This window comes from Narcine bancroftii, chromosome 4 (assembly GCF_036971445.1).
Source record: "Narcine bancroftii isolate sNarBan1 chromosome 4, sNarBan1.hap1, whole genome shotgun sequence".
Taxonomy (NCBI): domain Eukaryota; kingdom Metazoa; phylum Chordata; class Chondrichthyes; order Torpediniformes; family Narcinidae; genus Narcine; species Narcine bancroftii.
In genome coordinates this window covers 286,273,223-286,417,401 of record NC_091472.1, presented here as the reverse complement: position 1 = coordinate 286,417,401, position 144,179 = coordinate 286,273,223, and the positions used below count along the sequence as shown (strand labels likewise).

The following is a 144,179-nucleotide window of genomic DNA, read 5'->3' as shown; positions in this document are numbered from 1 at the left end:
GGCATGGATGGCTATGGAATGGGTGCAGGTCAGTAGGACTAGGCAAAAAAAAATGTGGCTCGGCACAGACTAGAAGGCCCTGTTTCTGTGTTGTAGTTTTCTATGGATCTAATTTCCCTTTGTTCCCCTGTATTTTACCTCCTCCAAACTTTCCACTCCAAATCCCACAGATATATGCCCACCTTATCTTGCTATGACATTTACAACCTACACACTTGAGTAATTCAAATTCAAGAATCCTGGACATTATCATTGCCTAGTCCAACCATTCTGTACATGTCCAAAACAACCACTTGACCAAAGTATCCAAGTGTGGCGATGCACATCTCTGATGGCAGTCGAACCGACTCCGCGTGTAACGGAGTCTTTTCCACTGGCTGGGTCCTCATGCATGCAGGGCAAGGTCATGACGTTGTTTCCACACGAAGGCGGAACTTACCTGTGGCCTTATAAGGCGCAGCACAGGAAGTTTCAATAAATAACTGGAGTGCAGACGAGCCCACTGAGTACTGGTCTCACTCTTTTGACTGTTGAGCTGTCGCTATATTGGTGAACCGATGGGTTCAGATGCCTCTGAACTCAACAATATGGACACTGCAGCAGTCAGTGCAGTTGCCCTCAAACTCCCGACTTTCTGGACGTTTTTTCGGGCAGAGGCACAGTTCGAGATAAAGCCGATGACCTCAGACTCCACCAAGTACCACCATGTCGTCAGCTCCCTGGACCAAGACACCGCAACCAGAGTGGACGAACTCATACAGAACCCACCAGAAGAAGGTAAACACTCTGGTTTGAAGGCGCTCCTCATCAACACCTGTATACCAGAGAGCAGCCAGGCTTTTGCACCTGGATGGCCCAGGGGACAAAATACTCATGCTGGCAGAGGATCAAGCCCTGCCTCACGTTTGAGCAGGCATTCTTAGCAGATGCCCAATGACATTCAGCTGTTGCTAGTGGATGCAAATTTCAGCGACCTTCGCAAAATTGCGACATTCTCTGGTGCACAAAATGAGAGAACGAATCCGCCATGATTCAGCGGACGTGTTCCCAGATGGAGCAGCAGCCCAAAACACAAACAAGCGGTGAACAGCCACGCCCTCACAGACCAACAGAGGCACGGTGGTGTTTCTACCACCGGTGCTGGGGAGGGGCAGAAGCCCGGAAATGCATGTTCCCGGGAAAAGCACAGGCCAGCCGCCGCTAATGGCCATGGTGGTTGGCCACACAAACAGCCTACTACACGTCACAGACAAAACCATGGGCTGGCGTTTCCTCATCCACATAAGAGCATCATCCCACCAATGCCTTTAGAGACCCAAACACGCCCATGAGGGCCAACCCTGTGGGTGGCCAACAATACTGCCGTTAAGACCTTGGCACGAGCGCATACCAATACGCCTTGGTGACGAGACCTTCCACTGGGATTTCACACTGGCCACGGTGGAGAAGCCACTCCTTGGCACAGATTTTCTCCGAGCCCATAGCCTGCCCATGGACCTCAAAGCTAAACACCTGGTGCACACCCAGACGTTCCATACGATTCAGCTCGCGGCCACCAGCACTCGGGACCAGAAAGTGGCCACCATGACCACTTCCACCAGCAGGTGCAGCCATATTTTGGGTGAATTCCCATTTATTCTCAGGCCCCAGTTCACGTCCACCATGCCAAATAATGGTGTGCATTCTGAAATAGGGCTCACCCCTCCACACGAAGACCAGACGACTTACCCAGACAAGCTGCAACTAGCCAAGGAGGAATTCAAATGAAAGTGCTGGGGATTGTCCGTAGGTCCGACAGCCCATGGACTTCCCCTCAGCACATGGTGCCCAAGACCACAGTGGGCTGGTCACCTTGCAGAGACTAACGGTGCCTCAACAATTCAACCACCCCAGGCCACTACCCAGTCCCACGTATACAGGACTTCACAGCCAACCTGCATGGCACAACTGTTTTCTCCAAGGTTGACTTGGTGCGAAGCTACCACCAAATCCCCATCCACCCAGACGACATCACGAAGATGGCCATCATCACGCCCTTCGGACTCTTTGAGTTCCTGCACATGCCTTTTGGACTTAAAAATGCAGTGCAGACCTTCCAGTACCTAATGGACAGAGTGGCCAGGGACCTGGACTTTGTTTTCATCTACCTGGACGGCATCCTCATCATGAGCAGAAACCACCAGGAACAAGCTACCCACCTTCGCAAACTCTACTCCTGCCGGCTGACTTTGGCCTCGCGGTCAACCCAGCAAAGTGCCAGTTCGGCCAGGAGGAGATCAATTTCCTAGGCCACAGGATCACCAAGGACGGAGTGACACAGAAGGTGGAGGTCATTCAGCAACTCGCAAGGTCCAACACACTCAAGTGCCTTCAGGAATTTGTCAGCATGGTCAATTTTTACAACTGTTTTATACTCGCCGCAGCATGAATCATGTGCCCCCAAACAGAAGGACTTGGCCTGGAGCGAGGAGGCAGCCACAGCTTTCAAACGGTCCAAAGAAGCCCTAGCCCACACCATGTCGCTGGTCCATCCCTGAACCTGTGTCCCCACCTCCCCAACAGTCGACGCATCAACCACAGCAGTAGGGGGCATACTCAAACAGCTGGCCCGATGGACAATGTAGGCTACTGGCCTTCTTCAGCCACCATTTGTGCCCCCAACAAAGTTAAAATATAGTGCTTTTGACTGGGAACTCCTTGCCCTCTACCTCGTGGTCAGACATTTCTGCTACTTCCTCAAGGGCAGACCCTTCACTGACTTCACTGACCACAAAACCCCTCACCTATGCCTTTGCGAAAATTCCAACCCCTGGTCAACACGCCAGCAACGCCACTTGGCATACATCTCAGAATTCACCACCAACATTCAACACCTCTCTGGCAAGGAGAATGTCTATCGCAGATGCCCTCTCAAGGCTGGCTATTCAGTCCTTGGCACCAGGCCTAGGCTATTCCAAGCTTGCACGAGAGCAAGAAGTCAATACAGAGATCCAAGATTTTCACACAGCCATCACTGTCCGGCCTCCGGTTCCAAGACTTCCCCTGCCAGACAACAACCACCAGCAAGCCCCCACCAGTCAATCTGGGTCAATGGAGATGACAAGTCTTCCAGGCCATCCACGACCTCTCGCACCTGTCCATCAGTACCGCAGCACACATGGTCACTGTATGGTTTGTATGGCATGGCTTAAGAAAACAGGTAACAGACTGGGTCTAGACTTGCACATATTGCCAGATATCCAAAGTACACAGACACACAAAAGTTCCCATCTAACAGTTCGAACCACCCAGCCAACGATTCGACCAAATCCACGTTGATATCATTGCTCCACTGCCTGTTTCACAAGAAGCCCAGTATCTCCTCATAGTGGTCAACCATGCCACGAGTTGGCCAGAGGCCATTCCCTTCGAGACACAACCGCAGAAGACTGCACCAGGGCAGTGCTCACACACTGGATCTCCAGGTTCAGTACACCGACCCATATCACTATGGACAGAGGGGCACAATTCACTTCAGCATTGTGGACACTGCTTGCCTCCCTCCTCGGCATGAAACTCCACCACACCACCGCCTACCACACAGTCCAATGGCATGGTAGAAGGTTTCCACCGCCACCTAAAGTTGGCGCTCACGGCCCTCCTGAATGGATCTAACTGGGTGGACGAGGTCCCGTGGATGCTCCTTGGCATCCTGACAGCACCCAAGGAGGACCTCCAAGCCTCTTTGGCCAAGTTGGTATACAGAGCCCATCTGATCCACCCTGGAGAATTCCTCCCCGCCACCAAAGGCACAGACACAGCAGTTGGAGCAGCACTGCAGAAATTGCGGGACAGGTTGGGCTCTCTCCCACCATGGGCACCTCCCCACCTTTGTGCTCGCAGACTTAAAGACAACTGACTACATGTTCGTTTCCCAAGGTGTGCACTCCCCCACCCCATTCCCATTCTCCAGCGACCCTACAAAGTGAACCTCAGGAGCAACAACTCATTCACACTAGACATTGGGGGCAGGGAGGAACTGTTCACAGTTGACCGTCTGAAGCCCACGCATCTCGACCTCAGACAGCCAGCCAAGCGTAGGGGCAGGTCCCCTAAGACAAAAACAACACAGGACTTGGGGGCACAGCACACTATTGTCTCCATGTGTTACAGTCACGGCAGCTGAGCAGCCGCATCAAGATGGCACTGCCAGGGTAGTCTTTTCCGCCGGCCAGGTCAGGTTCACATGTGCACAGGAAGTTTCAATCAACAACTGGAGTGCAGACGAGCCCACTGAGTACTGGTCTCGTTCCTTCGACTCCGTTTAGCTGCTGCTACACAAGGATACATTATGTTTCAGCGGGAGTTGACAAATCCAAAATGTACTCTTTCAATATGCTAACAAACAAATCATCAATTTTATATCAATCACTCCCATCCCTATCTAGTTTCACTATTTCCATCTCTTCTTTACCTATTCCTGTAGTTCTTTTTTTCTCCTCTCTAATGTTTCTTTCTTCCCCCACTTCCTGGTGATTTCTCCCTTCATCTCTCACACTTTTTGTCCTATACCCTATCACCTCTGGGTCATTCCTCTAACTTCTTTCCCCCTTCATGTGTGCTTCCATTTATTTAAAATTTAGAGATACAGCATGGTAACAAGCCCTTCCGGCCCAGGTACTGCCCAAATACACACGTGACCAATTAGCCTACATTTTTGAAACATGCAAGGAAACCAAAACACCCAGAGGAAACCCACGCACGGGGAGAACATACAAATCCCTTACAGACAACACCAGATTCTTATCTTTATCTTAGTCTTGATAAAGTGTCCGAACCAAAACATTGACTATTCATTTCTACCATCTGGCCCACGGAGTTCCTCTAGTAATTCTTTGTTTGATATTTTGCATTGCAAGTTGTACTTACCATTTTGATTAAGTGCAAATTTTCCTCCATTGTGGTACAGAACTTGAATCAGCATACTGAATGATCTGTTGATGTAAAAAAGAAGTTACTTAATGTTCCTCAGGAATTAAAAAGAAATCCAAGTAGTTTGGTTTGCATCATAAGATTATGTCACAAGATAAAAGAATGTCCTGCCACGGTAGCCATCCTATAACTTAGTTACAACAAATTATTTTCTATACAGTCTGCTTCATCATTGATTCCTCATCGTTTACATTCTTGTTTTAATTCCTATTGATTTCTGAAAGTAATTAATATATCCCTTGCACCATCTATTTCTTATGACTAGGTCCATTTTTGAACTGCAAATAGAATCAATTCAAAGACTTAATTGTCATTTGTTTTACTGTGGCAATGAACCAAAGACATTGCCTAACTTTGAATTTTCATGCATTTTTTTGTTATATAAAGTGATTTATATGAATGTGTGCACTGTGATGCTGGCAGAAAACAACGAATTTCGTGACTTGTTCATGACAAATACTGAACCTGCTCATGTAAAGCATCAAGTACCAACATTATTAACATTCTTGCTTTATCGCACAACAAAACGTAAGTACAGGTACTCCCCGACGTATAACCTACTCAACTTGCGGCCATCTGCATTTGCAACCAATATTTTTTTTAATATAAAGAAAATAAAATTTATTCAGTTTATGTTGTGCTTGACAAACTATAACAAGGATAAAGGGCATGCAAGAGCCAAATTGTGCGCATTTACCTTGTAGTCGCCATTCCTGGCTCCATAGGCTGGGTGCAAACATCTTGATTCCTGTCCGCATGTGCGAATCACCAGTTGATGAATGCACGGTGGGTTCGTGTATTGGAGTTCGAGTGGCATATGCGCGGTGCATTCGCGTATTGGAGTTCAGTTGGCGCATGCGCGAGAGTTAAGTGCCCTGACGATATTGAATTCCCGCCCTTAATTCTCAACATCACTAGTATTGACTGGTACCTAATTCGTGCAAAAGGTTCAGATGAGGCAGAAGGAGGATTCCTGACACGGTATGTAGACAAACCACCTAGAGGAGAGGCAAAGCTGGATCTAGTACTGAGTAATGAACCTAGTCAGGTGGGTGATCAATTCAGACACAGTGAGCCCAATTCACTGGGCATTTAACATAGCTATGGAGAAGGATAGCAGTGAACAAAATGGGGAAAAGCGTTTAATTGGGGAAGGGCTAATTACAATGGGATTAGGCAGGAACTGGGAGAGTAAATTGAGAACAGATGCTCTTAGGAAAGCACACAGCAGAAGGATGGAGGATATTGAGAGACCTATGCAGCGTTCTGGATAGGTTCCACTGAGTCAGGGTAAAGGAACCAAAGTTGACAAGAGAGGAGGGATAGCTCATTAAGAGGAAGCAACCATACACAAGGTTCAGGAAGTAAAATTTAGGAAGACCTCATGATTTAAGTTCCTACTTAACCTCCATATAATTATCAAGGGGGTATGAGATGTCCTTGCCAAGTAAGATGAAGGAAAGCCCCAAGACATTCTACACATACATGAATGACTAGAGTGAGAGCAAGGCCTATTAGGGATAAAGGATGGGGACGGAACTGAGGGGAGTATGTGCCAGGAGGCAGAGGAGGTCCAAAATTAATACTTGCGTTTTGCACAATTAAATTCTTGAACAAATGCAGTTTGTGTTTTTACAATGAAACTATAGGAAAAGCTTTTTATTGATAAATATTGCCTTCCAGGAAGTAGATCATTCAAAAATTGAAGTAAAAATACACAAAAATGCTGGAGGAACTCTGCTGGTCTTGCAGCATTCATGGGAGGTAGATTTATTACTGACATTTTGGGCCAGAGCCCTTCAAGGTATAAGCAAAAAACAGGCAGGCATCTGAATAAAGTACAGGGAGAGAAAGGGGGAAGAACAGGAGGGGGAAGGGTCTAGACCAACACACAAAAGGTGTTGTTTGGATACAAGAGGAAAGGTGAGCTTGTAGTTAATGAACAGGTGTGCATAAAGATCTTTCTCCATAGTTCTGAGAGTGATACAAGTGACAATGTTTTCCTGTTTAAGTTGCTGGCAGTTGTTAGTAAATAGTGATATTTTAATTGTTACTAATTTTTTTTAAAAAGATGTCTAGCATCAAGCCTGTGAATTAGATTGCTAACCCATGACTGATACTAAAAAAAAGCAGAATTTTATGAAGAGTTGATGTATTTGGAGATTCTTGGCACTTAAGTTAAACACTGTTTCACGTGTCACCTGCTGTCTCATTAATATAAATTTAGCAGCATTTGAAATACCAGTCAATTTTGTTTTTAAATTGTGTTGCCCATAACTAATTGGCACTGCATGTCTCATTGTGTTCATTTTGCTTCATATTACCAACAAGACACTGAACAAAGGTTCAATTTAGTTCTAGTTTTGGGATATTAATAACCCAATAGCGCTCACTTAGAACATAGAACATTACAGTACAGGCCCTACGTCAAAGAAGGTTTTAAATGTCCCTATTGTACCAGCCTTCACCACCATCCCTGGCAATGCATTCCAGGCAACTACAAAAACTTACCCTGACTACTCCCCAAAACTTTCCTCCTCACCTTATACAGATGCCCTCTGGTATCTGTCAAACCAGGAAAAAAAATGCTGCCTGTCCATGCCTTTCATATTTTGTAGAGCTCTATTAAAGTCACCTCTTACCCTTGTTCTTTACAAAGGTTAGCTCTGTCAACCTTGCCTCACAAGACATATTCTCCAATCCAGGTAACATCGCAGTAAATCTCTGCACCCACCCCAAAGCCTCCACATCATTCATGCAATGAGGTAACCAGAACTGGACACAATACTCCATTTGGTCTAAGATTGACCTTCTGGTGCAACTACTACGAGCACATTTTGCAGCATGAGAAATTGATTTTTAAATGGACTTTATAATCCTTCTTATTGATGTGAACATTTTTCACCTCAGCAAATGTTTTATGATGGTAAAATGACTCATCGGTGTGAAGAAAGACATTTATGGGTGACCTATTTGGAGTAGTTTGACCACAGCACTAAAGTAGAATCTGCCAGTAGTTCCGTCATTAACATCCCACAAACAGCAGTGAACAAATTTTAATGTGTTTCCAGATATCAGTGGTTGAGAAGATGTCAGTTCAAGGACCTTGATGCTCAACTGTTTATTTGAATCTGAATGTTCAATATTTTAGCAGTTCACATATACACTAAACCTACCTGATAAAATGAAGAAGTATCATGTTCCAACTAATCAAGGAAAATGTTCCAATTTTTTGGGAAGCCTTAAATTAAGTCAATAACTGACAAGATCAATTTTTTTTTAAAATAGGTTAAGATAACTTAATGATCTTTTCTTTCCATAATGTTGCACCTTGTTAGTTAAAGCTTCAGTTTATTTAGCTCCCTAATTGAACTATTCAAAACCAGGTAGTTACAACAGCAGTGATCAAAAATATTGCCGCTCTGATGTTCAGTCTACAGTCGTGAATTCACAATTCTTAATTATTAAATGATACATGTGATTAATTTATACTTCTGTGTCATTCTTTATCATTGTTACTTATTGTGGTTTTGGTTACATTTATTTTGGTTATAGCCAAAGATTGTACCAAAGGAATGGCATGTAAGAGCATGTACAGTGCAATTGCCCATTTTCTTAATTCAGGTGGTGCACGTCCTTGAAGTGGAATATACAACAGACAACATAGAATGGCTCAGCATAGACACAGGCCCTTCGGCACATGACATCTGCATCTAACATAGACTTCGAACATAAATGCACAATTAAAACCTACTCCACAATAATCTAATCTGTCCATACCTCAAAATCCTCTATTTATCTTACATCCATGTGCCTAAAGAATCATAGAACAATACCACTCAGAAACAGGCCCTTCTAGACCATGCCAAACTATTATTTTCCCTAGACCAAGGGTCTGCAACCCACGGCTCTGGAGCCGCTTGTAGCTCTTTCATCCCTCTGCCATGGCTCCCTGTGGCTTTGGGAAAAAATGTGAATACAGTAAATGGCCATTTTATTTAAACTATTTTTTTATTTAGTTAGTTTTATCAATGTAATCATTATTTTGGAGATTTAAGGTGATCTTGTAACATTAAAATAAAACGTGTTGTAAAATTTTGTCGCTCAAAATTTGCGTCACAGCACTGTAGTGGTTGATACTGTATGCGTCACCTGTCGCCGACCGGCAAATGACTTGTTTTGAACTTTGGACCCCCCCTGGTAAGATTATCATGGATAAATAAATAAAAAGTTTCTGATGAAAATAGAACATTTAATGCTTCATGGACAGATTTATTTGCTTTCACTACTGACAAAGGTGGTTTACCTGTATGTGGCGAGAAATTAGCAAACAACAAAAAAATCAAACGTTGAAAGACATTTCCAGAATAAACACACAGCTTTTGCTGAAAAATACCCATCTGGAGATGAAAGAAAAAAGAGCAGTTTTGGAACTGCTGCGGAAAGCTGATCAGAGTAAAATTACTTTGAAGAAGTGGATGAAATCTACAAATTCAAGTACTTCTGCTCATTTTGTGGCAGCTCAGGAGATAGCCAGGCACGGGAAGCAGTTCACAGATGGGGAATATATAAAAGAATTGTTTATCAAGATATCAGAACATCTATGCTTGGACTTCAAAAACAAGAGTGAAATTGTTCAGAAAATCAGCGATATGCCACTCTCTGCAAAGACTGTCAAGGACAGGGCCATAAAAGTGGCAGAAAATATCACCAGTCAACTAATTAGGGACATTAATTCGGCTCCAGCGTACTCAAACGCCTGTGACGAATCAAAAGATGTAAGCGATATTCAGCAAATAGCACTATTATGCAGAGATGTGAACTCTGCTGGGCCGCAGGAAGAAATCATTGAGTTGATACCACCTAAAGGCCAAACATGGGGGGAGGACATCTGTGAGGCTATGTTAGATTGCTTAGAGACCAAAGAAATAAACACCACCCACCTGGTGTCAGCAACTACTGATGGGGCACCGAGTATGACAGGGGCACAGAAGGGGTTTGTGATTTTACTGCAGAAGTCGCTAGAAAGAAAACTGCTGATATTTCACTGCATTCTGCAACAAGAAGCATTGTGCACTCAAACGTTTCCTCCGGAATGCACAGAAGTGATGAATCTTGTCATACAGATAGTGAACAAAATAATGGCAAAAGGATTAAACCACCAACAGTTCTGTTCATTATTGGAAGAAGTTGATAGCACATACTCTGATCTCCTGCTGCACAGCAAAGTCCGGTGGCTGTCCAAAGGAGAGGTGCTGAAGCAGTTTGCTGTGTGTCTGGAGCTTGTAAAAACTTTCCTGGAAAGCAAAGGGCTCACCTTTCCGGAGCTAAAACAGCCAGATTGGATGGAAAAGCTGGATATGACAGTGCACCTTAACATGCTGGACAGAAGTCTTCAGGGGAAAGGAGGCACAGCCCTGCAGATGCTGGAGGAGGTTTTGGCGTTTAAGCGCAAGATGACAGTGTTTGCTAGAGATGTACAGAGAGGTACGCTGTCTCACTTCCCCTTTTTGAAAGAGTTCAAAGAAGCACATAATCAGATCAATTACGAGCATTTTCAGCGTGCAATCACTGCAATGCAAACTGCGTTTGGGGAGAGATTCTGTCCTTCCCTGTCACTCCCCTAAACATCGATTTATCCCTGTTGAATATGACTGCATTTACAGATGTAAGTCAACCCGATCTTGAGATCAAACTGGCCGATATAGCTGACAAAGACATATGGGTGTCTAAGCTCAGAAGCTTGACAGCTGATCTTGAAGATGTTGCTCGTCAGAAGACCATTCTTGCTCAGAAGCACAAATGGAGTGAAAATGAAAACCTCCCCAAACCGGACAAACTTGTGTTCGAAACATGGAATTCAATTCCCGATACTTATATGAACATGAAAAAATATGCATTCTAAGTCTTGTCGATCTTTGGATCCACATACTTATGCAAGCAGGTTTTCTTCAGCATGAACTACATAAAAAGCAAACATCGCTTGCGCCTCACTGATGACAGCATGCAATCCTGCGTGAAGATCGAAGTGACGTTTTACAGCCCTGATACTGATCTGCTGGGCAGTGAGGTTCAGGAGCAGAAGTCACATTAACCAGGTAAAAGAAATCATTTAATGTTATTATTTTGCAAACATATATTTTTATATTGAACCCTGAACTGATGAGGTTGCATTTTATATTTAGTTGGTGGTTCACTGCTGTAACTATGTGACTGAGGAAATCAACGGATGACAGCAACCTTCAGAATAAAATACAAACTGGCATTTTTTTGTTTGCTCTTTTTAATTAAAGCAAAATTTACTTTTTTTTTAAATTCCACAAATAAGGGATGGACTCAAACAGACCCGCATTGTGTATTTTATTTGAAAAATATACGTGCCAGTGACTTTTTTTATATATAAAAGAGTTCAAAAGAATTTGTTGTTTTGCTTTGTTACAAACAGAAATAAAATGTCAGTTGGTTTCTGTTTGTAGTTCCTTTATTTCATAAATGCAACAAATTATAGTCATATAATTATAGTCACAGCATAAATGTAATGAAACTATATCTGCAGTGCTTTCTTCACTTTAGGGATCAAATTGGTTTTGCGGCTCCAGATGGGTTTTATTTGGTGGGAAATAGGCCCAAATGGCTCTTTTAATGCTGAAAGTTGCAGCCCCTGCCCTAGACTCACCAAACTGAACGCTGACCATAGCCCTCCATACCCTTTCAATCCATGTACCTGTCCAAATTCTTCTTAAAAATTAATTTGAGCCCATATTCACCACTTCAGCTGGCAGCTCGTTCCACACTCCTACCATTCTCTGTGTGAAGAAGTTCCCCTAAACCTTTCCTCTTTCACACTTAACCCATATCTTCTGTTTGCCACATGCCCTCAGTGAAAAAAGTTTACCTATTTTTTTTTTAAAACCTCTTTCAAATCTCCTCTCATTCTTCTATGCTCGAAAGAATAAAGTATTATCCTGTTTAACCTTACCCATAACTCAGTTCCTGAAATCCAGGCAACATCCCAGTAAATCTTCTCTGCACTCTTTCTATCATATTTATATCTTTCCTATAGTTTGGTGAGCAATATTGCAAACACTACTCCAAGTTTGGCCTCACTAATGTCTTGTACAATTTTACCATAACATCCTATCTCCTCCACTCAATAATTTGATTTCTGAAGGCCAATATGCCAAAAGCTCTCTTTACAATTCTATCTTCCTGTGACACCAGTTGCAGAGAATCATGTATCCATATTCCCAGATCCCTCTGTTCTACCGCACTCCTCAGTGCCCTACTATTTACCACGTCCTTTTTTGGTTTGTCCTTCCAAAATGCAACACCTCCCAATTGTCTGCATTAAAGTCCATCTACTATTTTTCAGCCCATTTTTCCAGCTGGTCCGGGTCCTTATGCAAACTTTGAAAGCCTTCCTCATTGTCCACACCTCCAAACTTTGTGTCATCTGCAAATTTGCTGATCCAGTTTACCACATGATCATCCAGATCATTAATATAGATGTCAAACAATAATGGTCCCAGCACTGATCCCTGAGGCACACCATGAGTCACAGCCTCCAGTCTGAGAAGCAATCATCCACTACCACCATCTGGCTTCTCCTGCATAGCCAATGTCGAATCCAGTTGACGACCTCCCCATGAATACCCAGTATCTGAACCTCTGACTAACCTCCCATTCGGGGCCTTGACAATGACCATCCACAGCCTTTCCTTCATCAAATTTCCTGGTAAACGCCTCGAAAAACTCTTTAAGATTGGATAAACACGACCTACCACAAACAAAACCATGATGACTATCCCTATTCAGTCACTGGCTATCCAAATACTTGTATACCCAATCCCCAAGAGCACCTTCCAATAACTTATCTACTACTGACATCAAGTTCACTGGCCTATAATTTCTTGGGTTACTTTTAGAGCCTTCATTTTTAAAAAAAAACAGAATAACATGAGCTACCCTCCAATTCTCTGGCACCACCCCCACGGCTAAGGACATTTTAAATATTACTGCCAGAGCCCTGAAATTTCTACACTAGCCTCCCTCGAGGTCCAAGGAAATATCTTGTTAGGCCCTGGGGATTTATCCACAATTATTTAGTTCAAGCACCTCCTCCTCTTTAATCTGTATAGGTTTCATGATCTCACTGCTTGTTTTCCCTACTTCCCATGACTCTGTTCCCTTTTCCTCAGTGAATACTGATTAAAGAAACATTCAAGATCTCCCCCATCTCTTTTGACTCCATACAAAGCTGATTACTGTGATCTTCAAGAAGACCAAGGTTGTACCTTACTAACCTTTTGCTCTTAATATATCTGTAGAAACCCTTAGGATTTTCCTTCACTTTTTCTGCCAAAGCAATCTCTTGTCTTTTATCCTTCCTGATTTCTTTCTTGAGGTCTTTCTTGCATTTTTTTTATAAATCTCGAGTATCTCATTTGCTCCACGTTGCCTATACCTGCTATACACCTTCTGAACCAGATCCCCAATATCCTTCGAAAAGCAAGATTCCCTATGCCTGTTTACTTTGCCTTTAATCCTGATAGGAACATACAAACTGCGTACTCTCAAAATTTCACCTTTGAAGGTCCTCCACTTTCCTCGCACATCCTTTCCAGAATGCAACTTCTCCCAATCCACACATTCTAGATCCTTTCCCATTTCCTCAAAATTAGCCTTTCTTCAAATTAGAATCTCAACTCGGGGCCCAGACCTATCCTTCTCCATAATTAACTTGAAACTAATGGAATTATGATCACTGGACTCAAAATGTTCCCCTTCACATACTTCTGTCTTACCTCATTCTCTAATAGGAGATCCAGTATTGCACTCTTTCTAGTTGGTTCCTCCAAAAGCATCGATTTAGAAAACTTTCCTGAACACATCTGAAACTCCAAGCCATCCAGTCTTTTTACAGTATGGGAGTCCCAGTCAATATGTAGAAAGTTAAAATTTCTTACTATCACATCTTTGTTTCCAGCAGCTCTCTGCAGATTTGCTCTTCCAATTCTCACTAACTATTGGGTGGTCTATAATACAACTTCATGAGTGTAGTCATACCTTTCTTCTTCCTCAGTTCCACCCATATAGCCTCAGTAGACAAGCCCTCTGGTCTGTCCTGCCTGAGCATAGCTGTGATATTTTCCCTGACAAGTAATGCCACTCCTTCCCCTTCCCCTTTCATCCCCCCATTCTATCGCATCTGAATCAATAGAAACCTGGAACATTGAGCTGTGATTCCTACCCCTCCGGCAACGAAATTTCACTGATGACCATAATGTCATAATTCCATGTGCCGATCCATGCACTAAGTTCATCTGCCTTTCCTACAATGCTTCTTGCTTTAAAATAGATGCACCTGAGAAAACTGCAATCACATACAACCCTTCAACTTCTGATGTTACCTGTATTCTTCATTTCATCTCTCCCCCCACCCCCCACCCCCCACTCTCCTATCTGGTACTGTAGTTCCCATCCCCCTGCAAATCTAGTTTAAAACTCCCCCCCCACCCCCGAACAGCACTAGCAAACCTTCCCACAAGGATATCAGTCTCACTCCACTTCAGATGCAAACCATCCCATTAGAACAGGTCCCATCTTTCCTGGAAGAGAGCTCAGTGATCGAGAATCCTGAAGCCCTCCCTGCTGAACCATCTCTTTAGCCACGTGTTAAGCTCATTTCTAACCTCATTAACATGTGGCATGGGTAGCAATCCTGAGATCACAACCCTGGAGGACCTGTCCTTCAACCTAGTCCCCAACTCTCCTTGCAGGACCTCCTCATCCTTCCTACCCATATCATTGGTCTCTACATGGAGCTCAAAATCTGGCTGCTCATCTTCCCTCCTGAGAACGCCATGAACTCTATCGAGACATCTCGAATCCTGGCAACGTACCATCTAGGATACTCTATCTCTTCCACAGAACCTCTTATCTGTCCCCCTAACTATAGGATGTCATTTCAATACAGCTCACCTCTTCTCCTCCCTTCCCTTCTTAGCCACAAGGCCAGACTCCATGCCAGAGACCTGATTGCTGTGGCTTGTACCTGGTAGGTTGTCCCCTCCCCAAAAGTATCTAAAAAGGCATATTTGTTATTGAGAGGAACGGCAACAGGGGTGCCCTGTACTGATTGTTGGTTCCCTTTCCATCGCCTGATGTCACCTACCTACTTCCCTCCTGCCTCCTAGGTGCCTCAGCGTCCTTGTAGCTCCAGTCATTCCCTATGCTTCCTGAATGTTTTGAAGTTCATCCAATTCAAGCTCCTTAACTCTGTGAGGAGCTGCAGCTGGATGCAGTTCCCGCAGATGAAGTTGTCAGGGATGCTTTTGGCTTCCCTAACAATCCACTTTTTGAAAGTGAGCATGTCCCTGCCCTGGCTGCCATTCCCACCATCTGTGAAATTGAAAAAAAATTAGAAAAACCTGTCCTTACCTTACCTCAACTCCTGCACTTTCTCCTCAGCCTCTCCTTGCCAAAGCCTCTCGAGCCAATGCCTCAAAGTCCCACTCCTACGCTGAGCCACTTGCACACTGACTGCTCTGCTTGTGCTTCCCCTCTTGTTATTGCCTAGAACTAACTGGCTAATGGAGAGATCCAAAAGAACACTTACCAATCCCACTGTTGATTTATCCACTTGGAACTTGCTTGCTCCACCCATGCCTCACAGTTTGTTCCCACAGTCCCATGTCGAGATCCCCCCAAAAAATATCTTTAAAATGTCCCTATTGTATCAGCCTCCACCACCATTGCTGGCAAAGCAATCCAGGCACCCACGACTCTCAATGTAAAAGTAACATTTACTGCTGATGTCTTCCCTAAACTTTCCTCCACACATCTTTAACAGATGTTCTCTGGTATTTGCCATTATCACCCCAGGAAAAAGAGACTGGCTGTTAACCCCATCTATACCTGTCAACATGTTGGATATCTCTCATCCTTGTTCGATCCACAAAGAAAACCCCCATCTCTGTCAACCTTGCTTTGTAAGACATGTTCTCCAATCCATGCAACATCCTGGTAAATCTCCTCTGCACCCTCTCCAAAGCTTCCACATCCAACCTGCAATGAAGTGATCAGAACTGAACACAATCTTCCAAGTGTGGTCTAACAAGAATTGCATATGTGCAACATTACCTCAGAGCTCTTCAACTCAATCTCCTAATGAATGAGGACCAGCATACCATACATCTTCTTAATCATGTTATCAACTTGAGCAGCAACCTTGAGGGATCTATGAACTTCGACCTTGTAGCCATTGGAATCGCAGTGGACACAATGAAATAACCACACAATGTGTTTCTTCAGTGAATCAATGGATTGTATGGGTTATATCATTGCCCTGATGCATTCTCTGTGCCCCTTACAAATGATGTTGTGAATGGTTTTTTTGTCTGCCATTCAACTCCAAACTGACAAACCTTATCGTGTACATTGGTCGTAACAATGACGTTCTACATTAGGGTTGGTGCAAAATGTAATCACGATACTATCAACCTAACCCTGGATATTTAATCTAATGTTAACTAGATGCCAAGGTCCGAGCAGAAGCAAGGGGGAGGCGATGGCCCCGGCCTCGGCAGAGTGAAGCAGACGGAGGCCCCGAGAAGCAGGCGGAGGCCAACAGGTTGGATTGCGACCAGGTATGGTCCAACCTAGGAGGGGAGGCAGGCCCCTCCAGCCCAGGTAAGAAACCTGCATAGTAGAAGGCCACTCCGATATAAAACCTACGACCCAAGAACCTCGCTGCCACATCCCAGCTTGCTTGGCCATGGCACACGAAACATGGGTGTAAAGGGTGGGGCCAGTACTGCGCACTCTGCACTCCACCTAAAAGTTCCTTTGCGCAGGCCCGAGGACATGTCCATGTCCTCCCCCTCCACGTCCTCCCCCTCAAAAGATGCTCACAAACTCAAGCTAGCATGCTGGAACATCAGAACCATGCTACACAAGGCTGACAGCCACCGACCTGAACGTCGGTTTGCCCTCATTGCACATGAACACCTCAGACTTGACATCGACATAGCTGCTCTAAGTGAAGTCCGCCTTGCAGATGTAGGCAGCCTCAAAGAACGCAGCGCGGGCTACACACTCTACTGGTCTGGCAAGCCTATGGATGAACGATGCCTATCTGGTGTAGGCTTGATGGTCAAGAACTCCATTGCCTCCAAACTCGAAAACCTCCCGACAGACCACTCGGACCGGATCATGTCCATGCAACTCCCCCTTCAAAACAAGCATCGCATCACCCTCATCAGTGTCTATGCTCCAACCCTCCAGGCGGAACCAGCAGAAAAGGACAAGTTCTACACTGATCTGCGCACCTCATTCAACGCACCCCTACAGCCGACAAGGTTGTCATCCTTGGCGATTTCAACACTCGCGTCGGCAAAGACTCAGAAACCTAGCCAGAAATCCTGGGCAAGCATGGTGTCGGCAAGTGCAACGACAACGGGCGCCTCCTGTTGGAGCTCTGCGCAGAACAGCGGCTTGTCATTACAAACACCCTTTTCCAGCAGAGGGACAGCCTGAAGACTACCTGGATGCATCCCTGATCCAAACACTGGCACCTCCTGGACTACGTCCTGGAGCGAGAAAGAGACAAACGAGATGTGCTCCACACAGGGTCATGCCCAGCGCAGAATGCCACACTGACCACCGGGTTGTTCACTGCAAGCTCAACCTTCACTTCAAGCCAAAGTCCAGGAACAGTAAAGCCCCCAGAAAGAGGTTCAATGTTGGAAACTTGCAGTCAGACGAAGTGAGAGGAAACTTCCAGGCAAACCTCAAAGCAAAGCTCGAGGATGCAATCCGCCTCACGGACTCATCCCCTGAAACCCTCTTGGATCAGCTGAAGACTCCCATACTGCAATCCACTGAAGAGGTACTGGGCTTCTCCTCCAGGAAAAACAAGGACTGGTTTGACGAAAACAACCAGGAAATCCAGGAACTGCTGGCAAAGAAGCGAGGTGCCCACCAGGTTCACCTTGCAAAGCCGTCCTGGCCAGAGAAGAAACGAGCCTTCCGTCGCGCATACAGCCATCTTCAACGCAAACTCCGGGAGATCCAAAATAAGTGGTGGACTAGCCTCGCCAAACGAACCCAGCTCAGCGCGGACATTGGCGACTTCAGGGGGTTTTACGAGGCTCTAAAGGCTGTGTACAGCCCCTCAACCCAAGTCCAAAGCCCGCTGCGCAGCTCAGACGGCAAAGCCCTCCTCAGCGACAAGATCTCCATCCTCAACTGATGGTCAGAACACTTCCAATCTCTTTTCAGTGCCAACCGCTCAGTCCAAGAATCCGACCTGCTCCAGCTCCCTCAAAAGCCCTTAAGGCTAGAGCTGGATGAAGTCCTCACCCAGGAAGAGGCAATTGAACAACTGAAAAGTGGCAAAGCAGCAGGTATGGATGGAATCCCCCCCAGAGGTCTGGAAGGCTGGCGGCAAAACTCTGCATGCCAAACTGAATGAGTTTTTCAAGCTCTGCTGGGTCCAAGAAAAGCTGCCTCAGGACTTTCGTGATGCCATCATTATCACCTTGTACAAAAACAAAGGCGAGAAATCAGACTGCTCAAACTACAGGGGAATCACGCTGCTCTCCATTGCAGGCAAAATCTTCGCTAGGATTCTCCTAAATAGAATAATACCTAGTGTCTCCGAAAATGTTCTCTCAGAATCACAGTGCGGCTTTCGCGCAAACAGAGGAATTACTGACATGGTCTTTGCCCTCAGACAGCTCCAAGAAAAGTGCAGAGAACAAAACAAAGAACTCTACATCACCTTTGTTGACCTCACCAAACCCTGAGACACCGTGAGTAGGAAAGGGCTTTGGCAAATACTAGAGCGCCTCGGACGCCCCCCAAAGTTCCTCAACATGGTTATCCAACTGCACGGAAACCAACAAGGTCAGGTCAGATACAGCAATGAGCTCTCTGAACTCTTCTCCATTAACAATGGCATGAAGCAAGGCTGCGTTCTCACACCAACCCTCTTTTCAATCTTCTTCAGCATGATGCTGAAACAAGCCATGCAAGACCACAACAATGGTCTTACATCCGGTACCGCACGGATGGCAGTCTCTTCAATCTGAGGCGCCTGCAAGCTCACACCAAGACACAAGAGCAACTTGTCCATGAACTACTCTTTGCAGATGATGCCGCTTTAGTTGCCCATTCAGAGCCAGCTCTCCAGCGCATGACATCCTGTTTTGCGGAAACTGCTAAAATGTTTGGCCTAGAAGTCAGCCTGAAGAAAACTGAGGACCTCCATCAGCCAGCTCCCCACCATGACTACCAGCCCCCCCCCACATCTCCATCGGGCACACTGAACTCAAAATGGTCAACCAGTTTACCTATCTCGGCTGCACCATTTCATCGGATGCAACGATCGACAACGAGATAGACAACAGACTCGCCAAGGCAAATAGCGCCTTTGGAAGACTACACAAAAGAGTCTGGAAAAACAACCAACTGAAAAACCTCACAAAGATAAGCGTATACAGAGCCATTGTCATACCCACACCTCTGTTCGGCTCCGAATCATGGGTCCTCTACCAGCATCACCTACGGCTCCTAGAACGCTTCCACCAGCGTTGTCTTCACTCCATCCTCAACATTCATTGGACCGACTTCATCACCAAAATCGAAGTACTCAAGATGGCAGAGGCCGACAGCATCGAATCCACGCTGCTGAAGATCCAACTGCGCTGGGTAGGTCACGTCTCCAGAATGGAGGACCATCGCCTTCCCAAGATCGTGTTATATGGCGAGCTCTCCACTGGCCACTGAGACAGAGGTGCACCAAAGAAGAGGTACAAGAACTGCCTAAAGAAATCTCTTGGTGCCTGCCACATTGACCACCGCCAGTGGGCTGATATCGCCTCAAACCGTGCATCTTGGCGCCTCACAGTTCGGCGGGCAGCAACCTCCTTTGAAGAAGATCGCAGAGCCCACCTCACTGACAAAAGACAAAGGCGGAAAAACCCAACACCCAACCCCAACCAACCAATTTTCCCTTGAAACCACTGCAACCATGTCCGTGTGTCCCGCATCGGACTTGTCAGCCACAAACGAGCCTGCAGCTGACGTGGACATTACCCCTCCATTAATCTTCGTCCGCGAAGCCAAGTCAAAGAAAGAAAAAAGAAAAAAACTAGATGTCAAGGAGAACCATGAGAATGAGCAAGGATCTGTATTCCAAGTTATTCTTCCCCAACAATACCTAATGTACGGAGAAGAGAAAGAATGCTATAATCTTGGAAGAGAAGTGCATCATAACTTTTTTTTATAGATTGTTATAGCCTTTTAAAACACACAGTTCTTCTAGTAAAGCTTAAGAGAGGCTTTGTTATGTACTCCCATTCAGTTCATTTTTAGTCACTGGAAGAGAACAAATCATGATGCCAGATATAGGAGAGACTGAGAGCCGGCAGGCCGAGGGTACTCAAATTGGATGCTTTGGAAGAGCAGCAAGGCAGTGTCCCTAAACACATGTGCAGAGACCATGTGACCAGTGTGCTAAAGACAGTGTTGTGCTCAGGGGCCACTTTAAGGAAGTGCCACTTGTAGAAGCATCCTTTGAAAGGATATGGGGCTGAATGTTGCCTCAAGTGGTGATAGACAATTTGTCTAATTTCCCCATGTTATAGGGGATTGAGAATACCAGTCTGTGACAAAAAAACAAGTCACTTTGAAATGGGACTTGATGAATCCCATCATGGACAAAGGAAAAGTCACTTCTGAAGGGAAAAGTTGAACCCTACCATGGCTAAAAGAAAAGGATACTTCTCTGGAAGCACCTCAACAAGGATTTCAGGAGTTAATAAGCAGTCTGTCACCCCAATCTCTCCCGCCTACTTCGTGAACTTCCTTGCATCCATCTCGAGCCTGTGTTCACATCAATTTAAAACATACACATCAACACTGGATATTCTGAGAATGAACTTTGAACTGCTTTTCCAGAATTAGGTCCAAGTTGTAGTGGCAAACCAGTATATTTGCCACATAGTTGGGGGTCAAGTTTAGATAAATTGACATGGCATTATATTGTTAATTAACAATTTTTTTTTCATATAACAGTGCCTGGGCATTTCTATTGCTGCTGTCTGGTATGTAACAGGCTTAAATTTAGTCGTTCCAGCATTGTATTCAAGAATAAGATGATTTTTGTCTGCCTTGAAGTGGAACAGCTTTCTCCCCAACTATCAAGATGAATGTGCATGGAGCCATTTTCTTCAAATTATCTATTCCTTATTAAACATACTCAAGAATAATCAGCTTTCTCGATGATTCATTCCAGTTCCCATGGAAATTTTTTTTTGCTGCCACAGAATCCACATTTGCTGCTTCCCCCGCAATACAAATATTAAGCAGCCAAGATCCACTGTCCTTCTTGCACTCTTACAGGTCCTGCCATAACAACCTTGCCTTTCCTTAGATCATTGCACCTTACTGATGTTTAACTTTTAACCGTATGCTGATCCTTTCTGTCCACTGCAGCACCTTTGACCTACATACTGTGCATTGCACTTCCTTTTCGCACAAACTTTTAGGATTGTTCACCCCAGCTCTCCTGAATGCTCACCTTTTTCACTTGAATGTTTATGGCTTGTCCAGATTTAGAGGAAGTGCAAGGCTCAGTCATAATGGAGCATGGTGAAGTCATCTTGAAGGATGAACAGAATAAATTTTAATGAGTCCCAGTGACACCGCCACCTCAACAATCTCAATAGTTCAAAAGGAAATACAAAATGCATTATGGACAGAGATTTCAACATTTTTTTTTGTTGTCGTAAAAATTAGAGGAATACCCTAAACAGCAAAAGTCATTGCAGCAAATATTCATAACTTGAGCATTTGCAAATCAATGGAGAAGTGGATTTACAAAAAAAAACTGAGAAACTCATCCCTATCCTTATTTGACCTCGATGTTTTCCATTACAGGGCCAATGGAAACCATATATCCCCAAACCAAGAGTTGATGTATCCTACTGAGAGGATCATTTGGCAGCAGAAAGGGGTGTTTCTGTATTAATTTTCACATGAACTTGCAGCTTGGAAATTTCCATGGTTTTGGCTCATAAATTAGCATCGTAACTTGTGTGCTTTTAAGATCTTAAATTACAAAATATAGTTTTGCATTCTTGCCAATAATTTGAAAAACAAAGTATACAGAATTTAAGCTTGCAACACAAGTTCTGCACCTAGGTGAAAGCAACTATTCAGTGATTAGCCCTCTGCTCTACTCACTTTACACCTATGACTGTGTGGCTCAATACGACAACACCATCTACAAATTTACTGATGAATCCATGGTAGTGGATTGTATAAATGTACGTATTCAACAATAAACTCAATCAGGGACTCATTTAAGAACTCTTACTTTTGCACTTTGTATTGCAGTTGCTTAGATTTCTTTATCTGTTTACATGAGAACATTGTGTACAGTTTTTTTTTTGCACTACCAGTAAGTGGAAATTCTGCCTCACCCGCAGGAAAAAGAATCTCAGGGTTTTATGCAATAAATCAGAAATTCAGCGTTAACCAAGTTTAAAAATGATTATGAAAAGCATTGCAAAACACGAGGCACTGCGTAGCGGTTGGCACAACACCTTTTCGGTGCCAGCGATAGGGACTTGGGCTCAAACCCCACACTCTAAGAAGTTTGTACGTCCTCCCCGTGTCTGCGTGGGTTTTCACCAGGGGAAAACCACTGCTCGAAATGTACCGGGTCTGTCGGTTAATTGAGTGGTACAGACTCTTGGGCCGAAATGGTCAGTTACCATGCCGTATGTCTAAATTTTTTTTTAAATAAAATATATATTTTAATGAAAGTGTTTCTGTTTACATTAGCTAATGGGATGTCTGTCAGGAGTTTGTATGTTCTCCCCATATTTGTGTCGGTTTCCTCTGGGTATTCCACTTTCCTCTTACATTCCAAAGACAAACGGGGTTAGTAGGTTAATTGGTTACAATGGGCTGTGCAGGCTCCTAGGCTGCATCTCTAAATTAAAAATGCTATGCTGTTGAGTAGTTTATTATTGTTTCAGCTTTTCTCCCTACAGATAATCATGATTGCTCTTCTCCAACTGAAATCAGGTGCAATTGTTCATGATACAGTAATTTTAATCCCCTTTACAATTCATGGTTGCCCCTAATCAGAAGCACGTGTACTGCAATGTGCTGTCCTTTTATTTTTTAAGTCCTCAGTATGCTCCACAAGTCTAAATAAATCTGGTCCTTTATTTCTTCAGTTTAAAGAAAATACAATTTTCAAATTATATACCAAATTTCGATCAATTGGTATTATTGAGAAAAAATATCTTTCTTGATTTATTCAAATGAAAGTTCCTCTGATCTTTATTTTAAGCTCAAATAGACAAAGATATTATTAAAATAGGTCAAGAGTGCATGACAGAGAAAAGGCAATGTGTTGCCAGTTGCCGTCTACAATTTTTTTTTAATTGCTTTGTTTACATTTTTATTGCCTATTTTCCCATTTTGTATCACCAATCTCTTCTTTTGCTCTACAGTAGGGCACAGAACACCCTCATCCAAAATACTGTCCATCCAGAGAAGCCATCTCGTTCTCCCAGACTTAGAAAAGATGATAAAGTCTGGCAAGACATCACAGATGGAGCAAAACAGGTGCTTTCAGCAAATCAGATAGCGAATATCAACTTCACACAAGAAATCAAGAAAAATGACTTGATTAAATTGCAGTTAGAGTGGCAAAACAATGGAAAATTCAGTTCATTTTCCCACTTCAGACACAACAGCAATTTGAAAAGTTTCCAAATGATATGAAAAAAAAGCATGGATTTGATTCCAAAGCTGGTCCCATTGGTTCTACCAAGAATACCCATTTTAATAACAATGTCAAATTTTCCCCAATCCCCCTATTCTCTGTCTCACCTAGTGAGATTAAAATTCCTCTGTACAAGATAAATACACCTGGTTTTCTTCCTATTGTAAATTCACTCACATTCATTTGTGCAAATCACTGGCAGAGTGTGGTAAGTGCTGTCTGAACAACAACTCTGGTCCCAATGACACCAAGACCTAGGAACTTGTTGCAGGTAAACAAGAAAATCTACCCATTTTAGGGTCGAGGCAGTGCACAAAAGTGGTGAAGAAACTCAGCAGATTATGCAGAATCCTTGAAAGTAAAAGGCAGATGACATTTCTGGCTTGAGCCTTTCTCCAGGAAGGAGGGGGGGGAGAGGGTGGGGGAGGCAGGTAGATTGATGGAAAGGGATGTGGATAAAGGGGTCATGGAGGGAACACTCCACACAGAAAGCAGAGAGGAAGCTGTGAGGTCACAACTGTAGCCCATAACTTACCCAAATGTTACCAAGTTCATCAGCCAACAATCTATTGTATACGAACTGTATGAAGAAACATTAAGACGTTGCATGCATTCCCTTTTACTGCTCGGTATCCCACCACCAACATAACACACAGCAATGCAATTACACTATTTTAGCTAACCGCAGTTTTTAAAATAAGCAAAACTAAAATGTCATATGGAGCATATTTAATTTTCCAGGTGTAAGCAAAAGATCATCTAGTACTATTTGAAGAGAAGAGGCATTCACCCAGTGTCCTGGATGGCACTTATTCCTCAAATGAATAGATTAAAATAGATTAACTGATAAATTACTTCATTAAGGAGACAACATACTGCAGAAGATGGAATCCAGAGCAAAGTGCAATCTGCTAGAGGAACTCTGTGGATTGAGAAGCATCAGGAGGAGAAAAAGAAAAATCAGCATTCAGGTCTAAACTCTTCGAGACAAAGTGCCGAATGGAGATAGTCAGCATAATGATGACAGCGCAAGAAGGACTGGACAGCAACTAGTAGAGGATTGGTGAACTGGGAAGGGGTGAAGTAAGGCAGCCAGTTGGGCCAGGTGAGGAGGCAGGCAGTTGATTGGCAGGTGCCAAAGGGGGAGAGAGGGTGAAACTGGAGTAGACGAGGTGGAGGGTGACAAGCATTTCACCATGTTTAAGTTCTGCAATACCTGACAGAACAATTCTGATGTCATTGGCAACATTTTGGGAATCTTAAGGAACTATACAAATGCGAGTTATTTTTACAACTACAGTACTACATTTTGCTTTTACAAATAGTTTAATATGCAGTGCCCATTAGTTTTGCATGAGAATCTAACATTTAGCAAATCTATTTTAAAATCAGACATAACAGTGCAGCCTCAGAACTCTGACCCGTGCAACTGTCTTTTTATAAACACTTTGAGCCATCTTCCCCAAGAACACAATTTGTTACTTCAAAAGCAAGAAAGAGATAACCTAAGTGCAACAATGTTTTAATCTAACATTACATTTGTATATCAAGAGTGATGTTACTGAATACAATTCAAAGTGCTCATTTTGAATTGAGCCCTATTGAAATCACTACACCCAGGTTTGGCAGCTTACATGGAAATCAGTTGATAGACTGAGGCAAGAGTGTCACCGCTGCAATGGCTTTTATGAATGAGCAATCTATTTGGTCCCACCCACTCAATGACAGCTCTGTTATGTTTTCCAAATTGTCTGTTAGTGGAATATTGGCTAAAAAAAAACCTAATTCCCTCCTTTTTTTTTGTTGATATTTTTAAATCTGTTCCCTTAGGTTACAAAGGACCTGGCCACAGAATCTCTTTGCATCCTTTTCAGAACATTAATTACCTTCCTTTTACCAAAGTTGATGACAAGAACCCAGCTGAAAGTCTGCCAGTGAAGAAGTTTTGGTGTTTTTTTTATATAAAAAAAAAACCTTTTAAAGAGTCTGGGGTTGCTGTCGGGCCCCTGTTTCTGCATCCCATTTAAAATGGTACAAGGATGTTACAAATTGTCATGCGGGGGATTAAAGGGAAATTTAAATTGTGGGACCTAGGGCAGATACAATTTAATCCAGAACATTCATTTGCATTAATTGATATCTGCCATGAATCCACAATTTTCCCTTTCATCTATGCTTTTCAATTTTCCTTTTATAATGTTATTTTAAATTATTTAGAATTTTTAAATGGGTAGTTGGGGAATGCCACGTTTTAAGGCCATGAAAAGGGGTCCTACTCCTCCTGCAAAACTATCCTCCAGGCATTTGCCTAAGCAACATTTCACAGCCACACGAGCCACCCAATTTGCTTTCATTTGCAAACACGGACACAGTACTTCGCCAATATTTAACACTCAGTGGCATCACCGTTTTAAAGTGATTTCAAGAGGCTGAGAAATCGAGTTAACCGCTTCGTGTGAAGGCTCCTCGATGAAGAGGAAGTTGCACTCAGGTAGGAAAGATGCCCCCCCGCTCCCCCCGCTTTCGTGACTCAACGCCCACCCACCCAAGGACTGACACAGCCCTTGGTCACAAGGTCAGCAAATGCGACGGGGTGACATTTGTCCTGCCCAGAAGCAGGACGGCTCCTCTTTGTGGGGGGGGGGGGGGGGGCAGCGGGTCGACGTCATGAGCTCGGTGATTGTGACGTCACAAACAAATGTTGCTGTGGTTGCAGAACACCGAGAGGGATGCTTCCGAATGTCCGGGAGCATTTCGAAGCCCCCGGACCCCATCATCCGCGCGCACGGAACTGCAACACGCCCGCCCCCGGCTGAACTCGCTCCACTTACTGTGGCTCCAGCAGTCCGGATAAAGGCGCAGAGAGGGAGCGAGTGAGGCCACCCCCCCCCCCCTTGAAGAAAGTCCCTTTGTGGCAGCTCGGGCCTGTTCTGCGCCTGAGCAGCGCAGTTCCTTGACGCTGAACCCAGAGCGAGCGGTTTCCGTCCCTCCGCAGGGCCTCCCAACTCGGCCGGTGCGCGAGTTGCGGCCGCTGCCCGGCCCCGGCCTCGCTCCACGCGCGTTCACCGGCTGAAGTATTCCCTCCGCTTAACTTTCCCGATTCTCTCTCGTCCCCTCCCGTCTCTTTCCAGACTCTTTCATGATGGCCGCGACCCACAAAGCCCGGAGGTGGTCGGTGCGCATGCGCGGCTCCATCCCGGCGCCCCTGCCGTGTAGGCGCCTTTCCTCGGCGCTGTGGGGTCTGGGAAGCCAATCTGCCATGACCACAACGTGCCGTGCAGGTAGACCAGAGTCCCTGTCGACCTCCCTGGTTTTATTGTCTTTTTTTTAATGTGCAGTTTGGAATTATTATCATTACTGACAGTTCCAGAACTAGGAGAGCCAGGACGGGAAGCAGCTTCTTGCCACAGGCAGTGAGTCTGCTGAATGGCTGATCAACTGCTGCCACAACCCTCCGACGCCACTCTTTATTAACAGTATTTATGTTGATACATGAAATGTTGTCTATATATCTTTGGCTTGGCTTCGCGGACGAAGATTTATGGAGGGGGTAAAAAGTCCACGTCAGCTGCAGGCTCGTTTGTGGCTGACCAGTCCGATGCGGGACAGGCAGACACGATTGCAGCGGTTGCAAGGGAAAATTTGTTGGTTGGGGTTGGGTGTTGGGTTTTTCCTCCTTTGTCTTTTGTCAGTGAGGTGGGCTCTGCGGTCTTCTTCAAAGGAGGTTGCTGCCTGCCAAACTGTGAGGCGCCAAGATGCACGGTTTGAGGCGTTATCAGCCCACTGGCGGTGGTCAATGTGGCAGGCACCAAGAGATTTCTTTAGGCAGTCCTTGTACCTTTTCTTTGGTGCACCTCTGTCACGGTGGCCAGTGGAGAGCTCGCCATATAACACGATCTTGGGAAGGCGATGGTCCTCCATTCTGGAGACGTGACCCATCCAGTGCAGCTGGATCTTCAGCAGCGTGGACTCGATGCTGTCGACCTCTGCTATCTCGAGTACTTCGACATTAGGGGTGTAAGCGCTCCAATGGATGTTGAGGATGGAGCGGATACAACGCTGGTGGAAGCGTTCTAGGAGCCGTAGGTGGTGCCGGTAGAGGACCCATGATTCGGAGCCGAACAGGAGTGTGGGTATGACAACGGCTCTGTATACGCTTATCTTTGTGAGGTTTTTCAGTTGGTTGTTTTTCCAGACTCTTTTGTGTAGTCTTCCAAAGGCGCTATTTGCCTTGGCGAGTCTGTTGTCTATGTCATTGTCGATCCTTGCATCTGATGAAATGGTGCAGCCGAGATAGGTAAACTGGTTGACCGTTTTGAGTTTTGTGTGCCCGATGGAGATGTGGGGGGGCTGGTAGTCATGGTGGGGAGCTGGCTGATGGAGGACCTCAGTTTTCTTCAGGCTGACTTATATATATATATATACGTGTTTCCATTATTTGCCACGCTGTTTCGTCCGGTGGTCCAGGGACAATGAGATGAGAAATGAACTGGGTTTTTTTTTGAAGTGTGAGCACCAGTTAATTTAAAGTAAGATTTTAAACTTAACCAAATCTAATTTAAGATCCCAAATGTTCCTGATGTTTCTATATTTTTTTTAATTATGGCTTTATTGTCGTATCCACTGCCCAAATTCAAATTTATTATCGTCCAGTGCAACCCAATGAAACTGCATTCTCCAGTCATCCGCGCAAACACACATGGAGAGCCTCAAGTTTCCTAATGTCCACTGATCAAGAGACCCATCCTGGACACACACTATGTCCTCACTTGTCAGGAAGGCACAGAAGCAGTGTGTCAAAGTAAATGAATATTGTTTAAGAAATGGTCGTCTCAGAGAGTCCACATGAGCAGTTCATTCAGCAGTCTCACTGTCGGTGGGAAGAAGCTGCTTCCTCAACTTGAAGGTTCTGGCTGTGATACTTCTGTATCTCTTTCCCAATGGTAGTAGCTGAGGGATGCTGTGTGTGGGGTCCTCAATGATTTTGTGAGCCCTCTACAAACAATGATCATGGTTGATCATGTCAATGGAGAAGATGGAGACTATAGTGATCCTCTCTGCCACTCTATGGTGCTGTGGCTTGACCTCCGATCCAATGCTCTACAGCAACTGTATGCAGCTGGCCAAGATGCTCTCAATAGAGCTCCTATAGAAAATTTTCAGGATGGTGGCTGGTAGCCTTGCCCACGTCAGTCTTCTCAGGAAGTGCAGTTGCTGCTGTGCCTTCCTGACAAGTGAGGACATATTTTATGTCCAGAATCGGTCTCTTGATCAGTGGACATTAAGAAACTTGATGCTCTCCACGACTGAGATATTAATGAGCAATGGAGAGCATCAAGTTTCTTAATGTCCACTTAACAAGAAACCTATCCTTGGTCCTCCTGCAGTCCACAATCATTTTTTTTTTTCTTAACTACGTTGAGACTCGGTTGTTATTCTCTCAGCATGTCACAATATTTTCTACCTCCTTGTAGTACAACTCATCATTGTTGCTACTGTTGTGTCATCTGCAAATATGATGACTGTTGGAGCTGGATCTCCCATTGAAGATATGGGTCAGGAGCATGAACAGGAGTGGACCAACAACACAGCTCTGAGGTGTGCCAGTGTTCAGCGTGATGGTGCTCGATGTTATGCTGCCAACCCATAAAAACTAGTATGTCTGTTAGGGGTGGCCAAGTTTTTTTTTAAAAAGACAGCCGATTAATTACTTTTTTAGACTTGGGCAGATTGTTGTCTTTCGGTGAGGAAAATCCAGAATCCATTTCCACAGTGGTGTGTTGAGTCCCAGTGAGGACAGCTTCTCCACCAACTTCTGAGGAATGATCATTCAGTACCTTCCATGATGTTTGGGACAAAGGTACTTTTTTTTTCTTTTACTTGTCCCTGAGCTCCATAGTTTTACATTTGTCATCAAATGATTCACATATGATTAAAGGACACATTCCAGATTTTATTCAGGGTTATTTGTATACATTTTGGTTTGGCCATGTAAAAATTACAGCACTTTTTATACATAAGCCCCTCATTTCAAGGCATTATAATATTTGGGACAGAGCAATGGCATGTATATTAATGTAGTTATATTTAGTACTGTGTTGCATATCCCTTGCATGCAATGACTGCTTGAAGTCTATGATTCAAAGACATCACGAGGTGTTGAGTATCTTCTCTGGTGATGCTCCACCCAGCATCTACTGTTGCCATCTTCTGCTCCTGCTTGTTTTGGGGCTTGTCCCTTTAAATTTTCTCTTCATCGTATGGAGGCCATGTTCATTTGGATTTAGATCATGTGACTTGGCCATTCAAGAAGTTTTCAGTGTTTAGATTTGAAAAAAAATACTCCTTTGTTGCTTTAGCTGTATGTTTATCTTGCTGTAGGATGAGTTTGGAGGCATTCACTCAAACTTGAGCAGATGTTTCTATACACCTCAGAATTCATTTTGCTCCTGCCATCAATAGTTACATCATCAACAAAGATCAGTGCATCAGTATCTGTGACAGTCAGACATGCCCAGGCCAAATCACCCCACACCATGTTTCACAGATGAGGTGGTATGCTTTAGATCTTGAGCAGTTCCTTTATGCTTCCACACTTTGTTCTTGCCATCACTCTGATACAGGTCTCATCTCTCAAGACATTTCTCCAGAATTTTGCAGGCTCTTTTAAAAACTGTAATTCTAGCAATCCTGTTTCTGTGGCTAACTAGTGGTTTGCATCTTATAGTGTAGCCTCTGTATTTCTGTCAACAGTAGTAATTAAGACATCCAAACCTGCTTCCTGAAAAGTGTTTCTAATCTGTCAGACAGGATTTTTTTTTTCCTTTAGATGTGAATTCATCTGGGATCAGCAGTGGAGGAGTTCCTTGGCCTGCTAGTCCCTTTGCAATTACTGAGCTCACCAGTTTACTCTTTCTTCTTAATTATCTTCCAAACAGTTTATTTTGGTGACCCAAAGGCATTGGTGCATTGGGCCAGTGGGTCTCAACCTTTTTCTTAAGTAATCCCTATGCCATCAGTGCTCTGTGATTAGTAACGGATTGCATAAGGTCATGTGTGAGTTGGAAGGGAAGATTGAGAACCACTGTTCTAGACCCAATTGTCACTGAAATATTTTGCTTGAGAAAAATTGTCATTGGCCCATTTCCTTTGGAGTTATGAAACCATGCACATAACAAGTCAATTATGTACAATTAAAACAGTGGTTTTCAAACTTTTTCTTTCCACCCACATACCACCTTAAAAAATCCTTTACTAATCACAGAGCACTGATGGCATAGGGAATACTTAAGTGAATGGGAAAAAAAAAGGTTGAGAACCACTGGTTTAGGCAATGTCTCTTACATGTAATCCTTGTTTTTCAGTTTCATAATGACTTCTTTGACACAATGGGCAGCACAGTTAACCTAGAGGTCAACACAACGCTGTTACAACACCAGTGATTGGGACTGGGGTTCGAATCCTGTGCTGTCTGGAAAGAGTTTGTATGTTCTCCTTATGTCTGCATGGGTTTTCCCTGGGTTTTTCTTGCATCATTCAAAATGTACCAGGGGTTGTAGGTTAATTAGGTGTAATTGGGTGGCACAGGCTCATGAACAGAAAGGGCTGTTGTGCACTGTATATATAAATTTAAACATTTTAAATTTACATTTAAATATTTAAAATAAAATTAAAAAATTAAGTTTTAAAAAAAGTAAATTTAAAATTTTAACTGATCCTCATGTTTAAAAATGGCAACTACAGACTCCGAAGGTGATCAAAAGCTTAGAAGCAAGTCTAGCTCTCTTATACCTGCACCAATGAAGCAATTAGACATAATTAAGTACTCACAAACACCTGTGAAACTAAATATCCCAAACATAATAGTGCCCTCAAATGGGGGAACTATGTATAAAATGTGCAGTAATTTCTACATGGTCAACCCAAAATGTTTTCAAATAATCTTGAATAAAATCTGGACTGTGGACTTTAATCATATGTGAATTGTTTAATTACAAATTTAAAACTGTGGAGTACAGGAACAAATAAATGATCAAAGTGTCTTTGTCCCAAACATTATGGAGGACACTGTATTAAATAGTGAAATGAAGTCAATGAATAGCAGCCTGGCTTATGAGGCATCGTTCTTTAGGTGAATCAGGACAGAGTAATGCAACAAGGTTACAGCATCATCAGTAGAATTGAAGGTGAATTGAAATGGGTCCAGCGTCTCTGGGAGGTGCACTTTGATATGTACCATCACCAGATACTCAAAGCAGTTCATAATGGTGGAGGTTAGTGCCACAGGGCTAGAGTAACTGAGGCCTGTTACTATTGCCCTCTTTGGAACCGGGATGATGGTGGCTGTCTTGAAACATGCGGCGACACTAGACTGCTGCAGTGATAGGTTGAAGATGTCCGTAAAGACCTCCATCAGTTGGTTTGTGCAGTCCTTCAGAACCTGACCAGGTATGTTGTCTGGCCCTGCTGCTTTGTGTGGGATCCCCTCAGCTAGGTTCTCCTCATTCTGGCTGCAGCTATGCATCAGGCCCATTTATAGTGGGTACAGAGCTTTCTTTGGCATTAGCCTGTCTTCTTGTTGTACCATGCATAGATGTTCAGTCTGTCTGGAATGGAGGTGTTGTTGTCTTTGACTCACGAGGTTGTCTTGAAATCTGCAAAATGCACATAAATTCTCACTTGCTGCAACTGAACAGGTACTTCGTCAAAAAAAACTACATTTTTTTTGCATGACTTGCAAGTGTTCACAGGATTTTTTTTTGTTTTCATTCAATAGAATTATTCATTCATCAGTGCACATGATATGATAATTTTCCAATATTTATATACGAGGATTTAAAAAGAAAAAAAATTGATTCTTTTATCTATGAGCACAAAAGATACAAGATTTCAATAAAGGGATTTAACTCGTGGACTGGTAACAATTTTATCATTTTCTGGGACTAAAAAGTATATAATATTTCAAAACAAAGTATCTATACTGTGTCCAGTTTAGTGTCATCATTCTACAGTCGGGAAACCAGCACTTTTGGCCCAGTTTTTCTATGCTGACTAAGCTGATCCCATTTGCTTGCATTTGGCCCATATCCCTTGAAGCCTTCCTGTCCATGTAATTGTCTAAATTTCTTTGAATATTACAAGTGTTTCCACTTCCACCACTTCCTTTGTGAATAGAAGATTCTCCTCAGGTCCCTTTAAATCAATGGATTTCTAACTGCTGCTTCCCACCCCACCAAACTCACATTCCACTTTAAGTATTCCCTATGCCATAGGTGCTCTGTGATTAGTAAGGGATTGCTAAGGTGGGTCGTGGGTGGGAAGAAAACCACCGTTGTAATCATACCTAATTGACTCGTTATGTGCACGGTTTCATAAATCCGAAGGAAATGGGCCATTTGTAGCACGCACAATACGGGGGCACTGCGAAAAGAAAGGAACATGTCTGCACTGAGCTGAGTGAACCTCTTGATTCCAACAGACAGTGCTACAAAAGCAATACTGCCAAGCCCCTCACCCACAGCGCTGGCCCACGGGAGTAACGGCAGCGCACAGTCTCAGGAGTAGCGCTCACTCCTGCAGTCTGCTCTTTAACTCTAGCACTTCTCCTCAGTGAGGAGGTGGTCTCTGTGCCATTGTGTGTAGGCCGTGTGCTGTGGCGATTCAGCCCTTTGTTCATGGGGCCAGACCGGACCGCTACACCACCATGCCCCCTCACTCCAGAATCACAAACAGTTCTCACAGTCTTTGGTTTTAGAGTCCTTAGTCTGAGGAGCAGGGAAAGGTTCCATGCCATCTAAGTGGGCCCGTTTCAAATAGTCCGTAGTGAACATGACCTGTTTACCCCCAATGTCCAGGGTAAAAACAACCCCATCCCTCTTAAGCACTTTAAAAGGTCCATCATAAGGGCATTGTAAAGGGCTGGCATCTCAGCCAACAAAGTGGGGAGACCTTCTTTGGGTACCGTGCAGATGCCGATCAGGACCCATGGGAGTTCGCCCATCCAGTTCGGCCCTGGAGTCAAGCTTTCAGAGACACTTTCAAGTAGTGGTGAAAGTGTTCCACCAGTCCGTTCGCTTGGGGGTGGAAGGCAGTCGTGTGGTGTAACTAGCTACCACAGAATTTTGATAGTGTTGAACACATGGAGGAGGTGAATTGGGCTCCTTGGTCAGAGGTAATATGTAAGGGGATGCAGAAACAAGTGACCTACTATGACATGAATGCTCGCACGCAAGTCTCTGTGTCACAGGATGGCATAGGGACTGCCTCTGACCAGTGTGTGAAACAGTCGACCACGGTGAAATGGTACCTCATCCCATGCCTGATTGGCAGTGGTCCTACGATGTCCACGTGGATATGGTGGAATCTCTTTTCGGTAGGTGGGTAAGGTTGTAATGGTGCCTTGGTGGGTCACTGGATTTTGGCACATTGACATTGTACACAAGTCTTCGCCCAGAGAGGAACTTTGCAGTGTAGTCCATGCCATAAGAAGCGATCTGAGACAAGGAGGACCATTGATCTGATGGAGGGGTACGAAAGTCCATGCATTTGGTTGAACAACTGGCATCTCCAAACAATGGGAAGGATGGGCCTCGGGCAGCCAATGGATATGTGGCAGTGGTCCTCCTGGTTCTGGGGCAAACTCCTGTACCTGCAGTCCTGTGATGGCTGTGCGGTAGGCCTGCGTGTCTGCATCCTTGGCCTGGTCCCTGGCTAGCTGGGCCATGTTGATACCACCTGTAACCTTGGAGATTGTTGGGCATGAGAGTGCATCTGCTACTACATTGGACATCCCTGCAACGTGTTGGACATCTGTAGTAAATTCCGAGATATAGGAAAGGTGATGTTGCTGTCCAGTAGACCATGGGTCTGAGATCTTCCCCAGCACTTGCACCAGTGGTTTGTGGTCTGTGTATGCCATGAATACCCGGCCTTCTAGGATGTACCCAAAATTGCGTATGGCCAGGTACAGGGCTACCAGCTCCCAATCAAAAGTGCTGTACTTAAGTTCAGGTGGCCTCGGGTGCTTGCTGAAAAAGGAAAGTGGCTTCCATTGTTGATTGATCCACTGCTGCAGTATTGCGCCAACCACTCTCTCGGAGATGTCCATCATCAATGACAAAGGGGAGTCTGGATCTGGGTGGGCCAAGAAAGTGGCTTCAGATAGTGCTGTTTTGCTTGTGTCAAAGGCTTGGAGTGCTTCAGTGGCCCAGGTGAGAGTCTTCTCACCCCTTTTGATGAGGTTGAATAGTGGTTGCATGATGGCTACTGCTCCTGGGAGGAAACGATGATAAAAGTTCACCATCCCTATGAATTCCTGCAGTCCTTTGAGAGAGGTTGGTTTGGGAAAGCTGCAGATGGCTTCTACCTTGTTGGGCAGTGGCACAGCTCCCATGCTGCTGATACGATGTCCCAGGAAATCGATGGTCTCCAAGCCAAACTGGTATTTAGCTGGGTTGATCATTAACCCATGAGCCTGGAGCCAAGCGAAGAGCTGCCAAAGGTGCTCCTTGTTTGTTCCTGTGTTGGGGCTGGCAAAGAGAATATCACGATTATTCCCTCCAGGTCCTAAGTCACCATCTCCTTAAGGTGCTGGAACATCTGGGCCGCATTTTTGTAGGCCAAAAGGCATGCACACATATTTAAAAAGACCAAATGAGGTGATGATGGCAGTTTTTGGGATCTGATCGGGGTGCACTGGGATCGAGCAGTGAAATCTTGCACATGTGGTATTGGATACCGATCTGGCACTGGTAATCTCCACATAGGCGCCACCCTCCAGGGTTCTTGGGGATCATATGCAGGGGGGAGGCCCGAGGGCAGTTTGAGGAACAGATGATGAGCAACTCCTCCATGGTTGCAAACTTTGTTTTGGCCAGGAGGAGCTTGACCTGGGGAAGTCGTCTTGCCCTCGGGTAAACTGGTGGTCTCAATTAAATGCTGCATACAATGTGCAGGCTCCACGTCATGGAAATTCAGGCCTAGCAGTGATGGGAAATCAGCCAGTAGGGAGGTGTACTCGTTCTGATTGGAGGTGTGGGCTCCCATCAGCTGGAAATTTTGTTGGTGTGCAGTGAGTGGAAAAAAAACTGGAAGGTTGCTGCGTTCATGAGGCAGCATCTGGTCAAATCCACCAGCAGTTTGTTAGGCTGCAGAAAGTCTACCCCTTGGAGGGCCTGACCCACCGAGGTGACTGTGCACTTCCATCGGAAAAATGTGTCCTTGGTGTGGATGGCCACGAGTCAACATCCGAGGCTGGGGATCATAGAACCATTGGCTGCCTATCAGAGGAAACCTTGGGGTTGTTTCTCTGATCAAAGAATGTGTGCAGTATGAGGCTGATCTCAGCACCAGTGTCCACAAGGAACAGTCACCCAGTCTTCAGGTCTCGTAGGTACAGGAGGCCTTTACTGTTGCCAACCGCCGAGGCCACTAATGACGGCTAGCTTGCTCTTCGGGTGGTAGTAGCCTTGTTGGGACAGTCACCACGCTGTGTCTGTTCAGTTGCCGGGGAGGGGTACTGAGTAGTCCCTGCCCATGTGGTAGCACCCACCATACAAATAGGCTGGACATGGATTGAGTCCGGCTGAGGGAGTCAGAAAAGCAAGTCCGCTTCCTTGGACACGAGTTGCAGGTGAAAAAAGTCCATATCGGAGATGGCTGAGGTAACATGGATGGGTAACTTCAACAAGAATAGGGCTTTAAACAGGAAACATGGTGTGTCTGTCTGCTCCTGCACAAGATCTGAAGGGTTGCAGATCCTAGGTCCTGTGAGTTAAGTACGCGAACAGCCCGTTCATGCAGGCTGAATTCAAAAGGATCGAGTGAGAACTGTCAAAAGAGGGTATACTTGTGTTCCATGGGTGGGTTGTTCACAAAACAGATAACTTTTGCTGGTGTGACTGAGTCCAGGGCGCTAACCGTTATGCCTCTTAGCACAAACTGTGCCTCAGCTAGTTGCAGCCAGCTGCATAGCTGGTTGGCCCAAAATGGTGGCGAGTGAATGCCCACGATGTTCACTGTAGCTGGGGTGGGAGCAGAAGTGGTCATAGCTGCGGAAGGTTTATCGCCTGCAGCTTCAGGAGCCGCTGAAAAGCTGGTAGGGTTCATGCTGCTGCGTGCTCGGTAGGTCTCACACCGTTGAAACCTATGCAGGGTTACCACTGTAGTGCACATGATGTGGTGGCACTGCAAAAAGAAAGGAGCACATCTGCACCGAGCTGAGTGAACCAGAAACTGACTCTTTATTCAAACAGCCGGCGCTACAAAAGCAATACTGCAAAAACCCCCACCCACCTCGCTGGCTCACGTGAGCAGGAGCACGTCACAGGAGCAGCACTCACTCCTGCAGACCGATCTTTAACCCTGTCACTTCTCCTCAGTGAGGAGGCGGTGTCTGCGCCATTGTGCATAGGCCATGTGCTGTGGTGATTGGGTCCCTTGTGTATGGGGCCAGACCGGACTGCTGCACCATGACAATTTTTCTTAAACAAAATGTTTCTGGAACAATTAATTGAGTCTCGAGCAGTGGTTCTCAACCTTCCCTTCTGACTCATATACCACCTTAAGCAATCCCTTACTAGTCACAGAGCACTTATGGCATAGGGATTGCTTAAGGTGGAATGTGAGTTTAGGGGTCAGTTTGAAAACCACTGCTTTAAATTTTTCCCTTCACACCATAAATCTTCCTTTCATCCCCCTACTCTGGGTAAAGGGCTATGGCTATTTATCTTATTGATGAACCTCGTGATTTTATAAATTTCCAGAAGGTTCACTCCAGGAAGAAAAGTCCCATCGAATTTAGCCTTCATTTATAATTTAAAACTACCAGTTCCATCAACATTCTCATGAATCTTTTCTGCACCCTTTCCAACTTAATATATTTCCAGAAACTGCTTGATCAAAACTGTACATAGTACTCCAAGTATTTTAAAGAACTCTCAAGTATCTAGAATGTAACATTTGTGTACAAAATCTATCTTGCAGGGATGCACTATAATTACAAATTGCCTCATTTCCTGACTCATTAGCCAAGATACTAATAAATTGTCAAGGTTCTAAATATTCCTGTGGTTGTGGTGAGGCCAAATCCATGCATATGGACACAAAATAAAAAGAAAATTCCTGATTAAAATAGAGGCTGATTTTTTTTTTTCATTCAACAGTTACATAATTCTTGCCCAAGAAGATTAAAAGGTGCTGCTGCAGGGTGTCAAAATTAATAGAAAATTTGAATGAGATTTCATCTTTTAAGCATATGCAAGATCAAGCCATTTGTCCTCTCAAGACTGTTTTACTATTTACTCATTTGATTTATCTTAGTCTCTCACAAAGTTGATCAAGCAAATATTCATCAATTTCAATCTGAAGTTCTTGAATGACCTATCATTGATGTCTTTGGGGCAATGATTTACAGATTTTCACTGTAACTGTGAATGGCAATTGTTTCCAGATTTTACTTCTAATCCATCATGCTTCAACTTTATCATCATGTTTCTTGCAGAGGAAATACTGCTTCTGTATCCACCTTGTAAATTCCATTAAATAAGTTTGAATAACTTAAATATCTCCCAACTTCTAAGTCAAATAAATTTGATCCATTGTTAAGAAACTAGTTTTGTAAATTAACCCTTTAAATTCTGATGATCTCCCCTAAACCATCTGGTTCAAGGGTGACACTGACTTAGTATAATCCTTCATTATTCCAGAGTATTCCCATTAATGTTTTATTTTTTCATGTTTGTGCAATTACCACTTCATCTCTTGTACTCATTAGCTTTAGCTGCAAAGGATCCAAAATCTGAATTTTCTCCATAAATATTTCTTGTCCATCTTTTGGCTGTAGGTTCTTAAAAATTAGCTGTTCAACTGTGTTCTGCAGGTATGAATTGTTTTATATATCAAGTATGAAACAATTACATCTGGGCATTTCTTTGCTCCATCTCAGGCATTATATTAATTGTTGATGCTGTTATCGCAGAACTGCATTGTACCCATCCAAAGCATGGTGAGGGAGGGAAGGGTCAGATTGATTGCTGAGTAGCTTTATATAGGTTGGCACAAAATTGTGGTGTGTATTGTGAAATGTTCTATGTTTGTGGCAGAAATAAATAAGATGTCATGAATAAGTAAATTAATCCATTAAAGACTCTACATGGTTGAATTTCTCCATGCTTGTTGGGCAATTAATGATTAAAGCCTTATATTTTTTATATATTAGATCCTTGGTTCATAAAGGTGCTTCATAATTCATTTGTGGCATCCTACTGGCAACGCTCTGCCCTGGATACCTGGCTACCCACACTAACCTGGTTCATAAACACAAGGCTAATTATGTTGAACTTCCATATCTCAGAGTCCTTCCATTTAAAAAGTGTAGTCTGTGAGTGGCCAATAGGCTTGGGGAATGGCTTTTAAATTGCTCAGTCTTATAATCACAGGCACTTAAAAATAATTCAACTAGTATTAGTTCATTTGAAAAGTAATACTACCTTTGATTACTCAAGAAAATTATTGAAAAATATCAAGATTTTTTTTAACAAAGTACCCATTCACCTGCAGCAAAACTTGCAGTAGATATGTACAATGTATATGACAATAAACTCATTATATTTCTCTTCCTCAGGCTGCCCTATCAGATGAAAACTATTTCCTTGGACTTTGTGACTTGCATTATTAACTAGTGACAATCAGAAAGCAGCTGATAAGCTTCCCACATGATGGAAGAAGCAGAGTGTAATGCGCGTCGAAAGAACCAAAAACTTGTTGATCCAAACCAAGGCTTTTATTAACTAAAAGACTGGAGCATATCACAAGTAGGTTGGCCAGTCCAGAATGACCTGGTCTGGCTAGGAGCAATCCTTTAAGACCTGCCAGTAGGTGTGGCTACACTCTTAGCCAATCACAGTCATCCTAAGCTACCATCTGTGCATATGCACATAGGTGATAGAATCTGTACTATCACACGGAGGCCAGATAATAACACAGACAATCAATAAAGAAATTAATACTAATCAGAAAGTACTCGTATAGCTTCCACCCCTGGCATGGAGGGTGAAGTTAGATAGCAGAACTCCGGGAACAAAATGCAAGACCATGTATTACTCATCTTGTTGATGGGAGCTGTGGATAGTTTTTTTTCTTGCCATTTGCATCACACATCTTCAAGTATAACATGAAAATAAAAGCAGGAATTCTAATGAATACCTAAGGGTATCCAGAACCAGATCACCATTTGAAATGCGAATGGAGAGAGAGAGGGGGAGAGAGAGAGAGAGAGAGAGAGAGAGAGAGAGAGAGAGAGAGAGAGATCTGTTTATCTTATAATTTTATCTTCCTATTATGCTCACGAGAGAGGGAATTTGGTCAGTGTGAGGTCAGTACAGAACAGGTGTTTGTGCCAGCACATGTTGAGGTTAAGAAAGAAGAAGTATTGGATCTTGTTTAAAAACATTCAGATTGATAAGTTCTCAGGACCAGATGAGATGTACCCCAGGTTATTACAGGAAGTGAGGGAAGAGATTGCTAGGGCTTCGGTAATAATCTTTACATCTTCCCTGGCCATGGGGGAGGTATCAGATGATTGAAGAATGGCAAATATAATCCCCTTATTTTATAAAGGTAATAGCGTGAATCCTGGGAATTATAGACCAGTGCTCCTTACGTCAGTTATGGGCAAACAATTGGAGAGGATTCTTAGGGGACAGGATTTATGAGCATTTAGAAAAGCATAATCTTCTCAGGGATGGTCAGCATGGCTTTGTGATGGGCAGGTCGTGCCTCAGAAGCTTAATGGATTTTTTTTTAAGGAAGAAATTACAAAAAGAATTTGATGACGGTAGAGCAGTAGATGTGTATATGAATTTTGTAGTGCATTTGACAATGAGAATCATTCAGAAAGGCATGAGGCATGCGATCCATGGAGCCTTGGATTCAGTATCAGTGGATAGTAGTAGATGGAATGTATTCTGCCTGGGTGTGGGGGGGGGGGGGGGGTCACTGACAAGTGAAGATCTATTCTGAGATCCCTGCTCTTTGTGATTTTTATAAATGACCTGGATGAAGAAGTGGAAGGATGGGTCATTAAGTTAGCAGATAACATGAAGGTTGGAGGAGTTGTGGATAGTGTAGAAGGTTGTTGCTGTTTACAACAGGACATAGACAGGATGCAGAATTGTGGCAGATGGAGTTCAATCCAGTTAAGTGTGAAGTGAGGCATTTTGGAAGGTCAAACTTTAAGGTTGAGTTCATGGTGAATGACAGGATTCAACAGTGAGGAAGAACAGAGGGAAATCCATAGATCTCTCAAGATTGCTGCATAGGCTGATAGGGTCATTAAGAAGGCTTATGGTATTCTGGTCTTTATGCGTTGAGAGATTGAGTTCAAGAGACATGAAGTAATGTTGCAGCTCTTCAAAACTGTGATGTCTACACTTGGAATATTGTGTTCATTTCTGGTCACCTCATTATAGGAAGGATGTGGAAGTTATGGAGAGGCTGAAAGGACCTTTACCAGGAATGTTGCCTGATTTGAGAAGGTGTCTTATGAGGCAATGTTAACAGAGGATTTCTCTGGAGTGAAGCAGCTGAGAGGAAACTTAAAGAGGTCTACAAGATTAGGAGAGGATGTATAGGGTGGACATCCAGCACCATTTTCCAGGGGTGACAGCAGCAAATATCAGAGAACATTTATAGAAGTTGAGGGGAGAAACGTTTCTGTGAGAAGTTAGGGGTACATTTGTTTATATAGAGAGTAGTGGGTGCCTGGTGCATTGACAGGGTGGTGGCAGAGGCTGCTACAATAAGGACATTTAAAAGATTCTTGAATAGTCACATGGATGCAAGAAAAATAGAGGATTATGGGTGTGATGTTGGGAAGGTTTAGATTTTTGAGTAGGTTTTTTTTAAGACCATAAGATATAGGAGCAGATGTGGGCCATTCTGCCCATCAAGTCCATTCTGCTATTCTACCATGAGTTGATCTATTCTCCTACTCAGCCCCACTCCCCTGCCATCTCCCCATAATCTTTGATACCCTGACTATTCAGATAGCTATCAGTCTCTTCATTAAATACACCCAATGGACCTGCATCCACAGCCACCTATGGTAGAAATTCCAAGGTGTGGTGGTACACCACCGGCCTACTGCAGGGAGCAACCTCTGTACCTGCAGGAGTGTAAGGGGACAGGACAACACCTGGCCGGCTGTCAATCAGTTGACCTGAAGGGATCAAGTCCCACCCAGTCGGGTGTCAATCACCCTCTGGGATATAAGCCTGCCTCCTGAAGTCTCACTCAGAGTTACTGCAGCTACAGCCAGCCTGGCTCTGTGGAAGACTTCGTGGATTAAAGCCTGTCGTACAGTCTTTACCTTGTGTTTTCTCTGATTCTGGCTAACAGCGCACCACACAAGGTTCAGCAGTCTCTGACTAAACAAATTCCTAAGCATTTCTGTTTTAAATGCGTGAACTTCAATCCTACAATTTTGCCTTCTTGTCCTAGACTCCCCTATGATGGGAAACAATTTTGCCACATCTACTCTGTTCAGGCCTTTCAACATTCAAAATGTTACTGTAAGGTCTTCCTTCATTCTGCTGAACTCCAAGCAGTACAGTCCAAGAACTGTCAAACATTCCTCATATGCTGATCCCTTCATTCGAGGAATCACTCTTGCGAATCTTCTCTGAACCCTCTCCAATTCTAACACATCCTTTCTTAAATAAGGAACCCAAAATTGTATCCTGTCCTCCAAATGAGGAGTCACCAGTTGCTTGAAGCCTCAACATCACATGCCTGCTCTTGTATCCTAGATATGAATGCCAATGTTACATTCACCTTTATCACCACCGACTCAACCTCGAGGTTAACCTTTTGGATGTTCTACACAAGGACTCCCAAGTCCTTTTGCACATCTGAAGTTTGAATGTTCTCCTCATCCAAATTCATGAAAATTTTATTTTTCATTTTTTTTTCAAACTAAACAGTATCACATATGAAAAACATTATTCTTTTTACATATTTACACTTCCTTTTAGTAAAATTCACTTCTCAGATACAAACACTGCATCAGCTTAATTGTAATTTCCTTCCCTCCCCCAGAAGTTTGAAAATTAAACAACTAAAACAATTAAAGTGACAAACAGAAAAATGGTTAAAAACAAACTTCAGCATATCACCAGTCTTCCACCTCTTGAGTTGCTTCATTGCTGTTGCCTTTATATATTTTGTTAGCTTTTTAAGAACTGTGGGCTGTTGTTATTGCTGTGCACCAAAGTGCTCTAGATAAGGTTGTCATATTTTGTTTCTTAAATGATACGTTATTTTCTCCATGGCCATGTAGTTGTGCATCTCTGTGGTCCATCAGGTGATGAGCAAGAGTGGAGTCAGACTTCCAGGTGATCGCAATGCATTTTTTTTTGCTACTGACAGGGCAATATCTACAAATTTAATTTGGAATTTAGTTAATGCTCTGCTCATGTCCTCTAAGTTCCAGATCCAGCAGGAAGTCTGTTCCTGTAATCCTAGTTAATACATTAGATAATTCCAACTAAAAGGGTCTCACCTTCACTCAGGTCCATGTGGAGTGTGTACAAAGCTAGCAATTTCTAACCCACACCTGAAGCACATTTCTGATATCTCTGATTTTCTTTTATGTAATTTTTGTGGTATGAGATATAATTGGTGTAAGAAATTATATTGTCCCAGTTTTAGTCTGGTGTTGATCACCAATGTTATACTTTCCCTACATAAATCTGACCAACACTCTTTATCGATCACTGTTCCCAAGCCCGACTCCAACCTCTCCTTTGATCCTTGCAGGCCTGGCTTTGGGCTCTCACTTTGAAGTACAAAGTACATTCTGGATATAAATTTGGGAGCACTTCCCAGTCGAAATAGCCCTTCCACCTCGTTCCCTTCAGGTGGGGTCATGGTAGGGCCCCATTTTTCCCTGAGGAAGGATCTTAATTGTAGAAAGTAGTGAAAGGTTCCATTAGGCAAATCATATCTCTCCTTCATTTGTTTGAAGGACATGAGCGGTCTATTCTCATAGCAGTCCTCAGTAGTTTGGATCCCCCTTTGGTGCCAAGTATCCAGAATTTTGTTACCTAAATTCATAGGCATCAGTTTGTTGTGTATTAAGGGTGCTTTTGATGATATTACAATCTCTTTACCAATACAAACATTACTTTCCTTCCAGATTTTTACCATTCTTTTATCTATTCATTTGGTGTCGGGTCCACCCCAGCAGTGCTACCAAATAGAGATGTCCACAAAAGGTGAATGTAAAACAAAGACTGACTTTACTGGTTTGAATTCCCCCCACTGCCTCGCCCACTTCCAGTGACATACCCTCCGACTTCCGGAAGTGATGTCATCGCGTCATGGTGTCACTCTCCAGCCGGCTGGCTGCTACACGGAAGTGGAGGGCTCCTTAACCTGCATGTGGTTTTCGGCAGTTACTGGCCGCGTGTCGCAGCGATTCGACCCATTTACTTGCGTGGTCACTCGCTACACCACAACTCACCCCTCACAGAATCACCGTCGCTCTCTGAGTGATCTGACTTGCAGTCTTTGTGCGGTCTACCTCTGTGTTTGACCCAGGGTCCGGGGTCAGCAAGTCAGAGTGCAGGTGTGCTTCTTTGAGGCGGTTGACTGTGAATCTCTCCTGTCAGCCGCCAATGTCCAATGTGAAGATCATGCTGTCTCTCCGCAGTACCTTGAAGGGCCCTTCGTACGGGCCCTTGCTGTCCTCTACATACGGAATCATAGTGTGTGGACTGCAGATCCTCTGGAACGTGGCTGGGTGGCAAGCTGTGTCTGGATGGTGGCGTGTGGGGGTGGGGGGGGGGGGAGAGGTTGACCACCCGCTTGCTCTCTCAGCCTGTGCACTGGTCTGCAGGTTGGAGAGGTTGAAATATAGGTCCCCTGGGATGGTAAGGGGTGTGCTGTCTACCATCTCTGCGGACGATGCCAGTATGTCCTCCTTCGGTGCCATATGGATCCTGAGCAGAACCCATGGGAGCTCATCCATCCAGTTCGGCCTGGTCAGTCGGGCTTTCAATGAGGCCTTCAGGTGGTGGTGGAACTGTTTGATCAGTCTGTTTGCTTGGGGATAGTAGGCCATCATATGGTGGACCTGGCTGCTGCAGAACTTTGCCAGGTTGGTCCAGAGGGAGGAGGTGAACTGCACTCCTTGGTCCAATGTGATGTGGGTCAGGACTCTGCAATGCACAACCCAGGTGGTGAGGAAAGCCCGGGCGCACGTCTCTGTGTCATACACACCCATGGGTATCGCCTCTGGCCAGCAGATGAATCTGTCAATGGTCATACCCTGGCTCACTGGGAGGGGGCCGACAATGTTGACATGGACATGTTCGAACCTGCATTACGCTGGCTCGAAAGTCTGTAAGGGGGTTTTGGTGTTCCACTGCACCTTGGCACGCTGGCACTGTAAGCAGCTTCAAGCCCAGAGGGTAACATCTCAGCAGAGACCATGTCACACGAACTTGTCCGAGAGCAGGCAGACCCAGACCTTATGGAGGGGTGCGATAAACTATGTATCTGGTTGAAAACTAGCTGTCACCAGGTTGAGGGTAGGATCGGCCTTGGGGATCCGGTGGAGATGTTGCACAGCAGGGTCGGTTCTTCTGGTGTGGGGCAGAAATCTCTGACCTTCAGACTGGTGATGGCCATCCAGTACACCTAGACATCTGTGTCCTCCCTCTAGTCCTTGCCAAGCTGGGCGACGTCGAGCCCTCTCAAAGTTGTGGCAATCCTGGGCCGGGACAGCCCATCAGCTACTGCATTAGGTTTGCCGGTGACATGGTGGATATCAATGGTCAATTCTGATAGGTAGGAGAGATGCCATTATTGTCTTGCTGACCACTGGTCCAAGACCTTGCTGAGCGCGTAGGTCAATGGTTTGTGGTCTGTGTAGGCAGTGAACACTTTCCCCTCTAGCATGTAGTGGAATTGCCGTGTCACCAGGTACAAGGCCAGCAGTTCACGGTCGAATGCGCTGTACTTGAGCTCTGGTGTTCGGAGGTGCTTACTAAAGAAGGCAAGGAGTCACCAGTGCACATCATCCATGGATCTAGCACCATGCCTACTGCTCTGTCTGAAGCGTCATTGTGAGGGCCAAGGGGGAGGTGGGATCCGGGTGTGCAAGTGCCGTGGCCTTCACCAGTGCTGCCTTGGTGGCACAGAAAGTCTCTGTGGCCTCTGGCATCCATTGCGGCATCTTGTTCCTGAGTTTGACAAGGCCGAACAGGGGCTGCATGAAGGTGGCTGCTCCCGGGAGGAAGCGATGGTAGAGGATGACCATCCCCAGGAACTCCTGTCGTCTTTTGGTCATGTTCAGCTTGGGGAAGTTCTGAATGGCCTCTACCTTCTGGGATGATGCGGTGCCCCAGGAAGTCTGTTGTTTGCAGGCCAAACTGGCACTTGGCTGGGCTCACTGTGAGCCCAAACTGCTGCATTGTGTCAACAGCCGGGTGTGGTGAGTCTGTGGGTGTTGGCATCAGGGCTAGGAATGAGGATGTTGTTGAGATAAACAATGAAATTGAGGTCACTGCCCACCACATCCATTAGCCGCTGGAATGTCTGGACCACATTTTTGAGTCTGAAAGGCATTCTTAGGAATTCATAGAGGTTGAAAGGTGTGATGATGACCGTCTTCTGGTTGTCACTGGGCTGTACCAGGATTTGGTGGTACCCCTTCACGAGGTCCACCTTGGAGAATACCCTGCAGCCCTAAGGTTTTGTGGCGAGATCCTGGACATGTGGGATGGGGTACCTGTCCGGGACCATTGCCTCATTTAGACGTTGGTAGTTACTGCACGGATGCCAACCACCGGAGCTCTTCCATGTGGAGTGGGGAGGCCCGATGGGCTGTTGGAAAGGCGGATGATTCCCCAACTCCTCCATGGCAGCAAACTCGGCCTTGGCTTGTTGGAGCTTGTCTGGCAGGAGGCGCCAGGCTTGTGCATGCTCTAAGGGGCCGGCAGTCTCTATGTGGTGCTTCACACCACATAGTGGGCTGGAGGCATGGACATTCGGTGCCAATAAAGCTGGGTATTTGGCCAGTATGGAGGTCCAGGGCATGGATTCCCAGTGGCAGAAAAGAGCATCTCCACAGGAGGAGGGAGAAAGACTGGAATGTTATGGCGTTTACTAACTGGCACCTTGTCATGTTCACCAGCAGTTTGTGAGCCCAGAAAAAATCCGCTTGTCCCATGGCCACGATAGTGCACTTCCACTGGAAAACAGCGTCTGCGACGTGGATGGTGACCAGGTGGGTGCCGTACCTGGGAATGGAGGGCCCATTGGCTACTGGTTGGGGAAAGCTTTTGGTGTTGTGTCTCGCCTCAAAGTGCCTGTGTCAATGAGGAAATCCCTCTTGGTCCTTTGGTCTCTGAGGAAAGGTAGACCTTTCTGTGTGCCAACTGCCAAGGCCAATATTTGCGGTCAGCCTGCCCATTTCTCATTGCCGTGTTGGTTTTAGCACTAGGGTAAGAGCATTGGCCATTCCTTCCCCATCGACGGTGGTAAAAACAGTACTCGCTGTTCTGTGCACCCTTCATGTTGCCACTGTGCCGCAGCTACTGCTGGTGTCTCTGGTGGACTGGACAGGGTGGGGTACCGATTGCATAGACTGGTTGCATGTGGAGGGAGCTCTGCTGTGGCATGCGGAAAAGCCTGTCTGCTTCCTTGGCTACGAGGTGTGGGGCACTGAAATCCATGTCCAAAACTGCCAAGGATATGTGCACTGGTAGTTTCAAGAGGAACAGTGCCTTAAACAGGAAACAGTCTGTATGCCCGTCTGCCAGGGCCACCATCTTGTGCATTAGCTCTGAGGGGTTTCTGTCGCCCAGGCCCTGCATGACAAGGATTCCAATGGCGCACTCATGCTGTTGAGCTCTAGGGTGTCGAGGAGGAAACATCAGAATTGCTGGTACTTGTGCTCTATCGGTGGATTTTCTATGAAGGAGCTTACTTTGGCAGCTGTGGCGGCGTCCAGGGCTCTGACTACATGCCAGAACTTGGTGTCCTCTGAAACAATTCCCCTGATGTGGAACTGTGACTCAGCCAACCGTAGCCAGTTCCTGGGCTGGTTTTCCCAGAAATGCGGAAGATGTGCGCTCAGCCGGTTGCTGCATTTTCTTGTGATCGATGCTGGTTCCAAAACATTGGAACCGGCGGGCTCACCACTGTAGCATCTGCTGCGGCAGCGCTACTAAGTAACGAGATCTACACACAAGGTGAGTGTAAAACAAAGAAAGGCTTTACTGGTTTGAATAACCCGCGCTGGCTCACCCACTTCCGGTGACGTACCCTCCGACCTCTGGAAGTGATATCATCATGTCGCGGTGTCACTCTCCGTCCAGCTGGCTGCTACACAGAAGTGGAGGGCTCCTTAGCCTGCACATGGGTGTTAGGTGCGGTCTCCTTCTCAGCAGTGAAGGGGAGCCCGTGCCATCTTGGTCCGGCCACATGTTGCGGCAATTTGGCCCATTTACTCACTCAGCCCACTACATTAATATTTTTTTGTAAATGAAATCTTTTGCCACCCCCTCCCCATGCTATGTAATCCTATGTTAACCCATTTTGGTGGTTCACCTTCTTCAAATAAAGATGCGAGGATCTTCGACTTGGCTGCCAAATAATATTTCCTAAAATTAGGTCATCGTAGCCACTCTCCAATTTATAATCCCATGTCAATTTTTCCATGGAGATCTGGAGATTTCCACAGGAAAGTTCTTATCCTGCCATTTAATATATTTTTTAAATGTGGTAGATAAATAGGAATGGATTGAAATAAATACTGTAATTTTAGCAACATCTTCATTTTGATTCAGTGATGGGTAGGTTTCTCCATCTGTTTAAATCATCTTTGATTTTTTTCAAGGATAGGGGAATAGTTGAGCTTGTATAAGTTTCCCAATGACTTGATTTCCACTTGAAGCAGCTCCCCTGTTTATATCTTTCATAGTCCAAATCAGCCAGGGGCACAATCTTACTTTTTTTCCAAATTTACCTTGTATCCAGAGATAATGCTGTGATCTTTCAGGGTGGCCTGCAATTTGGGCAATGACTCAGCTGGTTCCATCAGGTGTAATAGCACATCATTTGTGAATAGGTATATTTTATGTTCAGCTTGGCCCACCTTGAATCCCTTTCTGCGTGGGTCCCTCCTAATATACTCTGCTAATAATTCAATACAAACAGCCTTGGAGACTGTGAATAACCCTGTCTGCTGGACCTACTTAAGGGAAATTCAGCCATTTGTTATGATCCTTGCTTGTGGTTTAGATAATAATGTTTTTACCCAATTAATAGATGTTTGTCCCAGTCCAAATTTTTCCATTATTTTAAATAGATATGGCCATTCCAATCTATCGAAGGCCTTTTCTGCATCCAGAAATACTATTACACTGGGATCTTCCCTGGATTGTGCCAGATGTATTATATTCACTGATCTTCCCAAGTTGCCAGCAGAATGCCTCTTTTTTTATATATATATAAAATCTGCTTGGGAGAGATATTGGTCCAATCTCTCAACCAGTGCTTTAGCCATCATCTTGTAATCTGTATTTAATAGCAAGATGGATCTGTAAAATGCAGGTTTTAACAGATCTTTATTCTTCTTAGGTAGCATCACAATTATTGCTGTTGAAAAGGTATCCAGGAGAGTCTTTGCCTCCACCACTTGATTAACCACACCCATCATGAGTGGCATCCACAAATCTTTAAATTTTTTTTGTAAAACTCAGGAGGGAAGCTGTCCTCCCCTGGAGAATTATTCACTTGTAACAGCCCCAAATATTTTTCAATTTCCTCCCTAATGAGGCAGCCATCTAACCTCATCTGGTCCTCTTGCCTCAATCCCATTCAGAAAGTCAACTATTTTTTTTTGGATCCTGTACTGATTCTGATTATATAATTCTGTGAAGAATTGTTTAAAAGTATCATTAATTATTTTTGGATCATAAGATATTGTATCTGACTCCATTTGAACTGAGTTGATCATCTTCGAGGTTTCCTCTGCCTTTAGCTGCCAAGACAACTTTATGCATTCTTTCTCCCAATGCTTGTCTGTCTCACATTTGTTCTTCTACAGCCATGTGAGTGCCTTACTTCAGGTATTTCTTTCCTTTGCACTGGTGGTCCCACTGAAACAAAAACATGAAAAAGACAGAAAAAAACCAACAAATCCCCTCTTTATATTGTGATAGAATATTTGTAGACATATTTGGGAGATAAATTGGTAAAATTAGAGGAGGATACAGACATATACACACTTTAAAACAGATCTTATTTGAAATACTAAAGAATTCATATTCAGTGAATTTACAGAAACCATGGAAAATGCTGTGCACATTTCATAAGTTGGTGCAAATTGAAATGATGTTATTAAAGCAACAAGTAAGAGACACTCTGGCTGTTAAAAGCCCTTTGCAAGGGTTTTGACAGAGTGCACAGAAAGGCCACTCCTGGGTTTTTGTTTACCTAAAGACAACAGTTTGACCAAGAAGACTAATTCCTATTGTTTGCTGGAGAAGGTCAGGGGTTTTGCGAGAGAGAATCACATTGCCTTTCTGGCAGTTGGAGAGGGAGAGGGGGAGGGAGAGGGGGAGGGAGAGGGGGAGGGAGAGGGGGAGGGGGAGGGAGAGGGGGAGGGAGAGGGGGAGGGAGAGGGGGAGGGAGAGGGGGAGGGAGAGGGGGAGGGAGAGGGGGAGGGAGAGGGGGAGGGAGAGGGGGAGGGAGAGAGGAAACAAGCCAAGAAGCTGGTTGGAACTGAAACAAACTCCAGAGTGGTGGATGGCTGGAAGTCTTATCTGTCTGATGTTTCTCTTGGAATAAGTGGAACAGAAAGGAACTATGTGATTTCCTGAAAGAAAGAGGTTATCATCTAGAGAACCTTGATGGGGCATGTCTCATCAGCAAGATATTGAGATGACTAATGGTGGTACCTCAGTTGTGGAAATCCTGGAACAACAAATCTCTCTCTTCAAACCCAAGAGAACCTTCCTGAGCGGTAAACATTTACCTTTTGAGCACCAAAGCCTGGTGAACTTTATACATCTTAAATTCTGTGCACAGTATAAGAATTGCCTGCAACCAGAGAACTTGGAAGAATGAGAAGTGAGATTGAACTGTGAACCAAAGAACTTTTCTTAAATTTACACGCACATTACATACATGTGTGCTTATAATTCGAAAGGGGTTAAGTTGGGTTTAGTTAAGTTAATAGAGATAAGTTAAAGTTTGATTCTGTTTTCATGTTTAAACATAATTAAAAACAACTTTTGTTTGAGTAGCTACTTGTCTTGCTGAATGTCTATTGCTGCTGGGGTTTGGAGTCCTTTGGGCTCGTAACAATATATAGTAAATTTTCTCCCTTTATTTTCGCACCAATAGCAAACCCATTGGCGCCATTGTTGCCTCTGTCATTGAAGCTTTCACCCTTCTATTCAGTTCTCTTTCCCACTCCTCATCGTATATATATTTAAATCAACTGTCCTTGTCTCCTCTTATTATTACATCCCTTAAATTATGTGCTATATTGCTTTGTTATTCATCTTTGCATTATACAAAGACTGTCAAGAAAAAGGATATCTCATTATTTTCCTTATCCCTAATGACCTTTGTCCATTTGTCTATTTTTCTTGCTCTTCCATCTCCCCTTTGGGTCTTCCTTTCATTTTCTGTGCCAGCTCCATTGCCTCTCGGGGATCTTTTAAATAATTTTTTTCACCCCCTGGCATGTCATTTCGTAATGTCGCTGGGTACAATAGGGCATATCCAATTTTTTTTTTGTACATAGTTCTTTTAATGGTTTTGAATTCTTTCCTCTTCTTGACCAGTACCACCCTCAAATCATGGAAAAATCTAATCCTCATCCCTACATCTCTCAGTGGCCTTTTGTGTTCCCTGGCCATGTGGAGCATCATCTCCCTGCCTTGATATTTATGCAGCCTTATCAATATCGGGTGTAGGTTCAGCTGGCCCTCTCAATTATGATGGGCTCATCACGCCTGTTTATTCCAAGGATCTTTGGGACCCATTTCCCAAAAAGTCCCACCAATTCTTGTCCCTCCACCCCTTCCATTACCCCCACAATCCTTACATTCCATCACCTGTTATAAGTTTCTATCGAATCCAGTTTCTCCAGCAGTCTCTTTCAACCTTCCAGGTGCCTGTATCATTTTCAATTTTCTCCATTCTGCCTTCCACGACCTCCATTTTGTCTTCAGTGACTTCCATGTGGTTGGTTAGAGTGGCGAGTTCAATTTTCACCTTGCCCACTCCTTTCATTATCTTCTGGACCCTCCCATCTAGAGTCTCAATTTTATTAGCCAGCGATGTACAACGCCCATCATGTCACTAATTGTTGGAGCTGGTCTGCTGCTTGCTGGCCCCAGGACCTCCGCCATCATGTTGAGCTCTTCCTGCATCCCACCTCTCCAATGTGGTGGCTCCAATGACACTAGTCTCTGCCGGTCAGTCTCCTCAATCTCCAGGAGAGTTGCTCTATTCTTCTTACCCATGCTGTGGTGATTTTTGGGGGTTGTTTTCTATTTTTCCAGTGTTTTTCAGTTGATTTAGAGGATTGCTGCTGAGGAGCTCTTGTGGGGTCCGTCCACTCGGCTCCTCTGCATCACGTAACCCATCTTGTTCTTCCTCAATTTTTAAAATTTTTTTTCAAAAATTATACATAGTGACATTTTAAATATACAATATATTAAACGTTTTCTCAACAAAAAAAAAGTCCCTTCCTCCTCCCCTTCCAAACATACAAATCTGGTCACCTTCAGTGCTTACATATATTTTTAAGTATAGTGAGTACAGTTGGGGAAACTACATTTTTATTTTTATTACTGTATCTGGGCCCTTATGTGGTCCAGGTATGGCTGCCAGACCTTTACAAAAGTTTCATATTTATTCTTTAAGTTATTTGTGATTTTTTTCCCCCCATAGGTATACAGCTGTTCATTTCTGCAGTCCATCATGCTAGAAGTAGAGGGGAGTCCAATTTCCTTATGATTGTTATTTTTATAGATGAGATTTGATCAATTTGTTACTTATTTCCATGAAGTTGCCTAATAGACATAGCTCTAGGTTGCCCGTTAAGACCACTTCTGTTATTCTGGTTAAAGTTTCTTTGTTTTCTTGCCAAAATTGCCTTGCCTTCACTTATGACCAAATGGCATGTAGAAAAGTTCCTGTCTCAGTCCCACATCTGAAACACATTTCTGAAATTTCAGCTTTTGATATGTGTAACTTTTTTGCGCTAAGATATAATAGGTGTAAAAAAATTATACTGAACCCGTCTGTCTCTTGCATTTATAATTGATGTCATGCTGTCCTTACACCAATCTGACCAGCTTCTTTCTGAAACCACCACACCCAAGTCTGACTCCCATCTTTCCTTTGACCTCTGCAACCCTGGATTTGCACTTACGCTCTGGAAAGCATAGTACATTTTTGTTATAAATTTGGATGTATTCCCCATCCAAACCGTTAGTTCAGTTTCACTAATTTCAGGTGGTATCAGCCTTGGTCCCCATCTTTCTCTTAAGAATGATCTAAGTTGGAGAAAACAGAAGGTCCCATTGGCAACTCTGTATTTGTGTTTTAATTGTTCAAAGGACACAAGAGTTCCTCCTGTGTAACAGTCCTTAATATATTTTATACCTTTGTTGTACCATGAATGTAATATTCTATTGCCCATGTTCATAGGCAATAACACATTTTTACACAACTGCACTTTTTTTTCTATACATTCATTCATTTCTTGCCAATGTTCTAATAATATGTATGAAAATGGCATGATCCATCATTTTTTTTAGTGATTTGATACTCCATTTATAGATAGTCATTTTCTTCCCCCTCCTCCATTGAGTACATTCCCATTTGGACCCAAGATATGGGGAGTGGGGGGGTGGTGTCTTCAGTGAAGAAGGCTGTGAGAAATCTAGCCTGTGCAGTTAGACTTCTAGATTTCAAGAAATATTACCCAAGTCCTCCCAGCCCATAGTCCCATGTCAGTTTTTACAATGCAGTTATTGGTACCTTCTTATTCTCTATGAACTGCCTAATATGGTTGTTTAGTAGCTTAAAAAAAAGTTTTTAGGGAACAGAATAGGCAGTATTGCAGTCTTGGCATCATTTTCATTTTGACACAGTTCACCCTTCCCACCAAAGTAACCAGTAAGTCTCTCCATCCTCTTTCTATCTTCCCAAGAAAAGGAACATAATTTAGTTTGTACAGATTTTGCAAGTTATATTCCAAAATATTTTATTCCATCCATCTTCCATTTAAATGTATTTCCTTTTTGGTATCTTTCATATTCAAACACTTTTAATGGAATTCTCACTTTTATCTATATTTATTTTGTAACCCGATAGGTACAATAGCACATCATTGGCGAATAGACGGATTTTGTGTTCCTCTTGCCCTACTTTGAAGCCCTTTACATTCAGATCCCTTCTTATCATCTCTGCCAGCAGTTCAATCACTGAAATAAAAAGTGCTGGGGACAGAGGGCATCCTGTCTACTGGATCTACTCAAGGGGAACATCGCTGACATCTGATTATTTGAGCTTGTGGTTTATGGTATTAAGTTTTTTAAATCCAATTTGTTAATGTTTTGCCAATACTAAATTTTTCCAGTGTTTTAAATAAAAAGTGCCATTCCAAATAGTCAAACGCATCTAGGGAGACTGTAATACTTGGATTTACCCATGTCTATTATATTAAATAATCTTCCTCAACTACTTGAGGAATGCCTTCCTTTAACAAATCCTGCTTGGTCCGAATGCATCAGTTTTTGCAAGTATTTTCCTAACCAATTAGCCAATGCTTTCACTAGTATCTTATTAACAGGGATATTGGTCTGTATGACAGTTTTTTGTGGGTCCATTGTTTTTTTGTAACTCTGTAATAATCGCAGGTGAAATCCATCCTCTCCCAGTGATTTATTAGCCTGTAAGGTGCCCAAGGCCTTTTCTTCCCTTGTGAAGGGAATATCTAATTCTATCCTTTCCCTCTCTCTTCCAGCATTCAGCAAAAATTCTTCCATTTTGTTCTCATCTCCGAGTAATTCTGATGTGTATAGTTTCATGTAATATTGTCTAAGTGTCATTAAGTTCCTTTTGCTTATATAGAGTATCCGTTTCTGTTTTTATAGCATTTATTATTCTTGATGACTCCTGTTTTTATCTGCCAAGCTAAAACTTTGTGCACCTATTCACCCACTCAGAATATTGTTGTTTAGATTTTAATATAGCTTTTTCTGTCTATATGTTTGTATTGTATTATACCATATCTTTTTATTCTCCAGTAATCTGTGTTCTTCTTGTAGTCCTATTCTTTGATTTTTTTTTCTATTTCTTTAATATCCTTCTCCAAACTGTTTACTTCTGCCAATATGTTCCCTCAAGATTCTTATAGGATATAATTTGTCCTATGCATGATATGTCTGATAAAAGCCTCACTAGATATTCTGTTTTTAATCACTCTACTTTTTGATTGAGCAGACATTAAAAATAAGTCAATCTTTGTAAGTGAGTTCTGCACCCTTGAGTAAAAAGAGTAGTCTCTCTCTGTGGGATTTAATTGCCTCCATACATCAATAAGATTTAGATTTTCAGAAATGAAATTGTGGTTTTTGCTGCTTTCACCCTTGTTATTGTTCTTGCCAATTTATCTAGTTGAAGCAGAAATTAAAGTCTCCTCCAAATAATATATTTTGTCTTCCCTCTGCTGCTTTTAAGAAGATGTCCTTCTTAAAGGCTTCATTGTCATAATTTGGAGCATAAATGTCCATGTTTCTGCATAAATGTTAGTGTGCCATTACACACCTTCCGATTTGATCAATCGAGGTATCTTCTATTAACACTGGTATATTTTTATTAATTAGAATCACTCCCCTCCCCACAAAGGAAGATAATATTATTTGTCCCACCCATCCTCTTCTTAATTTATCATGTTCCAGTTTGGTAAGGCCCTCTTCCTCTTCACTGACCCATTTATCCCATTAATATTAAGACTAATAAACTTCAGTGTTTTATCCATACCATTTTTCACACAAATATTGTATAACAATATCTCAATTTCCCAAATACTGTTGTAACATTTCCCTTTGAAAATACATTTCCAAAACATACTTTTCCCCTTTAAGAAACACACACATCCCTACCTGTGATGGTGACATTGATGATAGTACCAAGAAGCCCATAGGTTCTTTCGAAGAACCCCCCCACCCCACCTTTGGTGCCATCTTTTTAAAAAAAAATCATTCCTCTCCCAGTGCCATCTCCCCCCCCACCCCCATTTTTCCTCCTCAGTTGATGACCTCTTAAAATTTAGACATACAGCACAATGACAGACCATTTCTGCCAACAAATTCATGCAGTCCAATTTACACCCAATAAACCTACACCCTGGTACATTTCAAGTGGTAGGATTAAATAGGAGTCCCCAGGGACCCATGCAGACAGAGGGAGAGCATACAGACTCCTTACAATGCGGGATTCAAACCCTGGTCTTGATCACTGGTGATTTAAAGGCATTGCACTGACCGCTACATGAACCGTGCCACCCTAAATATCTATATATAATTTTGCAAACAATTATCTGGACATAACTGACCTGGCTGTAGCTCTTAGAATTATGATTTCTGACTAGATTTTTTGCTGAATATGATTGACTCAACTATTATCTATTTTTTCAACTTTTTAGTAACATCTCCCAGTTTCTATTGTTACAAGATCCAACAAGCAACCACAAAGAAGGCATATCACACAGGGGTAAAGATAAACAATTACGTTATTAACAAAAAATTCACCTTCAAACTTTAATTCAAAATTCCCCCCTGATATAACAATGCCCAAATGCAAATTTAATATGCAAATTTCTATAACAATGTAAAACTAATAAATTCCCCAGCCTAAATATAACAATGTAATTAAAGTCTAAGTTATATTTCCAACCAGCTCACAGAAAAACTTAGACACAAAACAAACAAGACTCACAAAACTTCGATCTCAACTGAAGCAAAGATCATAAACAAAATTCAGTTTGTTTGATAAACTGAAGACAAAAGATCTTTGAGAGAGAGAGATCACAAAATTCAAAGTCATCTTGTGTTGCTTGCAAAGAGAAGAACCACTGGCTGCCTTCGGAATGTTCATCCTTTTTGAAATCCCAACATTCTAAACTGTCCTACAGACCATGACTCATGCTCTGGGCCTTCCTCCACTCCACAGCACCACCCAATGGTGGTTTATCGTCCAAATCCAGAAATTTTTAGATCATTTTCTGCACATGCTCAGTCCGTCTCCCACTCTCTCAGCAGTCCACCTTGGCTCTCTAAGGCAAACTGTCATTTTTTAAACATAAATCCACACAACACATAGGTCAATACACAACACATAACTCTGTAACACTATCAACTACTTACTTCAACTCTACTGCTGCTTAAGTCGTCATTGTTCTTCAACTTGCCTTCTCCAAACTACCAGTTAAGAAAGGGAGACATTGGACCATTACCTTCAGGCTGCCATTATTGTTAACATCGTCTTGCTCAGCCTATCCATTACGAAGGTAAGGCTTACCCTATGGGATTTCATCAATAAGAATGCTTTTCCCTCAAAGCATTTCTTAAAAACCTTTGACCAAATTTAGGCAGGTTTTTTTGTTGGAGTGTCAAAAAGTGTGGTAGAACTGGCTTTGGGTGTCAGGGTGTGAAATTTTGATAAAAGTGCAATTCTATACTTCTGGGCTGTTGCTAGGAGCACCCCCATGCCCAGTCATTTTTGGGGCTTTCAGCCTGAAATGTCAATCATTCCTATTCTCCCCACTGATGCTGCTTGATCTGTGGATTTCCTCCAGCAGGTTGTTTATTAACTCCACATTCCAGCAGTCTCCTGTTTATCTCTTATTCTTATTTTTGTTCCCCGCAAATTTCTGAACAAGCAGAGAGGTACTGCAACATTATAATTAATTCTTCAGAATCATTCTTTATGGAAAGACCTGTGATACCAGCATAATTATTTCTGTATCTAAATACTCAAACCAGGTTGTGATCCAAAGTGTGCCAGACCAAAACGTTTTAGTCAATCAACACAAGGGGGCAGCCCTAAACAAAAATAAATCTTGATGCAATTGAGTTAGTGCAGACAGAAGTTCTAATGCCATGTAACTTTGAGTTTGAAGCTCACGCTGTTCTTTACAAGTAATTATTCTCACTGCTATGCTCTAAACCTAACTTGGTTAGTTACAAGCTTAGTACCTCCTAATCTGTACCAAACAATGGTGAAACAATACCCAAAAGGAACAGGCATCGAAGAAAAGTAGGTAGATTGGAAGCACACAAAGACCAACCTAAGCCCAAGAATCAGAAGTGGTAAAAAAAAACATAATATTGCATCCTATTCAATTTTAATCTTGAATGTCATGTTTCCTACCAATATTCAGTATAAATACCTGTTCAGAATTGGATGGTGTGCAAAGTGCAAGGGTATAATTTCAAACATACCCTATGTTGAATAGATCAGTAAATACTAAAATGAGCTCCTGTTGTGTCACAGCTCGACAGCGCAAAAACAGACCCTCCAATCCAATTATTCCATGCCAAAATGATTATCTCATGATTTATTTGCATTTGGCCTCTGTTCTTCCAAATGTCTTTCAAAAGTCACAATTGTATTCACTTCTATTGTTTCTTCTGGCAGCGTATTCCATCTACCATATTCAATTTTTCCACTGTCCCATTTAAATCTTTTCCCTCTCATTTTAAACCCATGTTCCTTAGTTTTGGATCCTGGGAAAAAATACGATAGTCAGCCTGCTTTGCAGGCCCCGTGTGTCACCGTCGGTCTGGTTTACACTCCTCATGATTTTCAATATCTCAGGTCAAACCTCAGTCTTCTTTACTTCAGAGAAAAAAAAAGTTCCAGTCCATCCAGACTCTCCAAATAGCCCAAGCCCTTCACTCCTGGTAATATTTTTGTTATTGCCTTCTGCATTCTTTCCAGCCTAACGCTAGCCTTCTTGTAGTTGTGACCAGAATTGTACAGAATACTCCAAATGTGGTCACACCAACATTTTGTACAGCTGTAAAATGGCATCCTGCTACCAATCCAAATCCAGACCAGTTGAAGACATCAAAGCTACACCCAATATGACCATCAGAACAAGAACCACTGCACACCCTCATGCTCCTGATCTTCTACTGTCAGTATCCAAAGACAATGTACAAGCTGCCTTCAGGGATGCTAATCCAAGAAATGCAGCCAGTCTAGATGGAATTTGCAGCTGAGCAATGAAAACCTATGCTGACCCACTGGCCAGTGTTTACATGGATATTTTCAACATCTCACATGGTGGTACTCACCTGTTTCAAACAGGCCAGTGCCAAAGTGTGTTAACCTGCCTAAATGACTGCCAACTAGTGGCACTTACGTGATGAAGTGGCTTAAGAGGCTGGTGTTGAAGCATATCAGCTCCTGTCGGAGTGGCGACATGGATGCCTACTGCAGCAACAAGCCTTCAGCAGATGCCAGCTCAATGGCTCTATACAAACCCAGACACACCTGGACAGCAAAAGCACATGCATCAGGATGCTCTTTATTGACTACAATTCAGCACTCAATACTATCATCCCCACAAAACTGATAGCAAACTCCAAAACAAAGGCCTCAACATCCCAAAGCCCTGCAAAAGATAATGGACACAAACAAGTACATCAGAGGCAAAACTCTTCCCATCAGGGGGGTGGGGAATTTGCTGCCATCAGAGAGCAGCAGCAATCAACAAGGATCCACACCTCTTGGACATGCTCTGTTCCTGCTGCTGCCATCAGGAAGGAGGTACAAGTGCCACAAGACTCCCACCACCAGGTTCAGGATCAGTTGCTACCCCTCCACCATCAAACTCCAAAACAACTCAGACTAATTTGAGGACTCTTACTTTGCACACTATTTTTTTTCTGTATTTAGTTTGTTTACTTTTATTTCTTTTTGTTTTAAAGAAGTAAATTTTTTGAGTATAGTTTATAATACCAAAAAGTAGAAATTCTGCCCGGTCTGCAGGAAAAATAATCTCAGCGTTGGATGCGAAGTCACGTTTGTACTCTTGAAAATCAACTTGAACTTTGAACAGTCCTGACTAAAAAACATTTTGGCAAGTTAAACCAGGCAATGATTGCACAGTAACCAGCAAGGCTGTGGAGAGTGTTCCAGATCAAAGAGACCTGTAAGTGGTGTCAGACAGAAAAGTGAAGGCAACATTTGACATGCTTGATTGACTTCATTGTCTTGTCACGGGGACTTATCAATCCAAAAGTTTTTAACAAGATCCAGCACTTGCTCTTTCTTATTTCAGCATGCTCCAGCACACAAGCTACTCATTACATTTTCTAGATATGACACACGATTCCTCGCCCATTTCTCTTGTTGTAATCCTATACGCCTTTTACACAGCAATCCCTCTTAATTGGCGTGTGAATGACCTGTCTTTAAAGCCAACTCAGTTTGTTCACACTGAATCAAGAAAAGCTGAGTCAGTGTGCCTTTTAGGCATGAGCCAATGTGATACTACTTAACTTGGTGGGTAATACACGGAATGAAAATGATCCCCACCCCGCGTTTGTTGCATTTACACAGGTAAGTGAAGCGGTTAAAAGGTGGCTAATTCCTGTCTTTTAACAGCTGTGTAAAAGGGGTACTAGATAAGAAATTGGTTGGGAGATGCCAGAACAAAAATCTTGCTCTCAACCTCAAGACCAAGTAGCTCATTGCAATTTTAGGAAAGAGGCTGAGGGAGTACACACCTGTCTGTATTGATGGGATGGAGGTCCTTGAAGTCCATTTTTCAGAAGACTTCTTTTGGAGTCAGCACATCAAATCAACTATGAAGGCAGCACACCAGCACCTCTACTTTCTAAGGTGAACAAGGAGACTTTCAAGATTCAATTTATTGTCATATGATAAAACAGTGTCATAATCACACAAAATTGCTCTTGCCTGCTGTAAGGTAGACAGATTCAGTATCGGCAGAAATTGCCTGAAGCAACTCTTAGTCAGAAAGAGAAGAGTCTCCCCCAGAGTCACCGAGTGTCTGTAGATTTGAATCCAGTGCTTCCGCAGCCTCACAGAGTCCAATCCAAACCATTGGTAACCCGAGCTCAAGATCTGAATCTCCGACATGGTCGGGAACCCTTCAGCACCCCCTTGCATCCCAGTTCCAATGCCTGGTACCCCTTCAGCTTGCTTTGAGCCTGGCACGAGTCCCCCAACAGCAGTTTCCATGAGCTGATCCCCTCGAATCACCAGCAGCCCACTGCATGCGTGTCTTTCAACCTTTGAGCCCCTCACTGGCCCGTTGCCATGGTCACCATCCCATGTGTGGTCTCCTCTGCTTCTCTGATGGATGGTATCCCCATTTTTCTAGTGCCAGTCCCCTGCTGCCCTTGAATCTGCAACCCTTCATGGCTGCTGTCAATCATAGGCACAGCCACCTTGGGCGCAGACCCCGCAGTCGCATGATTTTAAAAACTACTGTCGGCTCCTTTAACGGGCCATTCAAAACCGGTGAAGAGCTGATAGCAGTTGACTGGGCAGTTGGACCCTGTGGAAGCACTGTATCCTCACTCCCTGTAGGTCTGCACCAGTGGTCGCAGTGGTGTTAAACAGCTCCGCCAGTGCCACCATTTTGGAAGCTCATTATCTTGTCCTTGAACACTCGAGCAAACTTCTACAGATGCATGGTGGAAAGTATACTTGCTGGTTTCATCACAGCCTGGTTTGGGAATTCAACTGCCTCGGAACTTAGAAGACAACAAACATAGCCAGGTCAAGTACATGATCTGACCTCCCATCCATTGAATGCCTGTGTGAGGTTCCAAGAAGGCAGCCAGCTGCCACAAAGGACCCCCATTACCCTGATTTCAACCTCTTCTCAATGAGACTTTCAGGCAGAAGATACAGAAATCTGAAGACCAGTATCACTTGTTTCAAGAACAGCTCCCACCCTACCCCCTCAAAAAAGCCAACATGCCTCCTGAATTCCCTTGTTACATTAATCAGTGATTGTGACATTACAAAAGGACAGTCTGTACTATTGATTAGCCATACTTTTTTCACTAAGATTACTGAATATTATTGCTGTATTTCATAGTCTTTTTAAAATTCATCTACTATTGTAGTTTTTTATTTTACATTGTTCAGCTCCAGCAAGAAATTCAGGGCATATGAACAATGTACATGATAATAAACTATTATTTGGTCAACTGCCATGCCTCATTCCTCAGTGTTGTGCCTTCTCAATAAGGGCCAATACCTCTAATCACATCAGTCCAAGGCATTATTTTAATGAAATTTGGGATAAACAAGATGACTATTTAGTTAATAGGAAGACTGGGCAATAATACTGACCTGATTAATTGAACCATAAAGGTATGAATCAAATATGGAGAAAACTCCCATAATTTCAACTAATCCGAGGCGCCGCTGGCTGAAAAAAATAAAGTGATCATACTTCAATTCCTCAACTTCTATTAAAGGGCTGAGGTAGGGAATCCTCAGCTTTTTTTGGGAGTTATATATAGGCTGGCACATCATGGGCCAAAGGGCCTGTTATTGTGCTGTAATGTTCTATGTTCTTAATTGTACCGGAACTTAAGCAAATGAAGCATCAATTATATGTAGAGCCAAAAAGCCTGTTTATCAAATTGCAATGGTGGGGGGGAGGCTGAAAAATTTTCATTAATCCCACCCCTCAGCACAAAGGACAGTTAATTAAAGCGCTTAAAATTGTCATGTCTAATTTCAATTTTTAAAAAAATTTGGAACACATTAACAGGCTCTTCCAACCCACAAGACTGTGCTGCGCAAATACACCAATTAATCTAGTAACCCTGTACATTTTTGGAGGATGGAAGGAAATCTGAGCACCCAGAGGAAACCCACATGGTCATGGGGAGAGTGTAGATTCCTTACAGAAGGCACCAGTTTTGAACCCAGGTCACACTGGTGCTGTAAGAGCGTTGCACTAACCATTATTACCGACTCACCAATATTGGAAGTCAGTTAAAATCTCTAAAGAAGCAAATCCAAAGCACACAACATCTACATTTTGCAAGCAACTTTATTCAGCATTTTTGGCACATTGTCTACACAAGAGGGAGGGGTGAGCGAAGTTAGCAAAAGTTAGTACGATTCCCCAAGACACCAACGGCAACCAGTCCTTGTATGAATTCTGAACTTTTTTTTTGACAATTTCAGCAAATCAAAATAGAAATTAAGCAAATTAACAAGCATTAATAATTTGTACAAGTACAAGATTGGCAGAAAGATTTAAGGCACCTTCATTTAATGTTTCCTATTCAGTAATGGCATTCAAGAGGAAAGGCATAATCTACAAATGGAAAACATATTAATTACATCAGGCAAGTCTTCTATTTTTTGGTTTGGTTCAAATTCTCCATTTTGCCCTCTTAATCCAACACTGTTTAAAAAGGAGTTTGTTGCCAGAGATCACAATTTTTACACTGTAATGAAACAAACTTTAATCCACCATTCTAGTCACCACAAAATTAGAAGATTATACATCTGGTACAAGCCTGCTTCTAATGGAAGTAAACTTGACCCATTGGTAATTTTGGTACAGGCAACTTGCAAAAAGAAAAGACAATTTCCCTTCAAAGCTGCTGCTGGAATTGTTAGTTTTTCAATCTATAAACAATGTTAAATGGCTGTAGTGATGCAAATTAGTGTCATGAACTAAATTTTAGTATTCAAACACCAATAGAATTTGGAGGAAGAAAACAGTAGAGATGTACATTTTTCTCCAGGTATGATTAAAGTGGACTTTGCAGTTCAACTGTTTTTTGACAAGTTAAGACCCTGGGCACCTATGGCAAACAACAGATTGCCATAAAGTAGAATAAATGAAAAATTTCAAAATATTAATGCATTAATCAATTCTGATAGCTGAAAGGCATTTCCTCTATATTCCAGCCAAACATTAAAACATGCAGAATGGTCATCTACCCATTTCTGTAATTATGAAGTTCAGCTGCGAATAAAAATTGGAATTTTCAAGTACAATTTCATTTACCTCTTTGAATAATGGTTAAGAGAGGATTGTTCAATATTAAGACTGCTGCCTCTATTTGAGCAGCCATAAATTGTATTAAGATTTATGGAAACTAACCTTGTTGAAAGCCTTTGCAAAATAAAAAAAAACAATTGGCACAATGCAACTACATCTGGAAATGATCTGAAGGCCTCCAAATCCACAGGAAGAAACCAGCATAGCATATGGATTAGTAACAATGAAATACACTGCCTGTTTTCCCCTCAACCCTATATCCCTGGAAACATAATTTTTGAACTTTATTAGCAAGACATTTTCTTACAAAAGTTTCTTTGTGCCCAGTTAATAAGTGGATTGAAAGATACATACAATTGCTGCAAAGAGGATTCCATGTGCTCAACATTAAGTTCCTGAAAACTACAATTTGTGCTTCTATTTCTGTTCAAGTTTATTGAATGCAAATTTTTACATCTTGCTAAAACATTCCTTTGCATTGGTCCAAACTTGAATCCCCTAAAAACAAAAATGCATTTTACAATTACTTTGGTCCATATTTTTTCAAAAAACTTAATACTGTATATGCTTTTTCAAAAAGTTAGCATAGCAATTGGGAAAATGGTTACAAGTTCAAGCAGTAAACAAAATCAATGCTCAGCTTCATTTTAAACAGATGTCAGCTCCTTTTGGATTTAACAATTTTATACATACATCAGCTATATTTATTAATCAACATCATCATCATGGACCAGCAATTTTCTGCAACTCACCCCCCAGTGACTGTCTGCACCTTATTTACATGATTCATTTATTCCTCACTAACAGAAAACAGTGAACCTCTATCATTGCTCAATACACAAATGCTTTAATTAGTATTTAGTTTAAAGTGATGTTCCAATATTGTTGGAACTTTGAATTATTAGAAATGTGAATTATTGCTAATTTTGATACATGTAAATTGATAAAGTCAATTTGTTTGCTCTTTCACAAATCACATTATTCTAGTGCATATGCCTAGAGTACAACTGTGACAATCCTTTATCTGCAAGCCTCAAAAATGCTTTTTAAGTTATAAATTTCCCATCTAACACTTAACTAGATAAATGAAAGCATTCATCTCAAACCATTTAAGGGCAAAATAATTTATTGCCACACAATACTACATTTAGAATGTATGCACCATTTTTCTATTTATTTTCCCTTTGCAGAAGTGATCAGACTTGGACTCCATAGCAATGAGTTTCAGACTCCTTTCACAGTAAGTCGTCTTGGGGCATACACATCACTGTTGGAATTTTGTCAGAATTGTCATTTATGCATGAAGGCTGTAGAATTGTCCCAGGAAACTAATTACAAATTTTTAGCCTCTGCTAATCTTAAAACCCAAAAGATACAATTTGACCATTTCCATCTATATTCTAGTTTTAATCAAATTGAGCAACAGTAAAAGTACTTTACGTTGAGTAAATTTCTGGAAACACTTTTTTAAAAAAAACCGTGAGAATTCTCTGAAGTCACTTGAGGTTATGTTGAAACTTTCTAGCTGTATATCAGTTAAATAATCTGTTTCCTTCCTTATTTCACATTACAAAATGCATGCTAACCAAAGTAAATAATCTCTTCCAAATTAGAAACATTTCACTGAAGATTAACAGAACACATTTCAGTTAGTATATCAATAGCAATTTCTAAATGAGAAAACTACATAGTTCACAACACAAAACTTTGAAGAACTGCAGCAAATGGATTGCTACTGTAAAGTGAGAACAAAGAGATAGCCCATGCAAATAAAAAAAGTAGTGGAATAAAATATTAGCCAAATAGCTTCTCAAAAAGATTATGGGCATTTTGCATGCATTTATGACAGCTTTTATTTTGCTTTCGTAACCAGATTATCTTAAAGAAATACAAGGTCTCACCAGCATGCAACTTAAATTGAAAGCATTTCAATACAAAACTGAAAATAGAAACTGTTCTTAAGGCATTCATAAAAGTGCTGGAGAAACTCAGCAGGTCATACAACATCCATAAAAAATAAAAAGCTGTCAATGTTTTGGACTAGAGCTTGTTTGGGAGAGTCTAAAATCAGGCAGACACCAGCATAAAATTGGGAGAGGTGAAGAAGGGGGAGGAAATCAGGTTAACAGGCAATAGATAATAGGTGGATGCACATGAGAGAGTAGAGAAAGAAACCAAGAAGTAATAGTGGGAGAGGGAAGAGGACTGAGAAATATGGCTGGTTCTTCTACATCAGAGAGACTGGACGCAGATTGGGGGAAAAGTTTAGAGTACCTTCCCTCAATCCACTGCATTAACAAGGACCTCCCAGTAGCCAACCACTTCAATTCCACTCTGACATGTGTCGGTTGCCTCGTGTACTGCCAAGTTGAGGCCACCCGCAAACTTGTATTCTGTCTCAACAGTCTCAACTAGATAGCATCAATATTCCCAAATTCAGTCAACTTCCTCCTCCGGTCGGTCTCTTTCCCGCATTCTTCATCTCCCTTCCTCCAGCTCCCCCCTCCCCTCCGAGCAGAGTCAATCTTTCTGAGCCCTCTCCCCAATCATTTCTCAACTTCTTCCTCTTCTACCCTCCCACTTGTATCCACCTTGCTATTTGTGTTCCATCACTTCCCCCCACCTTTTCATTCAACCGCCTGCCTGCTTTTCAGCGCACCTAAAGGGTTCAGTCCTGAAATGTCGACTGCCGTTCGATTTTTATGGATCCCTATTGAAGTTCCAAGTTTCTCCAGTACTCGTGTACTGTACTAGACCACTGCAGATTTTGTTTGCCTTCACTGTTATGGTTGGTTACAATTAAAAAAGGCCTCCCCAATAACCTGATGAAATTACCGACTCCACAACACAATTGCTAGTTTTGAGCTTATGCAGGATTTATTTAATTGGGAATATTTGGAGCCAGAACACCAGAGTATCACTTCTGAATTAAAACTGGTGACCTGTGGGATTTGTTTGAAAGGATCAAACTGTCTCATTAAATACTTAACAACAGAAGTCAAATAATTTGTATCATCGGTCCAATCCAGAATAAAAATCACTAAGATAATGGTTATTTAAGACCTCTAAAATGACCAACTTCTAAGCAAATTAGCTGTGCTGTTTTTATAATATGCAGACTTTAGTAGGAATAAACCATAGCACCGCAAGGCTGTTCCACCATTTCAAGTAGATCATTGTTGATCAGCAGGTCGACCTACGAACAGAGACTAAACCTCCTGGGATTATACTCACATGAATTCAGAAGAATGAGGGGAGATCTTATAGAAGCATATAAAATTATGAAAGAGATAGGTAAGCGAGGCAGGAAAATTGTTTTCACTCAAAAGAGAGACCAGAACTAAGGGACACAGCCTCAAGATTCTGGGTTGAGGAAAATCTTTTTCCCCCAGAGTAGTGAAATCCATGGAATTCTCTGCCCAAGGAAGCTGTGGAGGCTACTTCATTAAACTTATTTAAGGTTCAGTTAGATTTTTACATTAAAAGAAAAAGGGAAATTAAGGGATATGGGGGGGGGGGGAAAAGGCAAGTAGGTGGAGTTGAGTCAATGATCAGATCAACCATGAGCTTATTGAATGGCTGAACAGGCTCGATGGGCTGGATGGCCTACTCCTGCTTCCATGTTCTTATGCTGATTTCCTACCTCAACTTTTTTTAAACCATCTCATATCAATGTTGCTCAATTACTTTAAAAATCTCAATATCCCAAACCTCAAGATCACACCAACACATTACATTTAAAAATAAAAGAGTCAACCACTGAAGACTACAGTGGCAATGACTATATTCGTCTAGTTCAATTTTTAATCACCCTCAGCATCAAGCTATCCCAGAATCAAATATTTTTATGAAACCAACTCATTCAACTAAATTTGAGAGAATATAGGCACATTCCATTCAATCCTTTTTTTTTTTAAATGGCCCTGTTTCTCATCAGTAAATATTTCAGACAACCACACAAACCAATAAACTGTGCAATAAACTTGCTCCGATTACCTATAAAATTTAACATTCTTCCCTATCTACCTGCAATGACACATTCCTCCAAACTCATGAGTTGTAATTTTGCATAATTAAGGCAATTGATCAAAAGGTTTGAGGCAGTTGAAATCTAACAGATCCATTGGCTCTTCTTTACCAACCCTATTAATCACAATTTTAAAAAATACATAAAAATCACATTACCATGCAAATACATCGGCTAAAGGGGCTAAATGACAAGAGAAATTTCTGTCCCTGAATGTTACATAGTGTCATTGCTAAAGGACAATTTGAATGGGGGCGTGACCACGCGAAGGACTTAGACATGATTTGATCAAGCTCTCCATGATGGAAAAAAAAATCACAAAACAAGTACTAAGAAACCAAGGCACCCGAGAACAAAAATTGAGGAAGTTTCTACTCAGCCAGGAACATCAGGCGAAAGCTTGAAAGGGTGGCCTCGGGACCGGTGGACCCCAGCAGAGCTGGGGAGTCGGGACAAGATCTAAATATTATCCTGGAGAAAATGGAAAACTTGAGCAATGGATTTGCAGGCATTGAAACTGTAATGAGAGACATGACTGAAGGGATGAATGGAATTAAAGAAATCGTTGAAGATTTAATGAAAAGAATGAACCAAGCAGAAGTAGACGGTAAAAAACACAAGCTAAAAACTTTGGAAAAAGCTGCGAGGAAATAGGAGTCAGACAGACAAAGTCTGCTGGACAAGATCGCCGCATGTAGAATTTTAATCAGACGAAAAAATGTTCAAATTATCGATTGAAAGAAGGAATTGAGGGAAGAAATCCGGTGAACGTCTTCGAAATATGGATCCCACGAGTGCTGGGAGAAGACAAATTTAGAGAAAAGTTACATATCGAAAGGGCTCACATGACCCTCGGATTCAGGAGAGCTGGCAATCAGTGACCACGATCGGTCCTGGTAAGACTTTTGAGTTTCTGGGAACAGGAGACAACTCTGCTAGCAGCAATTTGATTGTTCTAATAATGGCCCACCTGAGATTGACCATGAAAAAGTGCTATTTTTCCAAGATTTTAGTCCTAATTTGAATAAGCAAAGGAAAGAGTTTGATGATGTCAAAAGACAACTGCATTCCAAAATTTTTTAAATATTAAATGATATACCCCTGCTACTCTGAGGGTCGAAGTAGTAGAAGGTAATCGGCGATTTTTCAAGACTAAGAAAAGGGTGGAAGACTTCCTACGAGATTTCTGAAAAAGCAAAGTTTCCAAAGAAGACTATGTAGAATGTTTACAATGGGCTAAGTTTTTTGTTTTTTTTAAAAACTGTCTTGTATATATTGTTTAAAAGTAAATTTTATTAAAATGTTCATGGAGAGTTCAATAAAGAGTGAAAACTTGGGAAAAGTAAAGGCGAGGTGGAGACTCGGGTCTAAGAGGGAGAATGGCACCTGGAGAGGAGTACCTATAAAAGATGGTGTTAAAGGAAGGGTTTCTTCTTCATTTCACTGGCTTTCCTGTTTACATCAGGGCAGGGACATTGTATGTGTTTTTTTTTAAAAGGAGAAAGATCGCTATTATTTAAATAATCAAAAAGGTTTCATTATGAAACAACATTTGTTTAAAAATTGTTAATGGTTAGAACATTAAAATTTATTTGTCTCAATGGGATAAACAGGACAGTGAAAAGGAAGCAGGTCTTGGTACACCGAAAAAAGTTATAGTCTTTCTACAAGCAACACATCTTAACAAATAGAAACACGATAAATTAAAAAAAGGATGGGTGGGACAAGTAACATTGTCTTCATTTGGCTCTAAATATGAGTAAAGATTTTAATTAATAAAAATATACCAATAATAATAGAAGACATTGACTGACCAAGCGGGAAGATTTGTAATGGCACACTGTAAAATTTATGTAGAATCACGGACTTTTATGAATATCTATGCACCAAATTATGACAATAAAGCCTTTATGAAGTATATCTTTTTAAAAACAGCAGAGGGAAAGCAAAATATACTGGTCAGAGGAGATTTCAATTTCTGTCTAGATTCAATTTTGCATAAATCAGCCAGAACAGTGACAAGGGCAAAAGCTGCAAAAACAACACTAATGAAGACTACAGTGGATTTAAATTTGATTGATATATGGTGGCTTCTCCTCCAGGAAAAACAAGGACTGGTTTGACGAAAACAGCCAGGAAATCCAGGAGCTGCTGGCAAAGAAGCGAGCTGCCCACCAGGCTCACCTTACAAAGCCGTCCTGTCCAGAGAAGAAACAAGCCTTCCGTCGCGCATGCAGCCATCTTCAGCGCAAACTCCGGGAGATCCAAAATGAGTGGTGGACTAGCCTCGCCAAACGAACACAGCTCAGCGCGGACATTGGCGACTTCAGGGGTTTCTACGAGGCTCTAAAGGCTGTGTACGGCCCCTCACCCCAAGTCCAAAGCCCGCTGCGCAGCTCAGACGGCAAAGTCCTCCTCAGCGACAAGATCTCCATCCTCAACCGATGGTCAGAACACTTCCAATCTCTTTTCAGTACCAACCGCTCAGTCCAAGATTCCGCCCTGCTCCAGCTCCCTCAACAGCCCCTAAGGCTAGAGCTGGATGAGGTTCCCACCCTGGATGAGACATATAAGGCAATCGAACAACTGAAAAGTGGCAAAGCAGCAGGTATGGATGGAATCCCCCCCAGAAGTCTGGAAGGCTGGCGGCAAAACTCTGCATGCCAAACTGCATGAGTTTTTCAAGCTTTGTTGGGACCAAGGTAAACTGCCTCAGGATCTTCGTGATGCCACCATCATCACCCTGTACAAAAACAAAGGCGAGAAATCAGACTGCTCAAACTACAGGGGAATCACGTTGCTCTCCATTGCAGGCAAAATCTTCGCTAGGATTCTACTAAATAGAATAATACCTAGTGTCGCTGAGAATATTCTCCCAGAATCACAGTGCGGCTTTCGCGCAAACAGAGGAACCACTGACATGGTCTTTGCCCTCAGACAGCTCCAAGAAAAGTGCAGAGAACAAAACAAAGGACTCTACATCACCTTTGTTGACCTCACCAAAACCTTCGACACCGTGAGCAGGAAAGGGCTTTGGCAAATACTAGAGCGCATCGGATGTCCCCCAAAGTTCCTCAACATGATTATCCAACTGCACGAAAACCAACAAGGTCGGGTCAGATACAGCAATGAGCTCTCTGAACCCTTCTCCATTAACAATGGCGTGAAGCAAGGCTGTGTTCTCGCACCAACCCTCTTTTCAATCTTCTTCAGCATGATGCTGAACCAAGCCATGAAAGACCCCAACAATGAAGACGCTGTTTACATCCGGTACCGCACGGATGGCAGTCTCTTCAATCTGAGGCGCCTGCAAGCTCACACCAAGACACAAGAGAAACTTGTCCGTGAACTACTCTTTGCAGATGATGCCGCTTTAGTTGCCCATTCAGAGCCAGCTCTTCAGCGCTTGACGTCCTGCTTTGCGGAAACTGCCAAAATGTTTGGCCTGGAAGTCAGCCTGAAGAAAACTGAGGTCCTCCATCAGCCAGCTCCCCACCATGACTACCAGCCCCCCCACATCTCCATCGGGCACACAAAACTCAAAACGGTCAACCAGTTTACCTATCTCGGCTGCACCATTTCATCAGATGCAAGGATCGACAATGAGATAGACAACAGACTCGCCAAGGCAAATAGCGCCTTTGGAAGACTACACAAAAGAGTCTGGAAAAACAACCAACTGAAAAACCTCACAAAGATAAGCGTATACAGAGCCGTTGTCATACCCACACTCCTGTTCGGCTCCGAATCATGGGTCCTCTACCGGCACCACCTACGGCTCCTAGAACGCTTCCACCAGCGTTGTCTCCGCTCCATCCTCAACATCCATTGGAGCGCTCACACCCCTAACGTCGAGGTACTCGAGATGGCAGAGGTCGACAGCATCGAGTCCACGCTGCTGAAGATCCAGCTGCACTGGATGGGTCACGTCTCCAGAATGGAGGACCATCGCCTTCCCAAGATCGTATTATATGGCGAGCTCTCCACTGGCCACCGTGACAGAGGTGCACCAAAGAAAAGGTACAAGGACTGCCTAAAGAAATCTCTTGGTGCCTGCCACATTGACCACCGCCAGTGGGCTGATAACGCCTCAAACCGTGCATCTTGGCGCCTCACAGTTTGGCGGGCAGCAGCCTCCTTTGAAGAAGACCGCAGAGCCCACCTCACTGACAAAAGGCAAAGGAGGAAAAACCCAACACCCAACCCACCAATTTTCCCTTGCAACCGCTGCAATCGTGTCTGCCTGTCCCGCATCGGACTGGTCAGCCACAAACGAGCCTGCAGCTGACGTGGACTTTTTACCCCCTCCATAAATCTTCGTCCGCGAAGCCAAGCCAAAGAAAGAACCCTGTTGAAAGATACTATTCATTCTACTCAAGGGCACCTGATTTATTTTTAATGTCTGCCCAGTTTAAAAGTAGAGTGGTAAAAATAGAATATTTGGTGAGTCTTTTATCAGATCATTCGCCATTAACTTTAACTATTACAATAATGGAAAAACAAGAAAGTGTGTATAGATAGCATCTCAATGCCACTGTTGAAAAGGAAGGACTTTTGTTGGTTTATTAAGAGACAGATAGAATTATTTTGTGAAACTAAATAAACTTTCTTCTACTGATATGGAAAACACTTAAAGCTTATCTAAGAGGACAAATTGTTTCTTATACAAAAAATCTTGAGAGAATATGCCACAGAGATGAATGGTTTACAGAAAGACATAACAAAATTGGAAAATATTAGAGAACAAGGGTTACAAGAAAAATATAATTATTAGAGAATAAAAAAACAATAATACATTACAAATGTATAGAACGAACAAAACTATATTAAGAACAAAAAAATATTATGAATTAGGAGAACAGCCACAAAGTTTTTATCTTGGCACTTAAAGCAGAGGGTCATCTCAAATGATAAATGCAATAAAAAAGAGGACAATATTATAACATACAATCAAAAAGAAATAATATTTTTAGACATTATATGGAACAATACAAATCGGAATTATTAGATGAAAATAAGATGGGGATGGATGAATTTTTAAAAAATGTTGAACTTCCAAAATTAGAAGACAGCTAACGAGTTGATTTGGACGCCCCTTTCACAAGAGAAGAGAATGAGAAAGCTTTGGGTACTTTACAAGCTAACAACTTTCTGGGGGGGCGGGGGAGGAGTTTCCTCCTGAGTTCGATAGACAATTTAAAGATTTATTGATGCCTCTTGCGAAGGATGCATTAGGCTGGGCGGTGGAGACCTAGACCCTCCTGGAATCTTTCTCAACTGCTATAATTACAGTGCAACCAAGAAAAAAAGTAGAGACCTATTAAAAACTTCATTTTCAACCTCTTATTGTGGCAGTCAGAGGTTCCCACCAGCATCAAAAGGGCATCAATCATCCCAGCATTCTCAATGACTACCACCCAGTAGCACTAACTTCTACTGTGATGAAATGCATCGAGAGGCTGGTCATGGCCAGAATTAACACGTACCCAAGATCTGGACCCACTGCAATTTGCCTGTCATCATAATCGCTCCACAGCAGTGGCAATATCTCTGGCTCTCCATTCAGCTCTGGATCACCTCAAACAGCAACTCATAAATATGGCACCTCTTCATCGAATACAGCTCAGCCTTCAATACTATTATTCCTTCAGTGCTGGTCAAGAAACTACAAACTCCAAACCTCTGATTCCTACTCTGAAACTGGGTCCTTGACTTTCTCTTCAGAAGACCAGTCAGTAAGAAATGGAAACAACGTCTCCTCCTCACTGATCATCAACACAGGTGCACCCCTAGGATGCGTGCTTACCCCACTGCTCTACTCATTATACATCAATGACTGTGGGGCCAGGCACAATTCCAATGCCATCTTCAAGTTTGCCGACGACACCATAGTTATCGGCAGAATCACAAACAGCAAGGAGGAAGCGTCTAGGAGGGAGATGGATCAGCTCGTTGAAAGGCGCAATGACAACAAACTTGCACTCAATGTCTCCTGGACTTCAGAAGGAAGTCAGGGGAACATGACCCAGTTCTCATCGAGGGCTCAGTCATGGAGAGAGTCAAGAACTTCAAATTCCTGGGTGTCAATATCTGAGAAGCTATCCTGGAGCCTCCACCTTGATGCAATCACAAAAAAGGCTTGCCAGCAGCTATACTTTGTGAGGTGTCTGAGGAGATTTGGTATGTCACCAAAGACTCTCGTAAACTTCTACAGGTGTACTGTGGAGAGCATTCTGGCTGGTTGCCTGGTATGGAGGCGCCAACTCTCAGGACAAGAATTAACTCCAAAGAGTTGTTAACTTGGCCTGCAACATCACAGTCACCAACCTTCACTCCATCAAGGACATCTACATGAGGTGTCTAAATAAAGGAATCTCTATCCTCAAAGACCCCCACTACCCAGGCCATGTCCTCTTCACTCTGCTACCATGGGGGGGTGGGGGAGAAACAAAGATACAAGAGCCTAAAGACTAGCACTCAGCAGCACAAGGACAGCTTCTTCCTCACTGCCATCAGATTCTTGAATAATCAATGAAACAAAGACACTGCTACTTTTCATCCATTATTACTCTTATTATTTTATTTTATTTTTTATACCAATATTGTAAGCTGGTTATAATCTGTATGTTTACACTATCTCTATGATGCTGCAACAAGGCACCAAATTTCATGACTTGTTCATGACAATAAATCCGGATTCTGATATAGACCTATATCACTCTGAATGCTGATTATAATATTGGTAAAGGCATTAGCTAATAGATTGGGACAATATCTACCAACATTAATACATATAGACTAGGTAGGATTTGTTAAAGGAAGGCACTCTTCAAATAGTCTAAGTAGACTATTTAATACACATGGCAAAATCAAAGTTGAATCCAAGTATAACCATCTCCCTCGATGCAGGAAAAGCATTCAACCGATTAGAATGGTCTTTCCTATTTCAAATATTGGAAAAGTTTGGTAAAATTATAATTATCAAACGTCAGCAGTTTTTTTCCCCCCTTTGAGTAGATCGAGTATACAAGGGTGTTCTCGGTTCCCCAGCGTTTTTTATCCTAGCTATCAAACCACTGGTGGAGATTACAAGAAGAGATCTGGATATTAAGGGCCTCATAGTTGGATAGGAAGAACATAAAATTAGCTTATTTGCTGATAATGTGCTATTATACGTCTGACCCGGCTGAATTCATGATAAAATTACAAACAACATCAGAAAAATATGGAAGACTATCAGGTTACAAAATAAATATGGACAAGAGTGAGATAATGCCATTGAAGAACTTTGAATGTGAAAGATATAAAAAAGGTAGTCGATTTAAATGGATGACAGATGGAATCAAATATTTAGGAATAATGACAGATAATAACAAATTTAATTACACTCCTCTTTTAGAAAAATAGAAAAAGATTCACAGAAATGGAAAGACTTGCTGATTACTTTAGTGGGAAGAGTAAATTGTATTAAAATGAAGGTGATGCCATGATTGCACTAATTTAAATTATTAAAATATCACATAAGGCAATTCCTATGAAATAATAAAATGCCAAGAATTTCATTGGAAAAGCTAACATGGGATTATAAACTGGGAAGACTTAGGCTTCCAGATTTTAAGTATTATTTATTAGCACAAGCAAGATTTTTATCTTTCTTCTTTGAAGTGTAGTTCCCCCTCTTGAATTCAATAAAAGAGACAGAGAAGGACTTTATTTACAAGTGCAATATTAAGTTAATAACAAAAAAAAGATAGATAACCTTATATTAATACACAAGATTAGAATATGGCAAGAAATAAATGTGTATTGGAAAAAAAAGCAGATATATTATTAAGAACACCATTATGTAAAAATGTGTTGCTGCATGTGAACCTGGGTAACAAAATATTGAATTCAGGGCATGACAAAGGAATAATATATATCGATGACTGTTATGTGGAGGAATATCCTGCATCTTTTGAACAAGTAAGAAATAAATAGAGGGTAGCTAATGGGACTTTCTTTTGTTTTCTCAAACTAAGGTAGTTTCTAAGAGAAAGATGGGGGCCATTTGAAATGGAACAAATGATTTGTCTGGGGAATACACCTAAATTTATAACCAAGATGTACTATACTCTCTAAAATGTAAGTGCAAAACCAGGTTTGCAGAGATCGAGAGAGAGTTGTATCTAGGTGTTGCAATAATGTGAAGATGCTGGTCTGATTGATGTTTAGATAGCATGGCATCAATTATAATTGCAAGATCTGGATTAGTGCAATATAATTTCCTACACCAATTATATCTCACACCACACAAATCAAAATCTGAAATATCGGAGAGGTGTTTTAGGTGTGGAGTATTTTTACATGCTATGTGGTTGTGCATGAAGGTGAGACCATTCTGGCAGGATATTAATGAAATACTAACAACGACAGCAAGGGTAGCCTTCACAGATGACCCAGGGCTTCATCTTTTTGGCAACCTTATTGAAATAAGGTTATTCCGAATTTCATTTGTTAAAATAGCCTTAGGAGTAGCTAAGAGATATATTGCAAATACTTGGAAATCTGACTTCCCTATACATAAAGCATGATATACTGCCGAGGTGAATAGTTATATACATACAGCTTAAAGAACAAATATGACATATTTATCAAGATGTGGCAGCTATATTTGGATCACATTGTGGTCCAATTATAATTACAATAATAAAAAGAACATTAATAGATGCTGCTATAGAATAAAGTCAATAAGCGAATTACCCATTGAGAATTTTTTTTAAATGGTCAATATAAATGTGAACCCTGACTCTGTGGATTTTTTTGTGAAAGGGAGGGGGGAAAGTATTTTTTTGTAAGAAAAAGTCCTTTAAAAAATATATTATTTATACACATACACTTTGATATTGGAGAATTTATGGAAAAAAACAATGAAAATAAGAAAGGTCAGCTTACCTTTTTACACATACTTATCTGCATTACTGCGTAGCTGATGAGGGCCTCTCTCAAATCTTTATTCTTCTCTTCCTTAAAACGTTCAATGTCAGCCCAAGCATTTTTCACAAAATCTCTAAAAGTAGAGCAAATACAACAGCTTTTATATAGGAATAGCAGTTTGAATTTAACTGTTAATAAAAACTGTTTAAAGGTGTGAAGACTATCTGTTGCTCTCAATGTGCTCAGAAAGATCTCTTAAGCTCTACTGCAACAAATTCAATACTTAAAATGATAATCATGGACCTCAAATTGCGAACAGAGGTTTAAACGTTAACCAAATACAGGTACAACTGAAATATATGGTGGTGCAACAAAGTTTTCCTTCCACCAGTACTAATATAAACATTTCATTTAAAATTGATCTCTGTTCAAAGTGGATGCTCTTCAATCCTGAAGTGTTGTCCTAGATTCTCCCACCATGGGAAACTACCTTTCTACTCTATCCACTCCTTTTAACAATCAAAATATTTCAATGAGATTCCCTCCTCGTTCTTCTAAATTCCAACAAGTTTAGGCCAAGAGCTGTCAAACGCTCTTCCTATGCTAACCTTTTCATTCCTGGTATCAGCCTGGTGAAACTTCTCTGAATCCTCTCCAATGTCAGCACTTCCTTTCTTAAATTAGGAGCCCCAAACTGCTCACAATATTCTGTGAAGACTCACCAGTTCCTTATAAAGTATCAACATCACATGCTTGCTCTTGTATTCTATTCCTCTTACAATAAGTGCTAGCTTTGCATTGGCCTTCTTCATTCCCAACTCCACATGCAAGCTTACCTTCAGGCAGTCCTGCACAATGAGTCTCAGGTCTCTTTGCATCTGGATATTTTCAATCTTCTTCTCATTTCGAAAGTAGTCTGCCTGTTTACTTTTTTTCTAGCAAAGTGCCTGACCTTGGACTTCCTGACATTGTATTTAATTTCCCACTTCTCTGCCCATTCTTCTAATCTATCTTCATATAATCTGCGAACTTGACCACAGCCATTTAATCTATCTTCATATAATCTGCGAACTTGACCACAGCCATTTATGCCATAATCCAAATCATTAAAATACAATGCAAAAAGAGCTGCCCAACACCGACTCCCATGGAACACATGAGCAACTTGCAGCCAATCAGAATATGATCCTTATATTCTGACTCTCCTTCTTGCAAATCAGCTAATGGCCTAGTATGCTTCCTATTATACCATGGACTCTCATCTTGTCAAGTTGCCTCCAATGCAGCACGTTGTCAAAGGCATTCTAAACACTCAAATACACAACATCCACTGCATCTCCTTTATCTAGCCTGCTTGTTACTTCAAGGAATTCCCATAGGTTTGTCAAGCAAGACCTTCCCTGAAGCAAGCCATGCTGACTTTGGCCCATCTTGTCATGTTCCTCCAAGTACGTGACCTTATCCATGACAACAGACTCAAACATCTTCCCAACTATGGACATCAGGCTAACCAGTCTAGAATTCCCTTTCTGCTGCCGACCTCCCTCCTTGAATATCAAAATCTATTGATTCCTGAAAAATCATTACTAATGCCTCCACAATCTTGACTGCTACTTCTTTCAGAAACTAAGAGTGCAATCCATCTAATCTGGGAGATTTATACACCCTTGGACCATTCAGCTTTCTGAGCACCTTTGCCCTTGAAATAGTAACTGCACTTACTTCCCTTCCCTGACACCCTTCATCTGGAACAAAATGTCTTCCACAGTCAAGGCTGACACAAAATACTCATTTAGTTGTCTCCCATTATTTCTCCAGTATCATTTTAAAGAGGTTCTATAATCTAATCTCACTTCTCTTTTACTCTTTATAGACTTCAGCTTTTTATATCCTCTCTGGTATTTTTGCTAGCCTACTTTCATATTTCATCTTTTTCCTCCTTGTTTTTTTTTTAAATATAAAACCCCAATCCTCTATCTTCCCACTAATTTTTGTTTCCTTTTGCTTTTACATGGTTTTGACTTGCCTTGTCAGTCACAGTTGTGGAATTTTTCCATTTGAACATTTCTTCTTTCTATTCTGCACCTTACTCATTTCTTGCAGAAATATCATCCATTGCTGCTCTGCCATTTTCCCTACTAGGGCCCCCTTTCCAAACTCCTTCGGCCAGTTACTCTCTCATGCCACTGTAATTCCCTTTACTCCACTGAAATGCTAGCATATCGGACTTCAGTTTCTCCTTGCTAAATCTCAAATTGAAGTCGATCGTATTGTATGTAATCACTGCCCCTAACGGTTCCTTTACTCAAAGCTCTCTAATCACCTCTGGCACATTACACAATACCCAATCCAGTACCAGCCGATACCTTTGTGGGCTCATGAACAAGTTGGTCTATAAAGCAACTTGTAGTCATTCTACAAATTCTTTTGCGATCCTGTCCAAACTTGGTTTTTCCAATCTACTTGAATGTTAAAATCCCTAACATTGCCCTTCCAACTCACCTTTTCCATGTCCTGTTGTAAATATCCCAGCTATTGTTTGGAGGTCTCCCAAAAGTGTCCTTTTCCCCTTGCCATTTCTTAATTAAACTCACAATGATTCTATATCTTCTGACCCCATGTCTCTTTCAAATTTAATGTTATTTCTTACCAAAAGAACCACATCACCCTCCCTGCTTACCTGCCTATCCTTTCAATACAATGTATATGCTTAGACATTCAGCTCCCAATTACATCATTTCTTTAGTCACAACTCAGTGATGGCCATTACATTTAGTCACTGCCAATCTGTAGCTGTACAAGGCCATCCACTTTATTTATTATGCTGTGTGGATTTTCTGCCTGTCCTTCCATACAAAATCACTACCAGCTGTTGCAACTTGTACATCAACCGCCTCTTTGTTTTGGTTCCCAACCCTTGCAAAGTCCCCAAACAGCAGTAACAAACGTCTGGCAGGATGCTGGTTCTTCAGGTGCAACCCATCCCACTTGTACAGGCCACCCCTCCCCAAGGTTCCGATGATCAGTTACCACTCACTTTTTCCACACTTTCTTCCACTTCTGACTTTCCCTAGTTCATGGCACCAGGAGTAATCCAGAGATTACCACCCTGGATGTCCTGCTTTTCAGCCTCTTTCCTAACTCCTTAAACTTACTTTGCAGGACCTCAACTTCACTCCTGCCTATGTCATTAAAACATATGTGCCACAACCTTCTCTCACTGTCTATGAAAATAGAAAAAAATAAGTACCGGGCCTGACCTGTACCTCCTTGCAGAATCCCTTTGTTTGTTAACAGGGTTGTCCTTACCTTAACTCCTGCACCATAATCTCAGCACACTGAAGCCTCTCAAGCCAAAGTCCCACTCCCACACTCCTACCTTTCTCAGTGCTTTTTAAGTGCTCCTCCTCTCATTCACAGTCCTGCACTCATAGTCGCGATCAGATTTAAACAACTACCTACCTTTCCCAATGCTTTTTAAATACTTCTTCACTTATTCAGTCCTGCTCTTGCAACCATTGCAATCCATTGGCAAATATAAAATGGCTTACTTATCAAGCTTCTAAATTGTTTAAAATTAGACTAAAGCAGTTTTTGAAAAAAAAAAATCTTTTTCAAATTCACCTCAAAACAATCAGGTGCTATAGATTTCAGTTTTTTTTTTAAAAATTGCAGTTTGTTAATATCCAAGAATGCACTAAAAACAGTTGTGGAGCCAAAGGTATTTAGGAAGGAAATAAATTTCAGAACCAATTCCCTTTTAAGACCTCCTGCTCAACAAATGTGCAAATTTTCTATTTAGCAGTATAGAATTAAGTGCACACAAGGCAGCCCTTAACAAGTGTAATTACAAAATCTATTCCGTACAATTCAAATTGTAGTTTGTTTTTACTTTAGAATGCAGTTTGCCTTACTCGCACTCATGATTTTTTGTTTTCACAAGCTCCTCTCCTTCTTCAATTTGCTCCTCTAACACGTTCAGCTTGGCTTCTCTTTGTTCTTGTGTCTCTTGTCCAAAGAGCTTGCTGGTCATGCCTTTTAGTGAGAATGTTCGCACAGTCTATACAAATGAGAATGTAAACATTTTTATTATGATTCACAAGTATGAGCAATTTACAATAAGTCTTTGATGCTTTAATCCGACAGATGCACTTAAAATGAATTGTCTACATGAAACACCATGCTGATCTCCTCTCATATGTAAAATGATGTAAAATGATGCCTCAATGCTCCTGCTACTCTGACTCAAACCTGACTGCCAATGCTGAATGTATGGAGTCTGCATTTTGACAAATGTTTCTCCACCAGGTTTTCTGGTTTCATCCCAGATCCCACAGTTGCGCAGGTAGGTAATTTCCAATAGCCTATTAACCTCTTAGTGTAGATAAGTTGCAAAGGAATTAAAGGAGAGTTGATGGGCATGTGAGAGGTTGGAGAGATACAAGGAAGTGGGTGGAGTGAACGGATCTTATTGTTGTACTGGGAGCTACCATGGAGCCAATAGGCCTTATTCAGTTTCATGTTAAATTATTTTGGTCCTAATTAACTAAAGCATAATTTAGTTAATAATTGAGCTTAGTATACTGTATAAAGCTTACAATATTATTATATTACTGGAGTAACTGGCAGGATTTCAGATTCAAATATAGCATTACACCTCAACACTAAAATTTCATTCATTTACAAGCTACACAATCAAACTCTTGACAAAAAATTGAGTCTCCAGTAAAAGATTGAATGGTTATTGCAATTTATTTTTATTTCCCCATGTTCAATTTAATAGGGCTTCTGCTCTGGTCCCTTCATCTATACAAAAGGCAATTTCCACCTCCAGCTGCATACAAGTTGCTATTACCAGTACAACACACTTTAGTCCTTCCATGGTAGCAGCAAACAACCAAACAGAATCTGTAACAGTGATTTCAAATTGGCAGGCTGACATTACCAATTCCCATGACCCACAAGTGCAAGCATTTTTCTTTCTAACCCACTGGTCCATCGGTCAGAATGCCTTCACAGAATCTTTGCTGGGTCTGGCACAGGAGGCCATGGGGCCAGAGCCCACATCAGTTCTAAGTAATCCAAGTCGACCTTGTAGCACTGCAAATTCTTGCATTTCCAGAATTTATTTAGCTCCTCCTTGAATATCCCCCTCTACCACTCAAGGAAGCAATTTCCAGACTTGCAATTGCTGTGCAATTTGTATCCCATTAGCCTTTTTATCAATACCCAGTCCTCTACTATTATGAGAACAATTATTCTGCTTCTCTTCAGAACCTTTACTGCCTCTCATCAGATCTCCTTCAAAATTCTTCTGTTCCAAGCATAGAAAGATCACCAACTTCTCCAATCTATCCGCACAAATCCATCATGCCAAGAAATATTTAGAGCAAAGAAAGCAAATGGAGCACTATCCAGGGAGAGGTGTAGCACCCATCAACCAGATACAACCAGAGGGAGGGGATAATGTTGATGAAACATGGATTGAGAATGGAGCCAGGAGATGAAAATGGGTGGGGGGGGGGGCTAGAGAAGAACAGGTTGATCTGAAGGGACAGTGGACACATTAACCAAAGTAGGAATATTTAATTGCTTCATTTTGAGCAACATTTACTGACCCTACTCTTGCACCTTTACATCTTTCCTACTACACCAGGATAACAAACTCTCCCTCTATGTCAGCAAGGAGCTGGTCATCGACTTCAGGAAATAGGAGAGCCCATATTCCTACATATGTACATCAGTGCACGGTGGAGATGGTGCAAAAGTTCTTAAGAGTAAAATATCACAACCTGCTCTGATCCACTCTCATTGATGCTTAAACAAGGAAGGCACCAACTACTTTCTCAGAAGCTGAAGGAAATTTGATATGTTCCAGAGGTTGTTTGCCAATTTTCACAGAAGTATTCTGTCGAGATGCATCACAACTTTGTAGGGGAACTCATGTGCCCAAGACCACTATCTGAATGCAGCTCAGGTTATCATGCAAATCTACCTGTGCTCCAAGTCTGTATACCACCACTGTCTCAGGAAAGCTGCCAACATATTAAAAAGGACCCAACCCAAACTGGTCACACTTTTCCATCAGGCAGAGCTAAATGTGCTTGAAAATAGACTTCCAGATTAAAGGATATTTCTTTCTTGATGTTACCAGATTCTTAAATGGACCACATTAGGAAAAGATGCCCTCGCACTGTTTAAAATGTACTTTTTATACATCCTTCACTGACTTACCGTAATACACATTTTGTATTGCACTACCTCTTACTTGCCTGGATTGTGTGCAAATTTTATTCAGTACATGGGATAATAAACAATTCAATAAAGTCCCATTCCCTGCAGTAAAAAGGTTAATCATGGCCATCTTGTTTTTTTGTATATAAATGGCTCTGCATATAGCGCCAAGGATCGCATGTGCATCTTCAAACTGCTCTGCAACATTCAAGGAATTCTGCAGATTCCTAATTTGTTCCTGCATCCCAGTTTAAATTATTCACTTAATTTGTATGCATATTTCCTTTTCTTCCAACCAAAGTTCAGCACTACATTTATCTGGTAACCATCTTCCCATCAACATCTCAATAATAGTCTGAAATACAGGCCCTTCCGCCCAACTAGTCTATTACATTAGAAACTACATCCAGGTCACTAAATAAAAATAGTTCCAGGAATAACTTCTGCAGCAACACAAGCTTTGCTGATAAAGCAGCAGAAAAAACTGATACCTAAACTCAACTGGCTACAAAATGGTTTTTGACTACAGTCATTTTCCATCGATAAAAGTCATTTTCAATCTTTTGTCAATCTAAATACTCAATTGTAATACCCTTCCTCTAGTTTAATGACCTAGGATAGCACCACCTGTCAGAAACATCTTGAATGAACTTGTAAATAAGCCATCATTAAAGATAATAGAAATGAAGCATCAATAATCAGACTTCCCAACCTTGAATCTCCAAACTTTAATGGCAATAATAATTACTACAATGGATGTATTGCCTCTGTAGTTTACGCATGTTAAATATATACATACACCTTAACACCACACTCTCTCCTCCTCCTCCCCAACCCGCCACCCCCGTCAATTGCACTCGGGTGTTCTTCCATGAGAGAATATTACACAAAAGGCTCACAAGAACTCAATGGTATAAAATCCTCATTTGGCTGAAATCAAGCCAAAATTTGCAAACAAGAAAACACTGATGGGGCCAAAAGCAGGGGAAAGAAGAAAGGAGTCACTCGCACCCCGGTAGCCAGCTCTTCCTTTTGTTGTTTTTTTGACGTTAAATCCAAAGCAGCAGTCTCCAACTCGTACTGTTGAAGTTCATGTTTTCTGCAAACAGACCTAGAATTGAAAAAAATAAATTGAAAATACTGCATGGCACCTTGTATTTTAATTTTGATTAAAAAGGTTCTGCTTCACATCTAAAATGTAAATAATAAATTGGTGATGATCCAAAACAAAATAATACACATATCAACACAAAGCCCAGAAGAGAGTAGAGTCTCAAACTGATGAACCAGTGATACAAAATTTAATTTTACAAGATTTCTAACTATTAATCTGGTTATAGCCATTGTCAATTTTACTTTCATATTTTTCTCATACAGGCTGCCATTTACCTCAATGATCAGTGACAGTAGCTAATTATCCTAATAACCATGACTTTGGGGATATGGTTGAAAAACATGAAACCTTCATCCAGAGGATAGGATTGAACCCCAGGTCAATGGAAATGTCAAATAATTGTATTCAGTGAGAAACTGTGCGAATTTTCTCACGTCCTTTCTTTTTAAAAACATTTTGATATTTTACAGTATAACCAATAAAATAATACAACTATACATTGTGCTACAAGATTTAAAAATATTTAGAAATAATTCTCAAGATCAGGAAATCCAGAACACAATCATGTCATTAAAATTTAACAACAAAAAACCCCAAAGAGAAAAATCAAAGCCCCCTTCTTCTAAGTGAGGTTGGAAGTTGACATGTATGAATCAAGTGACACCAAATTGGAGAGGGACAGCACAGCGCCAAAAATCCCAGAATAAAACTAATTCTTAAAACTATAATAGCCCATAAATGGGCCCAATGCTTTTTGAAACTTAACATTTGAATCCTTGATAGCATATCTATTTTTTCTGGGTTTAAACAAGACATTAATATCCCTTAACCATTGTGCATGTGTAGGGAATGTAATCTTTCTGTTTAATCAAAATTGCACGTCTGGCTATCAATGAAATAAAAGATAAAATTTGGCTTTGAATTGAAATCAGTAAGTAACATCAACATCTTGGGGTGATCCAAAAAATTGACCAAGAGCAAGGTTCAAATTTTAACTTTAAAATTACTGACAATGTTTGAAAAACATCTTTCCAAAATTCCTCTACTCTAGGGCAGGTCCAGAGCATCACCTATTTTACATTTGTCACATACAGGATTTATGCCAGAATAAAAACAAGACAATTTAACTTTAGACACGTGCTCCATGGACCACTTTAAATTGCAGCATCATGTCCTAATACAAATCACCATTCCTAGTTGCCAAATTCTACCATCCCCACCCTGCAAATAAAAATCTCAATTCTATGTCTTGGTATTTCTAACACAGTAAATAGTACTACTAGATGCAATTTACAGAAAGCATCGACTATTCATCAATACAGATGTGAAAGGTATGTAAATTAAGCATTGAGCTGTATGTAAATTTTCATTTAAGATATTTTTCAAAAACATTGCATATTCATGTTAAAGTGTTCATACTTTTTACTTGAACTGTTTTTACTGTGATTTTCTTTCCTGGAGACAAACAGCTTTAAAACTTGTCTGAATTAAACCAAAATATCACTTTTATGGATCAACTGGTAGTATGCTGTTTAATTTAAAAAGCTCATATTCCACAAAGTTGCTGACGAGGCTCTTCTTTCACAGGAAAAATACCAAAATGAATGGTAGGCACAGTTGTGCACATTCACAGATGTGCAGTGTCTTAAGAGCGCCATAGGCAACAGCAAAGCCAATACGTGCATTTGTACAAGGATTGGGATACATTTAATGTATACCCAAAGCCAAAAGGCAAAACTAAGGTAATTGGTGGTGATGTTCAGTATGATTCTCCCTACTCCACATTCAAATCTTATCTATCAACTCCCATACCATGTTGTTCCCATCACTTCCTTTCAATAAAAGCTTCAAGAAAATATTTATATTATTTAAATTCAGAGCCTTTATTTTGTTTTTAAGGATTGGATAACATTGGTTTATTGCCCATTTTATTTGCTTTGGAGGAGATTTCCCTTCTTGTTAAAGTGAGAATGCTGAGAATTATAGAATTTATATAATTTAATGTTGAAGCAGAGAATTAAATCACAATTTGCTTTGGATGAAGCATGTGTTAACCAAATTCTCATTGCTTATCATTGCAACAGCTTAGTCAAACAAAAATAAATTGCTGGGGAACAAAAAAAAATCAGCTAGTTCAGCAGCATCCATAGAAAGAGAAACCATTAACACTTGTGATCAACACTTTCTTCCTTCCACAGATGCAGTTTGATCAGCTGATCTTTTCCACATTTTCTTTTTATTCCATAATCCAGCAGTTTTTCTGTTAGTCATTCCAATAACTAGTTTGCAGGACATGGTAAGCAGCATTAAATGCTGACGGCTGGAAGTCTACATCTTTCTTTCAAGTCAGAGCAAAGAAAAAGTTTGCATCAAATATTTGTTTTTATTGGAATACCTTACAAGCCATGTACAAAAATAAATTCTATTTTGAATGCCCACAATTGCTCAAATCTCCAATACATATTCACAATACAAACCGAAGAGCTTCTGCAAAGAAGAGATATTCTTTTAATTGATCAGCATAGTGTTCCTCTTCTTCTAGAATGTCATCAATAGATGCTGCATATCTGAAAATGACAAGAAGGGTTAGAACTTTTAAAGCAAAGCCATGATAATTTAGCAGAAATATAGAACATCTTTCCTTTGCCACAGAAGGCATAATCTACTTCACTAATGTGAAAACCAGTGCATTAAATCAGTTAGGATATAATGGGCGACACCATGGAGAGCTCAACTATTGTTACAGGATACTCTGGCGATTCAATGGAAACTATTTCCAAAACGTTTATAACCACACATCCTTAGATGACCACACCAATGCATGCTACTGTACAACTGTTTCTCTCTGATGATAGTAGGGCTCTGCATGCCCAATTTTTCCAGTCACACAGTCCAAAGCCCTTGATATTATAATTTAGTGAAACAAATGGAACCCATCAAGTGTGCAATACAACAGCCTTATTATTTCAGAAATGTTGGCACAGATTTCAAAAGGGATGTGGGAACAATGCCAAAATATTTTTACAATTATAAAACTAGAAACTCCCCTTGAGGCTTTATATTTAGCTACTTCAATTTCTCCTGTTTCTAGGTCTTTTCAACATATCAAAATTATGTCAGTGGCATTTTACTTCCAAACTACCCAAATAAAAAAAGTTTTAAACTCACTAGGCGCATCTGGCATTGTTTTGGACATCTTTACATGCAGTACTACACACAAGTTGTGACTCTTGAGTATACATACACATCCATGTGGTGACCTGCACTCTGAAGTCCATCTCCCATTTCCTTTTCTATCGCACTCCATTCACTAGTCACATAAAAAAGCTTGAATCAACATTTGCATCATCCTCCAGATAACAGCAATTCTCAACATAAAAGACAAAAATCTTCCAAAAGAAAAATGTTAAGTAGTTAGTATTAAATATTTTGTTGAAAATAACCATTTGAATCATTAAATATTTTATTAAATTTAGGCGTAAAGCACGACAACAGGCCATTTCAGCTCACGATCCCATGCCACCCAATTAATGTACAACCCCTGGTTTGTTTCAAATGGAGGGAGGAAACCTGATTCCCCAGAGGAAAGCCATCCAGACATGGGGAGAATGTACAAACTCCTTACAGAGAGCACGGGATTAGAATAGTGTAACATTGTTGCACAAGGCACTACGCTAACCGTAACACCCTCATCTGTTCATACTTGATAAGCAAAGAAATATGGGATTCTAGCATGCTCTACATATCCACACCATTTAGTTTTAAATATGATATTGTCAAATTTCAAACTAAACTCACGCGGAGAAACTTCTACAACTTGCCTGAATACCCTTCCATAATTTCCATGTACTTTGTAAACACCATATAAGCGGTCTGCCACTCTCTGCAAATTAAACAATTAGAAATATTTTATCTGCAATGCACATGAATTCTATCACAACATAAAAAGCTCCGATTAAAAACAAACCTTATTTCTGCCTACTTTTGTAACTGAAAAGTTTTGCCAATTCCAGATATGGTAGGAAATGCAAAAAAAACTTGCAAAATACTCTTGGAATACATACTGCTCTGACCCGCAGAAGCTGTGATATGACGGACTGCAGTTCATCCGCATAATGTTTCTGCTCCGTAAATTTCCTGCAAACAGGTGGAAGAGTTCTTAATTTTCCATCTCATCTCAACCAAATTATGAAATACATATGCAATTAACAAAGTGTGAGACTCTCTGAAGAAAATAGTCCCCCTTTGTGGATTCGAATAGGACTGAATTCAATAAGAGGAGACAATGAAGGACTTTTTTTATTTATAATGTCAAGTCAATAACAAAAAATGGACAATCCTATATTAATACACGATTAGAATATAGCAAGAAATGAATGTATCGAAAAAAAGCAGCTGTATCACTGAGGAAACCATTATGTAAAAATGTACTACTGCCTATGGATCTGGGTAACAAAATATTGAATTCAGGGTATGACAAAGAAATAAGATATGCTGATGACAGTAATGTGGAAGGATCTCATGTCTTTTGAGCAATTAAAAAATTTTTTTTCTTTGGCTTGGCTTCGCGGACGAAGATTTATGGAGGGGGTAAAAAGTCCACGACAGCTGCAGGCTCGTTTGTGGCTGACCAGTCCGATGCGGGACAGGCAGACACGATTGCAGCGGTTGCAAGGGAAAATTGGTTTGTTGGGGTTGGGTGTTGGGTTTTTCCTCCTTTGCCTTTTGTCAGTGAGGTGGGCTCTGCGGTCTTCTTCAAAGGAGGCTGCTGCCCGCCAAACTGTGAACAGTAAATAATGGGACATTATGTTTTCTCCAGCTAAGATAGTTTCTAAGAGAAAGATGGGAACAAAACTTGGCACCACCTCAGGTTAGTGAGGTAATACACCTAAATTTCTATCTAGAATGTACTTTGCTCTCCAAAATGAAAGTGCAAAGCCAGGTTTACAGAGATTGAGAGAGGGATGGAGTCGGATCTAGGAGTCGCAATAATGGAAAGATGCTGGTCTGATTGGTGTTTGGATAGTATGATGTCAATTATAAATAGAAGATACGGATTAGTGCAATATAATTTACTACAATTATAACTTGCACCACAGAAGTTGCATTAATCAAAATCTGAAATATTGGAAATGTGTTTTAGGTGTGGGATAGAAATAGGAACATTCTTAAATGCTACGTGGTCGTGTGTGAAGATGAGACCTTTCTGGCAGGATATTACTGAAATATAAACAAGGACAACAGGGGTGTGGCCTTTGCAGACGACTCAGAGCTTTATCTTTTGGGCAATTTGAATGCATTAAGTAGTAAACTAACTAAATTTCAAATTTCATAGTTTCAGTCGTGGCAAAAATAAAGCGATGCGATTACTTGGAAGAATGACTTCCCTCTATAGATAGTACGATGGAAGACAGATGAATAATTGGATTCCTATTAAAAAAAAAGTCAACATACAATTTAAAAATAAATATGACGTATTTATAAAAATATTGCAACCATATCTGGACTATTTAGGGGGCCCAAATATAAGGTGCTATAATGATAAAAAGACAAGTGACCTCCCCAATGAAATTTTCTTCATTAAACACAATTGTAACCCCTGGCAATTTATACTGGGAAGAGGGAGGGAGGGAAGGGGTTGTTGTGTTTTGTTTTAAAAGAAAAAAGTTATATACAAATTTTGAAAAATCAAAAATTTTGATATATATTTATGGAAAAAAAAATTTTAAAAAGTGAGACTCCGATAGACCAGCACCTAGATCATCAGGTGCTAATTCTATTGCTCCCTTCAACACTATGCCCCAGTTCTGCCAATTCCTTAAAGCCTACTTAGTTCTACTTTCCGCTTTTGAGGGAAATGGAATTAATTTTAGTCTCTATGTGACAATCTTTTCTCTCAAAAACAAAATGCATTGGAGTATTAAATTGGAGTAATATTCAATAGTCTTGAAAACTTATCAATTTGGCACTACCGAAGTCCTGAGCACAGTAGATAATCAATACAAGGTGATGACATAGGACAGAAAACAAGCACTCCTTGAAACAGCCCAACTGACCATAAACACATATAGGCCAATACACTGTTTTAGTTCTTTTAATTGCTGATTTATCATCTTAAAATATCAAGAATAAACAGCTTCCATTTATAAGAGAAATATAAAAGCTGGAATCTTGAGCAAACAAAGAATTACTTGAGGAACTCCAATCAATCAGCATCCATGGATCGAATGGCCATATGTTTCTTATCTGGATCCTTTGTCAAGACAAACTAGGGGTGGGGGGGGCGGGTAATATTATATTTCAAGGAGAGAAAGGAGGCAGGGGGAAGGGCCTCAGAGATGCAAGGACATAAGATGTGAGAGATGAAGAAATGGGTAGAAATCACTACAAAGAGGGTGTGGGGAAAAAAAATCACTGTAAAGAGATGGAAATAGTGGAACTAGATGGGAGTTAGGATTACCCAAAATTTATAAAAATATCAACGTTCATGCCGTTTGGTTTAAGGCTGTCAATGAAGAATATGATGCATATTCCTCAAGTCTGCAATTGGCGTCACCCTGACAATTGAGGAGGCCGAGAACAGACATGTCATTGTGGGAATAGGTGGAGAGTTAAAATGATTGGCTGCACGAAACTTGGACTTAGAACCAGAGGATAGGTGTTCAGCAAAGCAGTCAACCAACCAGCTGTCATTTATTGTTCAGCTGGATGTTGGTTTCAAAACGTGAAACAGAAGAGTATGTTAAAAAAACACAAGTTGCAAAATGAGGAGATTCAAAATTAGTGTTTCTCATTACACATAAAGGTTTTTATCCCTTAATTTAACATCCCAGGAAATCCAAAGCACCTCTATAGCCACAGAGGTACTTCTGAATTGGCATAGTTTTCACAGGAAATAATGAGAACAGAGGACAAAAATAATCTTACATAGAGATTAGATGTCTCCTATCTCAATATTAGCTAGTTCACAGAAAAGAACCCCTTAACATGCCATTCACAGGACCCTACAACATTGAAACAGTATTGTAGCTTGTATTTTCAGGGTGAAAAGAAGCTTTTGAACTCAAAGGCACCATTTGCCACAAGACAAGTTGGCAAAAATTTCTAATACATGGAATGGACAAGAAATATAATAGGGATGTTTAAAATCATTAAAGCTTAGATATAGTAATAAAAGAAAAAAAAATCAAAGACTATCAGAGAGTACAGATTTAAGAGAGTAAACAAGAAATCAACAGATACTGGGGTCTAGTGCAGTACACAGTGCTGGAGAAAGTGCCTGACAAATCAGTCACATGTCCAAATAAGACATGCAGCTGGGGGAAGGGGGGCATGCAGGGAAGATGGGAGCACAGCAGAGCAGATGACATGAACATGTGGGAGAGGGAAGAGGAGAAAGGATCCAGGAAGTGATGAGGAGAGAACAGCAGGCTAACAAAAATATCTTTGATAGGGGAAAAATGGAAGAGGCTGGAGTAAGAGAGGTGTGAGGGAAGAGACTAGGGGATGAGTCTTAACAGAAATTAGAAAAGTTGATATTGATGATGCCTGGTTTGACTGCAAGGTCAGAATACAAGGTGTTGTTCCTCTAATTTACAAGTAGCCTCACCTTGGCAGTACATGAGGTCATGGACAAACATGCCAGTATAGCAATGGGGTCTGGAATTAATGGTTGACCACTGGGAGTCTTTGATATTGTAGTGGACAGAACCTAGGTGCTTGATGAAGTGATCTCTTAATATGCATCTAATTTCCTCAACATAGAGGTTGCATCAGGAGTGCAAAATGCAGTAAATAACACCAAAAGATTCACAGGTGAAGTGTTGCTTCATTTGATAGGACAGTAGTGACGGAGTACTTAGAGGTGGTTTGAGCAGAATTGTTAAAGCAGCTTGCACACACATTTTACAACACAGAATATTTGCAGGACTTTTGCAGAATGCTTTTTGCAGGAGGCAACAAAGCATCGACAGCAGCTTGCCTGGGAGAGCATGTGATCTTTGCAGGCAGAGGAGAAGAGTTTTGCTCTCAGAGAGGGAGGGAGAGGAGACAGAAATCGGTTCCAGAAGAACAAGTTGGCAAACTTTAGAAGGCTGCCTGGTCAATGCAGAAGATTGGCAGTCTGAAAGGTGACCTGAAAGAAAGAGGATAGTCTGGAGAACCCTGAAGAGGGCGAGACTGATTGCGAAGGAATCAGTTGCGGATGTCCTGGAAAAGGAATCTCTCTCTGAAAATCAGCAAAAACCCTCTTGAGTGGCATCCATTTGCCTGTTAAGCACCAAAGACTGGTGAACTTTGTTAATGCTAACTTCTGTGCACAGTACAAGGATTGTCTGCAACCAGTGAGATTGGACTGTGATCCAAAGAAATTTTCCAATCTTAAATATACATTACACACACCTGCACTTAATGTTAGAGGGGGGATTAAGTAGTTAGGTAGGTTAAGTAATAAGTTAAAGTTTAATTCTGTTTTCTTGTTCAAACATAATTATAAACAGATTTTGTTGAAATAACCCTGTGTTATGGTGCATATCATTGCTGCAGGTTTTGGGGTCCTCTGGACTCCGTAACACAGTTTAGGGCCCTAAATGGTAGAAAGGGAGAAGGTACAGATGCAAGTGTAATGTCTTGTGGTCACAAGGATGGGATTAAGGGTAGTAATTAGTGGGAAGGGATGAGTGGACTCAGGAATCAGGGGGAGCAATCCCTACAGAAAGTCAAGAGGAGAAGGGAAGATATGTCTGGTGGTGGTATCACATTGGAGGTGGCAAAAATTACAGAGAATCTGTTGGATGAAGGTTGGTAGGCAAGGATGGGGGAAGGGGAAGAAACCTGGTCCTTGATGTGACAATGGGGATTTGGGTGTAGGGTAAGAAGCGGTCAGTACAGATGTGCAGGAAATCGCAATGATGTGGGTGAGGCATGAATTAATGACAATTGAGCGGAAGCCACATATTCTGAGAGAGGATATTTTGGATGCCCTGAAATAGAATGCCTCTTCCTGAAAGCAGATACTCAGAGACAAAGGAATTGGGAGAAAGGAATAGAATCCTCACAGGAGTTAGGGTCAGATGAGATGTACTCAAGGTAATTGAGTCAGTAGGTTTATAGATGTCAGTTTGTCTCCCAAAATGGAGACAGATCAAGAAAGGGGAGATAGAGAGTTTTTGGAGAAGGAAAGCATTTGCCAGAACTAGAATTTGTAACACATTGCCTCAGGCCTTGGAGGTAAATTACCATATTTTTTTACTCATAATGCGCAGAAAAATCATAAGTCGAGTAAAAATATTTTTGTATAGCACGCACACGCATATACCGTGCGGGTGTAGTATTCTATATTTCGACTCAAGAGCAATGTGCATTTTCTTGGGACATGGGACAAAACAATCCATGGTCCCACTATCTGCCACAATTAATCTCCTGTGATTTATACCCATTCAACTTCTCCCAGATGTATCAATTGCCCATTATATAGACGATAGCCTGCTGCAACACATTAACAAGCTTTGGAGACGAATCAATTAAATAGATTGAAGACAGGCTTCAGAGTTGAGCAGGATATTTAATTCTGTCATGATTTAAAAAGCCTTTCTTTAAAAGAAACTTTACCTTGTTAAAAAGTGTGCAATTGAGAAATTTATGGTTTGATTTAATGCAATGAAGATGATTAAAATGATGGCAAAGGGCAGACTCATTTTCATGTCTCAAATCAGAGGCACTTGATATGTTAATCTCCTCCCTCAGGAGACAGGAATGGGCAATTCACATTGATAAGTGCAGTGCCCTAGCCAGAATATTGTTTCCTGGAATACCATGGCACTCAGGCCAAAGAGTTATTCCCAAAATCAAAATTTTGAATGTTGCCATTTTGTATGTATCCAATTTCCACACCCACTATAAATTGTGTTCTTTCATTGCTGCTATTACATTCCCATGCCCGCTATAAATTGTGCATGTTGTTTCAACGTAAAAATATTTTCGTATAGCAAACACATAACGAGCAGGGGATATCTGGTTTGTAAAAAAAAACTGCTGAGTTTAATATTTTATGATTTTATGGACTGTGAGAGAGCTCATTACAACAATCTGGACAATTTTAAAAAAAAACAACTTTTCTGCACATTGTGTAGTGTTTGCACTGAAGGCTTTCACCAGCATCTCAATTATTTGTTGCAAAAATAAATACTGTCACCATATCTATACAGAATGTTTCCATTTGTCACTGATAGGAAAGGAAGAAACCTCAACATGAAAATTGATCAAGGGGAAACTGTATTACCAAATTAATCCAAAAAAGTCCATGCAGTGTCCTTTCACTTTGGAGAAACAGGAAGACCAGAGATGGTGGAATTACAAGAAAACAAGCTGGAGGATGTACTCTGTGGGTCAGAACCCTTTATAAAGGGTCCCATCCTGAAACTATGCCAAACAATTTCTACCCATGGATGATGTCTTCACACCAAGTTCCTCCAGCAGCTCATTGTTGCCCTTTTTCTTGGGGATGGGGGGGGGGGAGAGAAAAAACTGGAGAGGTATGAAGGTAGCAAAACAAGATTTCAAATTAAGTGACTTTTTTTTTAAAAAAACTTACTTGTCTGGATTTTTGACTCTGAATGTTGCATTGAGAGCTTTTAATCTGGAATCTGCCTGTTTAAAGAAGTCACATTAATATTTTTAAAATATTTTCCCATAGAAAATATTTGCTCCCAAATATTAGTCAGACAATCTACTTCCAAATTGGACACATTAACATGCACAAAGTCAGCCGACAATACCAAACTTTTGTGTGGCTTGAAAAAGATTTCCATTCATGGGTTCACCCAAATTAGAAAACCATATGAAAATTCAAGCATCAAGAATAAAATACTTTCATATAAAAATTCTTGGGCTTCACCGTGAAAGTACAGCTTGAAAAACTGCACCTCTTTTTCCTTCTCGACACATTTTCTGCATTCACAGCTCAATATTAAAATTCTACAAAGGTAAGCAATAAGTCTGCAGATGCAGAAGAACTAGAGCAATACACCCAAAGTGCTAGAGGTACACAGCAAGTTCAAAACTTAGCACTAACATGTCTCTCTATGGCCTTCTATGCTGCTATGTTAAGGCCATGTTCAGATTGGAGGAACACCACCTTGTATTCCAATCAGATGGCAATACTAACTTTGCCAGTGTCTAGGAACCCCTCCTCCCATCATCCTCTGACTCATTATCTTCATTTGCCTGCCCATCACCCATACCTTCCCTCTTCCAGCTTCCTACCCCCTTCCCTCCCTATCATAAAGCATCTCTCCTCCTCCCCCTCCACCCATCACTTCCCTCCACCAACCCTTTCAGAACACCGTTGGTCACACATTTCCAATCAGAAAAATAGGCCTCCAACACTTTCTGCCAAGCTAGTTTTGAATCCAATGGGCAAGATCACCTTGGATCCCGTGCAAAATAACCTTCCAGGCGAACTTGCAATGTGGGACATTCTCAAAGGCATTGCTCATATCCATAACCCTGCACTCAATCTTTTTGGTCGTCATCAATAAAACTCAGATTCATGAGAATCTTCCATGCACATAGCCATACTGCCTCTACCTCTAATCAGTTCCTCCCAATCCAAGTGCTGGAAGATGCTGTCCCTCAAAATCCTCTAAAGCAACTTTCAGAGATGACATCATGCTCTCTAACTCTGGCTCGTCCTTACTGCCCTTTTTAAATAATATCGCACATTACCCTACAGTATTCAATGGCCAAAGCTGATATAAATATCTCTGCAAGTGCCTCCACAATTTATTCCCCAGTTGATCCAGCCCTGGGAATCTGTCCATCTTAATGCATTCTTGAACTGCCAACACCTCCCTGATACATGGTCCAAGACATGATAACTCTTTTGTTCATTGTCTTGGCTTCCATTATTTCCACAGTAAAGACTGATGAGTTATATAAAATCTCACCCATTTCCTGTGGATCGACTAAGACACCATAGCAACCAACTCTCTTTGGTAACCTTTTAATCTCAATAAATCTGTAGAATTTCTTGGAATTTGCCTTTCTCCTGCCTGCCAAATTTATCTTTTTTTTTGGTCTTTCTGATTTCTGTCTCCAGTGGACTCCAACACCTCATACTCAAGGGGTTCACTTGTTCTGGGTTGCTCAGATCTAATGCATGCCTTCCTTTGTCCCAACCAGAGGAGAGCATCAAAAGCCCTCAGCAACATGCATTCCTTAAACTTGCCAGCATTGTTCTTTACCTCAAGAATGTCCTGTTTCCTGCTATCTCACTTTTAAAAAAATTTCCCACTTTCCAGTTGCCCCCTTACCTGCAAACAACTTCTCCCAATGAACTTCTGCAAGTTCCCACCCAAGAACATGACATTTATAGCTTTTATTTCCCAATTACTTTGCATAATAGCCAAAAGTGTAAAATTTACCTTGGCTTGGAATCCCGATTCATTTACTGCTTCTTTCCAACCATTCTCCTGAAAGAATTTAAATATCCAGCTTCATACACATTAAATTTAAAATATTTTCATTTACAGTACCAAAAATGCATCAAGAACAGCTTAAGAATAAGACAACAACCTTAATCACATGCTAAAATCTGGTAACCCGCCTTACTAATCGTGCCAAAATTAAACAGATTGCATTTCACAATTAACAAGGCCAAAAAAACATTGACCTTGAAAAATAAATCTTCCAATACCTGTGTTAAAAATAAAAAGAAGATTGTGTCGAGAGAGAGAACAGAATGCGAAGCAACACGTAAAAGAAAGTTTTCAAGTCCAATCCTCCGTCTTTCAACGAAATCAGGATCCATGTTATCGGCAGATAATTTATGCCAGACAAATTCCGCCTGCAAGGAATCAATAGAAGACAGGTCATTCAAGCTGAGCAATTTTAATTGAGCTTCTGAATCATGAGCAGAAAAAAAAACTCAAAAGCAAAGCAGATCTTTCTTCAATTAAGATTTTTAAAAGTGAATGCATCAGCAAGCCCATATCATTCCATTTAATTCATCAGCCCAGCTCTCAAACTATTGGAAGCTGCTTTAGTCACTATCTCACCCATTACCCATTCAAAATATCAAGGTTTTCTGAAATTTCAAGAATTGGATTTAATCTGAGGATCACTTCTGAAACATTACTCCAGGTAAGACCCAATTAGTGTTCTGCAATCAAAGCACAAGTTTACTTTTAATAGCTCTTCATGGTCTTACATAACATTTTAATTTCTTTACTCAAATGCTTTCTCCACCACCATGTCCACACGCATCAGCACTTTCAGGGAACTATGTACTTGTACCCCAAAGTTTGTTTTGTAAACACTGCCCAGGGCCCTGCCATTTACTGTGCAAGGTTGGCACTGGTCTTTTAAAATAACTTGAAATTCTATATTACATTAGTTAATCCTCACTTTTCTATTGATTTGAAGTCCCATCAAATTGATGAATATGGTGCATCTTTAATACAAGTTCCATGCCAGAATACGGTCTCCAAAGGATTACATACAATTGAAAATACTCCATAGCTGTAGTTAATACAGATTTTTTAAAAAGGGAGAGTAAAGTGTTGCAGTCTTCCAGCACCCCCCCTCTCAACCTCACTGTCACTAACAGAACATAATCCAAGGAAATACAGCAAAATCCCTTGTATTTGGAATTCAAGCAACTGGCACCAAATAAATGCATGGATACATAGAATTAACAAGAATATTTTTTTTAAATTAAAGTTTAAAATTGTAAAAGTAAATGTCTCCAAAGCAACACACAATTTGGTGAAGATGGGAGCACGCCGGTTGTTCAACACCGACAGGAGGCGTTTGAAGAAAGCTTAAATAAAGCTGTTTGAGAGACGCCCAGGATGAAGAACTGGCTGATAGTGACTGAGCTCCACTTGGAGCAGCTATTTGAAGAAAGTTTGAATAAAATTGCATTTGAATAAAATGGTGGCGCCGAGGATGAAGCACTTGGTGCTGGGACAATTATCCCAATGTGTCCCCATCTCCCTGTCTAGAAGAGTCTTTATCTTTATTGGTATTAAGTATTTTCATAAGGCTTTATCTGAACTTGAGGTGGAGAGGGGATTAATTATGATAGCAACCAGGGTTCAAATTCAACTTTAGTAAGTTATGGGAATTATCTGATGAAACTTTACAGAATTATGGATTACACTGCAGTTTTTTTTTCAAAAAACTTTACATTTTGCACTATCTTTAAACTGTTTATTTTTAATGAAGGTATATTTCTTTCTTTTTTCTTCGGCTTGGCTTCGCCGGCGAAGATTTATGGAGAGGTATGTCCACGTCTGCTGCAGGCTCGTTGGTGACTGACAAGTCCGATGCGGGACAGGCAGCCACGGTTGCAGTGGTTGCAAGGGAAAATTGGTGGGTTGGGTTTTTCCTCCTTTGTCTTTTGTCAGTGAGGTGGGCTCTGTGGTCTTCTTCAAAGGAGGTTGCTGCCCGCCAAACTATGAGGCGCCAAGATGCACGGTTGGAGGCGATATCAGCCCACTGGCGGTGGTCAATGTGGCAGGCACCAAGAGATTTCTTTAAGCAGTCCTTGTACCTCTTCTTTGGTGTACCTCTGTCTCGGTGGCCAGTGGAGAGCTCGCCATAGAACACGATCTTGGGAAGGCGATGGTCCTCCATTCTGGAGACGTGACCCACCCAGCGCAGTTGGTCTTCAGCAGCGTGGATTCGATGCTTGCGGACTCTGCCAGCTCGAATACTTCGATGTTGGTGATGAAGTCATTCCAATGAATGTTGAGGATGGAGCAGAGACAGCGCTGATGGAAGCATTCTAGGAGCCGTAGGTGATACCGGTGGAGGACCCACGATTCGGACCCGAACAGGAGCGTGGGTATGACAACGGCTCTGTACACGCTGATCTTTGTGTGTTTCTTCAGGCGGTTGTTTTTCCAGACTCTTTTGTGTAGTCTTCCAAAGGCGCTATTTGCCTTGGTGAGTCTGTTGTCTATCTCACTGTCGATCCTTGCATCAGATGAAATGGTGCAGCTGAGGTAGGTAAACTGGTTGACCGTTTTGAGTTCTGTGTGCCTGATGGAGATGTGGGGGGGCTGGTAGTCATGGTGGGGAGCTGGCTGATGGAGGACCTCAGTGTTCTTCAGGCTGACTTCCAGGCCAAACATTTTAGCAGTTTCCGCAAAACAGGATGTCATGCGCTGGAGAGCTGGCTCTGAATGGGCAACTAAAGCGGCATCGTCTGCAAAGAGTAGTTCATGGACAAGTTTCTCTTGTGTCTTGGTGTGAGTTTGCAGGCGCCTCAGATTGAAGAGACTGCCATCCGTGTGGTACCGGATGAAAACAGCATCTTCATTGTTGAGGTCTTTCATGGCTTGTTTCAGCATCATGCTGAAGAAGATTGAAAAGAGGGTTGGTGCGAGAACGCAGCCTTGCTTCATGCCATTGTTAATGGAGAAGGGTTCAGAGAGCTCATTGCTGTATCTGACCCGACCTTGTTGGTTTCCGTGCAGTTGGATAACCACGTTGAGGAACTTGGGGGGGCATCCGAGGCGCTCTAGTATTTGCCAAAGCCTTTTCCTGCTCACGGTGTCAAAGGCTTTGGTGAGGTCAAAGGTGATGTAGAGTCCTTTGTTTTGTTCTCTGCACTTTTCTTGGAGCTGTCTGAGGGCAAAGACCATGTCAGTAGTTCCTCTGTTTGCACAAAAGCCGCACTGTGATTCTGGGAGAACATTCTCGGCAACACTAGGTATTATTCTATTTAGGAGAATCCTAGCGAAGATTTTGCCTGCAATGGAGAGCAGCCTGATTCCCCTGTGGTTTGAGCAGTCTGATTTCTCGCCTTTGGTTTTGTACAGAGTGATGATGATGGCATCACGAAGGTCCTGAGGCAGTTTTCCTTGGTCCCAGCAGAGCTTGAAAAACTCATGCAGTTTGGCATGCAGAGTTTTGCCGCCAGCGTTCCAGACCTCTGGAGGGATTCCATCCATACCTGCTGCTTTGCCACTTTTCAGTTGTTCAATTGCCTTATATGTCTCTTCCCGGGTGAGGACCTCATCCAGCTCTAGCCTTAGGGGCTGTTGAGGGAGCTGGAGCAGGGCGGATTCTTGGACTGAGCAGTTGGCACTGAAAAGCGATTGGAAGTGTTCTGACCATCGATTGAGGATGGAGATCTTGTCGCTGAGGAGGACTTCGCCGTCTGAGCTGCGCAGAAGGCTTTGGACTTGGGGTGAGGGGCCATACACAGCCTTTAGTGTCTCATAAAAACCCCTGAAGTCGCCAATGTCGGCGCTAAGCTGGGTTCGTTTGGCGAGGCTAGTCCACCACTCATTTTGGATCTCCCGGAGTTTGCACTGAAGATGGGTGCAAGCGAGACGGAAGGCTCATTTTCTCTCTGGCCAGGAAGGCTTTGCAAGGTGAGCCTGGTGGGCAGATCGCTTCTTTGCCAGCAGCTCCTGGATTTCCTGGTTGTTTTTGTCAAACCAGTCCTTGTTTTTCCTGGAGGAGAAGCCCAGTACCTCTTCAGTGGATTGCAGTATGGCCATTTTCAGCTGCCCTCATCGCACATGAACTCCTCAGACTCAACATTGACATAGCCGCTCTCAGTGAAGTCCACCTTGCAGATGTAGACAGCCTCCACGAACACGGCACAGGCTACACACTCTACTGGTTTGGCAAGCCTCAGCCTGAACGACGCCTATCTGGTGTTGGCTTCGTGGTCAAGAACTCCATTGCCTCCAAACTCGAAAACCTCCCGACCGGATCATGTCCATGAGACTCCCCCTTCAAAACAAGTGATACATCACTCTCATCAGTGTCTATGCTCCAACCCTTCAGGCAGAACCAGCAGAAAGGGACAAGTTCTACACTGATCTGCGCAACCTCATCCAACGCACCCCTACAGCCGACAAGGTTGTCATCCTTGGCGACATCAACGCTTGCGTCAGCAAAGACTCAGAAACTTGGCCAGGAATTCTTGGCAAGCATGGTGTCGGCAAATGCAATGACAACGGGCGCCTCCTGTTGGAACTCTGCGCAGAACAGCGGCTTGAAATTACTAACACCCTTTTCCAGCAGAGAGACAGCCTGAAGATTACCTGGATGCATCCCTGATCCAAACACTGGCACCTCCTGGACTACGTTCTGGTGCGAGGAAGAGACAAATGAGATGTGCTCCACACCAGGGTCATGCCCAGCGCGGAATGCCACACTGACCACCGGGTTGTTCGCTGCAAGCTCAACCTTCACTTCAAGCCAAAGTTCAAGAACAGTGGAGCCCCCAGAAAGAGGTTCAATGTTGGAAACTTGCAGTCAGACGTAGTGAGAGGAAACTTCCAGGCAAACCTCCAAGCAAAGCTCGAGGATGCAAACTGCCTCACGGACTCGTCTCCTGAAACCCTCTGGGATCAGCTGAAAACGGCCATACTGCAATCCACTGAAGAGGCAGATGTATTAGGCACTGTGAAAATGATTCTCAGGAACCAGAAATCTGGCATCTGCAATCCCTGTAGGTGCCAGATACCAGGGATTTTACTGTATTCCTATAATTGTCAATCAGTCGCTCTTGCTTTTTTTAAAAAAAAATAATTTACCATTAGCAGACTCTCAATATTCTATTTCTCCAGTGCTTTAATCAATTTTGTTGCTTACCCTTCTTCAAATATCTTGTAGCCAAGAATATAAAGTTCCCAGGCCTTCCCTGGAGTTGCCCTACATCACATTTCTGTCAATATGAGCTCAAGGCACATTGCACAATGAGGGAGCACACAAGAGTGAGAGAGATCAGCTGGTTGATTGGTGTCACCACAACCACCTTGCATTCAATGTTAGCAAAATTAAGGAAATGACTGTGGACTTCAGGAGAAGGAAATCAGGTGAACAAATCAGTCCTCATCAAGGTGTCAAGAGTGGAAAGGGTCAAGAACTTTAAATTCCTGGGTGTCAACATTTCTGAAGATCAATCCTGGGACCCTCATGACGAAGAAGACTCACCAGTAGTTCTACTTTGTGAGATTTGATATATCAGCAAACACTCTTGCAAGTTTCTAGAGGTGTTACTGTGGAAACCATACTGATTGGCATCTCCATACCAGACAGTATGCTACCAATGCTAGGACAGGAATAGGCCACAGAGAATTGTGAACTCAGCCAGAGTCATCTTCTCTCCATTAATGACATCTACAAGAAGCAGTGTCTCAAGAAAGCAGCCTCTAGCCTCAATAACCCTCAACACCCAGGCCATGCCCTCTTCTGACTTCTACCATCAAGAAGGAGATACAGGAACCTGAAGATGAATACCCAACGGTATAAAAACAGCTTGTTCCCCTCTAACATCAGGTTTCTGAATGGGCAATGAGCCACAGACACTAATCACTTTTCTCTTATGCACTATTTTTTTTTAAAAAATGTAATTTATAGGAAATTTGAACCTGTAATGCTGCCACGTAACAACAAATTTTGTGACACGTTCATGACAATAAATTCTTATGCTGACCACACACATTTATGAACTTTGAACCAATCTTTAACTATCTTGCAATTGTTATAGAACCAGTCCTTATTAGACCAAATTCAAATCATTTGAGCACATGGATAAAGGTACATTATTCAACTGTTCTAATGTTTGCAAGGATATAATTTTAAGAAAAAAGATCCAATTAAGAGTTAAATTTGTAATTATCTGTGCACTTTTCTCAGCTACCAAACACACACAAGTCGATAGAACTGTTATTTAAGTGGAATTCAATTCAGACACTACTGATTGATGGGACCAAGTTTTTCTCCAAGTCTTAACATGAACCAGTAAGCATAAGAAACACAAGATGTCGGTAAACTCACGGACACAAATTATCCATATACTGTAAACAGTTTCTCAATTCCCAAGATCTGTCTTAAATAGGTTATTTAAACATTTGGCAGAATCCAAAGGAAAAAAAACTCACTTAAATACAACTGACTAAACAAGGTCACAATAGAACATTACAGCACAGAAACAGGCTCCTTTGTCCTAGTCTGTGCCAAACCATTTTTTGTTTTGCTTAGTCCCACTGAGCTGCACCCCCCCCAGCCCATAGCCCTCCATAACTCTCCCATCTATGAACCTGTCCAAATTCCTCTTAAATGTTAAAATTGAGCCTGCATTCACCACTTCAGCTGAATATTTTAGCAAAGTATTTCTTTAAAGTGATAAATGCTGCCATATCTTGCTAGGATGGCTCAATCTTATTGTGGATTAGAATTTAGGAAATAATCAACATCCAAAGTGAAGTCAATCAAATTCCTCAGATGGGAGCCTAGCAAGTAGAGTGAAACTATTAAAAAACTCCACTGTAAAAACTTGCCTTCCTTTAGATTTAACACAGGGAATGGATCAGACACCCAAATTCCCCCTTTCAAGAAACCTTCTGGAAGTTACTCCCATATCTTCATAGTCCTGGGAATTGGGGAAAGGCCATCTACAGCTGATGCTGCAGCCTTACATTTCCATTTTCTGCACGTGCACAGGATACAATTACAGAGTTATCCTATTCTAATTAATTAGTTCATCTCTCTACATTCTCCAAGTCATTGAGAGATGATGCCAATAGAAGACAAATGAATATTAACTTGAATTTTTAACATTACTTACTCTTTTTTCAGGCAGAGGGGGCACCACTATACAGGGATAAGTAACAACTAAATAATTCCTCAGTAATTCAAATTCACTATATCTCCTCCAAAGAGAGTCCGGTACACAATTCTCATCTTCATTTTGAGAATCAACTGGTCTGCATGAAGAAATAAATCAGAATTAACAGTTTGGCATTTACATCAGTCTCTGAGTACAGGATAATTAGCCACCTGCACTTTAAAACCAAGGCAAATATTCTGTTGCTAGACATCTCTAACATAAAGCAGATTAACAATACTATATTACAGCACTGAATTCAAGATGGACAGTATTTGTTTCCCAGTAATAAAAAGCCAGATATTCACCCATTCCAAAGTCTTAAATCTATAGTTTACCACTGAACTATAGATTTCGTCTTTCCTCATATCTGCTATGATTTAATGAAATTGTACCCAAAAGTACATTTTTAATGAACAGTATTTTCCAAATCATTGTCAAATTTCTGTACATTTCCCCGTTTGTTCTTTCAGAGAATGGTCACTTTAGCCAGTGGAAACAGTTTCAATGGATAGCACACTTCAGATTGAAATGAGGAGAAATTTCTTTGAAGCACGACAAATTATCAGATTAAATTATTAAATATCAAGGATTAAATCTCAAAATAAAATTTCAATCTTGGGGAATGAAGCGCTGTGGGGAAAATGACACGAGGCAGATGAAGAAACAGAGTGACAGAGGAGCAATCCCTTGCACATAATGTCCATCCCTGCCATAATGCCAATTAAAATTAAATCAATTTATTGTCAAGAACATGTCATGAAATTAGTTGCTTGCAGCAGTATTATAGTACAAATATTGCTATAAAAATACTTTAAAATGAATAAATGAAAAAAAAATAAAAGAAAGTAAGGTCATGTCCGAGGTTCAATGTCCATTCAGAAATCAGAGGAAAAGAAGATGTCCTTGTGCCATTGGGTGTTTGTCTTTTGTACCTCCTTCCCTATAACAGTGTAAAGATGGCCTGGAAGGTGGGGGGTCTAAGGATAGAGGCCAAGTTCACAAGTTTCCAGATTTTCCTGTCCTATGCATTGTCACCTCCAGACCAGACAGTATACCATGCTCTCCATGGTAGAAATTTGAATGTATTTGGTGACATACCAAGTCTCCTCAAATTCCTGTGAAAGATGGCCATTGACGAGCCTTTCTTTATGACTGCATCAATATGGACAGATCTTCAGAGATATTGATACTCAAAAACAAAGTTTTTAAATACTTTCCACTTCAGACCCCTTGACGACAGGCTGATGTTCTCCTGATTTTCCCCCTCCTGAAGTCTAAATCAACCCTTTGGTTTTGCTATAGTTGAGTGAAGACTGTTGTGGCACCACTCAACTAGCTGATCTATCTCCCTCCTGTACCCTTCCCCATTGCTGTCTGTGATTCTGCAGTCATGTCATTGGCAAATGTGTAGATAGTACTCGAATTATGCCTAGCCATATTGTCAAGGATGGACAGCAAGTAGAGCAGTGGGCTAAGGACACATCCTTGACAGCAAATGAGGAGACATTGTTTCTGATTCCTTCCAACTCGGGTCTTCCAGAGAGGAAATCAAGGATCCAGTTTCAAAGGGATGTGCAGAGTCCCAGATTTTGGAGCTTGTTGACCAGCTCAAATGGTATGATGGTCTATCTGCCCACACAATCTCCTCCATTCCCTGCCAGCTCATGTGCATCTCAATGCTTTGTAAAATGCTACTGTATCTGTTTCCACCACCTCCCTTTTTTTAAAATTTTTTATTTTTCACACTATATAGCCTGTGTATCCAGTTATATTGTATCATGCGAAACCTCGTGTTTATTGTATTTCTCATAGTTCCGGAGAATAACTTCTCCCATGTTTCATTCTTTATCTTTATGTTTAGATCTTATTCCCATTTTTGTTTAGGTTTACCGTTTGTTTCCTCATTCTCCTTTTCTTGCAGTTTGATGTACGTGTATGTTACAAATTTTTTAATTATCATTGTGTCTGTAATCACATATTCAAAATTGCTTCCTTCTGGTAACCTCAGACTGTTTCCCAATTTGTCCTTCAAGTAGGATTTCAGTTGGTAGTATGCAAACACTGTATCGTGAGTTATATTATATTTATCCTTCATTTGTTCAAAGGATAATAATTTATTTCATGAAAAGCAATTTTCTATTCTTTTGATCCCTTTTTTCTCCCATTCTCTGAAGGAAAGGTTATCTATTGTAAAAGGGATTAGCTGATTTTGCGTCAGTATTAGTTTTGGTAGTTGGTAATTTGTTTTATTCCTTTCTACATGAATCTTCTTCCAAATATTGAGCAGATGATGTAATACTGGAGAATTCCTACTTTGTACCAATTTTTCATCCCATTTATATAATACATGTTCAGGTATCTTCTCCCCCATTTTATCTAGTTCTAATCTGGTTTTTCCCTTGTTTGATAAAAATCTGATAGGTATCTTAATTGAGCGGCTCTATAATAATTCTTAAAGTTTGGTAGTTGTAAGCCTCCTTGTTTGTACCATTCTGTTAATTTATCTAGTGCTATCCTCAGTTTCCCCCCTTTCCATAAGAATTTCCTTATTATTTTCTTTAACTCCTTGAAGAATTTCTCTGTTAGGTGTATTGGAAATGACTGAAATAGGTATTGTATCCTTGGGAAAATATTCATTTTAATACAGTTTATCCTTCCTATCAGTGTTAGTGGTAAGTCTTTCCAATGCTCTAAGTCGTCTTGTAATTTTTTCATTAATGGATGGTAATTGAGTTTATATAGATGGCCGAGGTTTTTATTTAGTTGTATACCTAGGTATCGCATTGCTTGTGTTTGCCATCTAAATGGCGATTCTTTCTTAAACTTTGTGAAATCCACATTATTCATTGGCATTGCTTCACTTTTATTTGTGTTGATCTTGTACCCCGATACTTCTCCATATTCCTTCAATTTCCTATGTAATTCTTTTATTGATATTTCTGGTTCTGTTAAGTATATTATAATGTCATTTGCAAATAGACTGATTTTATATTCCTTCTCTTTTATTTTTATCCTTCTTATTTTATTTTCTGTTCTTATCAGTTCTGCTAGTGGTTCTATAGCTAAGGTGAACAGTGAAGGAGATAGTGGACATCCCTGCCTTGTTAATCTGTAAGTTAAATTGTTTTGATATGTATCCATTTACTGTCACTTTTGCCAATGGCCCCTTATATAATGCTTTAATCCAATTAATATATTTCTCTGGTATGCTGAATTTTTGTAGTACTTTGAATAAATAATTCCATTCTACTCTGTCAAAGGCCTTCTCTGCGTATAAAGCAACCGCTACTGTTGGAGTTTTATTTCCTTCTACTGCATGAATTAAGTTAATAAATTTGTTGTTCGTCTTTTTTTAATAAATTCAGTTTGGTCTAGATTTACTATTTTTGGTACATAGTCGGCCAATCTGTTTGCAAATAGTTTAGCTATTATCTTATAATCTGTGTTAAGTAGAGATAATGGTCTATATGACGCTGGTGCAAGTGGATCTTTCCCTGTCTTTGGTATTACTGTAATTATTGCTGTAATTATAAGTCTTTAAATGTTTTATAGAATTCTATTGGGAATCCAACCTCTCCTGGTGTTTTATTGTTCGGTAGTTTTTTTAATATCTCCTGTAATTCTTCTATTTCAAATGGTTTTATTAATTTATTTTGCTCCTCTGTTTGTAATTTTAATAGTTCAATTTTAGTTAGAACTTAAGCAGATCAACAAGGCAGGGATGTCCACTATCTCCTTCACTGATTTTGTCTTCTTTCCCTTTATTTTCAGTTTGATATAGTTGCTCGTAGAATTCCCTGAAGTTTTCATTGATCTCCGTTGGATTATATATGTAATTTGTTTGTCCTTTTTCCTTAATGCCAATACCATTCTTTTAGTTTGTTCTGTCTTAAGCTGCCACGCTAGAATTTTGTGCGTTTTTTCTCCTAACTCATAATATTTCTGTTTTGTCTTCATTATGTTCTTCACCTTATGTTTGTAGTGTTTCATATTTTATTTTTTTATATGCCAATTCTCTTCTTTTAGTTGTATCTTCCTTTATTGCTAATTCTTTTTCTATATTTGTTATTTCCCTTTCCAACTGTTCTGTTTCCCGATTGTAGTCCTTCTTCATCTTAGTTACATAACTTATTATTTGCCCTCTAATGAACACTTTCATGCGTCCCATAGTATAAACTTATCTTTCACTGATTCCGTATTTATTTCAAAGTACATTTTAATTTGTCGTTCAATGAATTATCTAAAATCCTATCTTTTAAGTTGCATGGAGTTTAATCTCCATCTATACATTCTTGGTGGGATGTCCTTTAGCTCTATTGCCAATAACAGGGGTGAGTGGTCCAATAATAGTCTAGCTTTATATTCCGTTTTCCTAACTCTCCCTTGAATGTGGGCTGATAACAGGAATAGGTCTATCCTTGAGTATGTTTTATGTCTACCCGAATAATATGAATATTCCTTTTCCTTTGGGTGTTGTTTCCTCCATATATCCAAAAGTTGCATTTCTTGCATCGATTTAATTATAAATTTAGTTACTTTGTTCTTTCTATTAGTTTTTTTTCCAGTTTTATCCATGTTTGAGTCCAAATTAAGGTTAAAATCCCCTCCCATTAGTATGTTCCCTTGCATATCTGCTATCTTCAAAAAGGTATCGTGCATAAATCTTTGATCTTCTTCATTAGGTGAATATACATTGAGTAAATTCCAAAATTCTGAATATACCTGACATTTTATCATTACATATCTCCCTGCTGGATCTATTATTTCCTCTTCTATTTTGATTGGTACATTTTTATTGATTAATATAGCTACTCCTCTGGCTTTTGAATTATATGGTGCTGCTGTTACATGTCCTATCCAATCTCTCTTTAATTTCTTGTGTTCCACTTCAGTTAGATGTGTTTCTTGCACGAATGTTATTTCAATTTTTTTCTTTTTTCAGTAAATTTGTTTCTTCCTTTTGATTTGGTTATGTATTCCATTAATATTTAAAGTCATATAGTTCAACATAGTCATTTCATACTTTATCTTTCCTTTCCGTTTCCTCATCACCACCTGAAATATGTGGTCTTATCCATTTTTGCTTTCTTTTTTTGAACACATTATAAGACAAGATTTCTAAAACAAAATATTTCCACTATTCTCATATCTAAAATTCCTTTAACCCCAATAGTCCCTCCCCTTTCTGAGTTGCCCTTTGTCCCTTGTCGGGCAACCACATCTCCCCTCTCCATTTGGATTTGCGAATCCGCTCGCAAGCGTCAACTGATTTTGCAGTGACTTTTATTCTTCCCCACCCAGCCCCCACAGAAAAGATTTTAATCTTCATATATAACAAAGGTCACTCTCTTAATTCCCTCCTTACTTCCTTTCTTCCCCTTCTTAGTTCTTACCTATACTCTTTTTTTTATATATACATACACATATATATATATATATATATATATATATATATACACATACATACAGTTTGTTGTCATTTTTGTTCTTGTTACATCTCTTCATCTCTCTGTCTGTTTTGTAGTTGTTCTGCAAATTTTCGTGCTTCTTCCGGATCCGAGAATAGTTTGCTTTGCTGCCCCGGAATAACTATTTTAAGTACCGCTGGGTATTTTAACATAAATTTATAACCTTTTTTCCATAGGGTCACTTTTGACCCTTGTATTCCAGTGGTTTTTTTGTCTTCTCTTATTTTTTTCATTGCCTTCTCCAATATATTTTCTCTTGTTGTATATCTTAAGAATTTTATTAAAATGGATCTTGGTTTTTGCTGTGGCTGTGGTTTCGGGGCTAATGTTCTATGTGCCCTTTCTATTTCCATTTCTTCCTGTAATTCTGGTCTTCCTAGGACCCTGGGGATTAATTCTTTTATAAATTCTTTCATATTTTTGCCTTCTTCATCTTCCTTAAGGCCCACAATCTTTATATTGTTTCTTCTATTATAATTTTCCATTATATCTATCTTCTGAGCTAACAGCTCCTGTGTCTCTAACTTTTTTATCAGATTCTTCCAATTTCTTTTTTAAGTCATCTACTTCCATTTCTATGGCTGTTTCTCGTTCTTCCACCTTGTCTACTCTTTTTCCTATAATCGGTCATGATCATCTCTAATCTATTCACCTTTTCTTCTGTACTTTTTATTCTTCTTTTTATTTCACTGAATTCTTGTGACTGCCATTCTTTTACTGTTTCTATATATTCTTTAAAATTATATCCATGTATTTGCCCTTCCCTTCATCTTCCATTTCTCTGTGTTCTTCCTCCTCTTCTGAGTCCAGTCCAGGATCTGTGTCCATTACCTCTGTCTCTTCTGGTTTTCTTGTTGGGTTGTTTGTTTTATTTTGTTGGGTATTTTTGGTCTTCTTATTTTTATTAAAAGTGTCTTGGTGCTGGTCTTCTTCCTCTGGGTTGGTCATCTGTTGTTTCTTTGATTTCTTATTTTTATTCTCTTCCTTCTTGTTATTTTCTATGTTTTCCTCTTGCTGTTGTGTTGTAGTTGTGTTTCAGCTGTGGAGATTTACTCCTCAGCTGGTCCCCCCTCCTGTCAGTGTTATTTTTGTCTTGCGCATTGCACATGTGCGAATCCACGCGCATGCGCGGTTGCGCACTTTTGTTTGGCTCCGTGAGCCATTTTTGCAGTCCCGAGTTCGGGGCTTCAACTGATCTCAGGGAGCGGGCTTCTCTCTCCACGGCGGGCCTCCTCGTACCGGTAAGGGCCTTCACCTTCCTCCTCCGACGTCCTTCCTTCTTTTCTTCCCGTTGTTTTTGGTTTTTCTTTCTTCACTGCCATTTTCTCCACACTTTTACTTTGTTATGGTTTTTATGTTTGTGCCTTTGTTTTTTCTCTATCTTTTTTTTACTTCTCTGGAGAGGGCTGGAGTTCCCCTACCGGCCACTACTCCATCATGTGACTCCTCCCACCACCTCCCTTGACCGCATATTCCAGGCATCTAATAATCTTAAAGACACTTGCTTTGCAAATCTCCTTCAAACTTCTTCCCCCCACTCCACCACCTTGCCTCAAAACTACAGCATTTGAATTTCCACCAAGGGAAAAGGACTACCTACTCCATCTATGCAACATCATTTTTATATTTTGGCTTCACTCAGAAAAAAAATGTCGAAGAATGGAAGTTGGATAAACAAGGTCTGCTTGACAAAATTGACCAGATGGAAAAATTTAGTCATTCAATAATGTCCAAATTATTCTAAAGGAAGAAATCAAGGGGAGAGACCTGATGAATTTTTCTCAAAAATGGATCCCACAAGTGTGGGAGAAGGAAAATTTGGAGACAAACTGCATATTGTGAGAGCTCACCGAACGCTCAGACCCAGAAGAGTCGGCGATCAGAGACCAAGGCCATTTCTGGTGAGACTTTTAAGCTGCCGAGAATGGGAGATAATTCTCTAAGCAGAATAATGGCCCACCTGAGGTTGATCATGAAAAGGTACTTTATTTTTCAAGATTTTAGCTACATGTTATAAACTTGAAATACTCAATGATGCATCCTGTGGCTTTGAGGGTCGAAGTTGCAGAAGGGAATCAATGATTTTTCAAGACCAAGAATGAGGTGGAAGACTTTCTGTGAAGTTTGTAAAGAAAACAGATCAAGGTTGCCAAGGGAGAAATTGTGAAAATATTTATAATGGAACTAAAAAGTAAAAGCTGTATTTTTTTTTTTACAAAATGGTCTTGTATTTATTGTTTAAAAGTAAAGTGTATAGAAATCCTCAGCAAAAGAAAAAAATCTGGGAAAAGTGGTAGCAAGGTGGAAACTCCAGTCTAAGGAGGAGAATGGCGCCTGGAAAGGAGTAGGAAAAAAGCTGGTGCCAAAGGGAGAGGTTGTCCTTCCTTGAGAGATTCTGCGGGCATTTTTTGTGGGCAGTTGGGGCAGGGACATCATGTGTTTTTCTTAAAGGGGAAGAATCACTATTATTTATCATCAAAGAGATTTTACTGTTTAAAAAATATTGTTTTAAAGATATGAATAAAACATTAAAATTTATTAGCTTTGATGTAAATGGATTGTCTTGGCTTACCTAAAAAGAATTAAAGGCAGATATCTTTTTTGTTTAAACAAGAAACACACCTTACCAAATTGGAACACACAAAATTAAAGAGAGGATGGGTGCGGCAAGTAATATTATCATCATTTGGATCAAAAGCAAGAGATGTAGCGATTTTAATATAAACATACCAATAATAATAATAATAATAGAAGATACTTTAACCGATCAGGCTGGAAGATTTGAAACGGCACTCAGCAAAGTTTATGCAGAATCATGGTAATTTTCGAACATTTACACCCCAAATCATGATAATGAAATCTTTATGAAGAATATCTTTTTAAAAACCACAGGAGGAAGACAAAATATTGATAGGAGGAGATTTCAGTTTTTGTTTGGATCCAATACTGGACCAATAACCAAGTTGAAAGCTGCAAAAACATTATTTATGAAGGATTTAAATTTAATATATGGAGGTGGCTGAATCCCTTAGAAAGAGACTACTCATTCTATTCAAGGGTACATAATTCACATACAGATTGACTTATTTTTAATGTCTGCCCAATTACAAACTGAGTACTTGGCAAGACTGACCCGACCACTCCCATTTAACATTAACTATTACAATAATGGAACAGAATGTATAGATAATGCCTTAATACTACATTAAGAGACAGAAATATTTTGTGAAAACAATCTTCCTTCCAGTGACAACAGTTTTCTAATATGGGATATGCTTAAAACTTATCTGAGGGGACAAATTATTTCTTATACTAAAAATCTTGAGAAAATATGCAAGAGAAAGTCGAGAGAAGGATATAACAAAATTGAAAAAAAATCAGATATCAGGAACACAAGAAAAATATAGAATGTTAGAGAACAGAAAGTTACAACACACTACAAACATAATAGAAGAAAAATGATATTTAAAAACTAAAAAAATTATGAACTAGAAGAACAGGAGCATAAAGTGTAATCTTGGTGGGTTAAAGCAGGAGTAATCAAGAATAATAAATACAATAGACACACACTATAACATAATCAAAAATAAATCAATAGTATGTTTAGACAGTATATTTAAACTATATAAATCAGAATTAGTAAATGAAAATGAGATGGAAGAATTTTTAACAAATGTTGAGCTTCCCAAACTAGAAGAGAGAAAAACATGACTTGGATGCAATTTTTACAAGGGAAGAAATAGAAAATGCTCTGTGTACTTTACAAGTTAATGAGTCCCCAGGGGAAGATGGGTTACTTCCTGAGTGCAAAAGACAATTTCAAGATTGTCGATGCCTCTTTTGATGGATGTGGTCAGACCAGGCCATGGAGACACAAATCCTCCTGGAAACCTTTTCAACTGCTGAAATTATAGTGCTACCAAAGGTAGAGACCCATTAAAAACCTCATTCTATGGACCAATATCGATCCTGGATGCAGATTATAAAATTCTAGCAAAGACTCTAGCCAACAGATCTGGTAAGTATTTATCAAAATTAATACACCCAGATCAGGTGGGATTTATTAAAGGAAGTCATTCTTCAAATAACCTAGGTAGATTATTCAATATAATACATATGGCAAAATTAAAGTTGAATCCAAACATAACTATTTCTTTAGGTGCAGAAAAAGGCATTTGACTGGAATGGCCGTTCTTAAACAAAACTTTGGAAAAATTTGGCAGAGTTAAAAAATTTATAAAATGGATAAAAGCTATCATAACCAAATGTTATCTATTTTTCCCTCTGAGTAGATAGAGTAGACAGGGGTGTCCCCTATCTCCAGCATTATTCATACTAGCTATTGAACCTCTGGCAGAGATTACAAGAGATCTGGACATTAATAGCTTCAGTTGGACAGGAAAAACATAAAATTAGTTTATTTGCTAATGATGTGCTTGTAGCATTCACACTACGCGAGCGTGGAGAAGAACAATACACACACCAAATCCTTGGAATTGAGACTGCTCTTACTTGGGCCCCAGGTGTTGATGTCAGGGCACTGTGTCATTGGAGCGCCGGCCTGGGATTGGCCAGCATTCCTGCCAGGGAGTTCCTCAACTTCTCACTATGTGGGAGGTCACCTGGGATGATGGTCAGTGTCACCCCTGGTTCCACGTTCGAACATTTTGTGGGCTAGTCCGTGTTTCTGTGCGTGGGCCATTACATGACCCCCCCCCCCCACCCACAACTGGGGCATTGTCTGTTGCCTTGGGTAGTCTGCCCGTGTCATGGGAGAAGAGTGGAGACCGGTTCATTACAGTCCAGATATGCCAGTTTCAGACAGTCAATGGTAAAAGTCTCCTCCTTACTGCCGATACCAAAGAAAAAGGCGGACCCGTTATCCATGATGACCCTGAAGGGCCAGTGTGCGCCCCTTCTCACAAATACGTACAAACAAGTCTTTAAATCCCTGAGAACATTATGTTTGGGCTGGTCATGTGGTGGAGGTTGCTGCAGGACCAGGGACCCCACTTTTTACTCCAAGTTCTCGAGGGTTGCCGCAGGGTCTTTCGGGTGTTTGCCATGGGCCAGGAACTTCCTTGGAATGATCAAGGGCGCACCATAGACCATCTCCGCCACCGAGGCATAGAAGTCCTCCTTCAGCGCAGTACAGATCCTCAGCAGGACCCAAGGCAGTTCATCCACCCAGTTGGGAGCCAGGCCATCAAAGCTGCCTTGAGATGCCTGTGAAACCGCTCCACCAATCCATTGGCCTGAGGGTGCTACACCCTGGTGTGGTGGAGTTGTGTCCCCAGGAAGTTAGCCAGCACTGCCCAGAGATAAATTATGCCACCCGTTCGATGTTAGGTGCTCTGGGACCCCGAATCTGGACTCCCATGCGTTGATGAGTGCCCTGGCAGTTTCTGTGGTGGTATCAACCCGCAGGACCGCCTCAGACCATCTTGTGGAGCAGTCAACCATAGTCAAGAGGTATTTTGCCCCACAGGAAACTGGTAACAGCCCCACTATATCAATATGTACATGGCTGAACCTGCGCCAAACTGGTGCAAAGGACAGTGTGTACGCTCTCATGTGAACCTTCACTTTGGAGGACTGGCAGTTCATGTAGGTTTTGGCCCACTGGCTGACCTGTTTACAGAGGTCATGCCAAACAAACCTGCTCGCCACCATCGTGACTGTGACTCGGATTGCAGGATGCCCCAGTCTGTGGATGACGTCGAAAACCTGGCGCCTCCATGCAGCTGGAATGATGGGGCGAGTGTTACCGGTAGAAACTTCACACAGTAGTGTCAAGTTACCTTGGCCGACAGATATATCTTCCAACCTGAGGTTGAAAACTGCTGTCCTGTACGTGGGGATCTCAGGGTCCTGCTGCTGTGCTTTGGCGAGGGTCATGTAGTCGACTCCCGGGACAGGGCATGTACCAACTCGATCATTGGGCATGTCAGAGCATCAGCTACAGCATTGCTTTTCCCTATGATGCGCTGTATTCTTATGGTAAATTCGGACACGTAGGACAGGCATCTGTTTTCGGGCCAACCATGGTCCGATACCTTATGGAAAACTGAAGTCAACGGCTTGTGATTGGTGAAGACCTTGAATTGCTAACCTTCCAAAAAGTAATGGAAATGTACAGGTACTGCCAGATACACCACCAATAACTCTCGGTCGAAAGCGCAGTATTTGAGCTCGGGTGGCGGTGGCAAGGGTGCCTGCTGAAAAATGCCAGGGATTGGCACTAGCCTTCAATGAGCAGTTCCAGTACGCACCCTACCACTGAGCTGGAGGTGTCAACTGTCAGGGCGATAGGTGCCTCTGGTCTGGGATGGACCAGAAGGCTGGCTTTGGCCAGCGCATCTTTTGTGTTCTGGAACGACCTCAAAGACTCATCGTCCCAGGTAATGAACTTGCCCGTCATCAGTGCGGAAGAGGCGCATGATGCGTGCTGCTGCCAGTTTGAACCTGTGGTAAAATTTTTATATACTGGCGAATTCCCGTAGCCCTTTTACAGTGCATGGCTTGGCGAAGTGCCAGACAGCCTCAACCTTTATCCTGTGCCCAAGCAAGTCAATAGTCTCCAGGCCAAATTGGCACTTCACGGGTTGATCGTCAGCCTAATCTCACTCAACCAGGTACACAGCTGCCTCAGGTGGGTGGCGTGGTCTTTGCAGCTGCAGCTGGCGAGGAGCATATCGTCCAAATAGATAATGCAAATGGGAGGTCCCGGCCAACTGTGTCCATCAGCCACTGGAAAGTTTGCGCCATGTTCTTTAGACCAAAGGGCATGCAGGGAAATTCAAACAAGCCAAAGGGGGTTAGTTATAATTGCAGTACTCAGAAACGTTCTGGGGGTGAACTGGGTTTTGGTGGCACCCCCGGATGAGGCCAACCTTGGAAAACACCCAGGTAGGTTGACTCCGAAGTCTTGGTTATGGGGCACGGGATATCTATCGGGCATGGTGGCCTCATTGAGGCTTTGGTAGTCACCGCATTGTCACCAACTGCCCATCCCCGCGTTTTGGGCACCATATGGAGGGGGGAGGCCCAGGGACTGTCTGAGTGCTGCACAATCCCCAGCTCCTCCATTTTCTTAAACTCATCCTTTGCTTGGCTGAGCTTTTCAGGAGGGAGTCGGCATCTCCTGGTGTGGTGCACCTCCCCTCCCCAACACTGGTCAAAATGTCATGCCTTACCCCGTGCTTTGGCTTAGCCATGGAGAATTGTAGCACCACTATTGAGGGGAACTCCACCAGGATGTGCTTGAATTTGTTGTCTGAAAGCAAATGAGTCAAGGTTGTGTGTGGGTAGCTTGACTTCCCACAGAGACAGAGTCTGAAAAGTTCCAGCATGCACCAAGCGCTGTCCCTTGAAGTCGACAAGCAAGCAGTGGGCCTGAAGGAAGTCATCCCCCAGGAGCTGTTGCGCCACTGCTGTGATGGTAAAGGTCCACATAAAGCGGCTGTTACTGAACTGAAGGGGAATGGTGCAGGTACCAAAAGTCCGAATGGAGGAGCTGTTGGCTGCCCCCAGTGCCGGGACTACTTGCCTATGGGGATGTCAAAGCCTGGGGTGGGGGATAGGATGCTGATCTCTGTGCTAGTGCAGTCCAGAAAGCGTCTGCACGACAAGGAATCCCAGACATAGAGGAGGCTATCATATGGGCCAACCGCTGCAGCCATCGATGATGGTTGACCAGGATGTTTCCCAGAATCCCGCAGGGTGGGCGGCATCGATGGGCCTCCGCAGCCCCATTGCTAATGATAGTAGCAGAGCTGTCCCAGAGTATCATCTTGCCTCTCTCCTGGTCTCACAGGAAGCTGTTCGTGGGGCTTGCTAATGTGGTCTACGGCGCCACTGGCGTCCTTCTTCACTCTCCAGAGCATGTCTGCCTGGGCCATGACCCTCTGAGGGTTGCTAAAGTCCTCATCCATGAGTAAGAGTCATATATCCTTGGACAGCTGCTCCAAAAAGGTCTGCTCAAAGACCAGGCAAAGTTTGTGGCCCTCAGTCAAATTGAGCATCTCGCTCATTAGGGCAGGTTTTTCCCCAATCCGTCCATATGCAGCAATCAGGTGGCACACTCTCGCTGGGAGAGCCCGAAAGCACAAGTTAACAGCTCTGAGGGCCCTCCTCCGGAGGCTGCCGTAGGAAATCTACTACCCTTGATCGAGGGCACTCATGACATAAAAGTAGCAGGTGTCGTCGGCGATGAGGTGTCGAAGCTGGAACTGAGCCTCGGCCTGTTTGAAATACACGTGTGGCTGCGACACCCAAAATATTGGGAGCCTGAGTGAGACCATATGGATGGTTACTGGCTCCACTTGATCCGTCATCCTTGGGTCCAACTGCTGTTTGCACGCGTTGGGGTCACTAATGTAGCATTCACACTACGCGAGCATGGAGAATCACGACACGCACACCAAAACCTTGGAATGGAGACTGATTTATTTCTTTGGTCGTTGCACTTATATGGGCCCTAGGCGCTGATGTCAGGGCTCTGCGTCATCGGAGTGCCAGCCTGGGAGAGGCTGACGTTCCCACCAGATTCCCCCATCTTCCCACCGTGTTGGGGGTCACCTGGGACGACAGCCTGTATCGACTGTGTGGTTGCTGCATTTGTTAGCCATTTTGTGAGCCAGTCCGTATTTCCGTGCGTGGGCCGCGACGTGCTATTATACATGTCTGACCCAGATAAATCACTGATAAAAATACAATTATAAAAATATGGAAGAATATCTGGATATAAAAAATGGACAAAAGTGAGAAAATGTCATTGCAAAACTTTGATTATGAAAGATACCAAAGAGGTAGTAGATTTAAATGGAAGAAGGATTTAATTAAATATTTATGATTAAAGACAATTAACAATTTACAGAATTTATATAAACTTAATTATACTCCTCTATTAGAAAAAAGATTTATAGAAATGAAAAGAACTGCCAATTACATTAATAGGAAGGGTAAATTGTATAAAAATGAAGGTAATGCCAAGACTACAGTATCTTTCAACCACTGCCTAAAAATTTCTTTAACTTATTACATAATTGTATAAGACAATTCCTATGGAATAACAAAGCTCCAAGAATTGCACTGGAAAAGTTAACATGGGATTATAAATTGGTAAATTTAGACTTCCTGATTTTAAGTATTATCTATCAGTCCCCCTTCGTGGATTTGAATGGGACTGAATTCAATAAAAGAAACAATGAAGGAGTTTATTTTTAAATGGAATGTTAAGTCGATACCAAAAAAATGGATAATCCTATATTAATACACATGATTAGAATATGGCAAGAAATAAATGGAATGTATCGTTAAAAAAACAGGTATATCACTGAGGACACCATTATGTAAAAATGTGCTACTGCCAATTAATCTGGGTAACAAAATATTGAAATAAGATATGCTGATTATTGCTATATGGAAGGATTTCTCGTGTCTTTTGAAATATTAAGAAAAATGGGACATTCTACTGCTTTCTCCAGTTAAGATTGTTTTTAAGAGAAAGATGATGACCAAACCTGGCCCCACCTGAAATTAGTGAGATGGAACGAATGATTTGACTGGAGAACACACAAATTTAAATCTAAAATGTACTTTGATCTCCAAAATGAAAGTGCAAAACCAGGTTTAGAGAAATGGGAGTCGGATTTAAGAGTTGGTACGATGGAAAGATGCTGGTCTGATTGGTGTTTGGATAGGATTACATCAATTATAAATGTAAGATACAGATCAGTACAATATAATTTCCTACACCAATTATACCTCACACCACAGAAATTACATAAATCAAAATCGGAAATATCGGAGATGTGGTTTAGATGTGGAATAGAAATAGGAATGTTTGTACAAGCTACATGGTCATGTGTGAAGGTGAGACCTTTTTGGAAGGATATAACTGAAATAGTAACAAGAATAGCAGGGCTGGCCTTCGAAGATGACCTGGAGCTTTATCTTTTGGGCAATTTTATTGAAGTAAGTTACAAACTAAATTCCAAATTTAATTTGTTAAAATAGCTTTAGCTGTGGATAAAAAATGAATTGCAATTACTTGGAAATCCGACTACCCTTCACTGATAACATGATGGAAGACAGAAGACTAGTTGTATACTATGGAAAATAAAATCACAATCAAAAGAACATAATATGATGCATTTATAAAAATATGGCAACTATACTTGAATTATATAGGGGCTCAAATATAAATAAAAAAAAGGTGCTACCATTTAAATTTAAGTCATCTCCCCCCAATGAAGACTTTTTTTTAAACCCAACTGTAAGCCCTGATGGTGTATGGATTTATACCTGAGAAGCTAAGGGAGGGGGGGACAGAGAGAGAGGAAGGGGTTGTTGTGTTGCTTTACAAATATTATATATATTTATCTATACATCTTTAAAATGGGAAATTTTGATATGTATATTTATGGAAAAAAAACAAAATAAAATATTCAAAAAAACTAGGTTTAGATAATAAGAACAATAAGATCATTGACGATTCTGTGCAACGTTAACAGGTAAATCCTGGCAAAGCCACAGGAGCAGATTGGTTTGTTGTTTACAGAGACTTTGTCAGATCCTTTTAGCTACAATAAAATCAATTGAGATTTTAAACAAATTTATTTTGTCCGACATATTTAAATTTTAATTATGTAAAATCGAACAATTAAAAAAATAAGTTTAAAAGATGAGCCATGTTTTTAAATGTATTTTTACTTGAGCTTAATCTATTATACATATTTGGAGCAATAAAAATGAGACTCTTGATTTAGTTATACAATGAAAATTATTCCATGAAGTTGCATATCAACTTTCTGCAGCATTATTCTAAACCACCTTAAAAGCATTATCACAATCGGCAGGAGCACATTCAAACAAAAATAATTAACATTGTATGTTAATACAGCATTTCAAAAGGAAACTTTAGTTATTGAAGTGAAGAGCAAAGATATAGATATTTCAATACAGATTGTTCAGAAGATTGGTAACCTGTTTAAAATTCCATCAACACTTTGCGAGTGTAGTTAAGAATATTTTGTTATGGAATGTTAATACAATTATGATAAAATATATCTTAAAAAGGTATAGATTGTGGGAGTTAAGGTGTTAGTTTAGGTACACTTCACAGACATCTCAGTAACATTTCACAAAAGAAATGTCATCTGAAATGCAAGAGTTAAGCCTAAGCAGAGACATCATATCTGCCAATATCTACAGTAACTTTGAAGAGTGCCTATGGAGACATCACAAGTAGGTGTTAATTGGACTGATGTGGAATCAAAATGGTCAATCTTTTGCCAGTGATCCAAGTCTTGTTGAAGTTTGCTGTTCTAAGTGGTATCATGTGGTTTTGCAAAAAGAGGAAAAAAACATGCTATTCTCTTTGAGGGAGAGGGTTTCAGTTTACAGCAAAAATTCGTGTTGGAACTGCAAGTTCTGCAGACCAGCTAGGAGACCCCATTTGAAGACAGATATTGAGTTCTGAGTTCAGCCTATTCTAAACCCTTGCCAATTACAAGAGGATGTGGCTGGTTAATATGTTTTTCCTGAAATAAGGGAAAAAGAAGAACTCTCTGTGGTAATCTGGAAGAAGAGGTCATCCTTTGGACAACCCATGAGGGGGCAAGTTTCTTCAACAAGGCACTGAAGTGGCTGATTGAAGGAGATCAGTTTGTGTTGGTGTCCAACGAAGAATGAGTACCTCTCTCTGAAACCAACAAAGACCTTCCTTTGCTGTAACAATTTAAGTTAAAGCACCAGAGCCTGGTGAAGACCATACATGTTAAATTCTGCACACTGTATGGAAAATTACCTGATACCAGTGAACTTGGAGAAGTAAAAAGAACTTTTTTGAACACATACACATTACATTCACTTGGGCTTAGAATTAGAAGGTAGTTAATAGTAATAAGTTAAATAGTGAAGAAAATTTAAAACATTTTTCTTTTAGTAACCAATCTCTTGGAAATGTTCTGTTGCTGTTGGTTCTTGGAGTCATCTGGGCTCATAACAACTTCAATTAAAGTTAGTGGGGCTTTGACATAAAATTTTCCATTCAAAAAGCCCAAAACTTGTAGCACAACACTACAAGCTTGACTAATTTGCTGTTCCAGCTGCTTGTTAGTCAGCCAATTAATATTGATCATGCTTCAAAGTTACAAATTTATTTAACTCAGAACTATAACAAATTTGTATTTTAATTTACTCCCAAAAATGGCATTATGGTTGACCACAAAATCTGCTGAATGTTCAGACAGTTAACTCTACAGCCTTAACATTGGCCTGACAAATATAATCCATCAGCTACTTATGGGGAAAGTTGGAGGGGGAGGGGGGGGGTAGGGGGAAGAGAGAAGTTTATGCTCATAATCTAACACAAGTCAAACAGTATTTATAACGAATGGATCACACACTCCACAAAGCAGTGCATACCCATCGAACCTATGAAATGATATTCCCAAATTTAAAAGTAGCACTAATTAAAATGTGTGCCTGGTTGTCAACCAAAACAATATCACTTTACAAAAACATTAAACTGATTATTGAAACATTAAATCTTAAAAAAAGCAACTGGAGGTACCTGGTTTCAATGAGGTATACTGTATAAACTTCTTGCAAATTCATTGCATTTTTTCCAGTTCGTTTTTCTGCCTCTGACACACTGATCTCCAGTTTCTTCAATAAGCTGCTTTTATCTTCCATTATCTTTTACAGTAAGTTAATTGTAAACAGTAAGAATTAGTATACATATCCCTGCATTTATCTGATCATAGCATTGTTCTGGATAAATGCATGCTATCACAATCGAAGTACACAAATTATATTGGTCTATAATACAACCCATTACATAACCCAAACTTGAAGGGTTTTGATACCTAATAGATAGTTCCTTTCCCCTCAACTGATGCTGCTAGATCCAGAGTTCCTCCAAAGGACTTGTGTCTCCAATAAAATTTTACATAGGCAAGAGTCAAAAAGACAGAAGCATGCTGCAATAGAGCCAAGCAAATCAAAGCCAAAAAATGCAGTAACTAATGTATTGCTTTTTTTTGTCAAGTTTCAATTATAAATCTGGGTATAATTTTTAAAAATGAAATATTAAAGACAAGAAATTAATTTAGAGAATGTCAATTCCAAGTTTACAGTCAAATCAAATGACAATTTCCAAACACTTAATTCCAATAAGACATTTTTTTTGCAACCTTAAAATGAAAGTTAAATTATGAATGTGCTCAGCAGATCAAGCAGTGTTGCAAAGATAAAAACAGTAAACATTTCAGGACAATGACCCCAAAATATCATGAAGAAGGCCTATACTTTGTCAGGCGCTTGATGAGATTTGGTATATCACTGAAGACTCTCAAAAACTTCTACAGGTCTATGCTTCTACAGAGCATTCTGACGGACTGCATCATTGTCTTGTATGGAGGCACCAAATCTCAGAACATGGTAAAACTCCAGAGGGTTGTAGATCGGCCTGCAATATCACAGGCAACAGACTTCAGTCCACTGAGTACATCTACATGAGGTAGTGCCTTTTTAAAAAAAAAAAGCAGCATCTATCCTCAAGCCCTGCATCACTTAGGCCATGCTACCATTGGGAAAGAAGTACAGAAGCCTAAAGACAAGCACTCAGTGGCAGAGGGACAGCTTCTTCCCTGGCCATCAGATTCCTGAATGATCAAAAGTTATGGAAGCAAGATCATCAGCTTTCATTTTCGAATATTACATGGGATTCTATTTTAAAATTAGTAAATTCATCTTTTTGTGCCTGTCACTCACTTCTACAATTTAAGATAGCACATCGAACCTACTAAAGTTCTAAAGTTCAACTGGCTAAATTGTACTCCAACATTTCTTTGCAATGTGACAGGTGCAGGACTGAAGAGGGTACGCTACTACACATGTTCTGGTCTTGCACTTTTCTTTCTTTTTTGGGGAAAATATGTTTTTTTAACCTTATCTTTAGTCCTTAATGTTAATTTGAAACTCTTAATTGCCCTATTTGGATTAACTAAAATAATTGATTTGAATTTAAGTCTCTCAATCCCATGTAATCTCCTTTGCTTCCCTTGTTGCTAGGCATTAAATATGGATTAAATGTAAAGATGCTGTCCTTCCTACTCATACTGAATGGCTATCCAATATAATCCCATGTTTAACTTTAGAGAGAAGAAACAAAATCAGATGCTCTACCAATATGATGGGTTTGAATTTTTTTTTAATTTATACGGTCTTTTTATCAACTACTTTCATAATTTATAAGATTATTCAGATATTGTTTTTGTGATTTTAGTCCTTTCTATATGGTAGTAAATTATATGCACCTACCAACAACTTCAGAAGGGACGGGAGTAGATTTTGTAGAATAGTAATTTTTTTAGTCTTTTTCAATTAGCCATTTTATATTTAAGTGCAAAAAATATTTCGTCTTTCTTTTAGTCCGTTAAAGTGCTTTGTTTTTGTATAATTTTATCTACATATAATTATTACACCTGTATATATATTTTTTTTACATGCTTACTCTGTTTAATGGCTTTTACTTGTTTATCACTATTAAAAACTGATAAAAATATCAAAAGATTCCTGAATGATCAATGAACCAAAGACACTGGGTTACTTTTCGTGCACTATTTTTATGCATTAGTCTTGTCAGATGGTTATAATATGATTGTTTGCACTGTGATGCTGCCACAAAACACCAAATTTCATGACTTGTTCATTGCAATGAATTCTGATTAATTCTTTTTCTTTCTGAGGATGCCACCTTTTCTGAGTATTTCTAGCATTGATTTCATTTCAGATTTATAGTATACAGCATTCTAATTTTATATTAGAAATATAACTTTACTTTTGCATTACTATGTAACCTGCCAAATCTTGCATCTTTTATATTAAAATTCTTTAAATGTCTCATGGAATAAAGGTTTCATAGATGTATTAATTGATCTCTACTGGGAATTTCTTTGGTCCAGAAACTGCTGTAAACATTGATATGTGGCCACTAGAATCACAGTGGATACAATAAAATAAACACATAAGGAGTTTTTAGAGTGAATCAAACCGATTTCCTCTTCATCAACCATGCATCCAGTGCTCCCTTTCTGGTATCCACTACATCCGAGACTTGATCCAGAGTGGGAGATTGCTTGGTTGAGCACCTTCGCTCTGCCCACTGCAATTGCAGACCTCCCAGTGGCCAACCATTTCAATTCTGCACCCCATTCCCACGCCAAAACATTTGCCCACGGCTTCATGCACTGCCAAACCAAGGCCACCCACAAATCGGAGGAACAACACCTAATATTCTGTCCAGTCACTCCAACCAGATGGCATTAATGTTAGCTTTTCTGGTTTCTATTAGGCCCTTACCCTTCCCCTCCACTTCCCAGCTTTTTTCTGCTTCCCTCCCACTCTTATCCACCTATTGGCCTTTTCTCCACTCTATTTTATTTAGGTGCTTTTTGCTCATACCTTGACAAAGGGCTCAGGTTCAGAATGTGGCTATATAAGGAACTTTCAGGTGGCCAATTGCCCCGCATATAAAGCCGCATGTTTAGGCAATATGCAGCTGTTTTGAGGCCACCTGAATGTGCAGGAGGCGCTCTTGAGACCCTCCTCCGAGAGGGATAATCAGCTCAGCGGCTCCCCCAGCCACCTGAATGCAGCTGGCTGAAAGCGGAAGTTAAAGGGTCAGGCTGCTGATCACAGATGACACTGAGCAGGAGCCGGAGTGTGCTCAGAGCCACATCCTGTGCAGGTGTGTCCTTCAGGTGGCCAGCATTGCGCTTTAAAAGGCTGCTTCTTCAGGCACATTCTTAGCGTAGAATGCACCTGAAAAAGCCTATAAAGAACGTGTCATGACCTGCTGAGTTTCTCCAGCTCTTGTGTATTGAACTACAATCACAGCACCTGCAGACATTCTTGTTTAACAATATACTGTACTTCCTTTACTTGTTCTCTATTGCTGTTAAGAAATTCTCTTCCTTTGTTAGTTCTATTTCCACACCCGACCCTCCTCATCCAGAGTAGCAAATCCAGTTGTAAAATAAACAAGCGCAATACTCTACTTGAATGCATGTGACATTCGTAACAAGATAGTTGATAGCACAGATGGCAACATTCAAACAAGAATGGTTATTGCAGATGAAAGATTTCAGGCTAGTCATGACTGTGTGCTCAAAATATATATACGTGTGTGTGTGTGTGTGTGTGTGTGTGTGTGTGTGTGTGTGTGTGTGTGTGTGTGTGTGTGTGTGTGTGTGTGTGTGTGTGTGTGTGTGTGTGTATATGGTGCCTGCCACATTGACCACCGCCAGTGGGCTGATATCGCCTCAAACCTTGCATCTTGGTGCCTCACAGTTCAGCGGGCAGCAACCTCCTTTGAAGAAGACCGCAGAGCCCACCTCACTGACAAAAGACAAAGGAGGAAAAACCCAACACCCAACCCCAACCAACAAATTTTCCCCTGCAACCGTGTCAGCCTGTCCCACATTGGACTTGTCAGAGAGAGAGAGAAGAGAGAGAGAGAGAGAGAGAGAGAGAGAGAGAGAGAGAGAGAGAGAGAGAGAGAGATTGTGTGTGTGTCCCTCAACAGCCCCCAAGGCTAGAGCTGGATGAGGTCCTCACCCAGGATGAGACATATAAGGCAATCGAACAACTGAAAAATGGCAAAGCAGCAGGTATGGATGGAATCCTCCCCCCAGAGGTCTGGAAGGCTGGCGGCAAAACTCTGCATGCCAAACTGCATGAGTTGTTCAAGCTTTGTTGGGACCAAGGAAAACTGCCTCAGGACCTTCGTGATGCCACCATCATCACCCTGTACAAAAACAAAGGCAAGAAATCAGACTGCTCAAACTACAGGGGAATCACGCTGCTCTCCATTGCAGGCAAAATCTTCGCTAGGATTCTACTAAATAGAATAATACCTAGTGTCGCCGAGAATATTCTCCCAGAATCACAGTGCGGCTTTTGCGCAAACAGAGGAACTACTGACATGATCTTTCCCCTCAGACAGCTCCAAGAAAAGTGCAGAGAACAAAACAAAGGACTCTACATCACCTTTGTTGACCTCACCAAAGCCTTCGACACCGTGAGCAGAAAAGGGCTTTGGTAAATACTAGAGCGCATCGGATGTCCCCCAAAGTTCCTCAACATGATTATCCAACTGCACGAAAACCAACAAGGTCGGGTCAGAAGGGCTCTCTGAACCCTTCTCCATTAACAATGGCGTGAAGCAAGGCTGTGTTCTCGCACCAACCCTCCTTTCAATCTTCTTCAGCATGATGCTGAAACAAGCCATGAAAGACCCCAACAATGAAGATGCTGTTTACATCCGGTACCGCACGGATGGCAGTCTCTTCAATCTGAGGTGCCTGCAAGCTCACACCAAGACACAAGAGAAACTTGTCCGTGAACTACTCTTTGCAGATGATGCCGCTTTAGTTGCCCATTCAGAGCCAGCTCTTCAGCGCTTGACGTCCTGCTTTGCGGAAACTGCCAAAGTGTTTGGCCTGGAAGTCAGCCTGAAGAAAACTGAGATCCTCCATCAGCCAGCTCCCCACCATGACTACCAGCCCCCCCACATCTCCATCGGGCACACAAAACTCAAAACGGTCAACCAGTTTACCTATCTCGGCTGCACCATTTCATCAGATGCAAGGATCGACAATGAGATAGACAACAGACTCGCCAAGGCAAATAGCGCCTTTGGAAGACTACACAAAAGAGTCTGGAAAAACAACCAACTGAAAAACCTCACAAAGATAAGATACAGAGCCGTTGTCATACCCACACTCCTGTTCGGCTCCGAATTATGGGTCCTCTACCGGCATCACCTACGGCTCCTAGAACGCTTCCACCAGCGTTGTCTCCGCTCCATCCTCAACATCCATTGGAGCGCTTTCATCCCTAACGTCGAAGTACTCGAGATGGCAGAGGTCGACAGCATCGAGTCCACGCTGCCGAAGATCCAGCTGCGCTGGGTGGGTCACGTCTCCAGAATGGAGGACCATCGCCTTCCCAAGATCGTGTTATATGGCGAGCTCTCCACTGGCCACCGTGACAGAGGTGCACCAAAGAAAAGGTACAAGGACTGCCTAAAGAAATCTCTTGGTGCCTGCCACATTGACCACCGCCAGTGGGCTGATATCGCCTCAAACCGTGCATCTTGGCGCCTCACAGTTTGGCGGGCAGCAACCTCCTTTGAAGAAGACCGCAGAGCCCACCTCACTGACAAAAGGCAAAGGAGGAAAAACCCAACACCCAAACCCAACCAACCAACCAATTTTCCCCTGCAGCCGCTGCAACCGTGTCTGCCTGTCCCGCATCGGACTTGTCAGCCGGGTTGGCATTACCCAACTTTAGAATTTATTACTGGGCAATTAATATTAGTTACTTAAGGTATTGGTTGAATTATTCAGAATTATCTGTAAATCCCCATTGGGTAAATTTAGAAATTAAACCGATACAAAATTTTTCAATTAGCTCTATTGTGGGAGCTGCTCTCCCTTTTACTCTTACTAAATTATATAAACAAATTGATAATCCAATGGCTAAACATACACTACGTATATGGTTTCAATTCCGGAGATTTTTTGGCCTAAGTCATTTTATCTTGGAAACTCCTATTGTACTAAATTTCCTTTTTCATCCCTCTCTAATTGATCAAGCTTATTTAGTCTGGAAAGTTAAAGGTATAACATGCTTTTCGGATTTATTCTTGGATAACTCTTTCATGTCATTTCAACAATTATCCATGAAATGTGATTTACCTCGATCTCATTTCTTTCGATATTTGCAGATTAGGAGTTTCTTAGTTTCGACTTTACCCTCTTTTCCCCAATCGGGAGACTTCGACTGTTTTAGAGGATATACTATATTCAAAATTCCCTCCAAAAGGTGTGATATCTAAATTATATAATATAATTACAAAAATAAATTCTGGGACTTTTGAAAAGTTTAAAAATGATTGGGAAAGAGAACTCGACCTTCATATTTCCAATGAAAATTGGAATAAAATTCTGCGACTGGTAAACTCTTCTTCTCTATGTGCAAAACATTCACTAATACAGTTTAAAGTTGTTCATAGAGCTCACACGTCTAAAGATAAACTCCATCGCTTTTATTCTCATATCGATCCTATATGTGATAAATGTCAATTGGAAATAGCTTCCCTTACACATATGTTTTGGTCCTGTCCCTCTTTAAAGAATTATTGGAAGGAAATTTTTTCCATTATATCTACTGTTTTGAATATTGATTTACAACCACATCCCATTACTGCAATTTTTGGATTACCTATGATAGATTTGACTTATTTATCTCTTCCTGCGGATCGTATGATTGCTTTTCTTACACTAATGGCTAGAAGATCTATACTATTGAATTGGAAAGAGGTTAATCCTCCCACTGTTTTCCAATGGTTTACCCAAACTATACTATGTTTAAATTTAGGGAAAATTAGAAACTCTGTCTATGAATCCCCTTCTAAGTTTGAGTTAACCTGGCGACCATTTATTCAATATTTTCATTTGTGGTGAGTTGATCTGGCTCTGTTTTCTTTCTATGATTATGTATGATAATTGGGCTGTAAGATGAGATCGGAGTGATCGGCGTGGTTTAGCTATATCTGTAGGTTTTTTTTTAAGTTTTTTTTTAAGTTTTTTTAATTCAGATTTGTTTTTTCTTCTTTTTTGGGTTTTTTTCCTCTTTTTTATTATATTGTTATTAATTATATCTTTTTTTTTTAGAGACAGTTCACACCCTAAACTGATCTAAAATTTTTTATGATATATTTTTATTCTGTAATATTATTGTTTAATATCTCTGTATTAATTCATTACTTACTATGTATTTTTATCTCTTTGAACTGTATGTGTTTATAAATTATAATAATAATAAAAAGATTGAAAAAGAAAGAAAAGACTTGTCAGCCACAAATGTGCCTGCAGCTGACGTGAACTTTTACCCCCTCCATAAATCTTCATCCGCGAAGCCAAGCCAAAGATACACACACATACATGCTTTTAAAAAATACAGACCAAAGGGGTGGCATTGTAATCAATGAAGGTAGCAGAAGTTCTGAGTCAAGAGATAAAGTGGATGGTGATGGAGAATCAGCTTGGGTTGAAATCATAAATAACAGAAGACCATTTGTAGTTGACTGACCCCTTTCTCTTTCCTCCTCACAAAGAATAAAGTGATCTCTATAAATCAAAGCATAAATGGGGATGCTTGAAAGGAACAACAATTATCAAGAGAGATTTTAAACTACAAATTGGTTAGATAAACCAAACTGCAGGGATATCATTTTGTCAAAAACATCAGGGGTTGCTCTCAATCAAAAGCAGTGTGTTGGGTCGTGGGCAAAATAATGAAATTCCAAATACAGTTGGACGATGAACCCCATCAATTCTCGAAAGAGTAAAGCAAACAGATCCACCAGGAGCCCGAACAAACCTATTCCCTTGGCGGACGCCGAGAGGCTCATGAACTGCTTCCAGCATTCCTGGTCGGGAGGAACAGCAGGGCAGGAACTGGACGTCCCAGTTTCGACCAACACTTAACGTGAGACCTTTCAAGACCACCTCAAGACAAAGAAGTTGAAGAGGCCAGGTAGTCAGCTAATTATTTGTCCCTTTCGGGACCCCTCCCTCAGTAAACTCGATTTATGGAGAGACACCAACTCGGCCCCTCCTCGGTTAACCGGTCAACACCTTGCTCCAAAACCCCTAGACCGCGTGGCTGGGCGAAAAGGCCCCGCACACCGAGTCCGCCCGGGAACCGCTCCCCAACCCGGACGGAGGCGACCGCCGAGCCCTGGGCCGGCTCCCGACTTGCCCGCAGCCCGCCCGGCTCAGTACCGTGTTTTCGTGGCCGGACAACGTGCCTTGACCGAACTGAAGATCGGACTCAGATGGGGGTGCAGAGTTACCCCCGGCCCACACCCGCTCCGCCTCTTGGCCGGCCTGATCGGCCATCATCCACGCAACCCTCACTGCGCAGTTGCGGCTGCTCGGTCCGCCTTTCAAGGCGCAGCCCTCACTGCGCAGCCGCAGCTGCTCGGTCCGCCTTTCAAGGCGCAGCCCTCACTGCGCAGCCGCAGCTGCTCGGTCCGCCTTTCAAGGCGCAGCCCTCACTGCGCAGCCGCGGCTGCTCGGTCCGCATTTCAAGGCGCAGCCCTCGCTGTTCCTCTGGTACAATGAGTGACTCCACGATGCCAATCAATGGTAGGGAGATCGATAGGACCCCCTTTCCCGGCTAAATGTGATCTGATTAGGGATCGCGTGGGCTTCTCTCTCTCTCTCTCTCTGACTGGAAGAGGCGCTGAGGCAGTTCCTGCCACTGGCGAATCTGTCTGCCTTGCAGCAGGCAAAAAGAAATGTCATGTGATATGACCCTGTTTTATTACTCTGACAATAAATTCAATCTTGAATCTTGGTATAATCCTAAGTTTTTGCACACAAGTATGCCACATAATAAGATGAATCAGGTTTATGAAAAGACTCAATTGTTCAGAGGAAATTGCAAGGAATAATGTGAATATAAAGCACAACTGGGAGCAGTCAATCTTAACAGACATTAGAGTTGCAATGACGTCAATGGGGTATGGGGAGAGAGGGATAAACTTGCAAGGACCTGCCAGTGACCAGACCCTTCAATACCCCACCCCATGGTAACAGGGACATGTCGGTCTTGTGTTCTGCCAGTTTGAAATAGGTGTAAATTCGAGGAACATTCTCCAACCAGATGCATCAATATTGGCTGCTCCAATTTCTGATAACCCTCGCCCTTTTCCTTCCCCTCATCATCACCCACACCTCCCTTCCTCCAGCTCCTCACCTTCTTCCTTTCTCCTAATAGAGAGCATCTTTTTCAGTCCCTGTCCCTCCTTTATCACCTCATAACTCCTTTCTCTTCCCATCTTGTGTCTACCTATCAACTCACCGGTGGACCTCCCCACCTTCTTATTCAGGTGTTTTGCCTGGATTTTTAGGATGCCTGAAGACATAAAATATCAACTGACTATTGCTTTTCAAGGATGCTGCGTGACCTGCTGAGTTCCTCCAGCGCTTTTGTGTATTGTACTAATTACCCAGCATCTGCAGAGCTCTTGTTTACAATCATAATAAGTTTATGTTTATTGTCATATACATTGTACAATGTGCATATGCACCTCAATTCTTACTTGCTGCAGCCAAACAGGTACTTCATAAAATAAGCTGCAATAGTATAAAAGAGTCAATAAATACAAAAGATAAATATCTAATACTATTCACAGTTATTGCAGTGTGAGGGGGAAAATGGCACTATAAAAGTAATGATAGACCTTTTTGGAAGTTTTGGCATAATTAATGAGTAGTGTAGTAAAGGAAGGTTCAAACACCTGATAATCCCATTGTTTAAAAATGGTCTTGAACCTAGTGATGTTGGTCTTCGGGCATCTGTACCTTCTTCCTGAAGGTAGCAGTGAGAAGAGGTTATGACCAGGATAATGGAGGTCTATTATGGTGTTGGCTGCCTTCTTGAGGCAGTGATTCATATAAATCTCCTCATGAATGGGAGTTTGGAGCTTGCGGTGGATGTTAAGTGGTGCTGGGACGAAGATTGTGTCAGCAATGATCTCATTAAATGGTAGAACGAGCATGAGGAGCCAATTAGCCTGCCTTGACTCCTATTTGTTATGTTCTTCTATCTGATGTGCAAGTTTCAATTTCCTGCTTTCTAAAAACTGTTTTTGTGCATTTTACTTTTTAAAATATTGCTTCAATATGGAAAATTATTTGAGGTCAAGAAAGTAGGCCTTTTCGACAGGACCACCATAACTAGAATGCACCTCATGTTGGGAGAATGGAAGTTACTGTGGGAGTGCATGCATTTGTCCCTTTACGTGCTTACACATATAAATTAATCTTAAATTCTAAATTTGATTATGTAAATACTATAACGTATGACATTGCATTTAACTATTCTAATTCACAAGATAAAGGAACAGAAGTAGGTCATTCAGTCCATCGAGTCTGCTCTGCCACTCCATCATGAGCTAAACCATTCTCACATCTAGATCCAATTTCCGGTCTTTTCCCCATATCCCTTGATACCCTGACTAATTAGATCCCATCAAGCTCCTCCTTAAACCCCCCAATGATTGGGCCTCCACAGCTGTATGTGGCAATGAATTCCACAAATCCACAACCTTCTGGCTAAAGAAATTTCTCTTCATTTCTGTTTTAAATGGGTACCCTCTAATTATAAGACTGTGCCTTCTTGTCCAGGACTCACCCACAAGGGAGACATCTTATTCACATCTACTCTGTCCAATCCTTTCAGTATTTGAAATGTTTCCACTCCTTCTTCTACACTCATTCTTCTGCACTCATTCTTCTATACTCCAACGAATACAGTCCAAGAGCTGATAAATACTCCTCATATGTTAGCTCTTGCATTTCAGAAATCATCGTAGTAAATATTCTCTGAACTCTCCAAAATCAGTACATCCCTTCTAAGATAAGGGGCCCAAAACTGCACACAATACTCCAAATGAGGTCTCACCAGTGCCCCATAGAGCCTCATCAACGCCTCCTTACTCTTAGACACGATTCCTCTTAATGAATGCTAACATAGCATTCATTTTCTTTACTGCTGATCCAACCTGGTAGTTACCCTTTAGGGTATCCCGCACAAGGACCCCCAAGTTCCTATGCACTTCTGAATTTTGAATTTTCTCCTCATCTAAATAGTGATCTGCCTGTTTTAACTAAACTCCATTTCATCCATATCAATATAATATTACTGTCATTAGATGTTTTATCTGTATTTATACATATTAAGCAATTTAATGAGATATGATCTTTCCCTCGTTGAATGTAAACAAATATTAATTATGTGAGTAAATATGAAATCCCCAATCACTGTGAAATACATTGAATTATATAGTGGATTGTAAGGAGCTGAAAATTCAAAGTTCCACATATGTTTCTGAAAGATGGATTTTTTCTATAAACTTTCTCTTATAATTGATACCTGAAATATGACCATGGCTGCAAGTTCAGCATTTAATCCCCACTTTTAAATGCCCTTGAGAAGATGGTCACATGCTGACTTTTTTGACTGCTGCAATCCTTCTGGTTCTGGTATTTTCACAGTGCGATGAAGGAAGGAACTCCAGAATCTTGATGCAGCACCAGTGGTATATCTTCAAGTCTGCACGACGCATGAACTGGGGATGTTTTTTTACAGTAAGATGATAATAAACTTGAACTTGATCTTCCTGGCAAAGTGCCTTAGTAGATTTTATAGATGATGCTTAATGCAGTAAAAGTACACTGGTGATGAAGGATATGATTTGTCATCTTTTAGTCTCTTTGATTTTCCCAACACTATCTTTTCATAAAGTTTATTGCTTTGAGATACCCGCTGGTGTAATTCTCTCCTCAGAATCATTGAGGTGTTATTAAACCACATTATTAGGGCCTCTGTGAACCCAAGCTCACAACATCGTTTCAATGCAACCATTCTCCCCCATTAATTGCACCTGTAACAACAGGTAGAATTAAGCCTGCACCAAAAATATGGAATAAAACAATGAATCGTCTCCGTGGGATTTTATCAGCTTTGATGAACTTTGGTGGTGCTGAACAGGATCAGGACAGGACATACTGTAGATAATTTGATGACAATGCAAAAGTAGCAAATGAAGCCTACGTCAGCTGACAAATTCAATAACCTGGAACAAACAATGGATCATGGCTGCACATCCTCCCTTAAATATAAATCGATGGGACATGTCTTTGAAATGAAGCCCCTCTCAGAAAAGGGTCAAATGCAATTTATAAATGCTGAGCCAGCCATTTTCAAGATAATGTGCTTTAAATTAGTTGTCATGAGTTTCCTTGATACTGTATACTAATTCTACTGAGAAAACCATTGAAAGTCTTTGTTTTCCATTTCAACAATTTTCCTACACTTTCATGTAATATTCCATGTCTCTACTTCGATGGAATTTATGATTATTTTTTCTCATCTCTTTCTACATGTTTGTGGAAACTCTAAATCTTTTATTAATTTTCTGGGTGCTTTACACACATTTTCCATCTTCTTGCTCTTGTTTCTTTTTAATTTACTTTCGCAGTTATTCAGCCAATTTTAAATTCTGAAACCACAATGGACCAAATTGAGTTTTTAATCCAGGGTCATCAGTGGCAAAGTGTTGCAGTATCTTGCTGGTATTTTTCAGCTGAGATATTTGCCCTATCAGGTAAATGTAAAAATTCTTGGGAAACCATTTGAAGAAGAACAGGATAACTCTTGCTTGCCAATATTTACTCCTAGGCCAGCATCCATAATACAAAGTGAGTAGCATAGAATGTAGGACTTTGCAGTGTGCAAATTATTTGCAGGTTTCTGCTACATTGCAGAAAGGACTGAACTTCAAAAGTTGGCTGGAGAATCCTTTGGGGCATCAGATTACTGAAAGTTCATTCTATTCTTCAACTGTTGAGAGAGGTTTCCCCTATGACTGCATATAACCATGTGCATTGCTCCCCCTTTGGGAAAATTTTATGTAGATCCAGCCAAGCAGGAGCCAACTGCAGTTCCTTTTTGATTAAATCTGCGCTGCATGCTGTCTGTCTCAGATTGGTAGTTGCAATGTAAATCTGCACTCAATTTATGACATTCATAATAGAATGGTACTGTGGATCAACTGATCCGATGGAAATTCTACTGCATTTGAAAATAAAGTAACTACAAGTATTATCTACCAATGCTGAGTCTACATTTTTATCAAGCACTCATGCATTTGCCAGTTGGTAACTTGGATCTGTGAACAAAATGGTTTTCATGAGAATTTGCAAAATCATTACAAATCAGCCCCATCAGAGGTTGTACAAAGTTATAAATTTGGAATCTGAAATTGGAGATTTGAGAAATTATTACAGATTAAACGATCACAAATACGGGGCATTTTTTGGCCGTTCGAGTAAACTTTTGTGTGAGCCAGCAGATGAGCCTATCCATTTCAAGTTACTGAATATTAAATCTAACATTCAAAATGTACATACATGATTGCTACATCAATGGAAATAATGTCTAAAAATGCAAAGTAATTTTGATTATCAAAAAATTTTAGTGTAAATGCAATTGGAGAAGCCATGGCAGGTACAAATGCAGGAGCCTGATGTAGAGTCTGGATCACATGAGGAAGAGAGAAATGAAAATCAGGACCAGTGGAAAAGCCCTTTGCCATGGTAATTGTTCTGCATAGGTGTTTCAGTTAAGGAGAGCAAGAATCTTTGATTAGAGAGCAAAATCCCCTTTGTATGCAAGGCGAAACAGAATATGGCAACCAAAACCCAGAGACGTACAATAATTTCATTGCCCACAGTACATTGCCCCTGATATGTAGGTGAGTGGTAAAATTTGAGGGCAGCTGATGAGGATGTGGTAGGAAAAAAAATCAGATGAACATAGAATTAGTGCAAATGGGTGATTGATGGGCAGCACTAACTTGGTGGGCTAAAGGGTCTGTTTCTGTGTTGCATCTGACCATGACTCTAAAGATATCTCCCAAATGAAGGGAAAATGCAATGGAAAAGTGGTGTACAAAACATTGAAGCAGATGAACAAAATTAAGAGGTTTCTTTTTAAATTCCACCATCTTAATGAGGACAAAGAAGGCAATGAACATTCAAATGATCACATATATCAAGCCACTCTAGTGAGCAGCACTGATGAAAAAGTGAACTAGGTCATGGAGTTGCAGGCTCACATTGGGCTGACATCAAAATGGTCCCGGTGGGAGGGGCCAAAGAGGATCATGGGAGTGGTTCTGATAAGCTCTTGGAGAGTTCCAGTAAAGTCAGTTGGTTGGTCTAACTCAGTCACAACTTCCGTGTGTGTTTTTATTCTTTTGTTCGCTGCACAGCACACCGACCACAGAGGTGACCCTAACGGTCCAAAATGGCATTTTGGACCACTCTATGAATGAGATGAGCACACAGAATGCAGTCTTGCTGAAGCTGCTGACCTTTTGGACCTCACAGTCGCTAGTCTGGTTCGAACAGGCAGAAGCCCATTTTCAGGTCAGGCAGATCACCGCAGACTCCACTAAGATATTACAACGTGATCAATTTGCTGGACCAGGAGACTGCCGGATGGATCAATATCTTACATCAGCAGCCAGCTGCTGAAAAGAATGAGGCAATGAAGGCGCTCCTTATCCGCACCTTTGGCCTTTCCCGCCGCGAACGAGTGGCTCAGTTTCTCCACATGGGCAGCCTGGCCAACCTCACGCTGTCTGCCCTTATGAACAATATGCTGGCATTAATGGACGTCCATAGGCCCTACTTACTGTTCAAGTAGATATTTCTCAAACAGATGCCGGAAGACTCCTCACGGATGACGACTTCAACGACCCACGCAGGTTAGCAGCCCATGCGGATGCCAAGAAATATGGCAGGACATCCGTTGTCCGAGTTGCTGTGTCACACACAGCAACTCGTTTCTCTTTAATTCCACCAAGGAGGCCAGCAACAGCTGCAGCAGGTGCAGACTCAAACTCGGAGCGGTGGTGTTTCTACCATCAGAAATGGGGTTCTAGACACTGCTGTCCACCTTGCTCCCATCCAAGAAACACCGGGGCCGGCCATCGCTGATGGCTATGACAGTTGACAGCCTCCTTTATCTTTGGGACCAGCAGTCATGGTGACGTTTCCTCATGTCCACCTCAATCCGAGACACCTGCGCCAGAAAGTCGAGACCGTCCCTTACTGCCACCAATAGCAACATTAGCACGTATGGGGTGCGGACCATCCTACTTGAGTTTGGCTTCTGCTGTTTTACATGGACCTTCACTTGGCTAAGATGTTACTGGGCACAGACTTCCTTCAAGCCCATTCCCTCCTGGTGGACCCGAAAGGTCACTGTCTGGTCAATTCCAGTTCCTGGTGTCAGCTGCAAGGATCACACGACCTCTTTTCAAGCTGCTGTCCAGTCAGACCAAAGAATTCAGCTGAGACGCAGAGTCTTCTGATACTTTCCACCAGGCCAAAGACACTCTGGCTAATGCCACCCTTCCAATTAATCTACACGTTGATGTCCCCACTGCCCTCACAGTCGACGCATCCAGCATGGCCATCGATGGTGTCCTGGAGCAGCTGATTGATGGCCATTAGGGGTTTCATGAGCAGACACTTGCACCGCCAGAGCAGAAGTACAACAAGGAGTTGCTAGCCTTTTACCTTGTCATACACAATTTCTGTTATTTCCTTGAAGGATGGGATTTAACAATCTTCACTGATCACAAGCCCCTCACTTTTGCCTTCATCAAGGTGTCGAACCCATGTTTGGCAAGGCAGCAGTGTCACATATCTCAGAATACAAAGCAGCTATCAAGCACATTTCCAACAAGAACAATCTCATGGTTGATGCTCTGTCCTGTACGTCTGTCCTGTCTGTGCACTCCCTGTCCCACGGAATTGAAAATACAGCACTCCCAGTGGCCCAGTGCCAGGATGGTGAGATACCAGTCTTTTGCACTGCAATCCCAGGGCTACAGTTGGAAGACATGCATTTCAGGCCATCCAAAGCTACACTTCTCTGTGACGTGTCCACCGGCTGACCTAGGCCTATTGTTCCTGCCACGAAGAGGCGTTGTGTCTTCGATGTGCTACATGGGTTGGCTCACCCATCCATCTGAGCGACAACTCAACTGGTCACAGGCAGATTCGTGTGGTGTGGCCACTGGGCCAGAACTTGATTGCACTGTCGGACATCCAAGGTGAAGCTCCTCTTCATTCCTTCCCGCCGATACACAGATGGACATCACATGGACATCATCAGGCCACTGCCAGTTTCCAGAGGTGACACATACCTGTTCACAACAGTGGACAGGTTCATTAGATAGCCGGAAGCTGTCCCGCTCTCAGACACTTCCACTACATCCTACACCAGGGCCCTCATCTCCAACTGGATAGTCTGTTTCAGCCTTCCTTCCAATATCATGTTGGAGAGGGGGGCACAGTTCACTTCCGGCCTATGGGCAGCAATGGCACAGCTCCTAGGGATTCAGTAACATTAAACTACACCCTACCACCCACAGGTTAACGGCCTGGTGGAAAGTTTCCATCGGCATTTGAAGACAGCCCTCATGGCACAGCTCTGACGCCCCAGTGGGTGGACAAGCTGTCTTGGGTACTCCGTGGCATTTGCACAGCACCGAAGGAGGATTTAGCTATGTCCTCTGCTGAGTTCGTCTATGGGGGTCCATTGACCGTCCTGGGAAAGTTTGTGCCTGTGGCTCGTGGCGAGGAGGAAACAACTTCGGAACTGCTAACGCAACTTCACGAGAAGGTGGGCACCCTGACTCCTGTCCCAACCTTACGCCATGGTCCAGCTCCAATCCTACATCCCAAAGGATCTCGAAGACTGTGAATACATCTTCATAAGGAGACGCGTGCAGCAGATGCCCCTTCAGCACCCCCATACGAAGGTCCATACAAGGTGTAATGACACTACAGGACTACGTGCCTTTTGGTCATTGGAGGTAGGCAGGAAATGTTCACGATCGACTGCCTCAAATTAGCACACCTTGACTTCGACCAACCAGTAACTGTTCCAGCCCCATGGCGGAAAGGTTGGTCTCCCAAATGCACAAACTGTTTACGAAACTGTGGACTCAGCACATCCAAACTCTGGTTCTGGGGTGGGGAAGGGGGTGTAGGTCATGTACGAGCTACACTGATCCACAAGTGAACCAGGTCACCGAAGTGCAGACTCGCACTGGGCTGACATCACAGTGCTCCTGGTGGGAGGGGCCAAAAAGGATCATGGAAGTGATGCTGATAATCTCTCGGAGAATTCCAGTAAAGTCATTTGGTTCAACTCACTCACAGCTTCTGTGTGATTTTTTTTTCTTTCGTTTGCACCCCAGCACACCGACCACAGTACCACGAAGGGTAGAATCGTCACCAAAAATAATTGAGGTGATTGTGTAAGATAATTCAGGGTTCCATACCATTAGTAACATCACAATTGCAAATGAGATGGAGGAGAAAAATGTTTAGAATCTTGAGAAAGTATTCAGATGTCCTTAACAACATAATGTTAATCTTTTAAAAAAAAAGGCAGTGTGTCCAAATGCAGAAGGAAGTCACATAGTTATATGTGTGCATAAATAAAAATAAGTTATGGCTAATAATAGAGACTTATTAGCCAGCTTCGAATGGAGAAGTTGAGAGTTCAGATTGCACAGTAAAAGAAACACTAAGGAAATAGGCCATAGAAGAATGATTAGATATCACCATGAAACACCATGTTCAGCCTTTCCTCTTGAAGTTGGACACAGTAGTGCAGGTGTGACCTCACTCGACTATATAAGCTGGCCCACCTCTGACCCTGTAATTCTTCCCCATAAAATTCCCAATAAAGGCTGATAGCCCTCATCTCCTCCCTCCATACCAGCACATAGAAGCATGTCTGTTGTTTCAGGATATTAAAGTCTTTAATCACTTACTTCGAGTCTGCTTGTGATTATTGATCACACTAAACTTCTAAACTGTAGGGAAACACCATACTCCACAACAGAATAGGGACCTACCTAAAGCAAATGAGAAAGAGTAAGAATTATAATACAATCTACATGGAGAAGGGGTTCAATCTCCCTGAAACATTTGTATGTTTCGGTCATCTGGCATCTGACAGACAAGAAGGTTGGCTCTAGGGAAAGAGTGGAGGAATATGTTTCTATATAAACAAAATAGAGAGAGTCCGGAGAATGTTGACAGGATTTCAGGGTCTGAGTTACAGGGAAAGGTTGTGCAGACTGGGGATTTTTTCTCTGGAGCGTAGAAGATTGAGAGGAGACTTGATAGAGGTGTTTAAGATTTTAAAAGGGACAGACAGAGTAAATGTGGATAGGCTTTTACAATTAAGAAAGGGGGAGATTCAAACTAGAGGACATGGTTTAAGATTGAAAGGGGAAATTATAAGGGGAACATGAGGGGAAATTTCTTTACGCAGAGGGTGGTGGGGATGTGGAATGAGCTTCCGGCAGACGTGGTCGAGGTGGGATCGTTGGTTACATTTAAGGAAAGACTGGATCGTTACATGGATAGGAGGGGACTAGAGGGGTATGGACTGGGTGCTGGTCAGTGGGACTAGGAGGGTGGGGATTTGCTACGGCATGGACTAGTAGGGCCGAACTGGCCTGTTCTGTGCTGTAAGTGGTTATATGGTTATATGGTTAAATACCTTATGAGGATTAGCTGTGGACATTCGTAAAGAAGACTGTCGTAAGATGTCTCTGAAGTGAATCAAACAATTATTCCAGAAGTAAAATTTCTGCTGGGAATAAACAATATTCCAATTACATCTAATGGATCTGCAACACAACTATCTACAACACAATGAAGATCACAGAGAATACAAATGTTAGATGGTATAATGTGATGAAATATTGTTTAACAATGGAAAAAATTACGTGTCACCTGATAATTATAATTTTTTTAATTAATAAGTGGTTATATTCAAAATATTTACATTTCAATTTATATTGATTAGATTTTAACATGTATATTTAATTTTTCTTTAATATTCTTTCTTTTTTCTTTATGGCTCTCCTTAGGAGAGTTGGCTGAAGGGGGGGGGGGGTTCTTTTATTTTCCTTTTCTTTTTCTTTTTTTATTTATATATATATATATATATATATAAAAATTCATGTTTATGGTTAATTGTTGTATATGTCATTATTATTTGTTTTTTGAACAAATAAATAAAGTTTTTTTTTAAAAAAAAAACAGAGAATACAAAAGCCTGTGACTCCATTAAATTTGAGAAATTTGTGAATAAGTGAAATCAATTTGTGTTCTTAAGTGAGCAGGACAGTATGTGTAAAGATCTGATATAATTTATTACACATCAAGACAAAATGTTATTACTCTGTTCAGTCTATAAAGCATTATTGAATCTACTTTGACATCCTGTTTGAACTGCTAATGCTTCAGGCTATGTATCCAGTCCACATACTCTGCAATGGATGTCACCAGAGCAATAATACCTCACTGAGTATGTCGGTCTTACAATGGTAAGATGAGATGCTTGGATCTCATTTTGTCCTTTTTTACCAATGACTATAAATTAGCTTGTTAGATGTCTAACAACTTGCTTTATGTGGATGGGTTGGGACAGATGAAGAGTGGGGGAAATCAGATTTATTATTAACTCCTAAAAGAAAAAAAGTACCCTTCAATTTTCTAGCAAGGCAATGCATTAAAGGGACATTAAAGTAGCCAGTTTAAATTACATGTGTAGATCACCCAATTTTATGATCAAATGCCATTCACCTAGTTTAATACAGTTGACCTACAATTAGTTAACAAAATACAACAAAGACTATGTTGGATGCACTTAACTCTAAATTAAGAATCAAACCAAAAACCATGTTGCATTGATAATTTACATTAAGACAGAATTCCATTTAGAGAGAATGGGGTGGGGGGGGAGCACATAGTTTCCATCATCCTTTTCTAAGGTAATCCCTCAGGATCAAGGATGATTTACTTTCCCTTTGGATTTGTTGACTTTTAAGTGGCTAATGAGACCAATGTGGATGCTCTGGACACTTTTCAGATAGGCTAGTCAGTGGCTAATGTGGTGGTGGTGGTGGGGGTTGGGCAGGGGGGAGTTGTTTGTGAGGTGGGTGCAACTTCAGGCTCTGTGTATCCTCAGTAGGTTTCACGAGAGCATAATCTCTGTTGAGAAAATGCTTTGAAGATAAATGGAAATGGAAACTTTTCTTCTGCAGACTCTGTCTGAGTTAGAGTTTTTATTATCTGCAGATTAGTAGCATTTTGGATTTCTAAATGTTTCAATGTGACATAATTATAGCATAATAGCTGTCTCTTTCATTTATAATGCAAATATTATCACAAGATTGTACAAACCAAACTTATAAACTGTCATGGTTATCTTCTCGACAACTACTAAATCATGACAGTCAGGAATGGAACTCTACGATGACACGCTCTTTAGAATGAATCTTCCATTTTAAATATTGGTTGAGCAGAGAGTTATTTAGGGCTTTCTTGTGTCTAAAGCTTCTTGGTAACATCCCCATTTACCCCTTCACTTTGCAGGGTCAGATGGGACGTGCATTTCTTAAAGGAGGTCCTGAGTATTTTCTTATGAACCATATAACAATTACAGCATGGAAGCAAAAGAATTTAAAGGCAAAGTTTTTAAAGAAAAAATAGGTAAAATTGATAAATTTGTGAATGCAATGGAAAATAATTTTTTATTTTTAACTGCAGAAATATAACAAGCTAAAATTGACGACCAAATCAATAAGTAACGTTTCACAAAGGGTTGATAAATTAGAAGAAAGAATTCAAGAGGACCGTGAATAAGTTCAACGCATTGCGGAAAGAACAAATGTTAATGAGGACTCTATTACTGCTTTGGTTTATATGAATGAAAAATTAATGGAGAGTGTTGATATTTTTGAAAATTATAGTAGTAAGAATAATTTTAAAATTGTTGGAATGTCTGAAGGCAAAGAAGGCCAAGGTATAATTCTTTTTTTTTCAAGATTGGATACTGCAAATATTTGGATGAGAAAACTTCAAAGAGAACATTTTGATTGTGAGAGCCCATAGAGCTCTCTGACCAAAACCGGGACTGAATCAAAGACCTCAGTCCATATTGATCAGATTTTTAAATTATCAAGATAAAGAGAAGATACTTGGTTTGGCAATGAGAAGAGCTACTGAACATGGATCTTTGAACTATGAGATTGATAAGATCTTTTTTTACCCAGATTTGAGTCAAGCTCTTTTAAAGAGAAGGAAAGAGTTCAATCTGGTTAAGAAAGCTTTACAGATTTGTGCTCCGATATCCAGCTACATTTAAAGTATTTTTTCCAGATCAGCAGAATGTCTTCTTCACTAATTATATTCAGGCTGAAGATTTTGTTAAAGACTTACCCAAGGCTCGATTACCACATGAGGACTGTTGAAATTATTTATTAATAAATGGGGAGTATGTTCTCCTCTTCTTTTTTTTATATAACTTTATTTATTCGTTCATCAAAGTTATTACATACAATAAGAAAAATACATATTATGAATGATTTAAAAATATTTCTTTATAGATTAAAAAAAAGAAAAGAAAATAAACCCCCCTGATCCCCCCTCTCAGCCAGCTCTCTTTAGGAGAGCCAAAGAAAGAGAAAAGAAAACCAAAATATATTTACTAAAATCTAATCAAGGTAAATCTAAATGTAAATATTCTAAATATAAAGACCACTTATTAAGAAAAAAAGAATAATTATCATGTAAAACATATGTAATTTTTTCCATTACCAAACAAGTTTTCATCTCATTATGCCATCTATTAATATCAATCATATTAGTATTTTTCCATGTACTTGCTATACATTTTTTCACTACAGATAAAGCTAAATATACAAAAGCAATCTGAAATTTATCTAATCCCAAATCTTTCAAAGGCTTCAACTTACCCAACAAAAATATTGTCAGATCTAAAAGTATTTTAATCTTATACAAATGTTCCAAAAACAATTGAATTGCTTTACAAAAAGATTGTATATGTACACATAACCAAACAGCATGAAAAAAAGTTCCAACTGAATTACCGCACCTAAATCAAGAATTTGATTCACTAAAACCATATTTTTTTAACTTTTCAGGTGTTAAATACAATTGATGTAAAAAATTATAATTAACCAATGCATAACGAACATTTATCAATCTAGTAACACTATCATGACAAGTATCTAACCAATCATCCTCAGAAAAAGTAAAGTTAATATCCTTTTCCCATTTAATCTTAGATCTATTCCATCCCTTTTTTTCCATACTTCCCTGTA

At 41.3% G+C, this 144,179-nt stretch overlaps 3 protein-coding genes across 8 annotated transcripts in view; 1 reads left to right on the top strand and 2 right to left on the bottom strand.

The window, feature by feature from the left end:
- Window positions 1-26,965, bottom strand: part of znf148 (zinc finger protein 148) — a 62,512-nt gene extending 35,547 nt beyond the window's left edge. For 5 of the 6 annotated variants that reach the window (XM_069935289.1, XM_069935290.1, XM_069935288.1 and 2 more), the window contains exons 1-2: window positions 26,611-26,965; window positions 4,909-4,973 (exon numbers count right to left, since the gene is read on the bottom strand). The gene's annotated coding sequence lies outside the window, so the exon portion shown is untranslated. Of the gene's footprint in view, window positions 1-4,908; window positions 4,974-5,668; window positions 5,898-26,610 lie in introns of those variants that run through there. The other variant, XM_069935291.1, reaches the window with a different exon arrangement.
- On the top strand, window positions 9,378-10,598 carry LOC138762468 (general transcription factor II-I repeat domain-containing protein 2A-like). The gene has a single exon (XM_069936225.1). It carries the CDS (start codon window positions 9,378-9,380, stop codon window positions 10,596-10,598), a length of 1,221 nt encoding a protein of 406 aa, XP_069792326.1.
- A 35,947-nt stretch (window positions 26,966-62,912) lies between the features above and the next one.
- Window positions 62,913-130,368, bottom strand: snx4 (sorting nexin 4). The gene is made up of 14 exons (XM_069935287.1): window positions 130,159-130,368; window positions 121,875-121,999; window positions 103,785-103,923; window positions 96,882-97,031; window positions 96,610-96,657; window positions 94,779-94,834; window positions 88,252-88,324; window positions 88,009-88,070; window positions 87,432-87,497; window positions 86,665-86,754; window positions 84,085-84,184; window positions 80,754-80,899; window positions 76,858-76,972; window positions 62,913-64,394 (listed from the first exon to the last, which is right to left on the bottom strand). Exons 1-14 carry the CDS (start codon window positions 130,276-130,278, stop codon window positions 64,347-64,349), a joined length of 1,338 nt encoding a protein of 445 aa, XP_069791388.1. The 5' UTR covers window positions 130,279-130,368; the 3' UTR covers window positions 62,913-64,346.
- Between the last annotated feature and the right edge of the window lie 13,811 nt (window positions 130,369-144,179).

What these genes read in the sequence shown, in the direction of transcription:
- LOC138762468 (XM_069936225.1), top strand. Translation starts at nt 9,378, where the DNA reads ATGAAAGAAAAAAGAGCAGTTTTGGAACTGCTGCGGAAAGCTGATCAG.
- snx4 (XM_069935287.1), bottom strand. Translation starts at nt 130,278, where the DNA reads ATGATGGCCGATCAGGCCGGCCAAGAGGCGGAGCGGGTGTGGGCCGGG. An exon ending in TTCTTTGCAGAAGCTCTTCG is followed by an intron (nt 84,185 to 86,664) that starts GTTTGTATTGTG and finishes TTTCAATTCTAG; the next exon opens with GTCTGTTTGCAGAAAACATG. An exon ending in ACAAAAAATCATGAGTGCGA is followed by an intron (nt 76,973 to 80,753) that starts GTAAGGCAAACT and finishes CTCTACTTTTAG; the next exon opens with AGATTTTGTGAAAAATGCTT.